Below are 144,179 nucleotides of genomic sequence, written 5' to 3' on the forward strand. Positions count from 1 at the left end.
TGCTGTACAGGTGCTTATTCCAGATATTTTATAAATGTAGTTGTTTATAAAGAAATAGAATTGAGTTTCTGTGATTATGGTCATCTTCAGCCTCACTGTAACACAGTGGTATGTTACGTGGGTCGATTAGAACAGTAACTTTAAAGACTATGACTAGCTTTGACCACCCAAAATGATCAATTGAATTTTTTTAATTTCTTTGAAGTGGATGTCTGAGGAAAAAAATTACACTGCCTTTTACTAGGGTTGTTAAACAAACCCCCGAAACCCCCCACCTTCCACATACTTGGTTAACAAATTGTTATTTAATGCATGGGATTATTGGTGTGACATGGTAACTTGAGGGCCCAATTTGGGCGTATCAAATTTCAGGTCTAGTTCTCCTAAGGCTTTTACCTTGCTTTCTCATTTATTTGTGTCTTCCTTCAAAACTATATGGTTCACTTCTTTCATCTCCTCTGAACAGTTAGTATGATGCAATGCTATCTCAGGAACTATCTAAATATGTATATTTCTGCATTTCATTAATGGTTTAACTGTCTGTATCAGAAGAAACTTCTGGTTTCTTTTTAACCACCAGTGTCTCGTCTTATGTCTATATGTAATTAGTGATGCTTCTGAATGTGTTTTTTATATCTCTTTTTGCCAATCCAAGCAATGTAAATAAACTGTTTAAAATAACACTGCCTCTGGCTTTGCTAAACAGGCCTTTATGAGAGTCTACTTTGTCTTTTCACATAAAACAGTTGTGTTGGGCTCCAGCCTACAAATGTACTCTGATTAGCTACATAGCTATTACTAATAAAGTACTTTTTTCCTTAATATATTCACTATTCTCCCCTTTTCCCCTGGATCTATGTATCCATGAGGTTTTTGTCCTTATCCATTCAAAAGAAACACCTGAGCTAAGTATGCACTGACACTTATATAATAAAGTGGCTCTAGGCAATAAACTATTCAATAAATACTATGCTAAAAAATCAACAACAGTTTTCAGTTTCTTTTTTGTTATTTTTGGAAGGGCATCTTCAACCTGGTAAACACCAGGTGAACTTATGATGATATCAGCCTATCATTAGCCCTCTGGTCATCTTTAATTTCTAAGTTATTTGTGTTCAGCTTCTCTATCAAGTTCACTTGCACTCAAGCCCAATTGAACCTCTAGTGCTTACTGTATTGCCTAATCTTGTCATTACCACTACTGCACAGCTCTGTTGTTGCTAAATGAATGGAAAATGATTGCTCAGAGTGCTGCGTCCTACTGCTCTTCATTTGTTGTGTGTAACTTTCTAATGGAGGAGCTAGTTCTGCTCAGTCTTGTTAACTCTTGAAGGAGGAGAAGAATGAGGAAGACTGCCTGCTTCCAGTGTGACTTTACCCCCTCCTGCATTCTGGATGCATTATTATCTTAACCTGTTATGTCAAGTTTCAGCATGAGATGCCCCTATCTTTATTAAAAAGTAGGTGTACTGTTAAAAAAAGAAAATCTTATGTCAGGACTAAGAGAAAAATGGCAGCTCAGTCTCTTTGTAACTAAATGACATCATTTAAAACAGGCAATGTTTTAAATTGTCATTACTTTTTGTCATTACATTTTTGTTTAAAGTGTCATTACTTTGTCTAGATTGGATGTTAGGAAAGTTTACTTCATGGAAAGAGTGGTCAAGCATTGGAACAGGCTCCCCAGAGAGGTGGTGGAGGCACAATCCCTGGAAGTGTTCAAAAAATGGGTAGACATGGCACTCTGGGACATGGTTTGGTGGGCATGGTGGTGTGGGGTCAATTGGTTGGACTGATGATCTTCTAGATCCCTTCCAACCTAAATGATTCCTAGTTTTTACTTTCATTGAAAAATAATCCAGCCACCAAGCCAGGAAACATGAAATTATTACTCTCCCCTTAACCGGTTTAGTGGTGGACTTGGTAGTGTTAGGTTAATTGTTGGACTGGATGATCTTAAAGGTCTTTTCCAACCTAAATGATTCTATGATTCTGTACTGCCCTTTGACTACACTCTAAGATGATGTGCTCTAGCAGCAGTTACTTGAAGGCATGCTTGGCCCCACGCTGGTGAGAGGACACACTACCACTGTGTATCTTAGGGTTGTACTGAAGCCCTTAACTGCTTTTTTGGATATTGACTGTCAGAGGATCAGAAGTTTTTCAGTGAGAGAAGTGAAAACATTGAGATTTTGGGTTAAAATAACAAGCTGATAGGTAATAATTAACACTGATTTGCTGATTTGACAACTTGTTCTCAATCTAATTACCTAGAGCAGTGTAACAAGTCTTTTGAATACTGGGGGAAAAAAAAAAAAGTAGGAGTCATCTGACCCAATTTTATTAAGGCATTGTCTTGCATGACAGTCTTGTAAGTTTGCTAGCAGAGGGGAAACTACTAGTGAGCAAATACAACATGGGCTGATCTCTACCCATTGGATGGCAAATCTTATTAGTATCCACTATGATCATATTGAGTGGGGCTCCCGGGGGGTCTGCTCAGTATTTCTATTGACTGAGTGGATAATGGAGTGGGAGAGTGCGCTTATTAGTTTTACAGCTGTCACGCAGCAGCGAGAAACTTGAGTACGTGACTGAACAGGATTAGAGGTGGAAGTGAGCTTTCTAAGTTAGAGGCGTGCTCCGGAGTAACAGAAACAAGCAAAAATAAATTTTTACAAATGAGAGGTTTGCTCCCACCTTCTCCATTTCCAATACTGCATGCACATGTTGTAGCATTAGAACAGGTACATAATTTGGGGGGATATTTTGGTTGCTGTTGTTTTAAATTTTAGGTGAGACTGGTTCTCGAAACCAGAATTTTAAATAATAATACTCTTATCATCTAGCTGCTATGGGATGTGCCTTGTTGAGTAACAGTAGTCATCTGATTTTGTACCATACCTAGCTCCAATCATGATACAGACAATTCAAATCTCCTGAATGTTTTTTTAAACTTAATTCAGAGAGTTTAGTTGAATTAAGTGTAATTTCTTAAGTCTTTATGCTGAGATTTCTGTATCAGTAGAACTATAGGATCTGTTCTGCAACTCTTTAAGGAACAAACTTCGGGATAAAGAGGACATTTCTTTCTAACCTAGCTCTCGTTCACTTACCATGGTGCTAAAGAGTTAGCCAGCACACATCAGCGTACAGAAGAATTGTTTTCATTCAAAGACTGGAACTCTCTGAAGAGGAGGTCGAAAGATGATCTTTGTTTAAAACACAACCTTCTCTTCTCGTAGGCTGTACAAAATCAAACAGTTCAATGAGCTCATGCTCATTGCTACAATAATCCTTACTTTTAAGCATTGCTCTAAATCGATGCCTCTTAAAATTGAAGAACAGCTATCAAAGGAAAGGGTCTTCTGTGGGGTGGGTGTTAGGTGGGGATGTCTCACTGTTCTGATCTAAAATTTCAAAGAGAATGCAGTGTGCTGGCAGCATGCTTGCTCCCTTCCCTTGTTAGTATGTGTATCTTGAAGTTCTGGGTAGTAGTGCTCCAAGAAGAAAATTCCTTTGAGTAGGTGTGCTAGATGTACGTTGCCATGGAGTTTATTTAAGTATGCCCTTCAATATTTTGAGAAAATTACGTATTGTGTTGCCAACCTATCTTTGTTACTCGTTGAAATACAGAATGATGCTCAAAAGGTTATACTATAAACAGTGTTTAAGGAGCCTGTATAGCTATCGGGTGGTAGTTTGGAAGGAGTACGTCGACTAAGGCTTGTACTGAGGCAGGGTGATGTATAAGGAAGGGATAGTTTGTTTGCTTGCTTAAAAAAAATTAGAAAAAACCCTGCTGAGATTATAACGAAGCCACAGTTGGCCAAGAGACCAGAGGAAGTCTGGGACACCGGTTGGAGCTGAACTCCTCCTTTTGTTGATACCAGAATCACGTGAACTTCCTCGCGTGGCTTAGTCTGGGCTTGAGCGGTCCAGCCATTCACAAACCTATACCTAGAATTCATAAACATCCCCTCACGGCAAGCTATTAAAGCATTTATGGACTAAGATGATTAATCTTGTATAGGTTTTTGTGCAGAGAGAAAAGGTGGAGAGATTATAGCTGCTTGAGAGCACCTGTTTGTGAATCTGTTGTAGATTCAACAGGACGGCTTGACCTGTATTTTGCAGAAAATAGTTACTGTTTCAAAAATAGGAGCTGAAAACTCCACTGTGAGATGGATGTTTACAACCTCTGAAAGCCAGCCATCAGAGACAAAAGAGGGGCTAGCTAGAATGTACTTTAACACAAAAGCTGTTGAGAGCTTCAAATGTTGGCTGAGTGCTCTACGCGCTGACATTGGAAGGGTGAAGGCAAACTGGTGCCACCTTCTTTGCCTTGGGACCGGTTTTAAGTGCAGCGCCAGAAACCTGCTCTCTCCCATCAGTCATGAAAGCTAAAATGGAAATGAGAACACCATGAAAACAAACTAATTAAACATCTAGTGAAATAGATGTAACACTGTCAGACGGTAGGCAAACAAAAGTCACTTTTAGATAAGAACATTACCACTATTTAGGGCTGAATTTTCAGCTGGCACAGAGTATTCTATCAGCCTCTATACGAACGCAACCATGCATTTGTATGCCTAATTTAGGCAGTTAGAAGTGCAATTAACACCCTACCTGCAAACTGTAATTAGTTTAAGCTGTCTTGGTGACTTTATCAGCTGATCCATATGCTGACAGGGACTTTAAGTAGAGTCTGACTATGGTGGGAGCTCCCCTCTGTTGCTGAAGCAAGTTATTATATATATAAATACATATATAGATGAAGTAGTGAGAAAAAGATGCTTACAAAGAGATGTGAAGCATCTGTTTGTTTTTATCCCACCTAGGGAGGCCTAGTGTGGGTACTTAGTGAAATTAAGCAACTAAAGTTCTGATATTTATACTAATATTAGTAGGAAGAGGAGAACCTTTCTCTCTCTTATCCCCCCCTCCCTCTAGCACCTCAGTTTCTTTGAGGGCTGAGGAAGAAGGACGTGGCTTTTGGCCTAATGCTGGAGAGCCCAGCTTTGCTGCTCAGCTTACCAGGAGCACTGTAGAGCCCATCCGATTTTGGGGGAGGTAAAATCTTGCACCTACCAAAGCCCAGAAGCAGGCTGCCTTCTGCCTCGCCAGCTCAGGTCTCCCTGGCACCTGTGAAGATCAGGTAAAGGATGATTTTTTTGCACTTCTCTTCCACCATCTCCTGCTCCATCCAGAGATCAAGGAAAGCGCAACAGCCTGGTAAGCACGCTATCAATTTATTAACGGATTCTTTAAAACGGGATTAACTGGCATATAAATTGTATTACCTGAGCTCTTGGAGATTTTGTTTCACGTATGGTTACAACCAGTAATGTTTATTTGTCAGTGTTTGGAGGTACTAACTACCTCTCATAAATATTCAACTTCTGTCTTTACCCAAACGGTCAGTGATTCATTGGCTATGTGGGATTGTAAGTTCTACATGCTTTCTGCTGCTCTGTGATGGCAAAGATGATATTTCAGTAGTTTCTCTAATGTTTCAGCCTGGAGGGAATGTAAATATAAGCATAAATGATTTTGAAAATATGCCTCTTTTTTCTGTGTTTCAATGGCTTGTGCATTAGAGTTGGTATGGCTGACAAATCAGCACTGATTGCTAATTAAAAAGCTGAATATATTAAGGAGTTTCACACTTCCATTTCTTCCTTAGATTGAAACCCTAGCTCTGTGAGTGAGTGCTAGTGAAGCTCTAATGGATACAGTCTAATTACTTGCCATTTTTGCTTTGACTTAACAGTTCATGAATTACAGTAACTTTGACTGACAGATCATTGCTGATTAGTAATTAAATGGCAGAATTCGGTTTTATGCACCTCCGGCTTTTATCCCCACAAAAAGTGACACTCCATATCTTAACAGAAAAGCTTTCTCTCTGCTTGTTTGTCGATATGTAAAAGCTGATGGTCTCATCCCTCTGGAAAACAAAAATTCTTAGGGCACATTTAACAATAGTAGTGGATAAATATATTTCAAAAATCAAGTTACTGCTGTGTTGCTTATAAAGGAGGCTTTGGAGAGAAACTGTTCAAGGCAGTAGAACAACTCAGCATGTTTCCTGGCACTCTCATTATCTTATGGATTGCCTCAACCCTCATTTAGTGAGCGCAAAGAACAGTAAGATTTTTAGCCCTTTTTCTGCGGGAGGGGACAACTCATTCCCTGCCATAGGTACTCCCTAGGTCACCCAGACGCTAGAACAAATGCAGGAATGGATTGTCTTTTTCTTTCTCTTCATTTGCCTTTTCTAGTCAACCTACCCAGAATTTAATCTGGTTCTTGACAAGATTACTACTCTCCTAATCAGTGATATGTTTTAATTTGTGGTAGTGATCTGTAGAAATGAGTTGCTGAGGTTGGGAGTTCTTCTCGTGATGATGGTGTCTGTCTAGTCCTGAATGGCAGTGGGTAGAGTTATGGACAGCTGGCAAATGGTACAACTGCTATAACTTTTCTCACTAAATGTCCAGAAATACTCAGTTCTATTCCAGACTTTAAATCAAGAATAAGGGCTCATTAAAATTGCTATAGATCTCTTTGAAATCAAAACATTAAAGTTATTGCAGCCTGATAAACTTTTCTTTGTGCTGATTTCAGTCACTGAATTTGTATCAAAAACACAGTGCAACTTTTATCCTAAAAAGAACAACTGCACCTCTGAAAGAAAATTATGCTTCTCTAATCTCTTTCCGTTTGTGAGCACGCCCCTAAGTGTGTGAATATTTCCATACGTAGTTTGTAAAAGTCCATCAAAGACCCATCAAGGGTCAAAAGAAATGGTATGTTACTCGAGACCCCATATATCAAAAAGCACAGTGTAGAAATCCTTGGCATATAGGTGATCTTAATGGTCCCTTCTGGACTTAAAATATATTACGGAGAGAAACCATGAAAGTAATTTTTCTAATTTAAAGTTTTATCTTTTCTTTTTTAGTAATTCTTCCTGTCTGAATATCACTGTTCACCTTAAGCAAAATAGAGATCATATTATTACTGTGAGATAGTAAAAGACTCTGTTGTTGTGGTCAACACCTGTAATAAATGTAAAATTTGGCTTTCTAATGGGTAGCGGAAAGGTCCCTTTCTCTTTGCCCCCACTTCTCCCATCTAAAGTAAGTATTTAACATCATTGCTCTTAATAGCAACTCAAAATAACATATTTGCGCAAAGACAAGAATATGGCAGCATCTGAAAAACAAACTATCCCAGGTCATCGTAACTGAGCCACCAGAGCAATGTTAAAAAATATTTACAAGCAAAGAAGCTCATGTGAAGTCTTGGAATTAGGTCTTTTGACTACAAGGCTTCAGAAAACATTTTCTGGTGCTTGCCTATATAACTTTATGTCATTCATGATCGTGTGATCTTTCAAAACTGCAAGATTTTACAAAGACGTATGAAAACCTAGAGAAATGGGGCAGCTGCTTTCACCAGGCACTTCTGAAACTCCACCAAGACCTCCTGTGCCTCATTTTCTACGTGTGCCTGAGACATGTGAGATCTGCCTGCCCCAGTAGTCTTGGTGAATACTGAGATAAAGCTTTCTGCAGCTGACAGCCCACAGGATGGAAAAATTCCACCATTTCCTCTCTTTGACTATGAAATGACTGGAATGACTCAGCTCGTGTAGTTAGCGTAGCAAGTGTGACCTTTTTAAAGAAGGCTGCCGTATGGAGCTTTTTCGCCTCTACTTTCTCCAATTTTCCTTTACTCAAGAATGACCAGCTTCAAAGAAAAAGTTCACTGCTCTAATTGAATATTCTCCATATTGAGAGGGGTAAAAATAAACATTCTTCTCGGTTTATTCACGCATAAACTCGAATCATCCAAGTGTGACATCTGAAAGGAACTACATGATTATAATCTGAAATGAGAACAAAGTTCATCTTGTGCGATTTCTTATTTTTCCCCTGCAGACTTTGAAAGGGGAAAGAGATTGCAGAATCTTAATATCCATTAAATCTCAAGAAAGCCAGGGCTGTGCGCACCTGTGTTAACCTTTTTAGTATTCTGCTGGCTAATTGTCTGTCCGTTCCACCTTCTCCTCCCAGGTTAATGGGGTGGTTAACAGGGGAGGACAGGAATGGTTGGCCAATCACACTACAAAGCAAACTGAAAAGGTCAAAGTAATGCGCTGTATTATTCATGGACTATGCCTTGCCGAGGTATCTTAGATCTCATGTCTTCTCGTGATGAATTGCAACAAGAACAAGAAACAGCCCAACGTGAAATTGGCTCTTGTGACAATGATTGTAGTTCAAATGGAAAAATGTAAAACTGTGGCCTGCTGTTGTTCTGTTTTTTGAGGTTAAAGATGTGTGATCACATCTAGCTGCGGAATAAGCAACAGGTTACATTTGTACAACTTCTCAGCTGGGTTGTAAGTATAATACAGTGTATATGTATATAGATTCTTCTAATTTTAGTCATGGGCTTTGTTTTGGAAGTACGGTGCCTAATATCCCTCCTATGTCTTCTATGTCAATAAACTAATGATTAGTTTATAGATTTCTTAATATGAAACTGCTTTTTGAGCGGTGTTTTGTTTAGAAGTATTAATGTGCTAATTTCCAAGAGGCCACCTAGAGTGGACTGTAAGACAGTCCTTGTTTTCAGGAGTTTGCAATCTGTATAGTCAAATTTGAAGGAAAACTTGATGTAACCATTCTTTTCTCCTTCACTTTTGATGTGAAATGGAGGTAGAGGGAGCAACTTGCAGAGGCAGGAGTGTGACTGAGGTACTCTGAATTATTTTCTGAGTACCGTCCCTCCCATTGACTACAGAAGGAGACTAGCAACAGCAGAGTACTGATGTAATCCCTAGCAGTGGATGCCATTAGTGCATGTCCTCATTTAGTCGCTACCACTGGATATCATGAGTCCATTTCAGCTTCTTCCTCTGGTGGTGTGTTTAATTTAATACTTTAGCAGTAGACCCATTCTCCATCACTTTGAATAACAAACTTGTATTTTTCAAGTGTTTTTGTCACACCCCTTTGACAGAAGAAACTTCACAAACAGTGAAAGTGAGAAGTGTTTGTTAAGACCAATTGCCATCTGAGTTGTAATTAGTGTTGTAACCCAACCGCAAACATATACCTAACACCTGAAGGCGCTGACTCTGCTTGTGCTCATTGTACCTTCCAGGGCTTAGTACAGAAGTTCTGGCATTTGTAAGGAAGCAAGGATTGCAACAGCAGGCAGAAGAGTTACGAGGCAGTCTTAAGGGAGAGGGTATTTATACCTTCCCCCTCCCCCCACGCTTTCTTTAAATTGGTATAGTGTTCTTTGCTTTTCATTGAGTGGTTTCAACTGACATCAGTTGCCTGAGGCCAGTCAACCTAGCTGTCAACAGATAAATCATTTTTGTGACAAAAAAATTCTGTGATGGAGGGAAACAAACCCCCATCATTCATTTGGCAACTAGTCTTTGAAAGAGAAGTGACCTGAGAGTGGAACTCTTGGGGAGTGGTCTCAGATGTGTCCTTGTGTATGAGACTAAAATAGCCACAGCAGCCATGGGCCAGACTGTTTTTAATGTGCCCTTAACAAAAAGGAGGATGAGAAATGAAGTCCAACTTGTAATAATATTTCGTGGATGAGGGGAGCTATGGTATATGTCATCACCCTATAGAAATCACCAGTTAAGAGGCCAGAGAATCATTATAATGCAGCCTGCAATTTCTGCAAAAGGCAAGTTAATTATTATTATGTGTTTTAATTTTTGTAGATGGTTGTAGTGAATCTCATGCTTTAGAAACTATACTACATGCAGCAAGCATCAGAAATCCCCCTCCTTCCCCCCGCCTTCTTCCCCATTGTCCAGCCAAAACGTAGTTATATTCATGGAGTAAAGTTGACTCTCAGCGAGTCCTGAATAAAATACTATGCAGATATGCAGATTTGGGCCTGGGAATCTGTGCATTACAGAGGGTTATTTTTGGAAAACAGCAACGCCCTTCTCTATGACAGCGGCTCCTTTCACGTTTGCTTTGTGTTGTTTCACAGCTGACTTCATCTCCTGACAACTGCTTTAGCCTGTGGCTTTCTAGAGGCTAAAGGGCACTGTAGCCAGCTGTTGGCCAAGATGTTTCCGACACCTTACAGATTGATTTGGGCTATGGCCCCTCTCTCTCAGTGATGTATTGATCTGCAGTGTAAGAGAGGTTTTCCACCCCACCTGATATCTGAAAAGTGAAATGTCACATCTTGTCTCAGATCTGGGTCTCTTGCAAAGCTCCACGATGAGACTGGTACAGCTTTCTTGGTGTGCTCGGATCAACTTGTTCATGTCACACGGACAACTATTTTTCATTGGCAGTGTTGCTTTTTTGTTCCCAAAGATCACATGTTTTCAGTGCACTTTATTCTTTTTCATCATTCTAGGTAAAAATACCCAATTTTGCATTAAATATTGCAGAATTGTAAGCCAGCTTGCATGAAATTAAGCGTATTTGCTTAAGAGCCTCATGATTTACCAAACTGTGTGTTGACTGTGACTCGATGATCCCTGGGGAGCCGTCTTTCTGATTTAGTGTGTGCCTCCTCATCAAAGATGGATGATTGCCACTATGTGTCATAAAACTTCATCTGACAAAACCAACTCCATAGCAAAATAATGCCATCTCCAAAGGGCAATAATTCTTCGTTTCGCTGTCCCACATGTTTAAGGAGCTCAGACTAGCTCAGATTTTCTAAAAAGGATTTCTTTATACTTACTCTGTTAACAATGAACAAAGGACCATCAAAGCTTTTGTCAGTTCTTTCTTAGTTTTCAAAAATCTTTTATGAGAGCCTAGGAGGATGGTCTATAGCAGCTAAAAATCTGTAGGATTTAGACTCCTATCTGTGATAAATAGATAATGGGAATTAAGTGGCTAAATGCCTTTGAGGTCCTGGATTTTTAATTAAATCATAGGGCTGGGAGGTGGATTTTTCCTTTCTTTCTATCTTTTTGTTTTAAAGTCAGACTTTAATGAGAAAATGTAATGAACCGAATGCTGTTTTTATAGGGTGAGGTTACAAAGTAAACACAGTGAACAAAAAGGAAATGCCAGCCTTAAAAGAGACTGCGCACAGCAGCTGGGGATGCCTGTCAAACATCATCTGATAAGGTGATCTCTATTGAAAAGTAGGTGCGTTGCTTTGCTCACCGATGACAGGTCTCAGAGGATTTGGGAACCTGTGCTCCCTTGAAGACCAAAGCGATGTAACATGTGCCTACACGACAGACGGCTGCCGTGGGAGTGCAGGATGTGTCGCTGATCCTTAACCAAGAGATTTGTGCTGGAGAAGGCAGGTGCAGTTATTCTCTTCCCTGGAGTGTTTGTGCATTTTTTTAAAAAAACAATTACCATCTAATGGGGGAAAAAATCATCCTTAGGGCACAGACGAGAGTGAAGGACTTCACATTCTTAACCACGGGGCAACAGCTGGGCTCCTCTTTTTCCTTTCTCTTCTCGTAGCGTCGTGTTTCTTGCACTTGTAGTTGCTGCAGCCCTAAGGTGCAGGATGCCACTTCTTACCTACACAGCGTTCCAATATCTGCAGTGTAAGGCATTAACCTGGAAAGAAGGCAACGTGAAGCCAAATTCCTCTTAGCTGAGGATGGAGGGATCCCTGTTTTCAGTGCTTCTTGGGCAATAATCAAGCCAGGAAGATTTTATAGAGTTTGGATGAAGAATATTCTCAGAGCAGAAAATACAGGTCCCTTTTTGGCTGGGTGTTACTATTTAAATAAACAAGACAATTTAAAATAAGCTTTTCATGGACATTTATTCCAGCCAGTTAAGAATAATAAAGTGCAGGAGTGTCTTGCTAAAGATGCCCCATAGTGAGGGGAAGGCTCATTAAATGGAAGGGTGGCTTTTTTGACCAATCTATCAAATATCTACAGTGTTAATTTTTCTGTTCCCTGTGTGGCCGTGTCTTTAGGGCTGGTAAGGGACAGTTTTGTGTTTCCTAGGCTCTAATGTTGCTGTGTACTTTGAGTCCTCTTCATTTTCATTCTTTCTGTCCTAGCTGTTCTCAGCCTTTTGTTCTTTAAGTAATTGTCTTCTACTTGGTATAGGTAGTCTTCAATTAGTCCAATCTGCAATTATAAAAAAGTGGTGTCAGAAGCATGTCCCTTCCCCTCTATAAAAACTTTTGCAATTAGTTTATTTCAAAACTAATTGTCATTAGAAAGAAAAATACATGAAGGCACCTCTCACACAATTGGCTGGGGTAGCAGCACCCGATTTCATAATTTATTTTTTTTTTGTCCCTTTCCATTTGGATTCAATTACTTTACTGCTGTGGAATAGACTCTTTCATTGAAATCTGTACATTGAAAACAGGAATTTATCACAACTCTGTCTTTAAATGGCATTGAAAACCAACCACTTTAAAAGGAAGGGATGATGAGGAAATTAATCTCAGGCAAGTTTTTCTTGATAAGCAAAGAGAACAGAGGCTTCTGGCATTTATATGCCAAAAATCAACACATGGAGAAAAATGAGTATTCCACATTGCTGTGGCAAGAACCATTTTTCTATTAAATCAAAATGAAGTTGTGAATAAATATGTTTTCCCATGAATATAATACACTGGCAAATACAGTAAAATAATAGATGACCTCAGTGTCCCCCCAAAATAAAAACGTAATTATTCTAATAAAAAGTACATTCAGATAGACACATCTTCCTTGCAGAGGTGATTTCAAAACAACCAAAAATATAGATTAACAGTACTGTGTACAGGTATTCTGTAAATACCAGGCATTCATAATTTTATGGCTATCTCTCCCCATACCTTACCTTTATTCATACCCTTTGTCAGCTTTTGCGATATGCAGCATTTCTGTAAGGTGAAGATGAGGATCATCTCCCTTCACGCTGAGTTATACTCAAGACCTAGACCTTATATAATGTGAGGATCTAAAGAATCAATCTTCCAATTGCATTTTAAGCTGAAATATTTAAAAAAAGAAAAAAAAAAAGTCCTGATCTATCATCCTGACACGCATTCAGTGGAGCATTGCTTCTTTAGGCACAACACGGAACAGCTGACTGTGAATTAATCTGAGCGTGGCTTCCTATTGTATTTATTCATATATTGAGCTGTTACTAAAGTGCTCCTCAGCCCTGAACTTGAAGCCGTGCTGTGCGCTCTGGCCATGGTTTGCATTGGTGAGGGGTGTGCATGCATGATAGAGAAAAAATGAGGCAAGCAGAAAAGTTTATGGACCATTACTACTGCCTCCCTGGGGTGCTGAGGGCACAAGGAACGCATTTGGGAGAGGAGCTCTGCCGCCTCCTCCCCACGAAGCTTGCAGGGGTGACATTTTCAGCTGATGGGCTTTGCGCAGCACCGTGCATGATGCCATGGGAAAGAGTTTTCTGCTGCGCTGGTGAGCTTTGATGGGCACTTGCTCGTGGGCTTTTGCTCCTCTGTTGCCAAGAGATCTGTCGCAACAGGAGCACGGGCAGGTTGGGGCTCCCTGAAGACAGCCTTGCGGGCTGGCTCTGCTGTGATGTGCTCACCGTATAAACACGTGGAGGATTAGAGAAAGGGATCATTATGCTAGCCTCATTTTCAAGAAGCTGAAATAAAAGCTTAGGAAATCATTGATCTGGCCAAAAGCACACGGGAAGTCTCAGAAAGACTAATCACTTAGTGCCAAGCTCCAGTCCAGGGGCTTAGCCATATTAAAAACAACAACAAAAACCTGCAAGACTCTTCTGTAACAGACCAAATTAAAATGTCTACATAACTTTCTTCTGCTGTTAAAAGTAATCTTTTCTATTTTGGGGGTAGTGCTTGTGTTTGGGTGAGCACAAAGAGTGGTAAGAGGAAGGGAAACAGGTCCCGGGTGATTGGTAGAGTGTGGGGTGAGGGCAAAGAGAGCACCAGAAAAGCAACAATTTTTAGAGCAGCTCCTTTAGGGACCATCCAGCGGTGCCTGCACCACTGGTGATGCCACCAGCAAGCCCTGGTGAAATGATGTTCCTACCTTGAACCACTGCTTGGCTGCTGTTGCGTGCTTTTCATATTTATAGAATACCTGCCAGCTCCAGCCCCCAAAATAAGTTCTAATACAGTATATCAGGGGTGGAAATAATAGTTGCTTACATAATTGCAATGTTACTGACACAGCTGATGAGCTGATGATGTTATTTGCACAGCAGTGATGGCATTCAAACCCTCGCCGACTTACAGTTACACCGTATGCTCTGAGCCCTAGCATGATTTAAATTACCATACGAACACAATGAAAATACAGTCTCCTGACAAGATAAAGGGGGGGGTGCAATAGCTTAAAAATCTCTTTTCGGTGGCTGCAGTGTTCAGTAGTGCTTATTCATGGCTTTTTAGCTTGCACATTTCATTTTAAGAAAGTAAATTGGAAGCATTATGTTCTGCCTTTTTGCCTTGATTTAAAACCTCTCTGTGCCCACTCTTTGGCTGTCTGACTGCGGTGAGCCACCTTCGGGGCTCTCACTGGGAAATGCAAATTTTTTTAAATCAATAGCTTCACTTTCTTTTTTTTTTTTCCCCTTTTTCTTTCTCTCCCAGTAACTGTTTAAATAGGAATCCATGTAGATGGGAGTAGGCAGAAGGCCATAGTTTGTAACCAGCCCAAATGTGATCAGTGTTAGAGCCACAGCTGTTGTAGGAATGCGGGTTTTGGAAAAGACTTGTGACTTATTCCCAAGCAGAGCAGTAACTGGCCACGGACTGATATTGATACCGAATCCCAGGGTTATACAGCCCAACCCTGCAGCCACTACAGAGGCTGAAGCAGCTCTGAAGCCCACGTGAAGAGCTCTGCAGGACTCGGTTCACAGTGGAGCGTTCACTGCTGGTGTTGCCAGTGATTCGCATGAGGCTCATTTTGGGTCTGGTCCCAATCCGCACAGCGATTAACATCGGGTCAACCCTTTGCACTGTTTGTACTTGCATTATGTTTCCCCACCTCTAATCCCCTGATCCACATAGTGTCCACGTGTGCCACAGTCTGTGCTTGGGAGCTGGTCAGCAGCATCACATCCCATCCGCAGGGGCTGCGCTCAGCTCTCGGTGGCTGAACTTGCTGCTTGATATCCTTGGAGTGAAGTCCCTTAAATGCTCTCCTGAACATATGAAACCATGCTTCTCCCTTCTACCCAGCTATACAGTGTCTTTACGGTCTTTTTCTCAAGTCCCTGGTGACCTGAGAACTTATAAAGACAAACTGGCCTTCAACCTATTTTTAATCTTCTGCTGCTGTGACATCTTACTTTCAAGACATCCTGAGTATTTGCCTCCCCAGTTACTCCCAGCAGTGCAGTGGCAGCATTTCTACTTTGAATCAATGTCTACAGCCCTGGCCCAGCTAGAGGCAACTTGGTGCACGACTGCCCCTCCATTCAAATTCCTCCTGTTTCTTCCTCACTAGCTCCTGATTTCAGGCTACTCCTGACCCTATTTCTTTCACTGGGTTTTTTTCTCTCTGTCTTTAGTCTGGCCCCTGTGATCAACTGGAGGGAGCAGCAGGAAAAAAAGAGAACGGACAGAATGAAGATCAAATGGAAAGAGGGAAGAAACAGAAACAAAAGATGCCTTTAAAGCAAATTACATATCTAGTCCACAGCACATCCGTATTGTACCTATAGGTGCTTGTCTACGGAAGGGTTAAAAGACGGAATTTTGGTCCGTGGATGGACACTGGGTGAGAAGTAGATAGCCGAGGAATGCAGTTAGCACAAGAGACAGATAATTTATTGTTTGAAATGCTGACCATAGAGATAAAAAGCTAAGAAATGTTAGGGAGGATGTGCAGCTGTGAAGATACAAGGTACAGCTCAGGATTTTGCTTGCTTTGCAAGCATCCTGTTATTGGCTTGAGCATAGCCGATACGTGACTGCTGGATTATGGTAACATGCCATGTGAACAAAGCCCATGAACCAATAGACAGGATGACTATGGCGTGCCGCACGCCTGGCCAGCGGGTGCACCCACCATAGGCTCCCTTTGCTGCAACCAAGGCGTGTTTTGGCACTCACTGGCCATGTGTGTCGAAACCCATTTCCTCTGCCATATAAATACCGGGATTTCCTGAAGAGGGGTGGGCAGGTGTACGGCGAGGTCACCGTTGCCTCCGTGGGGACGCCCACGTAAAGCTGGCACCTACCGGCCGCTGGGCTGAGCTCGCAGTGCAAGACGGCACAAGATTGTATGGATGGACCATCTTCCTCATGCTCCTCGGGTCGGTAAGACTATTGCTTTGCTGAATGCTTGTAGTGTAGTTAATAAAGCCTTTTGTGCTGCTAGATAGCCTGTGTGTGCGTGCCATTCTTTCCCTGGGAATCCTCAAAACCACTCTAAAACAGTGTTTTGGGATCAAGCTAAGCAGAGAAGTGTAAGGGTCTGGGGACAGAAATTTGAAAATGAACCAGGTACCCAGTAGCGTTTATTTTGTGCTCTTTAAGTTAATATTGCATTTATTTTACATCACCCTGAAATTCTTTGTGCTTCAAATTCTTGCATTGATAATACCTTGTGGAAGATATCAATGGTGGAAATCGTTGATTTGGGGCAGGGCAGAACAAAAAGCATGGGAGTTAACACCAAGAAGACACCTGGGGTTCTGCAAGAGTACAGATATACAGTGTTGGACTGTCCACCTTCTGCCCATGAGTCCACAAAGGTACCTGAGGAGTCAAAGCAACGCTGGGTCTGCACGCCTAACACTTAGGGGAATTAAGGTGGGATAAAGAGATCTCTAGGCTGGTGGCTGGATGAAAACGAGAAACAGGACAAGAAAAGCAAACTTGTTTGGCCCACCAGAAGGAAATGAGACTATTTTTTAAGCCAGAGGAATGAATGGGGAGGACAAAACCTCTGCGTGTGCCCTCAGACCAAAAAGCTGCCAGCCTTGATGGCACGGCCTTTGCTGTGTTGCTGAGACACCAGCACAGAGCTGCAGCACTGACAGGCCATATCTCAAAAGTATTTCTGTTCTTTTATTCTCGGGGAAAATCAGGTGAACGGGTGAGGTTGTGTCTGCCTTTCCTCAGTGCCACACATCAAGGCATTTTTATTCTGACACAGAGTGAGTAGGTGAAAAGCATAATTAGTGCACCAGAAGCACCTGGATGGACTGTAAGTCAGTCAGTCTGCTCCGAATTCCAGCTCTGAGTTTGCTGGGAGAAGAAAATGATCTGTGGTCCAATCAGCTCATTCTTAACTGAAATGGTTTTACATTGATCTCTAAGGTTGGGCAGAATCTGTAAATACTTATGGTTTAGTATGCTTATCTAATGCAGTTTATGCAATGACAACACAGAGCTCTTTGGGTAACGGGCAATGCAACAGGATCAGCTGGAGGGATGAACTGCGGAGGGTCTAATCAGGTGAGGCAATATATGGTTTCCCTTTGGTTTAGGATACGATTCAGACCTACAGGAGTGTTTGAAAATGACATTATATAGATCCACACGAAGATAAGGAGCAACACAGACCTTGTTTGGAGCATATAAAAATATTTCTAATCCTGCCCTTTTGTACATGTTGTCTAGTGATGGGTAAAGGGGAGAGACTCGCCGCTGTGAGCGTTCAGCCCTGCTCTCTGGATGCCATCCTGATTGATTCGCTCGTGGCGTGGAGGGATATGTAAGCAGCACTTGCTGGCTGCAGCTGAATTGCAATCATTGAAAGATTTCAGTGTAAGGGACCTCTGGAGGTCATCTAGACCAACCTCCTCCTCCAAGCAGGGCTTTTTGGGAAGTTCACATCTCCTTTTGTGAAAAACTTACTGCATTTCTGGTAATGCCCTATCAGTCACTTCTGAACTTGCCTGGATGCATCTGGTTTTGCCCTGAAATATCACATTGCAAATATATTCTTTGCCCTTCCTATGCACTCATTGGGATAAGACATCCCACCTATGGTTCCTAATTACGTGATATGTACCAGCTACGATGAGGGAACGCTGCAATACTATTCATCATTCAGCATGGTTTTGTCCAAGTCCTGATGGGCCACAGATGTCATGAAACTTGTCAACCTTTGCTGCAAGGGTGATGTTCCAAGGAACAGATGTCCGTGTTTGATGGCTTACTGGCAGTCCAAAGGAAGCTTCGTGGCTTATCCAAAAATGGGGCAGCTATTCTAGTCACAAGCTAACTTGAAAGCACACGTGTCTTTTTTAAAAGATCGGCATGAATTTGAATACAAATACAAAATATCAGTTATAGGACGTGCTAAAGAGTTTAGAATGAAATGAGAAAGAGCCAGGATCCCACAAGGACAAACTCCTGTAGGAAAATAAGTTTGTTTAGAAAAAAATGTAGATGGCTAAGCAGCAAGCAGACTCTGTAAACTGTAAAATCATAAAAGTATGTCTCACATGGATACATGTGTATGCATTCTCTGTAATGCCTAGACATCCAAACTTCCTAAATCCCAATGCAAATCAGGGGAGTCACTCTCAAATAAGAAACAGGTGCTTTTGAAAACATATGCAGGAGCTATAAATAATATGCAATGGCAAAAAGGATCTTCTGGCATACAGAATCTATTTTTATTACTCGGGAGCTCTTAGTAATAGAAGGCAAATGAGCTGCCTTTAAACATGAAGTACCTCTCAACATTTTCCTTTGTCTCCCAGAGCTACTTGCTAAAGCACTCTTTGGGGTCAATATAACTAAAGGAACAGTACTTGAAGGGCCTACGAGTAAATAGGGATGGCTGTGTAGAGTTAGGACAAAAGGCTGAGCTTACGCTTGAGAAAAGCTACTGATATTTTAATAAAAATGAAACCCCAATCTGTACCTTCCATTATGGTCAGTTAGAATAAAGTTTGCTCAGTATCTTGAAAAAAATAATGATTTTACTGTTTGTGCGCTAAGCAAAGCACATTTGAGCTGCTATGTCTGCTTTTGGAAGGGAGTGGGTTTACACAGTAGCGTGTGATCTGAACTGCCACAGGCAGGCCAGAGTCATTTCCCGACATTTGTTTGGCCATGTAACCCAACTGACTGCACAACTCCGGCCTCGGACCTGCTTCTAGAAATGTTCATAGCTTCAGATGCTGATGCCAAAGATAAATGTTGTCCCTCATTCTCCATTTCCATATTTTCACATGCCTCATTTGTATGCGCTGCCTTTCTTTAAAGCAAGGAGTCTGACAGACAGCTCCGTTGTGCATTTCCGTTGTAAAGGAATGAGTTCAGTGAAACACTGAAAACCAGTGTTTGCCAGTAGGTTCTTAGCACGCTAGCAAAGCTCCAGTGCTACAAGCAGATGGAGGAAAGAGTGTTTGCTGATAAGGAACTGAATAAAAATAATATTGATGCTGGTAATGAATTACATTTATTAACTACCTCACAACTCAGATGGTCCTTTTGTACTTCATAAGCTCTCCTGAAATCTCTGTCCAGCGCAGTGTTTACTATGAGCAGTCTTGTTGACTCATGCTGTTTTTCACAGCGGTAGCAATACCTGGTAGCAAGTGTTTATAGGGCTGGAGACCTTCTCTGGTAGAGGGCAGCAGGTAAACAGGCTGCTCATTTATAACTGACAGCATGATTAGCAAGGGCTGGGGAAATGTTTATCTAAATCCTTATGTGGGGATTGTTAATGCCCAGAATTGCCTGTGATTTAACTGCCAGGCAGCTACAACCAGCTACATTATTCCAATGTTTAAGACATTTACTGCTCAGTAGCTAGATTTGCTGCTATTTAAAATTATTCCAGTGACTTACAGCACCTTATAGCTTGGTGGAATAGACCAAAGCCTTTCTCATAACAAAACACTCCCAATAGCATTAGCAGTGTTTTGTTGTGGCTGCAGTGGCCTAAGAGTGATGGGTATAGAATCATAGAATCGTTTAGGTTGGAAAAGACCTTTAAGATCATCCAGTCCAACCATTAACCTAACTTTACCAAGTCCACCACTAAACCAATTAATATAGATGATACTTGTTACTAGACCAGCTGATTTAGCTGGAGAAAACCATGCTTTTCTGTACAGAATCTTTCCTTCTGGTGTGGAACAGCAAACTTGAAACTTCCCGCATCTGCTTCAGACTTGAATAAAACCTTGTATGCCTGAAAGCTCACCGTTTCTTAGAGTTACAGGCTCTGGTTTTTATATTGCAATGCTGGTCTGGCTGTGATCAGGAGGTATAGCTGCTTAGCATGTGGTCACTAAATAGCTCAGCTTTATATTAGATTCTGATGTCTGGAGGGTGGGAAATGGGCAGGATGCAATTGCTTCTTCCAGCATAGCTGAGGGCCATGTAGGCATCTTGCTGGGGCATCTTGTCTTCTCTTGTGTGTGAGACGCAAAGAACCAGAGACTCACAAGGGCAGGAACTGATTTTAGGGACAAGGAGTATTGATAACTCCTGAAATCCCATTGTTACCTCTCTCTCACACGAGCTCTGTGAATGCTGTCACGCTTTTACTGTGCCTATAGTGGGGCTGAATTTATTAATGGGACTCTTCGGTTGCCTACATTTCTTTTGTATCACCTCGGATTCAGTGGGGCAGATCTCATTTTCTGCTCACACACTCTCCTAACTTCCTCTGCCTGTTCTGAAAAGTTCACTCAGTGCCAGGTTAGAAACCTCTGCCATAGTTTCTTCTTGTCCCTCTCAAGGCTGTTGCTGATTCTGAGTTAATCATTTCCAGAATGTCTTAATATATTTTCTCTAATCTTAGCATGAAGTCAGTCTTTGGTCTACTCTACAAAATTTTTTGCATTTCTACTTGGTTGCTCTGCTCTTAATTTCCTTCACTCTCATTCTACCTGAATCAGTGCCACTAACATTATTTTCCTTTTGCATTTGCACTTTTCTGACTTCATTACACATTAGATATTACACATTAGACTTCTAATCTTGTTCCAGAAAATGTGCTTTTCCTATCCTTTCCCACCCTTTGCTTTCACTCCCTTTACACAATGAGTCCATGCGTTCATGAAACACGTGGCTGCATCGCGGCCCTGAGATGAGAACAAACCAGGAACCACTTTCTCTCTATTATTTCAGGAACAGCCAAATTGACTCACGAGAGTGCACCAAAATGCAACAACTTTTGAAGCCTGCGTGCTCTGAGAACAAGCGCAGTTCCCGGTGGCTGTGGCATGGGCTTGGATGACTTTACAAGATGTTACAAAGTCATATACATCAAATAACTGTCGTAGTAGCCAGCATAATACTATTCAGCAACACGTCCACTTTCCATCAACATACTATGAATCTCCCTCCTTGCTCCTCTGGCTGACTGAAAGCCTAGCAAGTCTATGGCCCTTTTCCATGGCTTGATTTTCAATTAAGAGATAATGTCAGTGGAAGAGCACAGTTCATCAGAGAGTGTTCCCCTGCTATTGCAGGAGGCAGAGATGTAGTAAGCAGAGGTCAGCTACCGAAAAATCTGTGTGCCTGTCTAAAAGATATTATATAATATGTTAGGCTAATTTTACTTCATTTCATATTCACATATATTAGTGCAGCTTTTGTTATACACTTATCCTTATGTAAGTTACATCTGTTCTTTTATTCACTCATCCATGTTTGCTCTGCTTTCAGATTTATGAAACAGGCATTCCACTGAGCTCAGCAAATGATGGGCGTAATAACTTATCTAAATTGCAAAGTATGTGATGCCCTTGAGGTAAACTGAGATGTGAAGGTTTTATGAAGTGTCTCACATGTGGAAGTGTAGGAAAGTGTTTATTTGCCAACTCCTGTCTATCCTTTGGCTGTTCAAATGATGGTAAGAGGATCCTATGAAACTGCTATGAAAGCCTAGGGGCTAAATGGAGAAGTAGAACTACATTATTATCTTCACAGGGGAAGCAGAGCCATACTGGCACTTGCACTTATTTGGCTCTCCTCTCTTTGGATGTCAAAAGTTTCTGGTTGATAGGCTCTAAAGTATCTATTTATTTAATGAAATGCCTCTCACTGTAACAATATTGTGAGGCTTTATTAATGAATTTATTCTTATGAGATAGGAAAGTAATCTCTTTTTATTTCTTTATTTTTTCTCTGATGAGACCGCAGAGAAACAAAGGCTCTGTAGAGGAAAGGAGGAGCCTTCCTGCCCTTTTATGTATCTGAGATACTCTAAACCCCTCTGCTTGTCTGTAGCTGCTATCAAGTCCTGCAATGGCCATGCAGAGACCTGGTTCCTTGAGTTACTAAGGGCCAAGATTTACCACTAGTCCCAGCATTCATGTTCACAGCAGATTTCACTTACATCATATGTAACTCTGTCAGGCAAAGAAACTAGTCAATAATGGCCAGACCTGGCTGTTATGGTGGTGCCTCCACTTGCTTAAGACCCAGTGGCTGGACCGAGTCTTGTGGCACTGAGTCAAATTATGAGGTTAGTTGCCCTCAATCTCTCTTGGAATTTTCCTGTTCATTGCTGCTGAGCCTTGTGCATCAGAAGTCATTGCTCAAACTGCTGGGCTAAGTTAGTCTTGTTAAAATAATAATTTGAATTAAGAAGTGAATTTACACTTTAAAGTCCAGTAAGCAAAAATACATTTCTACGTCTGTTTGCTGGTGAAGACTTAAGCCTCTTTAAAAGAGGAGGTTTGATGCTCTTTCCCATAGTGTTTCCTATTGACTACTTTAGGAGGGCTTCCCATTCATAAAGGTGGCTTCAGAGAAGTCTGTTCTCATGAAATGCTGATGGTGTGATATTGAAGTACCTTCACGACTCAACCTATAACACAATTTGGACAGAGCCAGTAACTAAAAAAAAAAATTCCTAAGCTCTGGTATGGTGCCTTGAATCCTCTGTAAGCCCAGCAGCCTGGCCACCAGCAAGTTCAATTTGGGAATTTCTGACAACTATAAAAAGAAGAAAGGCGGTAAACATTTTTTTAGTAATGCCCATGTTCCTGAAGTAGACTGGGACTCAGTCCCTCCATTAATTGCTTGAAAAGTCTTAGACCCAGGTGTCTGTTTCCCCAAATTGCTAATACAAAGCTCACACTTAATCCAGGGGACTGCAAGGAAAATGTCAGTAAAATCCTGGAGAATAGGGATTTTGGGAGACTGACCCAGCCCATTTTTCCTGCCTCCGAGGCATTCTTCAGGGATATCTAGTACGTGGGTAAAGCCTCTGTAGGAGCATGTTTCTTAATCTCCCAAGGTAATCCAGGCTCGCCTGGGTCAGTTCTCCTTGTGGCTGCAGAGTCCATAGCCTGCTAATACTGAGAAAGGCATTTTCTGTGCAGTGATGTTCTCTTTTCTCCAGCTAATTACGAGGTCATTGTTCATTTCTTTGTATTTAAAGCTTCCAAAAATAATTAGCCCATTTGATAAATTAGTTCACTTAAAAACATAAATTTGTCAGTGAATTGGATGAGCAGTGCAGCACCCAAAACACTTGAAGCGACACATATATTACTACTTTGTCAGTCCTGTAAATTCAAAATTGCCCAGATTAATTTCAAACTAATTTGATAAGCCCTCCACTGTGACAAAAGGAGAAGTGCTTGGGTGTCAGGCTTTGTGCCCTTCTATGTCGCATTTCAGCCTGAATGAATTTTTTATGGCTGATTCTGGAATATAAAACTCTGAAAACAGTGGTTTGTAGTGGCAATTCTGACAGACCCTTTAGCCATTTGGAAAATAGGCACTGCTATAATTCTGCTGCATTAGAGAAAAGTTTTGAGTGCTTTCATTAGGTGCAACAGCTGTTTCTACTGCAAAAACCAAACTTCATTGGTGGTAGTGTAGCTGTCAGCTTTCCAGAGTTTTGTGTTTATAGCTGATTGTATAAACTCCTTTATGTTCTTTTTTGCTTTCCAATATATGTAAATTAATTCGATAGCAAAAATACAAATAACTACCTTGTAACTAGATCTGTGTGAAGGTTCTTTGTGGGCTCCTACAATCAGTGTCATGTGATGAGTGAACTGAGAAATACTGAACTTTTCAAAATGGTTCTAGCACAAGTGATATGTGGTGACCACATCAATTTTTAATCATTGGATTTAATCCTCCTTCTTAGTTATGCGTTAGAGTTTGCTAATTAGGGTTGATGTTAAAAAAACCCAAACCACAAACCAACAAAAAATCCAACAAAAAAGCCCCCAAGCTCCCTCAGTGTTTTCCTGTCTCCTCTATTTAAAGAGATTTTCTTCCTAAGAACATGCTGAATATGCTGAAATTAAATTTTGGAAAAAAAAGTAAAGTAGAAATTTGATGATGCTTTTCATTTCTTTGTTCTGATATGATAGAGAAAAATATTTTTGTATTATGAAACAAACAGTGAGTTCTGCTTGGAACAAGATGCCTCAAATCAAATAGTTATCTGAGTTGTTAAAAATGAAATGGAAAACTATGTTCAGAATGCAAACAAATTTTGAAGCACCAAATTTAAAAATGGCAGAGCAGAATTTCATGGATTCAGCAAATTTTATTCCCAAATATTGAATTATGCACAGATTCATGTGGCATAAGATCAGCTACCAGTCCATTTTGAAATGTTAGCTTGATCTCAGTTAAGGTTATATTGAAAGTAAAAGTATCCAGAGAAATATAAAGGATGTACATACACGCGTATGAATACACCGAAAGAAAATACTTTGTTTTACTGAATTTACAATGAAATATTAGCCTGTCTGTTGAAAGATGTGGGAATCTTTCTGGTACCACCAACAAACTTTTAATGAGCCTTTAATAAATATTTAGATATCTGTGAACTTGGTCTAACTTTCAGCCACCATCCTTTCTCAGCAGCCTCTGAACTGCGGTTGTTCAGAGTTGTGAAAATTGGGCTGGCTATTCAAACTGTGGATTAAAATCCTGACTTTTGGAAAAATCTTCGGAAAACTGTCTTCGACATTTAAGTCTATTTTCTGAAAACGAGAAGGATAAGTGCTGGAAAACTACAGGGAATAGGTTATTTATAAATATATCATTGACTTTTTGCATTCATCTAGTTATCAATGTTTATTATATATGGCAGGAAATATGTATGTAATTGTATAAAATTATATAATTCGTATCACACGTAGCGTTTGTGTTGCAAAAGATTCTCATATGATCTGTAGGCAGGTGTGAGAGATTTAGAGACTATCCTGGCACAATGTAAAAGTGGTATGAATATTTATCCTCTGTTTTGCCTCACGAGCTTTTGAGAGAGATGAAACCCAGTCTGTCTACAATTTTGGGCATTTAGGTTTTGGTTACTTTCTGAAAACATTCTGTACTCGGAAAGTTTTATTAAGAGCCACTGATCTGACAGCTAACAGAGGTAATACACCTACTCAGACTTTCTCTCAGAGGAGATGCCTTCTGAAATTTTAATTCAAATCTCTTGGAAATATGGGCTCTGAAAATACCTTGACCCTCCACCCTGTGATTTGTTTCAGACATCTCTGTCTTATTTGCTTATCCTGGTTACACCGACTCAGTGCAGCCAGGGTTTGTGTTTTCAGTATCTTCCCTGAGATCTGTCTGTAAACCCTAAATCCAAAGAGGGACAATTGCGAGTCCCGACAGTGCAGAAATTCAAACCCTCTGTTCTCCAACCTCCCACCGCAGCCACAACCCAGACTGAGCATGTGTCCGTCTGGGATCTGACGGAGCCGTAAGATGTAAGGCCAATACTTTGAACGATTAGCAACCTTTTCCCTTCCTGGTGATGTGTTGCTATCCTTTTCCTCTGAAGTGGTTGAATGTCAATGGTGTTGAATGCCCGGAGCTGTGCTTTGCTCTGGTTTGAAAGGTTTTGTAAAAATGTAAGATGCTCCTATTACCTCCCAGCCTGACCTATTATTCATTACGTTGGGTCAGATTCATCTGTACAGAGAACCAACACAAGGCTCCCTATGTTTCACAAATCCTTTAAGAATTAAATTGACCGGTTGCTGTGCAGAGACTCCAGAAAGGCATTTACATGTCTTTTACCTCTCACATCACCAAAGCCTCATTTGAGCTCCACTAAGGCACCTAATTTGTTGGGCTGAATTTTATTCCCTAACAACCCCCCCCCCCCCCCTAATTAGCACGGTACCCCATATGACAAAGATGGAAAAGAAGTATAATTATCAGCCAAAAATAAGCTATTCAGGTTTTTGGGTTTGGTTTTTTTTTTTTGCATTAGATAACCACATGAGACTATTAACATGGACAAAGATCAGCCATAGGGGCTAAAGCAAGTAATAAATATGTATTTGTGGTTAGTGCCTGAGCACTAACAGAGTTCAAGGCATGCAGTCAGGTTTCACATGGCACCTACTTTCTTTTCTACCTTTTGAACAGATATGACTCAGGTGGACATTTACTCCCCAAGGAACAATACACTTTCCTGCCCTTTGCTGCAGGTTTTTACCTTCTGAATTTTATTCCACACACGTCCTTTATCACTTCTTCTTCCTTCAAGGGTGTCCATGGCATCTGCCATTAGCGACTGCAGCTGTGGCACCAAGATAAAAATTATCAGTGTGGAATTCACACAGAAATAACTTCTCTAAATACACAGATTAAAACCTAATTAAAAAATCATTTGTACGCTGATGATTTTATTACTCATCTTTCACACAATGAGCACTGCCACCTCATCTTTGCTTCAGCCATTACACTGTATTATTGTGGATATAAAATACTTAACAATGGGAAAAAATCCTCTGGAAAATTCGTATTTAAGCCTATACATTTTAATGCAGTAAATGTTTATACTTAGTAAAGAAAGACTTGGGTTGTAAAGAATAAAGGCTCCATTTTTCATTCTTTAGCTGTCTGGGATACTCTGTGTTGTACATGAATACTTTTTAGTATTTTCTCCCAAGGCTAATGTATCATAATTTAAAGCAGCATGTAAAACCTCACAAGAGGACAACACTAAAGCTGAGATGCTTTTACTGTAGCTGCAAGTATCTAGCTCATTTTCCCTGCTTTTTCTATCCTTTTTCTTTGGCAAACCCTCCCTTCTCCCCATCATTCAGCACAACAGAGCATAAAACCAAGGCTGACAATTTCTAGTGTAAGCTATAAAAAGAGCTGTAGGAAAAGACTTGCTAATCAGTCCTTAATGTTAGAGGGAAGGCTAAAATTCAGGTTAGTTGTAGTATTGCCTCACTCCAGTTCCCTTCCAGGTTAGTCCCTGCGTTGCCTCACCCTGCACCCTTCCCAAACACTTGAAGATGTTTCAGTTGCTCTTAATTCAGTAACAGAGAGACAAGGGTCGGAGCCAGGGTGTCCTCCATGATCAGTGTTTAGGAACAAACTGGGAGAAAATTGTATTTACCACCTGTGATATTGCTGTGCTCTATTAGGTCTATTCCAAAATGTTTAGTTGGTTAAAGTGAACCCAAACAATAGTTTTTGGTGTGTCTTCCCCAATTTGCTACTCATTACAAGTAATTGGACAGTATAAGGGTAAGCATTCATAGAGAATTTGCCTCTTCTTTCTGTACCTAGGCGGGCAGCAGTCTAATATGAGTACATAAGGTGATGAAACTTAAAACCTCAGTGTTTAGGCTCATCTACGCAAGCCATGAAAATGCTGCCTTGAGATTCGAGGAGCAGAGCTGTGTTTCCTCAAGTTTACCTTCACATTCAGGTTTTTGAAGTTAAAATTCTTTGTCTGTGTCCCAACACTGGATAAAGGATGCAGGAATCTTCTTTTGAATCTCTAAATAGATTTGTTGTGGTTGGTTCCAGCCTGCTTTCTCTGTGCTTGTGCAGCCATTAAGTTGAATCGCAGTGGTCCAAATATTTGATGAAACCTTTTTTTTTAAGTCATGTATCAGTATTCATGAAAAATAAGCCTGCAAATTTCTACCCCTGACTTTAAGGCGAAAAGAGTCAAGAACCTGTCAGAAACTTTCCATCACAGTACTTTTATGACAGATAGTCTCTTTCTATGAATCCAGAATAGACACAGCCCAGAGATTAAGGGTATTAAGGGCAGAATGGGCAAAGCACAGATCCTGTGTCAAACCAGGCAGAAGAGGAAACGGTCAGGGGAAGGGGAGGATTTCTCCATTGCTTTTCTTGGAGTGATTCTCTCTGAAGACCTGGTTGAACAGCACCCACCGGGGCAGGGAACAGGACATCGGTCCATCACGCTCCAGGGGCCGCTCCAACAGCCCAACCAAGCTGGGGACCTCACTGCTTTGGGCAAGAAGTTAAAAGAAGAAACCTTTCCAATTAAAGTTTTACTGATATCGATACATGCCAGTGAAAAGTGCCCAGTGAGTGCTCTGGTTTTAATTTTTATCACCCAAAGTTTTTCACCAGCTCTGTTGGCAGAGAAAATGTGCATGCTACAAGAGCAGGCGGATGGCAAACCACAGTAATTTTCCCAAAGCTGGTCTTTTTTGGAAAATCCCCTCTAAGGAAAAATGCTGCAGTTTTAAAAATATCTCGTCCTCATTTGATTTTAAATTGAAATAGATTTCTGCTTTTTTAACAAGCTTTCATCTTGATTTATGATGTACAAATACGGTGACACCAGAATCATAAGCCTTGGAAAGATTTTCTTCAGTGTTTTTCCCCACTTACATTCAACTATTCAAGCTAACTGAAATCTTTATTTTCCCAGGGTCTGTGAATAAATACTGATCTAAACAGGCCTCAGTTGAGGTTCTCTGTGCCATAGATTAGGACTCTATTTATTTAGTTACAGGAAGATATTTACACAGAAGAGTTTATAATTGAAATGCTTTTGGGATCCTTGCTGTATCAGTGCAAATTGCACTATTATAAATTCAGTGTGTTTTAAACATTATACAACTTATACTGTATGTGATAATAAACATTTGGCATCTTTAGCATTTTCTAACTCACACAATTTAACTGCTTTCCTTGGTCATAAAGTCTTATCTCAGTTTTACCAATGTAAAGTCAGAATGACCTCAGAGGAATTACTTTAAATTTTTATTAGCACAAGTGAGATTAGAATTTGGCCAGTTTAGTTTTATTCATGGAAAAATTTAGATATCTCTTAGGAATGTTGCTGAAGAGTGAGAAGCACATGGAGTCAGCATGGGTGCTGTGATTCTGACCCCACGGACATGGCGGGGTTTGCCTCTGTAGCATCCATTGAGGGCTGCTGAATCACACCAGTACAGACCAGTCCTGCAAATGTTTCATTCTGCCTGGATACCAGTGAAATGAGGAAGATGAACAGGTAGGCTGAGAAAATGAGGAGCTTTCGCTCGCTGCCTGGATGGTTTGGATGCGCGGACCCAACGATGGGCAGCAATGTTCTGCACTTGATGCAGTTGCGATGTGGTAGGGAAATGGTCCCTACTGGCATAAGAGGAGCCTGTGCCATGTGGGCTGATGCCACCAGGAAAGGTAAAGCCCATTAATCACTCCCTGGTGAAGCCACTCTGCAAGTTCTTGCTTGCAATCTTGTGCCTTAACACTGTGGTGCCTGAAGTTTACTAAAATATTCTAGCTACAAAGCATCTGAGCCTCCATTTGCACACACAGACTATAGATATATTTTACAGCAGGATGACAAGACAAAGAAAAATAAATAAATGCTGAATTAATACATTTTAATGCTCTGGACAGGATAGCTGCTAGAAATTTGCTGCCTTTATTATTTCAAAAAACATTTTTACCTTGGGCTCAGTAAACAAAGCCTGTGTGTTTCGTTGAAAGATTTATAATCCGTCACTTAAATCTCCCAGCACGGACCCTCGTTCTGCCCAGTCCTGCCCCTAAGAGACTGAAGACCTTTGTCTTGGGTGGCCCAGAGCCTCCCCAAAAAGCTTTCCAGGGAGGTCAGGCTTATGATTACTACATGACAAGATACAGGCAACAGTGTAATAGTCTGTGCCTAACGTGTGATGTACTGAAAATATTGTACCCTGGAGAAAAACCTATCACTGAAATATGTACCAATAACTCAGACCCTTTAGTCAGCCCTGAAATGTGGGCCTGCTGAAGTTTAATACTAGAAAACTTGCATCAAAAGGGGAATGTCTTTTAATAACACAGTTTCTTTGCAATGTCGTTTCCCCTTATCTCGAGCCCAGGCTTCGAAGTCTGGCAACTACCTCCTGCAGTTGCAGGCCGCTGCTCGTCTTCCCTAAAGCAAGCTGCTGTGAAGCTTTAATTCTACAGAGCTTAGGAGCTTTGCAGGACTGCAAACAAATGTCAAGGGACCGGCTTTGGGAAAACCAAGAGTTTTTAGTGAACCGAAGTTGGATCATCAAAATTGGACTGCATTTAAATGCAGGGACTGTGGAGGGACTTTTTTTTTTTTTCCTAGAATGAAATGCTGAAAATTTGCTCCCTCCCTCCCCCACCAGAAAACCCGACAGCCTCGTGGGAGAATAACCACATGGTGCTTTCTGATTGCAGGTTATCGATATACTGTCAAGCTATTAATGACTCTAGTCTTGCAACAGCCCTGCTAGCATCACTGCCCTCATTTTACAAAGGGAAAACAAAAGCATAGCAGGTAGGCAGGTTTATTCAGAGACAGGGAGCAAGTTGTAGATGGAGCCAGGAAAGAAAATCTTTTCTCTCCTTTCCCCCCTCTCCTCAGCTTTAACTAGATTTGGCCTGTTTTGCTGCAGGTGGCTTCTGATGTTAGATATCTTAAAGTAGCATGATCTGAATAATTGCAATCATTTTCCCAGACTGATTTGGGGAGGTTTGGGGGGAAAGAAGAGGTTTTAAAAATATGCCTACAGATGAGTCATGCTGGTTCTATAAAAGTCATCCTTGCAGGTGATTAGCTCCTCCTCTGACAAGGCACTGCAGTCAGATTTTAAAACTACTTCAGGTCCGCACATTCAAAAAATGACTTCCAGAGCAAATTGCAGCACAGTGCTCTGCCCCAGCCCTTCCCTCCCTGGCTCCCTGCCTCTAAAGGCCGAAACAAGTATTAGAAATAAATACTTACCAGTTTGGCATCCTGCTGACTGATGTCCTGCAGGTAGGGAACGGTTGCTAGCTCAGCCATCGCTTGATTAATCACTTGGGACTGTTCCTCAACTCTCTGCAAACGGCCAAGGAGGCTGGCGTAATGCAACTTCTCTATCCCACGTGAACACGCACAGAGATTGTCCTGTTTTCTCAGCAAAAGCAAGTAGGTTAGAGGAGAGTTGCAGAAAACACACTTATCCTTTGAGTCCTATGCCTTGAGGCTTATCATCATATATATTTGTGCTGGTAATACTATAAGAAATATGGCATCCAGCACCTTTAAGATAATGCTGCTGACAATCTTTATAGAGGAAAAAAAAAATAAGACTTTCTTTCTGCAATCTCTCTGGTAGTACTAGAAAAATAAATATGTAGTCATAATATATGTGAAGGGGAGACAGCAGATAACAAACATGAATGCAATTTTCTCATTTGGAAATGGCTTTTCCATAATCCCCTCTGTTAAATATTATCTGACTTTTATGGATTGCTTTTAAAGTTTCAGTGAAGAGGTTGAGGAAACGGTGCAGTGTGTCAGCTTATGGTTTGTTTGCAGACTAGGCAAAACCATAGTTTTCAAATATATAACCTTGAGGGACTAAAACCTGCAGAGGTGGTCTCTGATCCTCCAGGCAGATAGACACATGGTAAATTTTAAGCATATGAATACAGAAACTCAGCCAAGCTTGCATAAAATCTCAGCACCTGCTGAAGTGTTTGATGGACGGCAGCCTTACCACCATATTTTCAAAAATATTCTGATGCCAAAAATGCAAATAAGCACCCTACTGAGATTTTCAAAAGCAATTTGGCCTAGATCCCCGACAAAATGTAGCCATTGCATATCTGAATGCTCAGTCCTTCCGAATGAAATTTCCATTCATCTAATCAGGGTTTTGAACGTATTTAAGTGCCTGAAATTCCAAGAATTGGCATAAATTTTCAAAACATTTCCAGTATTTTTAGTAGACCTTTGTTCTGGCAGTTGCATGTGGTGGCACGCTGATGCTGCCATTTACATACGCTTCCAGGTAGGTGATTTTAAGTCCAATCGTACATTGAACAGGGTGAATGGAAAGCTTTGAATGACATTCATTTTTCAATAAATGGTGTCCTGTTTTTAAAATGAACTTCTCTTGGCAAAAAATCTCGATCTTTTGGTTGCATGCTGATCTTGGTTTTGCAGAAATTTGCACTGGGCAAGCATCAAGCGTTATCAAAATTACTATCAACATAGTTCTTGTATCAAGTCTAAGAATTTAATAACAATGCTGGTCTTGATTTCTATGCATCTTACAAGAATAGTAATGGGAAAAAGCTTAGTTTTCTTTTAGCCCTAGAAAAATACAAATAATCCTGGTATGGTTAATTTTATCCCTTTTAATATAATACCTAATATAATTGTAAAACAATAAAAAAATTAAAAAAAAAAAGATGATGCACTGGAGACCAATGGCAGGAATGCAGCTATAATCTGGGAGCTCCAGGTATGGAAGCAACTGAAAAAGAGCTGAGCCAATGAACTGCTATTGCCATTAGCCAAAGGAGAGAATCAGGCACTGCAGAGGGAAGAGGAGCTCTGGTCAGCAATTCTCTGGAGTATTGCAGATAGCTCCAGTCAGCTGTGTTTGGAGAGGTTAATTTAAACCCAAGCATCATGGAGCAGAGAAGCCAGCACGGTAGGAGATACCTCTTTTGAGAGAAGTGTGGTTTGATTAGTCTATTAATGAAAATGCCAAGAGCTTATTATTCTTCTCAATAAACATAATGCAGGGCTAAATTCCAAAGAGAGCAAACTGAAAAGGGAAGGAGAGATAAAAGACAATGATAACAGAAGGATCACTGTGTATAAATAGGTACAAAGAAGAACTGGGGTGGCAATTAAGCTTCTTATAATTCAGGTTGAAGGTCTGCAGTGTGTTTCACCAAAAGTAGAAAAGGCAGAAAGCCTAACTAGTTCTAAGATGGATTTTACGCAATTTATGAATAGGGTATTATGTGACACAAGGGTGTATAATAGCAGGTGATTTGACTTGAGGAGCCGGGGGAGCCCTTCCAGGCCTACCTTCTTAGGAACTTCTGTTGACCCACCTCTAAGAAGGGAGGCCAGGACAACCTTCTGACAAACTATTTGTGTCACCTGCAGAGTCCTTTTCTGAGGACCTGACCTGTATTAGTAGGAGACATCAGCAAGAGAAAAAGATTTCTGTGATCTCTGATATGTGAAATTGTAAGTCTGACACAGTCTAGTTAGCATGGCACTAAAGCAAGGAAAAAAATGGAGCCCCATCTCCACCTGATCATTGGTGTTTGAAAGCCAGAGAGCTGTGTTCCCAGGTGGAGCCGTGTGCATTAAAATAAGGGGAAGCAATCAGTTAATGAGAGAGAAAGAGAGGTCTTATCAACATGAAATAGTCTCACAACATTTTAGATGCAGCAAAAGGTTTTTCCCTGCTATTCTTGAAATCCGCCCCAAACCTTTTTGTGTAAGCACTAAGAAATGAGTATATTGAGTCATCAGCTAAGAAAGCAGGTAAAAATCCTCTCTCATCATGCCGTGTCTGTTGGGGGCTTCTCCAATGATTAAGAAAGTAAAGGCAAAAAGAAACAATTTTTTCTCTGCTTGACTCTCCAGAAAAATATGAGAGCATGCCACGTAGCTATGGGAAACAAATTGGGCATCTGTGCCAACATGCACTCTGTGGACATAGCGATGCTATTTAAGTTTATAGTAGGTTGGAAGTAAATAAATAAATAACCAACAGCAGGGGTTTTTTTGAAGGGATTAGAGGAGGTTGAACATTGTCAGAGGTGGCATTTCAGTGACAATGAAAAATGCAGAAAGAGAAAGTAAATAACTGCTACTGGCAGGAGAAAAAAATTCCACGGGGAGCTGAACCACATGATGAGAATTACATGAACTATAGCAGAATTCAAGGGGCTACTAAGCTGCAGTAAAAAACATAATAAAGTGGCCAAGCAATCAGATGAAGATGAAACCAGCTCAAGTAGGCACAGTGAAGGTTAAGTAAAGAGCAAACTTAAATGGAGACTTCAGTGGGAAAGAGTCTTTAACAAAGAGGAGAGAGACACATTTGAGGAATCAGGTAGAAAAGTAACCAACAAATGCAGTATGTGGAGCCACAGTTGCACCTTTGTTAGAAATGCAGTAACATATTAAGACAGTAAATGACTAAATGATGATGCTATTACTTTCTAGATGGGCCTCACCCCTACTGTCTGGTATTCCAAGGAGAATTTAAAGAAAAAAGTAAAAATGAGCAATTGATGGACTTTCTCTTGAGGACTGTATTGTTAACAGGCAGTCTCACTTGAGGTGGGGGTCCCTTCTGAGAGAACTTTCACCAGAAAAATTTTGCTGCACAAATTCCCTTTAAACAAAACAAACCAAAAAGGTGTTTATCCCCAGAGGCATCTTTGAAGACCTTCCTTCTAGGAGACCAATAAGGTCCTGATGCCTGAGGATCAGTCCTGGGAGATCTTCATTCCTCTGACCTTGGGATGAAAAAGCACCTACAAAAACCAGATCAGCCTGTTCTGGATGGAGCTTACCTGCTGTTGCTAAATACCCAGCACTAACAACGGAGCAAAGATAGGACAGGCTTTCATTTCAAAAAGGAGCTGGAGAGCATGTGAGAGGAGTGAATCATGTGTCCTTTCATATATTGAGAATTTTGGGATGATACCCCCACTTTTTGCTTTTCTCTATGCTCAAGAAAGGAGTCAGCCGTTATGCCACTTCTATTTATAAATAAAGTTTAATTGCTGAATGCTAGGAGTGCTAAAGAAAAGAAAAGTGGCTGATCAGCCTGGATTTAAAGCAGGATCTGTCATATCCAATACGTGTGGCATGTTTAACCATCAGCTTTAGGAGCACCACTTTGCAAAATTCTGGAATGCCCCCCAGTAGTTCTTTTCTATTGTGGAGTCTTTACTGCTATTTTTCAGCTCAAAATCTGAATGAAGTTATGCCTTGCAAGCATCTCTGTGGTGTATTGCAATAACAAGCAGAAAAAATCCATCATAATGTTTCTTTAATGCCCTTGGTATCCTCCAGAAAATGTGTATGCTGAAATCTGTACGTAGTAAATGCTTTCCCTCTACTTAAAAAATAGACGACAAAACAGTGAGATCTGTAAACGTGTGCATCATGCTGTGAATCATATGGTAGGTTTTGTTCACCTTTATAATATGAGCAGTCTAATAAGCCCCTCTGGCCACTGGCTCTTCTGTTAAGTAGCATCATGTGCCATCGACATGGGACTACAGCAGGAGAAAGGCAAACTTGGTGTGTACAAAGCAGCAGAAATTACCCCGGTGACATTACTTGAGAGAATAACCACTTGTCAGTGCTGGTAATCTTGACTGGAATAAGAGTAGCTGAAGGTCTGACTGATACATATTTTTTAAGGCACATACAATAACCTTTGTGTCGTGGTGTGTGTTTCTGGGCAGATGAGGTTTATGGCATTTCCCTACCAGCAGCAGATGATGCTGTGCGGGGACCAGACTGCGACATCCTCTCTCACATGTTTCTTGCTTTCCAATACACACATGTACCCTTGATTTAAATGGGACCTGCTGTTCTTTCTGAAGAAGAGCAGCCAATAGAAAATGCTCTGCTTTTTTAACCTTTAGCTTCACGTCTTACCAACGGTGGTACATGTGTAAGTCATATAATTAACTCTAGGTTGTGTAGCTGCAAAACTGAGGTGGAAGAATTGACTTACATTAAGTGTTGCCATGGCTTAATAAGCTCTGTTTTAGCACTGAGTTGTTTTTGTCAAAAAAAAAAAAAAAAAAATCTGATCAGGGCAAGCATTTTGGATTGTATGTTTGCATCTGCAAATGAAGAAGAGCGCAGAGAGGAATGTTTGTTCTATTAAAAACAAATACATTCTTTTGTCTTAAAATAAGTTGTAAAGCTAGAGTCTGTATCTGAAGGTTGTCTTGCAGAAGTTTTTAATTTAGATTGTGTGTGACGGAAATACAACAGAATCGTATTTCTAGCTTGAAGAAAATTTTGGAATACTTTCAAGGAAGCAAAAGTGGCCAAACCTCTGCCAGGCCCATAAAGAGATTTTAATCACCAGTAGCAGAGCAGTTCTGGCTCTGTGCCTATCTGTATTATCAGGTATAATTGGGTTTGTCATTTGCTCTTTGGGTCAGAGGTTCTGTCTTGCCCGGATCATTCAAGGCTATGAAAACTGAAGGGAAAGTGAATATGTTTCCACTAATAATGGGTGTGGAATTGGCAGCTGTTTGTTCTAACTCAGTGATAATTTATTCTGTCTTGGGGCTTTCCTCCTCTCCATTAAAGCTCCCATACTGCCCCTCTGGTTGCTGCTTATAGATCTATAGGACCACGATTCAGGCCTATTATCCTGTTCTTGCTGCTGCTGGTGGTGGCACTTGGGTAGACCTTGCCTGAACCACCTGGATGCTATACTGACCTCCTTGGAATACAGGGAAGTTTGCTGCTGACTTCAGTGGTGCTGGGATTTCACCCTGTATTTTTGGGAGCCCTCTTCTGTTTCAGCAAGAATATTTAAATATATGAGGTGAGGTCTAGAGCTGGTAGAAAATATTACTCTGTAGGGGCAGTGTAAATTCATACAGATAGTGGGGACTGGCTTGAGCAATCCTAACACACCACTCTGCTCTCATCTCTTACATGATGAGTTTGTTTTCTTTTCCCTCTATCCTGGGTACCAGATACCATGGGTCTCTACTTGAACCATGTAGCCCTGTTGCTCCAAATTAATTTACAGTATTCGGTAGTTATGGGGAACCCAAAAGATACCTGATTTCAAAGTTTTTTCTCTTCCTGATACTCTTTAGAAACTGAGTAACTGCAACAGAGGAATCTCACCTCTAAAAGCTCTGTGTTATACCCAAAGAGAGAACTGTGGGGCCAAGAAAAATTTAAAACATTGGTGCTTTACTGAGGCTTTCAGAAAGACCAGGGTTTTATTCCGTATCCAGTACCCAACCCACTGTCTATTTATACTTCTAGCTTCTTAAATGTTCGAAGTGCAATGCACAGCAATAACAGATATTTCACTTTCCCAAAGATGCCACTTCTATTAGCCTGCACATCAATAACTTGGGCTTTTGGTCGTCTGAAGCCAGTAGCACGTGGCTTCAGGAAAGACTGGAAAGAAGCAGCTGTGTGTTTCCTTGGGGATGTTTGCCCTCAGCCTGCTCCACCTGCCTCACACAGATGCAGATGCCTTATGAGCGCCCATTTTGGCGAAGCACTAAGCACCCTTACCTCCCACTAAGCACACGAGTTCAAGCACTTACTGTTGTTTCAGCAGCTGGTCTCTGAGAGTAAAGGAGATATAGCTTCCCCAGATACCTAGCTAATGTTCCTTCCTTGCTAGGGGTTGCTAAGTAGCATTTTTTGTCAACCTCCTATCTGGTATCAAAACCTAAGAATATAAATCCTGTGATTTGCTAAGACACCCCTGACGAGGAAATGGCTCTGATTCCTTCAACATACAGAAAACTAAAAAACTGTTATTGCTAGGGAAAAAGTGTTAACATTAGCATTTATAATCTGGGGAGGAGAGGCTTCTTCCACTTATTTTCAGGAGAATAATTTAAGAATTGCATTAAAACAGTCTAGTCTACATGCAAATTTGATTTTTGACCTTTTGTGCTAATCAAAAGCCATGGTGCTAAAAAGCTGTGTACATTATTGCAGAAAGTATGGAGTAGAATTAACTAATATACCTTCAATATGGTTGTAACAGATTTGAAGGTTATTTTACATACTTCACTACATAGGGATCAGGATCTAAATCACTAGAAATACTTCAAGTAGCAATTATTAACTCTTGATGGAGATCCTGGTGATATGCGTAGTATACTATGGGTATTAAATATAGCGAGTAGCTTTGGTGGTTATGTGACCTAGGGATACAGTATAATAGTCCATAAAGATTTGAGCAAATTGCATGCAAAGTGATTTTTAAGTAAACTGGGTACACTGTTAAATAATTAGGGCTACTTTTTAAAAGTATCTAAAACCCAGTTGAGATCAGTTCCTAATTGTCATGGTTTCAGCTGGGATAGAGTTGATTTTCTTCCTAGTAGCTGGCACAGTGCTGTGTTTTGGATTTAGGATGAGAAGAATGTTGATAGCGCGCTGATGTTTTAGTAGTTGCTAAGTATTGCTTATACTAGTCGAGGCCTTTTCAGCTTCCCCTGCTCTGCCAGGTACACAAGAGGCTGGGAGGGGGCACAGCCAGGCCAGCTGACCCAAACTGGCCCAAGGGCTATTCCATACCGTAAGGCATCACGCTCGGTATAGAACTGGGGGGAGTTGGCTGGGGAGCCGCGATTGCTGCTCAGGAACTGGTTGGGCATTGGTCAGCAGGTGGTGAGCAATTGCATTGTCCATCACTTCTTTTGTGTATTCTTTTATCATTATTATTATTATTACTACTACTTTCTCTTCCTCTGCTGTCCTATTAAACTGTCTTTATCTCAACCCACAGGTTTTACTTTTTTTTCCGACTCTCTCCCCCATCCCATGAGGCAGGGGGAGGGTGAGCCATGTGGTGCTTGGTTGCTGACTGGGGTTAAACCACGACACTGGTGCAACTCACTGAGCATTTCTGGACACAGGAGGAGCACATGCAGAATGAATTACCCACCAAAAAGCACACGTCATTCACACACGCGCAGGCTTCTGCTGCCACACAAACTACACACCAGAAAGTGAATTTTATACTTACAGTTAATTTGGTGCTTCTTATAAGATCCATTACAGGCACGATCTTTTTCCCAGTGTTATCCCAATATCTTTCTGCTTCTTCTTTTGTGAGAGGACTGAAAGGTGCTTTCCGGTCTAGGAAATGAAATCACAAAAACATATACTGTGTTTATTCATATACATTTGCCATAGAGGATCTGGCAAGATGACAGGTAAACTGGAGGAGAGAGGAGGGTGGGGAGAGCTGTCTGGACAGTCAGGGCTGCCAGCACAGAGAAATGGGTCTCGAGAAACCCTCTGACCCCCCTCATTTAGCAAGGATCGTGGAGGTCACCCCTGAGCTATCACGGCTATTAAGCAAGTTGGCATACCTGAAAAGATTGGCAGTTTTCTACTTGACCACCTTTCCAAGATTTTTCCAATATGTTTGTTTCTGAAACCCAGAGTCAGTAAGTAATGCTGGGGAGGCAGAGACGGCCACTCAGCTGTCTGTGGCAAGAGGTGAAGTCCATGAGCATCTGGAATAGGGAAATGAAAATAATTTCTGCTGTCACATTTCTTTTCAGTTGCAAGAGAAGTTACTTTTTTTTGGAGGAAAAAATAGGAAGTCTAAGGAGGAGTGAAATGCAATCCAGAAAACTTGCCAAAACAAAGGTGACCAAACCAACCCATCCAGCTATAACTGGATTTTGAAATTCCAGACTTTGCAACCTTTTTCATCAACAGCTTAAATTTTGCTGATGCATAAGACAAATCTTGTTGTTCCCATTTATGCACTTTTCAATGCCGATCATCCAAAGCATTAATAACTCAACACTTCTGTAACATAGCATCCTGATCTTTTAACTGCAAAAAAAGCTGTTTTGTTGTTCCCTGAATTTATGAGGTTTGATTTCCTACAGATTTGTGCTTTTACCATCACCACCACCGCAATCCCAGGCTTCCCACATGTCCTTTCTGATCCACCCAGCTAGCACGTGACAGCCTGTCCTGTGGCTTGTCCAGAGTTTGTGAGTGCCACTGCCAAAAAACCCCGTGTATCAGCTGAGTCCGTCTGCCCTGACCTCAGCGAGGACAGCTGCTCAGAGCAATGTATAAACCACCTTTGCTTAGGGAACCGGACCAGTCCTTTCCTCCCTCCCCTTCCTCTGCAAAAAATAAACCTAGATTGAATGTCAGTGTCACTTTTTGCAAAGGAGTGCTCTGTTTTCAGTGAGCTCTGCTTTTAAGATGCCAGGCTGTGCGGTCACAGTGACAAATGAAGAACCTCACTCAGAGCTCTCCGGACTTGCCCCTATATAAATCAAAGCAAGTGGACCTGATATTTCCCTTGCAGCATGTTCTGCTTCTGATGGATTCTCAATTTTGCAGCAAACTGCATTGTATGTTTGGATTTAAATGCGTATCTGCTCCCTTTTCCTTGGAAATAAGGAAAACTTTGAAATCAATTCAGTCCTTACACTCTAGCAGAACTTGGACTAAAATTGGACGGATGATTGTTACAGAATAGGAAGGTTATCTAAAATAACATGTTCGTGAGACATCTGGTATTTCACACCCACTGCTGAAATGGGGCTTAGCTCATACTTTTAATTTCACCTATGTGAGATGCAGACCTGCAGGTTGAATGCTCAGTGATATCACACTGGCAATGAGCTAAACTTGCTGCTTGTGATGTATTTTGGTGGGCAGTGTGATTTTAGGTCAGATCTGAACAGATAAGTTGAGAAACACCTGCTAGGTTGACTTCACCTAGCACTGTTGCGAGTTATCTCAGCATCAAGGCTGGGGAAAGGAGCTGCATCCACTCTGTCTGGGAGGGTTTCCAGGACAGAAAGGAGAGAGGTCGGGAGAGGTCCCGTCTGCATGAGACCTCTCACATCACTGCATTCTCAAAACCCTGATACCCATATTGTTTTATCTTGGCTATCTATCCCATTTAATTCCTAGAAACTTCGGTGATCCCAGGACCTGCACTCAGAGAAATTTGTGGAAAATGGAAGCAAGTCTTTTAACCAATAGATTTTTGTAAACAAATATATTTGAAGGCAGAACTGGCTCTATTCAATCTCTTTTAAAGTACTATAGGACTGGGATCTTTTACCCCTTTTTTTGCCTTCTTCCTTTTCCTTATTGGGAGGAGTGAGAAAATGACTGGTGACACTTTCAGAGTCATTCAGTGATTTATGAACACAAACTGCATTTCAGTGCAACACTTGCACGCTCTTGCTGCTTATGTGCTCCTGGAAGTCTCACCCTAACTGTAAATTGAGGGGATTATGTGAAATATGAATTTATAGTTTTTAAAATCAGATTCAGGGAGTTTTATTTCATGCTCCTTTTAATGCCAATACTTTTGTCCCTGGAAATTCTCCACAAAGTCACATCAGCAAATAAATGGTAGGCAGGGATTTTACAGCCTCCATGATAAGTCCTCATTTTCCCTCTTTGAACAACCCCAGAGCTACTGCCAGAAACCCAATACATGGGTGGTCTGCAACTTGCAAAACACAATCTAGTTTTATACTGGTTTCCTGAAGCAAAACAAAAATGAACAAAACAAGTTTACTTGTGTTAAATATTTGCACAGTTCTGTGGTAAACACTTGGTTTCCTAATTCCTATTTGTGTTTTTCAAGTAGGTTTTCTTTTCCTCCCCAAAGACACAATGTGTATTCTTTTGGAAGCCTTATTGATCTGCAGAGTACTGGGGCTCAGTGGTGCTGCAAGGACTAAGCCATCATCTCTGGATGTAACTCTCACAGGGAGCAGGCAGCATCTCAGCCTTTTAGACCACCCTGCTGGAACCAGCAGTGAGGGGTGAGCCACACATCAACTTTGTGTGATGAAGATAGAAGTTTTCCAGAATTTGACCCGAGAAACGTACTTTTCCCTTTACGTTTCTGAATGACCAACTCAAAGCCAAGCATTATCAGGGTCAACTGAGTCCCAGTCACCAGGTTAATTATAGTGAAAAAATGCCTTTTACCCCCCTGCCTCTCTTTTGCCAAAATGTCATACCCATTCCTTTTGAAATAAGGCTGTGGTCACTAGAATTTAAGTGTCTGCTTACTCCAGGAGATGCTATTTGGAATCATTCTATGGGGAGATGACAATGGGCTCTGCAAAACCCTTGTTCGCTTTGGATCCTACTTGTCTTCAACAGGCTAAAGGAAACCTGGCTATCTATTCCCACCCCTACAGCTGAGATGCTCTCAAAGGTGGCAGTCAGTCCACTAGTGCTTGCAGAAGGGACCATATTTTTGGAAAACAAAAGCCCTGCTGCAGAGATGACCATTGGTGACTGATGGAAATCCACAGAGATGGGAACGAACCTGGGTCTCACTGTCACAACAATACACTGCAAATCTACCTCTGAACAAAAGATTAGTTGCAAATGAAATTAAACAACTGAAACATGAGGCTTCATGGATAAAAATAATCTTTATGAGGATTTGCAGTGTAAAGTTGGTGCTTTGCATAAGTACTGATTTGATTACCTAAATCATGTGCAATCATAGAGCAAGTCTCAGAAGTTAATTTCCTCCCCCCCAGAAGTGTAGAAACGTAAAGGCTCATGCACCAGACTCTCTCAAACCCTTTTTGTCAGCCACACACACACACAATATATGGTGCTTAAGAGCATGTGAAATCTGCTGTTACCTGTATATATGTGCTCCACGTAATCAGGGTGCTTTTTAGCAAACACGTCCTTTATCTTGTTTATTTTGTCAGCCTTGACTTCTGTCACAAATGGTGTGTACATAACTGAAAAAGATTTTTCTCTAGTGATGGCTTCTTCAATCATAGCCTAAAAAAGGCAAAGTAATGATACATTTCATGTTGGTTAACGGCTAGTTAAGAAAAAAAAAGAAAAATAATTACTTTTGCAGATGATATTTTCCCTTTAGTAATTGCACAGTCATGCAAAGATAACATATTTTGGTCTTGAATATTAATTAGAGGGGAATTTAAATTAGTTCCAGAAAACACTGCCTGTCTATACTCAGAAAATCAATTTAATGGAGAAAGAACATTTGTAAACAGTTTTCAGTGCAGCGAGCCTATGTCTTCAATGAGGAGAAAAGTATTAGATAAATTATCTTTTAGATGAAAAGAAAAAGTGATTCCATGCTCTCTGAAGGTCACATCTTTCATCTGAGGGTTTTATTCAGTCCTTGGGAGCTGGTTAAACAATACAGAGCATTCATATTGCCCCTTGGGTTGGCATGAATCAGACACTGTGCCTATACGGAATATTAGTCTTAAAATATTGCATTTAAACACCATTTGCATTAAGAGCAAAATTCACTCCTGTGCAGAGGGCAACACGAAGCTTATGAACCTTGTCATCCCTTAAAAATGACTCAAATGATGCATTGTGCTGATCTTATGCAGAGAGGTGGATTTCACACTCCGTGGACCCCAAGGAACTGGTGCTGAAACTGCCAGGAGGAGCTACCAGCCTGGAAACAGCCTTGCTCGGTACTCTTCCAAATCAGTGCAAGGGAGGCTGAGCGTCAATTCCTCCTGGGTTGCGATTTGGGTAAGACCACGTTCAGCGCTGCTTCATCTGCATCTGTTACTAACAACGATTTTGCCTTCCTGACATGGACAGTCCTTTCTGGAAACTGGGGGAACTGCAAGGCTTCATTAACGTGTCTTGGCAAAAACGTAAAGGTGGTTAATAGTGACAATACTAACACAAGGTTAATAGAGATGGTCAGAAAAGCATGGGAGGAAAAGATATGTATTTTTTAACACGGTGTATGAATCTCCCAGATCACCTTATACATTGAAGTGATTCACAGAAAATACCATTATGGGGCTAGCTTGGTGTTTTATTGACAAGTCCTCACTTTTGTTCTCCACTTTATCCTCCACCTATGTAAAATTATCCAAGACATAGTGTGCCTCCGTGAGTCATTTGTTTAGCTGATGACTGCTCCCACCAACCCACCACGGAAGGCTGAAAGTGCCAATTCGTTAAGTATCTATGTCCTTCTCCTTAATGGCTTTAGACAACAGGTCTTCTGATATGGTCTTATGCCAGTTTATTTCCATCCTGTATGGGGTGTGCAGAAATACCACAGAAATGCCATAATTGTTTTGAGCAGATATTGGAATAGGCTGCTATACGTGCACCCTGAGTGCTCTTACACTGAATACTCTGCCCGGATGTCGAGGGTATCACTGGGGATTTGTTTATATTTTAAATTACTATATTTAGTTAGCCCATTATTCTGCATTTACTGGAATGGAAGCAGTCTGGAATGGGCAGTATTTAGCCCTGGAAAATTAACAAGCTTCATATGTGTGTAATAGTATCATGACCACCTGGGGCAGTAATAATGTCCCCCCTCGGTGAGGAGGAATTCCAGCTTTCCACAGGCACAGCCGTGTTATCCATGGTTAATGCCACGGATCTGGAGGTATCAGACCAGAAAATAGCAAGTGTGTCCTCCTGCCAAGGGCTCGGGGGCCCGTGAATTGATCTGCGCCTCTTCCTCCCTGCGGGAATACTTACCAGTCTGCACTGATTTATAGGAAAGTGATTTTAGGATTTCATATTTCTATGGACTTTAATTATCTTGTTCAGGCCCCTCAGAGGATCAGTAGCAAAACAATGGTACCAATCTAGCTTTCCAAGGTACATTTTTAAAAAAAAGCAGAGGCCCACTGGTTCAAGTTTTACTGAATTTCATTAGTAAATATAGGCACAGAATTAGGTCAGCCTTATTTTGTGTGAGATGTTGGGTATTCTGCTTATTTTCTATAGCTTGGCAGCCATTTCCTAATCTGGATTAATATGAGCATGTGAATGTGTTTTTGGGTGTATCCATACAATTCAGATTTAAAATACATGGAGTGAGGCAGCAAGATGAAAACATGAGTGGCTGGACCAGACAAGCTCTGTATTCTGCCTGCAAAGTTCACTTTTGGCTTTATCATCCTCAAGAACAGTTCAAAGTCATGCCTATAATATCTCTGCATTGCCATGTACCCATGGCTACTCCGCACAGCATGCAGATAGTGACTAGCTCAGAGGGCAATAATGGTAAAATGTCAGCCAACGGGGAAAAGAATAGATCCGTAGTTTCTGGTCAATACTGCTACTGAAGGTATTATTATTACCCAAGAGTATTTTTTTCCCCCAAGCCACTGACCCTGCACATAGATGCTATTTGTTTTATTATCCTCTTGGATTTTTATGGGGTAAAGTCTTTAAGGATATAAAACTTCAGTCCATAAAAACTTCGGAGGAGAAAACTTTATACGATGAAATCCCTAAGGATTTTTCTGCTTCAGACTTTATGCACTGAAGTCCGTACCCATGAGTGAATATCTGGCAACGTGTCCAGGAAACAGGGATGCCTACAGAACATCATCTGTCATGCTGTACACCATGCAGCTACTCAAGGTATAGTCGCACTGTGGAGAGGATTGCAAGTGCTCCAATGGACTTTCAAGAGAGTCTTTCCAGAGAGGACAGGACAACTGTTTTTTCCCATTTGCATGTGTTTCGGTGTCTTTGCATCTAAAGGTTCCTTTCTGCAATGTCCTCTCAGATACATCGGGGAGGATGTTGCTGTTCCAGCCTTGGAGTGGAAGAAGTGTCAGGCTCTTTCATGAGTATGGGGGTAGCTGCTAAAGTGATAAAGATGATAAAGAAAGATGATTTTTTTTTTTTTTTTTGCATATCCTGCAAGTGAGCTCTGCAGCGATGTCTCATCATATGGTGCTACATTCCAGCCTTCGATTCCAGCAGAGTTAGAAAAAGTGAAGACCTTGAGATGACCTTAAACTATAAGAAAGAGTTCCTCTAGCAATGTACAATAACGTAAGGACTATGATTGACATGAGTCCACTGAATTTGGTGGTTTACCTCAGCAGCGGACAAAATCTATTGCTTCAGCAAAGATGCAAGAACTCACTCAAGAAGAAGCTGCAGAGAAATCTCATGATAGGGAAGATTTCTTTTTGTAGTTACGGGACTGACTCATGCTCTTCTATGTCAGGAGGTTTATATCCCTGTTTTGGAAGTGTGGGGAATCAGAGAAAGTCTGCAGAGAAACCATCTGGAGACAAAGTGTCTCAAGGAGTATTTATATTGTCAGCACTTCTATTAAAATACCAATTAATTCCTTCATGAAACACAAGCGTCACAAGGTTTGAGGGATGTACATTGCTATCATGACAATGAAAAAACCAAAAGACATTCCTAAACAACAAACTTTGTTTTGATCAAGGGTTTAAACATATATTTCACCCAACACCACATATTCCTCTGAGCGACTTGGCTCTGCAATATCCTTACATTCTACCATATCTAGTAATGTTACATTTCACAGACCTTTTAATAAAACTTAAATTTTAGCCTAAACAATCTTATATTGTCCCTTCAATACCCACTAAAATTCTGTTAAGAGCTCATAAAATGAATAGGCAGATGCACAAGAAACAAAGCTTTCCTGTGCCAACTTTTGATGGCAAATGATATAACTACTTCAATATTTTTATGAAGTTCTTGCCATTTTGTCTGCTTAGAGCAGACATAGAGGAAGAAAAATGGCACTGTAGCAAAAAATTCTTCATAACAGTGACAGTAGCTTTCTCTGCTACAGTCCCTAACCTTAATCCTCTTTAACTACAGAAAGGTTTAATTTGGAAAATCCAATTATCTTGACATCTAGAATTAGCCAAAAATTTAGATATCTTTCTAGTGCCTTATCTTGCAGCTGCAGTGCACGCTCAGCCACTGTCTCATTTACAGTACAGCAGGAATTGATGCTTTTATTGATGATTTTTATTAATGCAATGATATCAGTCAGGGTAAAGCCATTAGCCTCTTCTATGAACTGCTTCCACTCTTAGGCTGGTAGTTAGAATTATGGGTGCACTGCGGTGCAACCTATGTGCTTTTCTCTGTATCTTTCCAACCATAAAGAAGTATCTGGCAGCCCTGCCACTGAGTCTGTTGCTGTTGTGATATGAATATCTTCTCACCAGCATGATCTTCTTACATCATTTTTTTTTTTTTTTTTCTGTGGGAAAAATAAGCAGACAGAATGCCAGAGCATATCCTTTTCTCAATATGTTTATGGTATGAATAAATCATGTATTATACAATAGATGAGAACTTTCTGCTTATCTGCCATGTAATGCCTCCCCATTAATGTAGGTCACATCAAATATCAGCTTATTTAGGTTCTTAAGTTATTAACGTATTTAAGTCTCTGCGAGTTATTTTGCATGCAGTATATTTTGAAAGTGGATTTGCAGAGCGCCACAGCAATAGATCCTTGTATTCTGCTGACTCCTGAAAGGCAGAGGCAGATGTGTTGCAGATGAGTTACCTTAGGCTTCAAGATCTGTTTGATACTCCAGTAAGTATCTCTTTATGTTTTGGGAGAAAAGAAATCCATGCTTTTTATCCTTCCAAAGAGATCGCTATTCATTGAAGAAAAACCCCGGAATACACAGAGTATGGGAAAGGCTGGAGGCTGCTCTTGAAACTCCCTGTCCGTGATGCCGGCAGGTGGGAAAGCAGGGACTGAGCACACATGTGGAAATGCAATTCTAGTTCAGGGAAGCTCTCTTCCCACAAGCTCGTCCTCCATATCACAGACTCACGTGGATGGAGAGTGCCACGGGAGTCCTCAGCTCTTGTATCGCTTTCTAGCAACCAAGGACCTTACCCTTTCATCTCAGCGCAGGACTAAATGTGAAGGATTTCAGTGTTTCTTTGCTATGGTGGACTGACTCTGAGACCAATGAAACAGGATATATTTGCTTTGTAGGGCTGATGCGGAGTGTTGACAATGTGAGCCCCTGCTACTGCTCGAATTATGGTTTGTTGCCGTCGGTAGCTACCGTGTGTGTCTGTACCAGGCGGGAGCTCGAGCTCCAAGCCTCTCTGCAGAGGTGGCTCCTCGCCTGGGCCACCTATCCCTGCCCCAGCTGGGGCCTCACTGCTCCCCGGGATGCTGTGGTGTGAGCAGAGCCGGTCCAGCGGAGCGAGCCGAGCTCCCGTGGATATTCAGCGTGACTGACGTGCCGTGCTGGCAGGCTCTCGGCCACCCAGCTAGCTTGTGATAACAGAGGCAGACAGAAATCTGCAATGGGGCAGTGAGGTAGTGGATGCAAACATCAAAGAACCACCCCTGTGAATGGGCTAATTATCCTTTACATGAGGCTATTGGCCCAAAACATAGCTTTTAACCAGTTTTGTTAATATTGTCCCTTTCTTAAGGATAAGAGAGTTTTCACAGTGAGAAATACCCTAATTCCAGGAAGGCAATTCATTGTGACTACTCTGAGCAGCAGGAGTGCCCTTCCAGTGCTGGGAGAAGCCTTTCGCCAACACAAGCCCTCAGCAGGTGTTGGGTCATCTCCTCACGGCTCCTGCTATGTCAGGAATGGGTCACGGTTTAAACAGCAGGGTTTTTTTTGTGAAAGGGGATTATAAACTGTGCTCAGCTGAACAGCTTTGGTAGCCTGGGCTCAGAGAGACATCTTAACTCAGGCAGAGCTAAAGGTTGAGCATCTGAGTGCTTTACTTAAGTGTAGTCAGAGCCAACACCTGGTTGCTGCATCCATCTAGTGATTCAGGCAAGTGCCTGAGAGACCAGGAGTGGCCCTGGCTAGGAAATGCTCCTGGGAGAAATGTGCAATACTTGCTGTAGGGGATTTTCAGGGCTTTTAGCCCAAAAAGAGAAAAAAATAAAGAAAATGAAAATGAAACTAAAATGTAGAAACTGAAGGAGATGTCAGTCCTTCCTAGCACTGAGCTCAACATATTTTGGGAACTTGGCTTAAATGTGAAGAGATGAATCAGACAGCCAGAGATGGTGACTGATGTGGTTAGCCTGTAAAATGGACAGCACTGTTCAAAGGGGCAGCGAAAAATCATGCCTGAGTCATTGCAATAGCAAACTACTTTATGTGGCTGAACGGCTGCTAATTTAGTAGAAGACAAGTTGACTCTATATAGAGATGTTTCTGTAAAGTGACTTTATCTCTTTTTGTGCGATGTCCTCTGTAGTTCTTCAAGAGCAGATGTGCAGATGGAAAGCCACATAGCCAGTAATGATCCTGGGAACAGTGCAAACTCCTGCCTGTAGCTTCATCTCCCCAAAGAAAGGAGATGGTATATAAAAAAAGGGAAGAGGATAATGAATGTGTAACTTCTTAAGGACCTTTGCAACTCAAGGGAACAATAAAGGCCTGAGAACAGCACAAAATGGCTTGTTTTCTATGCTGGTTCCTCAGGTTTCTTTTGTAAATCTTAAAGCTCTACTTCACAACCCAGTAGCAGCCAGAATGAATTGAAAACTCTACTTGTGAAATATGCACATTACTTTTGAGCTGCCCTGTAGTGTTTTTTAAATGGCCTGGAACTTTGCTGGCCAGGTTGTTCCTGTTGAACATCTTTGAGACATGATTTATGGGCCTCTGTTAACAGTTAAAACCCTAATTGGGTTGGTATTTTGTTTCATATTGGAATTTCAACAGCTAAAACTACAGCAAGGTATGTGTTGCCTATTACATTCAGCTGGTATTAAATAAATCCATCTTTCCTGAATTTAGGGGCAATTAATCCATCTGTTTTAATAATTGTGACATTTAAACTAATAACTTCTCTTATCATGTAAATATAAGTATGATTCAAGCAACAATTACTCTACCATGAATGATCTGGTACCAGAAAAATAGAAGTAGGTAGAAAATGTGTGGAGGTAGATATTATTAAAGAAGACAGAATACAAGAAAAATGTTAAATTCCTTGGGTTTGTATGTGTAGAATTGTTTCTGGAATGGAAACATCAACAATAACAACAGCAATAAAAAGCTCCCAAATCAGTATCAACATGATAGAAACTCTCTGTTATGTTATTTGGCTTCTCAATCCAGTTTTCAATTACTCCATATTTTTACTAGTGTACCTGAGAGCAGAATGAAGCTGATTTTTGCAGCTGAGAGTTATGATGTCTTACAAACAGTGTATTCCAAAGCCAGACTGGTCTGAGTCCCTGAAATGGCATACATAGGAAGAGACCCATTCTACCCTGAAAAAATGTTAATAATTTTAATTTTAACAAGCTGCTTCAGCCATGACACAATGACAACACAGGAAACCCATGAAGTGATCAGAAGCTGCACTGAGATTATCTGGATACCAGTGCAGTGTCTTAAGAATGAACTGATCTTCCTGCTAATGGGCCAAAATCTTTTTGGTCTTCTCATGTGCAGGATGAAGAAAATCATCACATCCCAATTTTCCACCAGAAAATGAAAAGCAAGTGTTGTCCTTCAAAGTGGCTGTGAATACAGAAGAGGGAGGATTACCTATTGGTTTTTATGACGAGGGATAAGAGAAATGTTATCTCTTTTTAAAATTAATTCTTAAAGCAGCAGCAAGCTCCACAGACCTCTGAGACAAGATGGACTTACACATATTAGGCACTTACTTCTGCCTGTATACACAACAGTCATTGACCTCAATGGGATCTTCCCCCAGATTTGATTAAAGAAGGGACTTTTCTGCAGTGAAGTGTGGCACAGCATGATCTGCTAAAATAGCCTCAAGAATTAATGAGAAATACATTTTCTCAGTGATATGATGGCCAGGCTGCCCAGAGAGGCTGCCTGTCAGCTCCTATCAGTCATTCCATTAGGAGGATTGCAAAACATCCCTGCCGTTGCCAGCTTGAAAACCTCATGCTCGATAGCAGGACACGGGTCAAGTGTGAGCACGCAGGACTGCTGATGGGCCTCGTCACCAGCTGAGACTGCAGAGGAGGTTTTGGCTACCAAGAGCTTTTTCCTTTTAACTTTCTTGCCTTGGATCGTCACCCCCAAGGTGTGAGATAAAGCTGAGCTCTAAAGGAGTTGACAGCGTTCATCGCTGCACGGTAGGTGTTCAGCCACCTTGCAGGGCTGGGTTATCATTTGCTTTATTGTGTGATGTCTGTACTTGCAACAGCCCAGATATCTGAAATGGAAGCACCTGATGTTCATAACAGCAATGAGAGAGCAAAGCAAATGTCTGAATACCTAAACCTCCATGTCAGCCAACGCATGTGCTACTGGAAGCTTTCTCTGTGACATTGAGTTTAGCTGACAGAAGTATTCTCAGAAACACAAGTTTGTGAGCTCTGGGTGCAGCAGTCACAGAGCCAGTATTTTCAATGTGCTAAGAGCAGCTCTGTGATGGGTGCAATCTTGGCCAAAACACTGGGGTTGAACTGGAACCAAAGCTAAAAGCCCAGTTTGCTCCAATGCAAATTAAAGGTCTCCATTTGAGCTGTAGCAGATAGACATTGGCTACATTATGGAATTAAGGCTTTTAGTACAGATGGTTATGGAAGTGTACAGACACAAACCTACAAGCTTTAAAATGCCTTCCTGGGGTCCTGTTAGTTTCTGCAACATATGCATTGCTGGTGCAATGGCACTTAGTGTAAGACACTGGCTACGTGGGATTGACTTTGCGTGTAAGTGAGTAATGGATGCTAGAGCCAAACCTTCAGTATAAAATAGGCCACATGGTTTTCACAATAGAATAATAAAAGCAATTAAATTTGTAGTGTGCTAATGAGTTAAGCCTGAGATGTTTATAAATTAGGTAATAAAGGCACTTTATGTTAAGATAGCTGTGACAGATATTGGTGAAATCAGGCGGTGACTTTCAAGATATTTGCAAAGTCCATGTTTGACAATGTTGGGCATTTTTGACATTGTAGTATGCGTGTGATATATTTTTACTCATGGAACGAAACATCCAGAGTATATTGCACAGTTTTTAGCCAGTGGAAATAGTTTACAAAGGTGTGAGTAAAACTGGACAGTTTGGAGAGGGACTCTTTCTATGGGATGAAATATCTCAAGTCTATTGTTTGTTTTGCTATTACCAGCTGAGAAACTGCATTGCTGACAATAAATGCTAGGGAGCTTACCTGCTATAGTAATAAGTAGGTTTAAACTTTGTCTTGCTGCTACCACTCTGCAAATATCTACCATAATACATTTAATAACTTTCACATTATTATTTATTGTGATGAATTCTATTTAACTCGCCTATTTTTAATCTAACAGCCAACACACAAATCACCCAGTGCATATTCTGTAGTAGGTTATGAAAAGAAGCCCATCCATTTGATTATATCTTAACTTGGAATGTATATTTTCAATCCATGGAATAAAATATTTGAACAGAGAAAAAGGACCAACTTACTGAATAACATTATCCATTGCAAATTACTTTTTCACCTCTGATCAGCACTATACCTTTATCTCAAGAGTGGAATGGAAGGTGGGTATTAATATTCAAAACCAACACAGGGCATTAGATATTACATATCACTGTACATAAGATCCAGAAATAGATGATTTACTTTAAAGGGGATAATCAAAGAAAGCTAATCAAAAAGCTAATCAAAAAGAATATTTAAAGTTGCCTTGATCATGATCCATAGGTACATATACAAGGAGAAGATAACAAGTACTAAAGGATCTTTAAGCTTTCAGAGATGAATGCATAACACAAATTGCTGGAAGTTTGGACTGGACAAGTATGATCCCAGCTTGTAAACTGGGGGGAAAACCAGGGGACAACCATGTAACAGATCTTCTTTTAGATGGGTTATGGTAAATATTCTATTAGTAAACTGTTTAAATGAGGATTGCATAACTTTCTCAAACCCAGTGTCTACTTTCCTCTTTTGGCACTGATGCAAGAATGTAAGAGTGCAATTCTGGAGTGTTTTTATGCAGGAAGTCAGATAATTTGTCAATATGAGCCCATCTGGCCTTACAAATCTGAGAGTACAAAACTTGCAGTGTGCCTAAGGAGAGGTACACTGTCACATGGAACAGATCACTGCTGAAGAAGGAGGAATATGTAAAAGGTAATAATGAGGAGGATGTTTTAAGAGTTTTGAAGAAAGAGGACTCCTGGCAGTTGATATCTGGGATAGAAGAAGTTCAAAGGAAAGTATAAAACCAAAATCAGGAGAAGAAAACCAAAGGAGATACAAGATAAAGACTGCTCTGAGCATGAGGAACAGATCAGGAGAGAAAAACCAGTAATTCAGAAGCAGGATAAATAATAAAGAGCTTTGCAGATGTGAATTAAGGGCCTGATTTTTTTGCAGTAAAGAAGTCAGCTGAAGGATTTGAGTGGTCTGTACAACATTTTGAAGCTATGAAAGAAGTAGAAGACAGGCTGTGAGGAGGAAAAGCCTTTTTCAGCAGTTAAAAGAATCATGAAAAGAAGAAACAAAAGTCGTCAGTGATGCACCAGAAGATTATATACATGACCCACTGATCAAAGCAAAGAGTGACATATCTAATCTAAAAATCTTTCTCCACAAAAGTAAAACACAAACCGTCCTGTTCACCATCTATTCCCTTCCTCCTCAGAAAATTTTGCTCACGGTTGTGAGCCAACGCTAGCGAGTTCTGGGGCAGAGGAGTAGTTAGCAAGAAAAGCGTGCATCAATAGCTGTTGCTTTGGTTACAAAGGCACATGAGCATGTATAGTCGTGACAAGTTATTTTGAGCTTTACACGGTGAAATAGAGAGAATATTAATAAAAAAGAGTATGTTACCTCTGCTTGGTCTCTCTGTGGTGGAAAGTCCCAGTGCAGTGTCACATGCTACATCATACTGCATAATTGTTCCTGTGTGCTCTAATGACATTGAGGTCACTCCTGATGCTGATTGCACAGAACTCATCCGCTCAGGAAGGAAAAGGTTGTTACTGGTGCTGGGGATATATCTTCATGAACCGTGTTTCTTAAGTGCTAGCTATTAACTTGAGTGGGAGCGGTTCTGGGCACCCAGCTGCCTCTACTGCGTGTGTGTCAGCATATAGATATCGCTGAATCCTTAGCCTAGCCCACGCTAAGGCATACGCACAAAAGGCACAAAATTGCAGAGCAATCTCTGTCTCCCAGTGAAAATCAAGCACGGTGGGGGATCAAACAAATGGTTAGATCTCTACTGACATTTCAAAGCTTCTGCAGACAAAGATGACAGCAGCTCAGGTTCAGGCGAACAGCAGAGAAGGAGTGGGAATGGGGCATAAACAGCATGGTGGTGCCTCTTGGTACCATGGGGGTCCAGGGAAACCCACGCATGAACTCTCCATCAGGAAGAGAAATGAACTGCGAGCTCTGGAATGAAGCAGAGATGAACCAGAGTCCTACCATGCCCAAAATAATTTTGCATGGTGATTCTAATATTGTATGATGACGCTAATGGCTAGAAGCAATTCAGCAGCCCTACTTCTGGTCTGGTTCATTCTCACCTTAGCCCAACCACAGCTTCTGATTTAGACTCTGTGAGAAGGCATCATGGTGACTCTTGTCCTTCATGCCACTTTTTTGGCCCTGTTACATAGCAGGACACTCTGAACCCCTGGGGGAGAGGACAGCTGTGACAGCTCCTCCTTTAAAGGTTTATTCTTTGAAGCTTCATGTCCATGACATCAAGAAGGGAAGTCAATGGATACCAGTGTTAAGAGACAAAAAAAGACATTCCATTCGAAGAAATGACCCCTTCGTAAAACCTGTTTGTGAACTCAAGATTTTAAATGAGTCTGACCCAGTAGGGGAAAAAATCAAACTGTTCTGTACAGAAGAAATTCTCTGCTGGAAAGCATATAAGAAAGTTCACAGGCACTGCAAACACTAGCCCAGTGGGTAATTCTCTGAATGAGATGCACTTTGCACTCACAGCAGTACTGAAATTCAGCAGCTCCCAGGACTGAGGTTTGTTCCATTTTACCAATAAGAATGCAACCAGTAATAGTTTTAAAAAGGAAGAATTTACTGTGTGAGTAAAAGTAAAAGACCAGATTCTGATCTTTACTACTCTGGCTTATGTCAGACATATTTTGCACCACTCCACATAAAGTACAGGTGTCACAGATGTTCTCACAGAATAAACCCAAAATAAATGGGATCAGAATCAAACTCTGAAATTTTATCGCAATGGACATATATTGTTCCTGGTATCATTAAATTCCTTGTATGGACAAGGAGGACCTGAGGGCGAGGTCCACTCTGGGAGGCAGAAGGGTCTTCCACTGCCTGAGGCCCAAACACTGTGGTGCCTCTGAAATGCAATTTGGTTGCATTGAAACCAGGGCTGTGAAGGCTGGGACACCACGGGCAGTGATAAGATCTTGCAGCAATAAGCCTCTCCTAGCAAAGGATCTAGCATCCATTCACCTCCAAGTGTGTGAGAGCTCTCCTCAGAGCAGGAGGGGGTACCCTTAAACTTGAATTTGTGCTGATGTGGCTGAACAGCCATCTCAAATAAGTACCACTCAAGAGATGAGTCTCATTGAAGTCAATGGCCTACTCCCCACATAAGTAATCTTTGTAGACCGGGGTCTTATCTGGCCAGCCTTCATAGAGCACTTTAGGTTCCTCTGAGACCATTTTTTACAGTCATTTTTTCCTCCCCTTCCGGTTGAAGAGTTTGGAAATGTGTCAGAGGATTAGTATCATGCAAATTGCAAAAGGAAAGTGTCACTAAGGTAGGAAGACTTCACAAAAAATAGCTTAGGGGACTATACAGTATCCAGAATTAAATTTTATAGCAGTCCATAAAATTGAAGTATGAGCCAAGGGTTAACAACCTTGAATTTTGCCCTTAAAATTAGTCCAAGAAAATCTACTTCATTATAAATACAGTAGTACTATATAGTGTCCTGTTGATTGATATGCCCAAGAGCTACCTTTGTCGGCAGTCTTTTAAGCAGTAATCCTTCATTTTGGTCTTAATAGTGAGATGGGCACCTCCTTCCTCGTTGGCCTATCAATTTTTACCTGCCAATACTGTTTGATGAGCTTGCTTATATGCTGCTCAGTGCCTCCCGTCAGCCAGTACATATAGTCAGCAATCATGGCGCTCCTGATGACAAAAGCAGAATAAATGAGTGTACAGGGAGAGAAGGATGTATATAGCAGTATTTAAAGGAGGTAATATTTAAAGAGTGTAACATGAGGTTTGTATCAAAAGATTACACATAACTCTCAGTCTTTGTCCAACTTTAAGACAAGCATTAGTAAACATTTTTCAGCTTGTTAAACTATCTGCAAGCAAATAACCCTACATTTTCTTTTAATAGCTTTTCCATATTTTAATCCAAGCAAATATTTAATGACTGTTACACAACCTTTTAGTCTGGCTTTTCTTTTTTTACCTTAAAGTATTTGTGGGTAAAATATCTTATATGTAAGTACATTTCTTCTAGGACAGCATCAACATGTATAACATGCTGTAGCTTGGCAGTCTGAGAATATCACTTGTCTATGGCAAACTCAGACATAGTTCACCTTTGATTAAACTATATCTTAAAAAAAAACCCCAAACCAAAAGTAATCAGCTATCTTGCTACCTAATTGAGTATGCTTTAGTACTCCCACTGTCTGTGACAATCATTGCATTACTCTTTCTAGACTGAGGGATATTAAAAAAACTATTGTGCAATGGATATTAATGCAGAGTCTTAACAGACTTTAGAAAATCAGTTTGCTTTTATGGCTGCCTCTCCACACTGCTCTCCGTTTCCTTTCCTCTAGAGATTCCAAATCCAATTAAATGTGACTAGATGTAATTCCAAATTGTCACTTTAGTCAATTAAACATATAATAATCTTGTGTACCTAATTACTAGCACCAAAAGTTTATTTGTTGATGTAGTGCTATCAATGTGTACTTCTGCATGTTCCCCTTATTGTTGCCTATATATTAATTGTGCTTTGACATTACTGTAAATTGAATTTGAAATTTCCTCCTAGTTAAAACTGTCTCACAAACAGTAATCCCAATCCTGTTGCAATACCCTTTCAGAATGTACTTTCCAAGGCTGTATTATGTTCTTAATGAGATAGAACCAAAAATACACGGATTTAACAATAAACATTTCAAAGCAGGCCCAGTATCAGGGGGGTAACATATTGTTACAAACAGGAACTAAATCTTCCCTTAGATGTTCTCATACAGCTCCCATTAATTTCACTGGGAGAAAAGCAATTCAGTAGGATCCATGGATTTCTGCATAAGGACTGGATTTAGCCATAAGCTTTATCCAATGCTCATTCACATCATTGGCAAAAATCCTCTTGACTGCACTACAACAAAAAGCAGTTTCTAATTGAACATCGTTAGCCCAGCCAGCACAGGAGGAACAAAGGATGAAATCCTCATTGCCCTGAAAATCATTGGCAAAACTCTCATTGACTCCAAATGGTGCCAGGGTTTAATCTCAGGAATGACATATGGATCCTATGGATGACACAGAGAAGGTGAGCAAAGCATACAGTGCTGCCTGCTTGACACAATGCTGGCGACGATTTGGGGGAAAGACATTCACTGTGTCCTGAGGCATAAAAGGGAAATAAGCAAGCAGCACAAAAATGGGGGAAGACAAATCTGTCACGTTATTCTGTATCTTTGGTCTGCTAGAGGTGGTCTGTAAAGCTTCCGGCTCCCGTGACAAGGGCAGTAACTGGTACTGCAGTCAGCCAGGTACACAGACACCCACAGCGTGCTTTGCGATCCCTACTGCAGGCCACGGACTGGCGAAGCGAGGATCCATCCCACCGGCAGCACAACACGACATCCAATTTGTGACCTCCCACTCCTCGGTGGTAGCCAACGCTTTCTTCTCCCAGTGTGGCACTGCTATCAAAGGTGGAGATGTGCACAGAGCCCTGGACAAATCTGGAATCAATTCTCAGACAAGTCGCTTTGTCTTTCTCTATTTCTCAGCATCAGCTGTAAAATGCGGCTGATCATATGTGACTGATTTACCTATTTGGTGTGCGGGTCCTCCTGGTGCAATCTTTTGCTAATTCTTCACAGTGCACTCAGCACAATGTCGCTCTGATCATGGCAGAGGTCTCCAGCCATCACTGCACTCCAGACAAACGTCTTTCCTCTTCATTCTTCCTTCTTAATTTGTTCTTATTTAAATAGAAGCACACTTACATTTCAAGCATTCATGTTTAGTTTTTCAACATCTGCTTTTATCCCTGCTACATTTCTCCCATAGTGCCGTGCATTACATCAGGAATGGCAAGGCACATACATAAAACCCCTCCGAGCCTTTTGAGTGCCTCCATCCCAATTTTTCTTCTCAGTTCCTCGGCCATCAGGGAGCACACACAGGTCAGGACTGATGCTTGCTACTGTGACCTCCGGGCTTTCGAGGGACTTAAAAAATTCCACTTTCAAAAGAAACGCAAGCTTTAAGGCTCTACGTGAATGGCCTATGTCCAACCCCAAACGTGCCCAAGTCAGAGAGTTTTCTTTGAAGGTCTCCAAGGCTCAATTCACAGAACCAAAGTGACACATGCAATAGGGAACCACGAATTTCCAGATGCAGGGACACAGGTGAAATTATGCTGTCTGAATAAGGTTACAGGGCTGGGCACTGAAAAATATTTAGGGACCTGAACACTCAGAAACCAAGGGACCGATTGAGATATTTAGGCAGGTTAAAAGCCTGACTCCAATTGAAATACGTAAAGGCATAAAGCACTGAGCTGTCCTGACTCGCAGTGAGTACCTATCCACGTGGCCCATAAAAATCTAGGTAACAAAGATTTTCAGCAAGAGACTGCTGAGCACATGAGACAGTCTGAAATGAGACTTAAGTAAAATATTATTTAAAGAAATACTATTTATGAAATTATTATTTAAGATCCTCAGCCAGTGACCAAACTCATTAACACCTTTTTCTTTCATGCTATCAACATGGCTGATGTATGAAGTATATCGTATTAGCATATTGTATATATGTGATTTAGGATAGCATGTACACAACCACATTAGCATTTCAGCAGTATGTAAGGGCCAGCGTAGGTCCTTCTTCCCATCTCCTGCAATCACAGGTCCTGGGGAAATGGGAACTTGTGAAGAGCTGGATGGAAGAGGTTTCAGTACAGGTCAGCTGGGATGAGCTGTTACATCATGTGGAGATTTTGGAGAGGTGATGTTGGCCAGCAACACACCTTGCTCTGATTTGTACCTCTGGAGTGACTGCTTAAGAGTTCAACTTTGAACCTTCCTGAGCACAAGGAACTTAGGGTACAAAAGAATGGGAAAATAGCTCCTATTTAGACCATGTAATGCATTTTTCTGGATGAAATGCCAGGTTTTATTTTTAGTTTATAAAGATACAGGGATTAAACTCTAATGGTAAAGAACAAAGATATGTGCATGCTCTTCCTACTTCTGACACAATCACTTCATGTGATACACAGACATACTGGCCTCATATTTACAGAACCATCTGCCAGTTTTGAGTTACTAATTCAAAATACTTAAAATACGCCTGAGTTTCAGGTGACAGCCCACCAAAGAGCTCCATTTGACATGAGAACTGAAGTAGTTCTGACAATACACCTTCAGGAACACCTTGGACCATGCCGGAGAAAATGTGACACTTCCTTCTTTCAAAACATGAGGCTTTATATTCAAATGTTTTTTTCCTCGTTGCTAGTTCGGGCCAGTATGAACTTCCATAACATAACCAAACCCATCTGTGTTAATGTAGCAAGCTTGGATCCAAAGGCGTCTTGCAGTATCTGCTCAATGTGGCCACTTGGTGGTGCAGAACAATAAGATATATTTCTATACATGCAAGCAAAGAGCACACCACAGATCCTGAACTGTCTCCCTCAGCCCATCTCCAGTAATGCACAGGACTTGTAATAAAAGAGTCAAAGGTGGCTTTTGCTGCATGACAGCTGCCGACACTAACAGCCAGTGTACAGGCAAATCCTTCGCAGCAGCCACGCGAGCCTGTGACAAGAAAATGGATGGTACAGGTATAACAAATACGTGGAGTTTTCTGGAATGCAACAAAGTGTTACATTGCCAAAGAAGACGAGAAATTAGCGTTGTTGCTAGATGCTTGTAAACACTGGAAAAAATACGAGGGCAAGACTCAAGGTCAGCTCCTTCCGCCTTGACCTCCCCTTGAGCTGCCAGAAGGGAAGAAGCTCTGAAGGGGAGAGGAGCATTTCTCTGCAGAGGGCAGAGCCTTAGCAATAATCACAGCCTATGCACATTAGAGTAACTTTCCCTCTTCTATGCTATTCAGCCCCAATCGCTGCTAAGATCAGGAGGCTGATAAGTGGCAGAAAATTACCTTTGCTCCCTCCTTCAAGTGATCTCACCTGGATCTGCAGTAAGTGGTACTAATAGAAGGCCTCTGCCACTGCCATGTGATCTTAGCCCTGTGCAGACCTACTGTCTGGAAGGGGTAAGTGTAACTCTTTTTTTTTTTTTTTAGTTTAACAGGAATTTTAATATTCCTGATGCAGACACCTGGGTATTTGAGATCTCTAGTACAATAGCACTGAGTCTGAGAGACAAGATGCAGAATAAACTACTGCTCTCTTCTGGACAACCTTTCTTATTTTCTGCCAAGATTAGAAAAGGAAAATGATGTTTATAACTGGAATAAGTAGGAGGTAGTTATTTTAATGCAATTATCCTATTTGAAAAGTGAAAAAACCCAATAAGTTAATTTTTAAACATTTCCATATGTCCTAAATAAATGTAAACTCATTACTTTGAGGTTATGGAGACACTTGGAAACCATTAGATGAGAGATAAACAGAACCCAGAATATTGAGCAGGAATGAAATTACTAATGTCAGGATTTACCTATATGTAGACTAGCCCCAAAATGGGGAAAAAAGTTATGTTATCTATGCATAACACTTTGATTTTGCTAATTCCTGCGGAAGACTGGCTAAAACTTTATTTTAAATATTTCACCAGTGGAAAAACTCTCCTGCCCTGCCAAACCCTTCCAGGTTGGTGATGGGGTATGCTTGCTGTCTTTGCTGAAGTTTCTGGGTCATTAGCTCATTGCTAGGAAGCGGAAATAAGTTTCCTGCAAGGAAAATGGCAGCTGTATTTAGAATACATTTGTTATATTTATTATTATCTGTCCCATGGTTGCATGCAGGTAACAACTTTCTGCATTGTATTGAGATTGCTGTGCAGTGGTAACGAATATTTCTCATTTAATGGCAACTGCCATGTAAGGACATGGAGAATGCTTTACAAATGGGAGCTGAGCGATGCACGGGGAAAGGACAAGCCTTTTAAAATGGCAGGGGATGCTCGAGAAAAGAGGTCACTAAGGCCAGCAGGATCTTGGGCTCTCCGTGACCTGGCATGAAACAAGCAGCAGTCAGCATGGATGCGCTGTGCAGATCCCAGGAGGCATGGGAGGCCCCAGGGCCTGCGTTGGCTTCGCAGTCGAGCTGTTTGGAGAAGGGATGGGGTAGCTGGGATGGGGTAGCTGGGGTGGGCTGCTTGCAACAGAGATGCAATGAAACTTTTGAAGAGAGGCGGTCTGTGCTTGTTCTGGCCTCTAGCTGGTGCTTGCTCTTCTCTCTTGTACTCTCTGTCCCTCATTTTCCCTGGGTTAGGGACATGCATTGTACTGTCAGTGTTCAGATTTACTCCTGGCAGCGGGCATGGAAAAACTAGTATTGAAGGCTGCTTCTTGCCTCTGATGTGACCCTGCCTGAGCGAGCTGTTGTTTGACACTTGGGCAATCTCAAGTGATAAAGAAGAATGTGTGTGGTGCAGAAATACCGGCTGGTAATTTTAGACACAGACTAACATCATATGTTGGTGTCAAATTAAATAATAGGCCGTGTAGACTTCCCTGTGGGCCTTGACTGATCCCAGCACTTGTCAGAGTGGCTCTCCTCCATCCAATTTATGAAGTGCTCCTTTCATAGTGTTGCCCTGGGGAGGATGGGGGTCACAAAACCAGCAGCAGCTCTCCGATCCTCGCGTGTGCGCTGGAGAAGCAGAGCCATTTTCTTTCCTGGTGCTGGGCAGCGTGTGCTCGCCGTGCAATGGCCTTGCCGGCGGAGGGGGTCCCTGGGCGCCGGTCGGCGGTGGCAAAGCCGGGGCTCAGCTGCCACACGTGGGGCAGCCCCTGCCCCAGGGCAGCCACCGGGCTCTGAGCCCTGACCGTTCCCAAAATAAGGGTGTAAGAAATAGCCCTCCCCAGCTGCGGGTGAAGCACGGGGCCCCAGAGGGACTCTCAGTCTTGTCGGGTGGGGTGGGGGGTCTGTTGCTATGACAACAGATTTTTCTTTTTCTAGCATTGGATTTTTTTTGTTATTTTGTTTATTTCAATTTAGGAAAACTGAAACAATAAGGATAGAGGAAGAATATAAACTTTCCTCTATTTTTTTTTTCTTTCCCCCCTAGAGAAAGCCCAGGCAGGACGCAAAGGCGGGTAGCACAGATGCAGGTCTGTGCAAGATGCTTTCAGCTGGTCACTCCTTGAGCTTGTATCCCTAACCCCAATTATTTATGTATCTTTCCTTAGTACGACTGTACGCTTTGTAAAAATAAAACTGGACATGCAAACTAGCCCAAATTACTCACCTAGCTTTCTCTAACTACATTTTCAAGTCTGACTAAATGGGGACACAGACTTGAACTCATAGAGAGGGCTGAAGTTTACTACTTGCAGACCTAGTTTGCTTTTCAGTTGATGGGATTATCTAGATTATTATATATATATTTTTTTTTTTTTAATGGGAATGTCAAAAAGCTGAGTCAGCCATACCACAGCTATTACGATCCTAGAACTTCTTCCTCCTTAAGGATTGCTTACCCCTACTCTGTGCAGTCAGATGAATATGAGTTGTTTGTTCTGGCAGAGGGACAGACAGTCTGTTTTCCCCTACATGTATACAACTAATTTCAAGTCACTAGTGTTCTAGCTGGTGATAAAAGAGCTATCTTAAGCTTTTCACAGAACACAGTGACACTGTTAAATCAGCACAGCATTTTGATGAGCAGAAAGATGAGAGCTATGCAGCTTAATGATAAAAAGGGGCAAAATCCCTTCTGTACTTAAAACTCTGGTTTCAAAGCAAATAGGTGGCCATATTTTTCTGTAAGTTACAATTTTTCACCTTACTACTGCTTCAAGGCTATTCAGCGTCAGCAATAGCCTGCACTATTTGAGTAAAGAAGAAAAATTGTTTTCATGCCTTATTGCTCATCTGGTTAGACCTCCTCCTGCAGATACATAACAGGCAGGTTTGGGGTCACAGGTTGGGGACTTGAAGGATGCACAGGCTCTGATACTTCTTCCTTCAGGAGCTTCCAGGCTTACCCTTGGCTGCATGTTCCCTTTCTAGCACTCTTGTCCCTGAAAGCAGGGGCTGGTGCTTTAGCTTCTCTGTCCTTAGAGATAGTATGGACCTCCCATGTTCTTCTGCGGCTTACACATCCCCTTGCCCATACATGTCCCTTATCTCATCCTTCCCTTATATTGCCAGGAAGGATGGGTTCTCCTTGGCCATCTCCAAGAGCATTTTCTGAGTTTTGTGACAGAAATGATCCCAGGACCCTTTCCTGAAATTTCCTTTTTGGTTATTATGTGATCTTTAGATCAGCTGTGACCATGTGTCCTTTGGCAGGGTACTTTTGGTAGCTGCTATTGGAGGCTGATCCTAAGCCTAAATGTCTTCTAATGCCTAAAACTTCCTAGTAACTTCCAGACTAAATTTATATATGATGCATTTATGCCCGTTTGTTCAAGGGCCAAGATGGTCTTTGAACTGAAATAGGTTTTCTCCCTTCTGAGGTTTAAATCTTTACTGTTTGTCAAGAGCAGTCTCCTAACGTCAGAGATACCAATAGAGGAGAAATATATTTACTAGTTGACATCTTAGTGAAACTGGTTGCAGCACTTAGGAATTTGTCATTTGCAGATGCTGTGACCCCACAGTGGTGTTTCTAGGATTGCTTTACAATGCCAAATGGCCTTAGGCTGCACTCTACGTGGTGGCATCCTATCACAGTGCTATCTGGAAGGAATTGCTATACAGTCGGCAAAATTCAGAAGTGATGCAGATATGGGCATATGAGACTCATTACATTAATTCAGGTGTCCTTGCATTTAGACTGCTTCATATGCTTATTACACACAGAGGAACTTGAGAGACACTTAAATTACACTTGACCCCAGTGTAACCTATGACTTTTTCTGAACTGAAGAATTTGCTCCAGTACCTCCTCAGAGACAAAATCTCAGGGGATCTCAGCTTCATGGGTAGGCTGAGTTAACTGTGATTATCCATGCTGCTTGTGCCAAGCAGTAATGTTCACAACCAGCCACTCCTGTTCACGTACCCATACAGAGTTCTGGATGTATTCAATGGACTATGTAATAACTTAAAAATCACATGAACGGGTGGGAAGGCACAGGGTGCTTAAAAGCAGAAAAAGAAATACAGTGACCTTGTTCTTGTGCATAAAGTAAGCAGAAATAAATGACAGCTTATGCTAACAAAATCCAAGTTTGTGTTTCCAGAAACTGCAGCTGAATAACCGTATGCGGTGGTCTGTCTGTAATGAGCAGAGTACATTCTGCACCTTTGGTGGGGTTCAACTAAGACCAGTGACTCCAGTGAGATGACAGAAGTAGTGCTAAGCTTAGTTTAACACAATCTGCAGAAGCAGCTCTGCACAGTTGCTATAACACTATGTTAAACTAGGCTAAACTCTGAATACTGCTATAGTCGCTGCTTTTGGATCCACTCTGGATTCAATCTGTCAGAATGTTCCTCTCCTTTACAAAATACATAATCTCATTTAAAATCATCTAGTTTCCTGAAAGCTACTCAATGTGGGGAAAAAAGGCTGACACAGTTCCCTCTTGCCTGCTGATGTAGTAAACTTACTGATTGCTTATCTGCAGGAACACCAGCCGCAATTTTTTTTATTTTTGAAATCATATTTATGAACACTTTGGTTCATACTGTCTTCTCAAATATGGGCATTTATATGTATTGCTGCTTAGGAAAGATCAGTTTCTGAAAGGGTTTTTTTTTTTTTAACTTCTATTATTGTTGTTATTTTTTAAAATCCTCAGTATGACTTCTTCAAGTGGAAAACCCTCTTCCTCGCCCCCCTCCCCAGCACCCCAAACATTTCCCCTTGTACCACTTCACCTGTTGGGATACCAGTGAATTTTTGGGTTTGAAAGTATCCTGGACTGGATTCTCCACCTGTTGCAAAGCAACATAATCTCTTAACACAGCTCTAAAATGTCTGGCTGATCAGTGGACCTCAACTGTTGAGGTTTCAGTAGATAATTATTTCTCTCTGAATCAACACGGCAACAAGATTTTAGGAAGAAGAGACTGTTATCAATGATACATAAAAGGAGATCTGGGAACTATCACAACACTTAATTGCTTTTTGACAAAATGTTTCACTTTCTTTGAGAAGTGAGCTGTGTCTTTAAAAAAAAAAAGGTGGGTGGGTTTACAGTCAAGTGAAATATTCCGGGTTTGTCTGAAATCATGTTTCTAAAGAAATTTGGAAAAACTGTTTTCCTGTCTTGGGGAAACAATTTCTTTTCCCTGTCCTGATGTATGAAGGCTCGTGGAGATTACTTTGACATAATCTCAAAGTATGTCCTGCAGAAGGAAAAGTGCTCATCCTGCAGTTTTTGGCTGAAGTCTAGCACAGAAAATAGAAGTTCAACTTCCCAGATCCTCTCTGCAACTCTGCTTGGATAAAGTCTTCTTCCACTCCCTGTACAAACTGTTTTGCTGCTATTTTAATGGCTTCAGAGCTCTACCACTAGCATCCATCTTAAATGATGAGCAAAGTGACCCTTTCAGTCTCACACCTAATTCGCACTAACTGTTCTGCCATTAGTTAGCTAATGATTTGTGAAATATTTTGTGATATGCCTTGTGGTCTTCAGCTGAACAGGCCTCTCTGTGTCTAATGTTAGTAGTAGTGACGATACATAGCAAGACACTATTGCATTTCCCCATGCATTTCTTTCATTTAAGCATGTTAAAAACGCCTGCTGCATGTTGGAACTTTTAGTTTTTGGCAGCATTATTGCAAGGATACAAGCAGAGCTTCCTCTTGCAGACTTTCTTCCTGACAGCAGTTCCTGTTCACACCAGCAATCTCCTCAGCTGCACGTGGGCTAAATTTTGCAGCATGCCACAGTGTACCCTGAGATCTTGATTATTTTTTTAAAATTCTTTTTTTCCCCCATCCACTCAGAGTGTACCTGAGCTTCTGCCCAGGGTTATGGGGAAACCAGGGAGTGGAAGATGCTTGTGTGCATGTAGCTTTTGTGTCAGTGCAGCCCTGGGACCTGACCAGGGCTCACCCCTGTGCCTGAGAACGAGTAAGTCCTCCTACATGCATTAGTCTAACTGCAACCAGGGACATAACTGGGATTATTCATGTTACGCCAACTGGGAGGGGTGGAGCTTTGCTGCGTGTGAGACCATATACACAAAGCCAACACAAAGCTCCCACTGATTTTGGAAAAGCCTGGATATAAGATGATATCCTTACTACTGAGAGCTGGAATGAGAGAGATACAGAGAAACCATTAGAAATCCATGAGCAGTGCAGTACCTTGCAGCTTCAGAGTACCTCCCTAAACACCTAAACACAGTAGCTTGGCGCAGGTGGTTCCGGAAATAAGCTGGGTTCAGAATAATGCTCCTTCAAAAGATAAGAGAGATGGACAAGTTTAGATTTCTAATTCTTAAATCATTAAAAACTACTAATAATCAAACTGTGACTAAGATGCATACTGTATACGCTTATTCTATACAACTCAACACTGTAGGTCTCAAATGTAATATGAACTATCACTTTCTTGACAGTGCTGATATATGGACAAGCATTATTAAAATTTTTATTGAGTTTGTATCATAAATGCAGTTTCATTAGGGTTTTCTGTATTGTTCTACAAAAAAGTTCCTGGGGTAATGTGCTATACTGCCTTCAGCTTGTAGGTAACATAAACAAAAATGCTACAATACAACTTCTTGTTAACCCCTACCTCCACAAACATAAGTGGCAGTTGTCTGACCTGTCTACCTGGAAAAACTGTGCATCTAGAATGTATTTTAATGCTCGCGTGGAAGACTTTAAAATACTTTCTGTGCAAGTGATAGGTTCTATGTGGATGGACCTTGGCATGTTTCTTAGACCCTTAAATTTAACAGATGCAATTCCAGGTGTAACAAATCACAGGCTTTAAGTCAATATCAGAAAAAGTTGGAAGAGTAAAAATAGCATAAACTAAGTAGTTAGGTTGGCAGGCAGAGTATCGTTCTAATGCGAGCAGGGGGAAGGCAAGAGTGACAGCTCCTGCATCTAATTAGTTCCAGTTGCGAGATCTCCAACAAGTGACTGGTTTCTCTGGTCAGCACTTTTCCCAGGGTTTGGAGAAAAGGTACATAAAGTGCATTCTAGGATGTAAAATTTTATAAAAAACATGCATGTAATGACAAGTATTAAGTATTTAGTAGTAGTTTACCACATCAACAAAGAGGTTACCACTACCTTCTACTACAAAGGAAACTTGCAAACTGGCTTTTGTTTCCTCATTGGTAGTTTTGGATATCATGATAGCATTAAATACTACTGCTCTTGTGATTTCAGTCTACTAATAATCACATAACCATAATCCTTTTCATAACCAAATCATTAATTAAAGTTTATTCATTGTCTTGAAACTGGCATATATATATATATATGTAAACACATTCAGGTATAAATTCACATTTATAGAAACACCCAGTTTTTAGAAGACCAATAACTGTCTTTTCTATATGTTTTCTGTACTCATGGACTGTATGTCTGGGGCCTTCAGAAGGAACTTTCAGAATAAGTTAAAACCTAGAAGTGTCTCCAAGATGCTGTAGACTTGTGAATCAAATTCACTCTGCAGGCACTTTCTCCAAGGCATACCAAAGGCCTAAAGATCTGAATGGTTACATCTACATTTGCAAGTAATCAGGTATATTGGGAGAGGATCAGTAGATCAGAGAAGCTAATGTTGAGGCCCCTACATCTATATTGTAGGAAGCTGGGGCTTTTATTTCAGACTAGACTTAGTCTGTTCCCTTAAACAAAATGTCCCCATACATGCTGCTCAAAGCTGTCTTGAAGGTCAGCTGTTGGTTTGGAATCCTGTTTCTTATTAGGTGCTACTTGTATTTTGTGCACAGCTCACGCAGAACACGCAGGTAGCTTTCTTTGAAATTAATCTAGTTTGTGAGTGCTGAAATTGGTCTGTAAACCATCTAGTGTGCAGAAAATGGAGGAAATAGGGTAAAGTGCATCACAATCCTACTATTGCACCAGATGAAAATGGTAAGTTGGGTGTAACCAGAGATGTTTCTGTTCTTCTGGCACAGTAAAGCTTTACTCTATATGAGCAGAGATGTTCTGTGCTCTGGAGATGCAGCTCCACTGAAGACCATCCTAAGGTGGTATAGGAACTAGGAACCACCTTGAAACTATGCTTTCTCAGTCCAACATTTTAAAAAACACTCAGAAAGCTGTATTGAGACAAAGCACTGTCCTGCAGAATCTATCTCTCTGGGAAGAAGGTGTGTGGGGAAAACCAGTGACAAATGATATCATGTAACTTAAGGCATTACTGGAGGAAGTGCAGACCTTGGTGAGTGGAGGCACATCTAAATACTGAACTAAAATCCAATGTACAAAACAGCACTGAATGTTAAAATTTAGTTGCTCTTAATGGGGGGAATGAGTCACTCTTATCAGTAAGGACAAGATAACGCCAACAGCAAACACTGCAGTTCTCAGCCAAACATGGTTCAGATCTGAAGTTTAGACAATACTGATGGTCACCAAAACTTAATTTAACCAAAACAAAATCATCAAAAGATCAAGTACTATCAGCATTTAATGATTTGACCAAAACAGTAATACCTTACATAGATGACAACTGGTACTTCTGAAAGCTGTTTTAAAGGAGATTATTGCTGCTGTAAACTGTAGTCACCAGTTGATAATAGTGATATTGATTTTTTTTTTTCCTTCCCCCCCGCCCCCTCCAAGTTATCGGTTCTACCACAGTGAAGCAATAACACTATGAGAGGAAAAAAATTAAAAAATCAATAATTCCCTGGTAGTTAGCAACATATTTTCTGTAAGTCTTTGAGCAGGATGTGCTGTGATAGGCTTATAATAAGTATAGAACTGTAGCAGATTTTCAAAGAATTAGCTATCAGCTCTCCATTGTCCATCTTGACTTTTTTTTTTTACTAGTCTGAAAAAGATCAACTGCTTCTCTTGATCTATAAATTCTATACTGAAAAATATTTTAGTATGCCCTAGTAGCTTGAGCAAACATCAGAAAGCTAGCTCTGACTCCTGGCAGTTTGGTTTGGTGTTGCTAGGCTCTCTGTAGACTATACACTGGAAATAATTTCTGCTATATTACTACTCTACCCAAAAGTAGCCCTTTGCTGTACTGATGCAGCTCCAGTTTAGTAGCCTTTGTGCAGAGCAGGGCTAATTCAATGCCAGGTGTGCACTAAAACTGTGCAGAGCTATCCCTTTGGCTTTTAAACTCTGATGTGTTTCAGGTGGTTTTGGTGAAAAAGAAAAAAAGAAACAAAGGAATCATACAAACAAAGGTTAAGAGGAAAACCCTAATTTCAGGAAGTTCTCCTTCAAATAAGAGCAGATGGGGGACCCATCTGGCCAGGCAGAAATGTGCCAGGCTGTACATACCGAGAACAAGTCCGTGCTCCAAGATCCAGCTCCAGCCATGAGCAGTCTTGATACTAGGCTGGTTAATCCCATAATTAATTAGAAGGGATGTGTTTCAAGAGGCAGCCTTGAAAGAAGAATTGGGAAGGGAAGAAGGTGGTGGACACACTGGCTGCAATGCTGTCAGGACAGTCTCTGTATGTGGTGATTCTGCCATGAGCAGAAGCATCGGTCCTTTGGTCTTTTTACTCATATGCCTCTCATGGGAGCTTCAAGTAGAAAAAGTAGTTTTGACAGGAAACGTCTGAAAATGGATAGCTCTTATTTTGCACAGAGAAAACTTCTGATCCGCAAACTGCAAATAAAGTCACTACATCTGAAGATTAAAACTTGTGTTCTTGCCAGGTTTTGCCCCCATCTGTCAAATGACTAGGCTAAAGTAAACTTGAAATAGATTTTCATTTATTTTTCATCTTCACTGTAATCCAAAGACTGCCCTGTTAAAAGCCTTTCGTAAATCATTTGGTCAGTTTTTCTCAACAAACCAGTCCTTAAGTAATGCCGTATATCAGCTTCTTTTTTGACATTTTCATTTTTTCATCTTGACATCGTCTCTTAAAAATAATACAGTGTTTGTCCTATTATCTTTTTTTCAGACCGTGAGGAGGGGGGAAGGCGGCGTCAACTCTCTCCCCATCAGAGCAATTGGAGTATGCGAATCAGATGCACATGTTAGTCTGTGGTTTTCTCTCCAAGTTTTTCTTTCGATCTTACTGCCTGGTGTTAAGAAAACAGGTGTAGCAAGAAGCTCAGATTGCTACATCAAAACTGCCGGCTAGAAATCACATTGCCTTTTCTCTAAGGTGCCCATTCTCTATTGAATTCCTTCCCAAATACAACGGGGATTTAATTCTAATCTGACTGACATGAAAAAGTGCCTCTGCTACTATCCACCACTTTGTTCATGTTTGGCCTTTATAGGCCAAGAAAAAGTCAATGAGATGATTCTATAGATGAAACAAGTGAAAAAATACACTTCGCCACTAAAGCAGATAAACTCATTTTTCTCGCTAGTACTGTGAGTAAAAGCTAACTTGTTCATAGAGGTGCATGCAGTTATTTTTTAATTAGAGCGACAGAGGATTTTTCTTTTTCTTAGCTGTCCATGCCTTCCTATGATACAGTGTGGTCTTCCGTACAAATGCATTTTAATAGTCAATATTAATTGACTATTAGAGAGGAATTAGGTGATTATCAGAAGTAAAAATTCAATGCTAAAGCAATATGTGCCTCTATGCAGAGAGATATAAAGCTTGCACGGGTCGGTATAGCAGTGCGCTGTGCTGGCATGTCCACGTGTCGCTGGTACGGAGTGACTGTACAAATGTAGTCACTGAGGCGTTCTTCACCACAACATTAAATACAATGTCAGTGCAAGTGATGTGTCAACTAGTATTCAGCAGAACCATGTATTCGGTTGCTGTAGACTAATACAATGCTTTTATCTTCAGTGAATACTGTCAATCAGTACAGCTGCTGATCCAGCCCCAATATACTTGCAGATGAACCTGACAAATCCTGTACAATTACATTGAACCTCAACTTTCTTCTTTTTCCTTGTTTCATCTATATGGCAGGTAGCTTATTATCTGCAGTGTAGTATTAGTCTTACATCTGTTTGAGTCTGCCATGCTCCATTTTGTGATCCCAAGGGCTGGTTTAAGAGTTCAACTCTACAAGAGGCAGCCAAATTCCTGAAGCCTATGGTAGCCAGGAATCAACGTCATTGTATTTTCCTGCAATTTCCATGTGCAGCTGTGTTATGATTTTATTTAAGTTTTATTTGGGGACCTCATGGTGGTATGTCTGTTTGCAGCCAACTTTGAATTCTAAACCACTTCTCCTGCTGGTGCTGTTGTAGGGAAGTAAGAGGGATGTGTCTTGGATACACAAGAGCTTGTGGGCTTCCTTGCCCTACATGAGAGTTTACCAAAGCTGAGATCCTGAGGAAGAAAAAAACCCCTGCCTGTTGCAACAAGCTGGTGGAAATATTTGGTAGGCTTGTGAAAGCAGACACACAGAAGCACTTTCTCCCAGAGAGAAGCACTTTCTCCCAGAGAATAAGAGTGTGGTGGTTTCAGTGCTAGCGGCCGTGAATAAGTCAAGAGAGAAGGAGGGTGTCTGCGCTGAGGAGAGCCATGTGAAGGGGCGTGTGATGGAGGTAGGGCCTTTCTCCTGAGCTTGGCTTCAATCTGTTGGTGGCTGGACAGGTGTAGACCCGTTGGTCCATGGGGAAGTTTTCTTTCCATCGCCACCAAATTCCTGGCTGTGACTCTGCCCACCCTGCCCTGTGCTCAGGGACCTTTTTCCCCCTGCATGAGTGCTCTGGTTCCTGAAGGAAGGAGCACACTTCCCTCCCTGCCCTGGCCACTCTCTTTTGAAAGAAGTGACATGCAAAATTAGATAACATCTGTGTTATAGAGAAAAAAGTTGGAGGACAAAGAGGTTAGGACCATTTGGTAGGTGTAGCTACAAGAGTAGCTGTACTGAATACTGCTTATTGAGGCAACTCTGGCAGAGACCAGAAAGGGTCTCTTTAGTGGTAATCTGAAAAGTCTTTAGGAATTCCTTCTAATACAGTCATCACCACTGAACCAAACCAACAGCTGCAAGCAAAGACAGAAAAGCTTCTATGAAAATTGGGTGGATCAAGGAGCAGGACCAAATCTTCTTACAATGAAGGAGGACACCTGAATTGTCTTTGTGCAGTTGGATTTTTTTTGTACAACCATTCAGAAATAAATGCAGTTATAGCATCTATGGGTGAGGATCTTCAGTGCATGGAAGAAACCACCTCATGAAGCTTTCATACCTAAACAGATAGGAAGGGAGGAAGTGTGGGTTCCCAAAAAAGGTTTCACACCATGCCTTTTCTCTGTCAGTAAAGTGAAATATAACTGCCATGCTAAAAGGTTTTGCAGCAGCAATTTGCTTTGAATTGCAAGTGTAAGATGAATGTGCTATACATGTCTTGATTCCTCAGCTGTGAAGGTGGTAAAAAGGAGAATGTTCTCTGGTCCAGAACAAAAAGATATTTAGAAAGATCTTGTTTAAAAGCTTCCAAAACATCTTAACACAAGTGGAGATACTCTGCATTCCCTGTCTTGTTTGCATAATTACTGCCTGCTCACTTTCCAGCTATGTCTTGATCACCAAATTTTCTGATGCCAGTAGGACTGCTGTCATGTATCTCAACTCTTATAAAACAGTTCAATGTTGCTAGTCTTTTCCTTCTATGAGGAACTGTATTTCTTTCAGGGCATTTTTTTTTTTTCTTCTTCCAAATGTGCCTTTCCTAAATAGGATCCCACCACACGTTGTATAGATAAATGTTTTTGGAATATAACATCATCAAAGTCAAGGGGAATATAGCCTTTGACCTCAATGGAGGAAGTCTCAGCCCATAAAATATGAACTATGTCAATGATACACCAACCTGGAAATAACATATGATTCAGAGTTGAGTACCAGAATCCAGAGCAAATGCTTCTCATTTAAAAAGTAATAAAATGTGAAGTACATGGAAATATTTGAAATGCTGCATGAGGAGGAATTATTTTAAGAGTACTTCTGGTTTATATTATCCAGAGCATCTCAATGGAATAGCTTTGTATTAATAATATCTCATCTATTATGTATATTGCAATATGCCTAACACAACTGCTGAAGTAATTAGATGCTGCTGCTAATTCTTCTCTTTCTTTTTTTCCCTTTTCTAAGGAGGTAAAGAGATTAGGAGAATAGTTTAGAGCAAAGTATACATTACACTACAGAATTCCCACAGATTAGCAACATCAGCCATTATGTTTCTTGTTTTTCTATTTCTGCCTAAAGATTTATGCTCTTCTTGAGCTGCTCTTCTATTCTGTTTCCATTTTAATGCCCACTGACTGCACTGTATCATAGCATCATTACATTATTTATTTTTGATTATTTAATTTTTCACTAGAATTCCATTCTTGAACTTACTTTAATATAGTCCTATTTTAAAGGTGGGAATGACAAAGTAGCTGAATATTGAATTTTTAGTCTGAAAGTTCTGAATTAATCTGGATTAGAGTGTCCTGGCTTATCATGTCTATAATACACTGACCAAATTTTGAGTGCCTTTTTTTCTGACAGATATTGCATAAAGCTTGATCATTAATAATTATTTTAAACCTTTTGTAAGTGTTTGAAAAGTCACTGGGAAAAATGCAGAGGATTTAGAATTAAATCTGTGAGGCTTCAGATGTTTTAGATTTTTTTCCCACTGTGCCTCCATAAGAGACTCCCTCTGTTAAGTCATCACTAAAGCAATCCTGTACTACTTAACAGAGGTGCTATTTTCTACTTCATGTGTCTCCCTATGAATTGTGCAAGAGGCATTAGAGAGCCCTGCCTTCCACTGAACACATAAAAAGGCATAGCAGAAAAAGCTTTACAGATTTATTACATTCTCTATGCATTGCCTTTCTGGGAGGGAGGGAGAAAATTGGCAGCGGGTCATGCTGCAGAGCAGAGTCTGCAAGGACACAGGAAAATCCCCAAAGTTTTTTAATAGCTCGTTATCATGAACATATTTTTCAGGCATTACTTAGAGGTAACATTAGAGAAACATGCCACAACGTCTGATTCCTCTTCCTCCCCTTATGTCCACAATTTCCAGATTGATGGAAGGAGGGCAGGGAGTGAAGCCTAGGGATGCTCTGGGAGGAGGCAGGTTGCAAACATCCTTCCAGATGACAATGCCTAATGCGCCTCCTGCCACCATCCATGGGTTTCCTATGGCACGATGGCAATCCCATTTCACCTATGGCAGGCAGCCTCGTTCCCCTGCTGAGGAGCTTATTTCCAGAGGAGTCCTATGGCACCAGCAGCCCCACTGCAGCTGGGCAGGGAGTGACCAAAAGTAGGCAGAATTGAAACAAAATGCTTTTTGTCACTTGCTACCAGGTAGGTGACATTAACCTCTTCCATATTTTCTAGTGCTTGATCCATGTACAGGATCTCTATGAATGGCAGTCTATGTTTAGACAACTGGATCAAGCCATGTGTCTGTCATTCCTTGAATCTTGTGTGCCATGAGGACCACAGCAGCTGAGGAAGCATTAGTGCAGCAGCAAAAAGCACATTTCTAATAGAAAGTTTCTGTTATTTTCCCATGTGCAAACAGCAAATCACATGGTGTCGATATAGACTAATTTTAGCTTACGTGGAGGAAAAAAGCAAAATAAACAAAGAAACTATAAGGGAATATAGAGTTTAACTGAGAAAGTTGTGTATATCATGTTTTGAAGGATCCTCCATCTTCAATTGTCATGGAGTTCAGCATTGCTCTCTCCAATTTCAAATAAAATTGAATCTTAGCAGTTGCTGAGCTGTGTACGTGATGCACCATGGGTTGTTTTTCCACATGCGACTGCAGCTTTATGGATTTCTCTGTTGGGCCTGGCCCTCTGAAGAGCAGGAATAATTGGGGGACTGCTCTGCTGAAATGCTGTGCTCTGCTTCAAGATTGTTTTCATTTGGGGCAAAAATTCAACCGCTGACATTATTAGGCTGAGCAACATAAGGCCTAAGTACTAATCTGAGGTTTCTTAGTCAGTTCTTGACTTCTCAGACCTTCGCTGTTTTGCCATCTGCTATAATTGAAAATTGCCTTCTGCAACCAAAGGGAAAAATCTAATTTCTCAGCAAGCCATATGGGGTTATTAAGATCATTAAACCCTGGTATGCCATAATGCCTGGGCCAAAAGGACCACAGGGCATGTAAATATTGTGTGATTAATTTTATAGCTTCAGACTGCAAGTTAGGAATTATTTTGATGGCTATCTTATGATGAAAAGTGGTGGTCAAGTAGGTTACTGCAGATGTTGCTTGGTAAGGTCAATCCATGGCACATTTGTTCAGAGTTGTGACAGATGAGAAGTGGTTTTAATAGTGTTTGATTGCAAAGGGTAAATCTTTTGTATCAGCCTGACAAATGATCAGAACCCAGCCAGTGTCCTCAATTGTGCCAATGATGCTGAAGGCAGCCTTAAATTTTGACATTAAGAAACCAGAGAATACAATTTCAGCTTTTCAGGAGGACCCAGACTTGGCTTCTCATGCAGGTTCTAAAGCTGATGATATAAATTGGACTCCCTTCCTTTCTTAAGAATGGGAAAGCTATTCCCCTGAAGATCGCTGTTCTTGAACACTTTAAAACAGAGCTGCTGGATTTTTTTCTCTAGTTTCTCTATTTCTGTAGTTGTGATATTCCATAAGATTTCTTCCTAGCAAAACCGACTTCTATATATTTGATACAGCTATGTGTGAGAATATTAAAGCTGATTTTTAGTTAATAAGGCTTCAGAAATGAATTCAGGAGCTGTGAAATTTACATGAAATTAAAGAAAGAATAGTTCAGTAAATGCAAATAAATGCAGAAATGAATATTTTAATTTGGATTCATGATTAATGCCAAAGGATTACCAGCAAACCATTACAATGTGGTGATGACACAAAAACTCAATGGGAATAAAAATTCTATATGCATTGGTTAACTGGTGGCAGTAAGCTATTTTTAGTAGGAGAGCTCCAAGTAATTTATTTGTTCTTTAAAAAAATATATCTATTGATTATATATCAAGTTTTGTCTTTATGTTAATTATGCCTCAGAATATTTTTTTACTCCTATACTATTGTATAAGTTCCTGCATTTTACAATGTGACAACCATGGTCAGTAGATTTATTCCCATTCTGCAAGTTATTAAATGAATTATATTGAAAATAGGCATTACTGATTGCCACTTTTCTTTGTGCTATGTAACTAAAGGAGTTAAGAACAAATTGTTATAATTATATATGAAAGAAGAGTGAATATTTTTTCCCTATTTCAGTTTTCCAATGATTTCAATCTAACTGCCTTTATTTTCTCTGTAGGTCATGGGTTTCTGTAGGTCATTGTTTTAAGACGATCGAAACCAAACATGTCTAAATAGGCTTTAGTTTCTGTAGCACTGGGGTCAATACATCTTACTATTTTGAAATCAAGATACTTTAAAGGAGGTAGAGTATTTCCTGTTCTAGTTAAATTTATACTGTCCAAATAGCTTGCTTATTTTAGTGTTCTTGGAAATCATAGTTAGACTAAGAAAGCAATCATTACCATTTTTCCAAAAGTTGGATGTCCAATCAAACTTCATATATTTTTTTCCTTTCTATCATGGTCTTTGAGAAGCCATGAAAACTTGTGGTTGATTTTTAGTTTGCATGAGGAGTGCGTGGTGGTGGTTGTTGTTTGTTTGTTTATTTATTTTTTATGTTTAATGGGAATATCACAGTCTTTCCCACTTCCTATGCTTTGGCTCACCTAACAGAATACTCCACCTGAAAGGAATACAGTTTGTGTGCCATACAGGGTGGTACTTGGAACTAGTCTGAACAGTGCACCCCCACAATGTGGATAGGCTCTAGGTAAGCATAGCTTTACAGACAAAACGTGCTTGGGAAAGAGGTGGGGATGAGTGGGGACAGGAGACAAAGACCTTGTCATTAAGTCAGGATTCTCAGACTTCCCATATAGCTTAAATGAACCTGCTGCCATGATGGTATCGCATTTCTATACCAATGCCTTATTCCTCACCACTGTCTCCATTAGGCGCAAGCACATGTCTCCTCTTTTGTTGTAACCACTCTTTTGTAGTTACATTCATTTGAGAAGATTGTATGAAAAAATCCTCACCCTGCGCTAATTGCAGGGTCCATCCTAATCCAGCTCGTACAAGGGAAAAAATGAACAGACACCTCAGTAATGAAGTGTTGTTGGCAGGACATGCACGTGCTTAACAGAAACTATCATTATGCCTGAATGCTAATTAAAGGCAACACAAACCCTGCAAAATCCTAACTCATCTGAAACTAACAGGAATTTCACCTCCACCATGTGCAAATTTTGTTTCTGGCTTCTTTATGCATTGCTGGTGGTGCTGGTCTTTGGTGTGGATCACAAGTGAGCCCATGAGGAATTATGTAATGAAAATAATTTGAAGCCATCCGTGACTTAATCTGGCTTGAAAAAGATCAAGAGCTCATAATATCATTACTGTCATATAAGGCTGAGCATGTTTATATTTGTCTAGCTTCAATCTTAAGGGTGCCCTGAACTGTGCACATGACTCATCTGCATATCTTTACCTACTGCATTATCAAAGCACTAAATGTTTACATGGCTATTGTGGCTTAATGTCTCAAATTTTGAGAATTAGTCCAATCTAAACATCAGTGCCATGTGTAAGCTGTATTTTATTGATTGCTCTTTTCTCATTATTAGACTGATTCTTCCTGCACAGGACTTCTTCATAGTCTTTGCTTAATTTTTTATTTCAGTCTTAGAAGTGTATTAATCAATATTTATTTTTACCTGTGTGAATGATTCAGAGCATCGTCAAGCTTCCTCAGTTTTAAGCAGCAGGTCACAAGCTTTGTCTCAATAAAACTGGCGATACTCGAAATATCTTCTGGAGATGACTCAAAGGGATTTTCTATAGCAGCGCCTTTACTGCACAGCTGTACAAGAAACAAAAATGTTATTTACTAATGTTATAATACAACTTTGGTTAGGTAGAAATGCTTTTGTAACTGATAAATGGAGAAAACTGACTTCTAAGTAAAATATACCCTGACCTTAACTAGGGTTAGCACTACAAAAATCAGTACAGATACATTTGAACATAATATAAAATGCAGTGTCATCTTCCTGGAAGGGATAGTCAAGAAGGCAGATAATAAGCTAAAAACTAAAAAGCACTGTTAGGAAAGAAACTATATTTTTCCCTGTTTTCAAGAATAAGGCTCCCAAAATCCGTGGCTGTCTTGAGGTTGAAGGAGGAGTCTCAGACAGCTATTTACTTATTTCTGTAAGCCAGTGGTGAACTCTGCCTTAGGCCTTGCTGCTTTTGTCCCATGGGTAGGACAGCAGACAGTGAAACAAGTCAAGGAAACCAGAAACTCTCCCCCTCATTTACTGGGAACACTTGTCCTCCCAGAAAACTGCTACAGAAAGTAAAAAGGATGAGATCAACCATCTTTCCCATCTTCTTGAGCCATATAGAATTTAGCAGAGAGAAACATCATATTTTGTCTAAAAAAAATACAGTTTTCCTGATAGATAAATCACCTGCTGTTCATCACAGCCAGTGACTTTCTCATTAAATAATGTTCTAATTCATAATGTGCATCATTAGAATTAGATAACCTGCAACTCCTTAAAGTTTCGTAGAGTCCTCAGCAGTGGCAGAGCTACAATACTGGGCAGGACCACCTTCGGTCCTCAAATCTTTGTTTCATTAATCTACAGGCAACCTGATTTTGTAATGCCAAAGAGTAGTAAAAAATTAGCTTTTAGTTCTTAAGAAAATTCAACTGTAAGCAATTAGATACAACTGTAAACAAATAGATTAAGTCTAAGCACCTTGTCTTTAAGGACAATAACCATATCGTGCTACTAATGAAAATGCAATTGAATGTCCTTTGCTTGGATAAACATCCCTAACAGGATTGTTTAGTGCGCAATGATTTCATCCAGCTAAGTGACTTCACTGCGAATCAGCTTTAAAAGCAGATTTATAATGAAGATTAACAAATTAATATTTATCTAGGCTGTGTGCTTAAACTCTTGGATCACACCGAGACCAGTGCTGAGGGCTCTGATATGCAACTGCATCCTAATGTGGATGAACGCAGCCTCTGCTTTAAATGGGTTATAACCAAGGGACTCTCGCTTGAGTCCAGTTTTGCCAGTCATCAAAGCTTTAAAATGGAAGGAGGAGGATCTGGCCTGTTTGTCTAGCTCCTCATCACTAATGAGTTTAGTTTTAATAATTAGTTTCTTGTGCCTATGTAGTTAAAATCCAGTGGTTGATCTTTAGGAGGTGCAATGTCAACTCAGCAGTTTGAGATCTCTTTAGAAGATTAAATCTGTCAAGGAAAAAAGCTCTTCTACATATGCATCTTTCTTCCCATGTGTGATCCTTAAAAGCAAGAAGGATTATAGACCCACATCCACACTTAGCACCTACAAAGCTAACCCTATCTTTAAGATTTTTGTGCATTGGTTCGTAAGAGATCAGCTCAATTCTTTACAGGCAACAAGGGTCATTCAAGGAAGTGTCCCCCTAGTTCAGGTGTGCTAAATATTTTTTCTTTCACATCCCTTCTCTGCTGAGCGAAGTTACACAGTGTATATAATAACACCCATACATTTAAGATTTTCTATCATCTTGTTATCAGTAGAAGTTATAAATCAGAGAATTCATCACTTTTAACTTTGCTCATGGTACCGTATATATCTGCTGAAGTGTCTCTATGGATAAGACATGCGATATGTAGCTAAAAGACCCAGAGAATTATGTTCACATCAGTGAACATAAAAGTATCATCAAGTTTTTCTGTAATAACACTTTTCAGCTGAATTGGCCGTGCTGTGACCTCTGTTAAATTTATGGGAATGAGAGATTTGAGGCTACTCCCTGGTCTTTGAAGTTCTTGAATGATTGTGAGAAGAAAAGAATCATTTAGGGATCCCTTCAGTATAAAGTGCTGCAATTCAGAGTTTCCTCGAGTCTTACTGCTGACATGAAGAGTTATGTTTAGACCTGTGTAACCCCTCAGTTATCTTTGACAAAAACCAAGACATGAGTCTCTGTAAACCATATCTGAACAGATAAGGATTCAGAAAATATGTTTAAATACAGTGAAGATTGGGTTCTGCCATGTCTTCTCTAAGATATCTCAGAGTAAGAGTTCAAAGAAACGAATAATAACTCAATCTTTAATCTCACAAAATCAGAGTAATATTTTAAAGGGATGCGCCTGTGTTTGGGACCATCTAGGTTGTATACTTTTGACATCCCAAACTCTCTCCTGATTTTCATGTAGCACTTCTGCAGTGGATCAATGCATTTGAGATAGACCTCTCCACGCTAGTTCTATACAAACAACAGCAACGTGCACCAAAAGTAAGATTCAACTTAGTTTTACAGAAATGGCTCCTTCTGCACTAAGCAGGAAAATTATGAATCTATAAAATAGCCCTAGGGTCTGGTATTAGTGGGATGCACAATTAAATGTACTCACTGGTCTAAGGGACTTTTTGGTAGCAATATAGACACCACTGGAAAAGGTTTCTGTCGGGTGAACCATCTCAGTGCAGCCCGGAAAGTACATCATCGTTTTCCAAGCTCTGATGGAGGTGGTACCTTTTTTGGTGTGTTTCATCACCCTTTGCTGTATTTTGCTGGCATTTCTGATAAAAGGACTTGGCTTTGCAGCAGGAGAAGGACTGTTTCCTTGCGTTGTCCTGTCTGCCACTGAATATTGAGTCTGACTGAGCGTTTTTGGGGGGTAAGGCAAAGGCAGTGACAGAAAGCACCTGAGGCAGCTCATTTGAGGAAGTTCCCAGGGGACAAGTTACGTAGGAAGGAGACAGTGAGCTGGGACTTTGCAGCACAGGTGGGGATGTGGAGAAGAGTTGTAGAAAGACTCACATCTGAGTTTCAAAGGGGAAGAGAAAAAGGAAACTTTCCTAGGGATCCAAAGGAGCCTTTGTAGCTACAGATTGTTGTAACTTTGGGAAACCCTGCTGGACTGAGAGCAAGGGAAGAAGAAAGGCTGTGCCATACACAGGCATAATGAGCAGGGAGGAGATTTGTTTGCAATTTTCATGTTTCACCTAGCAGAACGGAGTTTGCTTTATCTTGCTGTAGTCTGTAGTCCAGTAACACTATCTTTGAAGATCAAAAGGGCTGTTGGTGTTTTTGGAGTGCTTTAAGTAAAAGGTAAAAGCAGCTCCATCTCACTCCTCTGAACACCTTAAGGTCTTTTCACAAGGATATTCAAATATATATGTGGGCTCGGAGAGGCAGTTATGTTTTGTACCATTGAGGGTTTCTTTTCCCAGAGCTATGTTACAGAATTTTATTTTAATGCCAAACTGGGAAATTTGGGGGTACATCTTACTTAAGACTTTGAGCTTTTGGTCTGCAGAAATCTTGCCAATATCTTGAAGGTTATAGAGGCTATGAAATTGAAGCAAACAACTTAAACATTTGAAGCTTTACAGGCAATCTGGGGTTAAAAACCTGCAATGTACCATTTTATGTCCTTCACATAGCTAGCAAATCTAGAAGTACTTTTTACTTTCAGACTTAGTCTACCTGAGAGTACCCCTGTCAGTAGATAGGAATATTTTTCCAGAAATATTTAATTTAAAAAATCCTGCTAAAGGATATTTATATTTTCATAGGAGCCCTTGTTACAACTGGAGGCCATGCTGCAGGTTTTGTGTACGTGCATCCTTTAGAAGACTGCTGAGTTATTTCATTCAAAGAGTTACCAAGCATGTAAATGAAATGTAAGGAATGAAATCATTACCTGCAATTTTTGTATTAGTGGTGAACTGACACTAATTATGTTATACTTTCACTGATAAAGGAGGTTTCTCTTGCAATGTGTAGGACCCTATAAATATCTTGCTGAAACCACAGTCGTATAAATGCTTGTGATAAAGTACTTTGACAAAGATCACAGAACAAGTCTGTGACATTGTGAACTTAGCATAGATCTTGTTGTGGTATTAAGGCTTTAATTTTGGCAGTAGCAAGCAAGGAAATTTTTATGAGTAAAGACCTCCCAGACATTAGCTAATAAGAAAGAGAAGAGAAGATCCCCCCAAACCCACCACTGGTAAAAGACCAGTGGACATGCTGATCATTACGGTAGCTTCCTAGTTAGCATGTGTGTAATTTGGAAGAATAAAATTAGAGCTCTGGTGATCTGTATGTTGGCACATTGGAACTGTTTCACTGAAAACAATGTGAAAAGTTGAGGTGTAAGAAACTGGCAATGGCAACAGTTTACTAATCACTACTATAGGTTTGATGTCTGTTAAATTCAGGAAAACAGTTTGCCTTAAAAAATAAGGTGCCCAACAGATATTATCGACGCATGTGAATATAGATACACATTTGATAGCAAATTTACTTTGGGAAAACAAGTAAATTTGGTCAAATGGTGTGTGGCAATGAGGTTCTTTGGCAACTTCCATGAGATCAGTCATGCCTTCCTCTGCCAGACTGAAAGGGTTAAAAGTTAGTTTGAATACAGCAATAACCTGCTAGCCTTGCTGGAGCTGATTACTTTGGTTTTGGGTTGTTGGGGGTTTTTTTTGGTGGTTTTTCTTTGTTGTTGTTAGCAGAGGAATGTTTTATCATGCCCTTCCATTTTAAAGATAACTTGGTGGTTTTCCCTGGAGTGATTTTTGGAGTGGCTAATTGGAGGGACAAACCTGAAAAGGCAAGAAATATTTAATTAGTGTCTTTTCTGACTAGCCAACAGTCCTAACCAGATGCCTTCACTTCAGAGCCATCCAAGTAATCAGCCTGGTAATGTCACTGCATTGCACATCGGGCACCTGGCAAGTTGAACACTAACTGCATCCCAGAAAATGTCTGCTAAGCAAGTCTACTTCTGAAAATAACTTTCAAAACCTGATAGCAAGGCTCACGCAGGGCTGAAAACAAACTGCTTTTTGTATATTGCACTGTATTCCAGTCCTTACAACTGTTAGGCACTATCAAAAATATTGCAGTGTAACAAAGAACCAGTTAATGACAGCTTTGTCTCAGTGGAGAGAAAAAAATAAAGTCATTATGGAGAATAAAGAGAGAGAGGATTTTCTCTGAATGATATGATTTCATGCAGTATAAATTTCCAGCTTCTATTCAAAGTCATACTGACATCTTGGTATGCAATTTCAGTCAGCAGAGCAGGAATTGTATATAAACCCCCTGTCTTTATTGTTAATGAGATTTGTGTAAATAACTTGCTAGAAAACATATTGAAAATATATAATTCACAACTAAACATGAATGCAGATGTCAGGTGAGATGAACTAAATTTGCTAGGCTTCCTGCAATGTGGTCTGCAATGGATAATTCAAATAATACGTACATATGATATTTTTGGCATATGAGCTGCTCTATGCAGAGTGAGCACTGGTTTCTGCAATAGTGATTGTGTACAGGACACATTTGCTATCTTGGGCATATTGTTGGTTACACAGTACTGGCTGGGAGCTAAATCTACCTCAGTTATGCTAAGTTAGGAGAAATAATCCCTATTTCTATTCAGAAAACCACTCTTTGCCAGAAAAGCATGGATCTGGTGAGTGTTGACTTTACCAGATGAACTTAACAGGCTGATTGCCCCGAACATGGGCTCTGGTGGGGTGGGATTCAGCCTGCTCTCCCCACATTTCCACTGGGTTTATCTTAAGCCCTGTCTATGTCTAGGTTTAAATTCCTTCTTTGGCTAAAACAAGCCTTTTTGCAGGAACCAGAGGTACATGGGAGGGATTTGGTGACCAGGTGGGGCAGAACATTGAAGAAGTTCAAACCTAAATTTTATGCTCCCTAATGGCTGACAGGTTTTGCATATCTGTCACTGTTTTGGCCTTTTATGGAGACAAGAGCTCTCTGCAAAAATGAGATTTCAAGTGCCCACTAAATTCAGAGGATATAGCGTTTTAGTTTGTGCTCATTTCTAGGTGGATGCTGCTTTATAAAAATAAACTTGATGTGAATCTTTCCCTCCCACAGAAGCTAACAATGTTCCCTGCAGCACTCCTAAGCCAAAGTCATTCCTGTTTATTGGCCCAACTTCAGGTAAAGGCTTTACCTCCCCCCAGTGCAAACTTAGGGGTCTTTCTCATATTGTAAATAATTTGCTTTGGAAGTATTAAATCAGGAAGAAGGGTTTTAGGAAAACATTATGTGTTTGACTTCAGCTTAATCTATGTGCTGTGCTACAAATCTGTGCCTCTCATTACCAATCCCTATTTTATGGAGTGTTCCCTTTATCAGTACTGCCAGGGTGAGAGGAGTAGTCACAGAAGCCAGAAAAAAAAAAAAAACCCAAACCCAAAAACCAAACCAAACCAACAAAACCCCAGAGGTCTCTAATGCAACGTATATTGTGCAATCAATATACTACAATAGTTTCTGAGGAACTTTATATTCTGTACAACATACTGGAATCTCCTTTATAGATTGCCTTTGTAATACAAAAGTTGTCAGTCCTCCACTGTGAGTCCATCCAGGATCAAACCAAACTGAGGATGGTGTAAATATTCCATGTGAAAACCAAACAATGGGAGAAAAGTCAAAACTGATACCGGTACCTGCTCTTGATAGGATTGTAGTTCAAAATGCCTATTGGACTTTGAAGCAGGAGCATCAGTCTGTTGATAGTGTTCACAGGAGGAGCTGGCCAAAATGAATGTTTTTTTGGAGGCAACTGTCAGCTGGTGTGATGTGACTATATTGTAGCAAGATTTTGAGAGCTGTCATGATTGCTTGGAAAAAGCAATATAATTTCAGGCCAACTAATTTAATCCCTTTGATGCCAAGAGATTTGCTACTGCTAAGTCCAAACACAGAGATATCTCACCAGCACTTTTATTAAGGCAAACTATGTGAAAGGTTCACTCTGTTTTGATGGACAGGATTATTAGGGAAAAGCAATAATTTTCTGAAGCCTTATTTTCATGCCATGTCTGGATACGACATTAAAGTTAGCTGCAAGGCCAGCTCTGCCCTCTCTCCCCACCTCAGGATGGTGCGGATTCAGTAAACTCCACCAAGAATCCTCTCAACAGTATTGTCAGTGTTAGAAACACAGCACATATCTGCGCCTCAGCAATAAACAGAAATAAAGCTCTTCCCTAAAGTAACCTAACCAGAATTCATTCCCCCCTAGTTTTTATTGTTTGGTTCACCTCTGTAAAGCTTTTCAGCATTTATATTCATTTTACACTGTCAAAAGCTGAACACGAGTAAGATAACAAATGGTTCTGGTAGCAGCTGTCACCACCTACTGTCTGTGTATGCCTGTGTGAATCTCTAAATGGAAATAAAGTACTTTAATAACACATTTTCTCTAAACTGTCCTCATGGATAAAGTTACTCTCAAATCAGTCCATGAACACTTTCCAATTCGGTGCCCACTTCAGCCTGCATCTCTGCGTCTCCTCTGCAGAATCTATATAGATATGCAGCAGTATGATTTAAAGACATTTCAGATAGAAAAATCAGATAGGAAAAAGAGCACACCTTCTGACCGCCACTTGCCTGTGTTAGCTGCTTTTGGTGTTTGAACCGTCTCCTAACTTGCCTAATTTTCTCCCTATAAATTAAGCTGATTGTCATTGCATTTTTGTGCTGCATTGGCTCTAGCCAGGAAGCACCTAGAGCCACAAATTAAACACGAATTGCTCTGCCCTCCCTGTTCCTGTAAGATACCTTCCAGGAGCAGATGGCAGCTGAGAGGATAAATACCTCCAATTTCTTAAGGCCCTGAACGTAAAAGAAACTCCACTTTGAGACTGGCTCTAAGGCATTGCTTTACATTGAGAGATGTGAGGTAGCATCACACATCTGGGTTTCTCTGCTATCGGGTATAACAATGCCCGTGATACATGAGGGCAGCTGTGGGGTTCAGGGACCTTAAGATTTTTAGCTGCCCAGCTTTGAGAAGTCCTTTATGGATCCAGCCAGCAGTGACATGCCCTGAGCCATGCATGATGTTGACTGTTGAGCAAAAGTCTGAGCCCATGTCTTTATCTCTTTCAAGATGAGCTACTGCCTCATCCAAGGCTGTCCCAAGTATTTTTATTTCCCCCCCCCCCCCCTCTTTTTCTCTTTTTTTCCCTTTGTGTTTACCTACTGAGGAATCTACTACATGGACCTTGTTTCCGTTCCATTTCTTAGTGATTGTAAAACATGCGGTTGGCATGTGTTTAGGTCAATGAGGCTTTTGATTGTAAGTGACAAGTGGTGGGTGATTATTATTTTTAATCAAATATTATACTGCTTAACATTTGCAAAGTATAGAGAAAATATTTGTGCTTTTGAGCACCTGTCACCTCCAGGTAAATAATTTAATAGCATGTGAGGAAGCCAATTAGAGTTAATTAGAAGCTGACTGATCTGCTTTGGCACCAAAATGATTGGAAAATATGGTCTGTCCTATCTGGAATAGGGATTTTGCTCTTGTGTACACACACACACACACGAGTGAGGAAATATATTGTTTTATGGTCAACACACAGTATTCCTTTGAGGAAAAAAGCACTTTATAAGCCAGATATGTAACAACAGTTCAGGCAAGAAGAACAGGGGTATGAATCCTTATAGACAAATAGCCGTGCAGTTGCTCAGCTTTGTTTCATGGTGATGGGCATGCTGGAAATGTCTAGAAGATTAATAGATTCAAATTCAGTGATCAAAAAATGGGAACATGTCCAAATGGATCATTATAACAGATTCCCACTCTATCCCAGAAGCCAAATTTGAGCCATCTGTAAGCTTCACATTCCTGGTCTAAAATCTTCTGCAGCCGTAAAAGACAATAAGTATCAGTAAGGAAAAAAAAAAAAAAAGAAAATCTATTTCTTGGCTTTGCAGCCTAAAAATATAGTGATGGGACTATAGGGAGAGGAAAAAATGCTGATTATCAGGGCTTTTTTCTTTTTCTTTTTTTTTTAAGCAAGTTAAATGAGTAGGCCATATTTAGGAAACTACTTCGCTATTGGAGGTTAAAAGAATATTTCTAGGAAGTAAAGTCAGCATCTCACACTCAGGCTTTGGGGGCTCAGTGACTGCCATCTTTGATGTTCTCTGTCCAAGACCTGGTGTAGTCACAGGAAGTTTCTAGAGGACCTGTGCCGATGATAAGGATACCTAATTTGAGAGTCTAATCTTTTAGCTCCAGAAAGTTGGTGTTAAATATTTAGCCTTTCACATGCTTTCCCTTGAGGACTTTCATGATGTTAAACTATCTAGTCCTTGCACAGCTTTTCTTGGTGAGAGGGAAAAGGGGAAACTATATATAGTCCTATTTTCTACCCCTTTCATTCCAGTGGATGACCAGTAATTCCAATCTCTGTGCTCCATAAAGCAAGGGATTACACATTTTTATACATTGACAGCTTCTTGGACCTCAAGACCCACCTGCAAAAAGAGACAATGCTGGGGGAGAGAGGGTGGGCAGAAATGTGGCTGTGCCCTAGTCTTTCTGCAGCAGCTAGCACTGATCCAATGGTCGCAACAGGGAGCACATCCAAATACCCTGATCCTGTGGTGCTCCCAGGACTGCCCTTGCAGCAATGCCTGTAAGCAAGCTGCCTCTGCTTTTCTAATGAGCTCTGCCAGGGGATAGACTAGTTAAGATGAACTTCTTTTCACACAGGCATTTATATAGGAAATACTAATTTTTTTCTTCTCATATTACGAATTGAGGAAGGCTTGGTTGAACCGTGCTGCCTAACTCTAAATTGGTATGTAATTATGTCCATGAGGCACCGGTGCCACAGCCACTTTCAAAATATTTGCTTTTTGCAGGTATTGTTGCCTGGAAGAGGGAGCTGGGTCTTGACAAAGCATTCTCTGCAAGCAGTGAATCACAAGGCAATGAGCCACAGGAAAGGTTAATCTAAAAACTCAAGGTGCACAAAAAAGATGGCACTAATGTTTATCTGCCTGCCATAGGAAAGGTGCCCATAATAGCCATCTGCGGAAAATGGAGATATTCCAGCTTGTGGAAGGCACCACAACAGCACTCTGGTGAATTAATCACGCGCTGTTTGAGGCCTTCACCTCACACGTGGGATGCATTTCGTGTCTCTGAGATGTTCTACGCCAAAAGCTGTGTGCTGAGATACTGTGGACTTCTTTCTGTGCAGGGCAGTCATGAACCTTTCTCATTTATTTTTTAATCACAGGGCAGGATTATTTTCAGAACAACAGGGTCTGAAATTTAAATTTGTGCTGGTTTTAAACAGGCTGATGTTTCTGAAGTCATTTATGCTCTCCGATATTAGGAGATTAGTTTGAGACAAGATCTTTCGATCCTCATAATGGTTTAATGTTATTTTATAGCTAAGCTCTTAATAATTGGCTAGAGATTTTATAGATATACGTATATGGTTTCCACTGAGGTTTTAAGCTAAAGAGTGATTTCTCATACCCTTCATATCCCAGTCCAGATGTTCAAGTCCTATTTCCCTACATTCCAACAGATGGATGCCAAAAATTTAGGAAATTTACAGTGTTTCTCAATACAGTATATATAATATACTGTATTATTGAGCTAGGAGCTAGAAGAGTGAAGATTATTGCCCAAATTTCTTCAGCTATTTTCCTCACTAGCAACAGAAAGTACTTAATTCTTAAGCTCTGTTGGTGAGAGTTCTCCAAGGGAGCATTACTTTTTCCTCTCCCAGGCCAACTATAATGCAGCTGACTAACACTAAGTCCCTCCTGATTAATTTAATGATAGCTAAATAGTGCAGAAATAGTCAGAAGCCACAAATTCTTGATAACACTGCCTTCCTGATGTCTGTGGTAATCAGCAGCATGCTGTCCAACATATAAAAGTCTCTAAATTAAACAAGCATTTCAGTTTTTCTTTCTGACTAATAATTTTCCTTTTTTTCTTTTTTTAAAATCCAGTAGTTTCAGTACTAGACTTTCAGAACTGCCTGTTATTTGCATATTTGAAAAACAACATGATGTAAAGAATGATAATATGACGTGAATATAGAGATGTATCTAGAAAAGACATTTTGGGTTAAAGAAGAGCCAAAACATGTATGATACTTGTAATATGTACAGTAACACTAACTTTAGTGATACTATTCAAATTTAACACTAAGCACACGCTTTTCTGGATCAGGGTGTCTAACTGAAAATGTTGTCATGTCAGAGTAAAGCCTTAATTTCTTTAAATCTGAAAGATGTCTATGAACATTTTGCATCAGAAACCGTAACTTTGAATTCTCTGACCTTTGAGCTTGTTACATATCACGCTCTCTTCACCCATGTGAAATGCAGAGGAATTTTTGTTCATTTCTTCAAAAAGCGATGGGCAGAATAACCACAGTTCCAATCTCAGTAGCTTAAGTTTTCTGGTTTTCCCTGCATCATCTCCAGTTTGGCTATAGCAGAACAGATAGACAAATTGTAGACGATGCAGGGAAAAGAAAAAAAAAAGATACAGAGTTTTAGAAAACATGACCTGGGAGGAAATACTAAGATGATTGAATTTATTTAATTTAGAGAAGACTGAAAAGAGATATGCTAAGAGGTTGCAAGTACAGACAGAATAGGGTGATTAATTGCTCTTCATGTCAAATAAGGAAATGAAAACTCATTATGGGCTATTTTGCACCATGGAAGATTTGGGAAAAACTTCCCATCAGCTTGCTGATATAGATGAGAAGTCTGTCTCAGTGGAGATTTTTAGAAACAGAGTGTCTTTCAGGGATATTCTGGTTTTTGCTTCTGAGGACAGCTGGATTAAAAGACTACTGAGAAGACCCAGCCCTACATTTCTGTGATTTCCCAATCACTCTGTCCACAATCCCAGGAAGGAATTCTTTAATCTCTACTTATTCTTTTACCAGCATGTCTATTAGCTAGCCTTTCCATTTCCTCTTAGGAGGAGACAAGTACTCCTTTCTTCTCAAGTGACAAGTGTTTTTGTCCCCATCACAGATCATTTCTGAATGTAGGGAAAAAAAAGCCTAAAAAGGATGGCACTTTCTAATTTTACTCACTCGCTGCTATAATATTTATTGTTTTAAAATAAAATGCCTTCAATATTGTAGCAAAAAATAGGAATAGGATATTTGCTTGTCAGCTGCAAACCTCTAATGTTTTACAAATGCTTTTGAATTAAGTTTGGCACTACAGCACTGAAACAAGTATAGTTGGATCCTTTTTCAGGATGTCAAGTGCATAGCTGAAGTGATTGGGGTCACAGTGGAGATAAAACATTAGGGAAAGTCCAGAGAGTCCAGCTTGCAAGCCCTCTATTCTAATCACCAACTGTATTCCTGTAAAGTGGAAAATGTCTCTCTTTTATTTTTTTATTTATTTTTTTGAGAAGCAGACACTGGTCTTCAAAATCCTTATAGCTACTAAGAGTGGGGTTTTTTGCATCATGTAAAAGTCAAGCCCTCATCTGCAAAGTAAATGTTAGCAGCTGGGTTAATTGTGAGGATACAGGGTATCTTTCAAGGTTTAGAAGACAGCTATGCTCTTGGAGGTAGTGTCTTCAAAATGTTCTAATGCTACCTCTTTGAAAGCGGCCTTTGGCTGCAGAGTGCTACTATTTAACAGGTTTAACATTAGTAAAAATTGAGAGGCTGATGCCATTATTAAATTTCATTCTGCACAAAAGCAAACGGTTTATCATAGTCTGTTCCCAGCAATTGTAATCCAATTTTTGTTATCTTACATTGTTTAAAGAAGAGAGAAAGAGAAAGATACTGTACATCAATCTGATAAAAATGTTTAAATAACTAGTGCTTTTTTGTGATTATGTCGGTTTTATAGCAGCATTATGGAAACACGACAGGGTAACTAAAATCTGATTACATCTAAGTCCTTGCCCATTATGTGATTATTATGAACCATGACTTCTACTGGCACATTATGAATTACATGGTCATAATACAAGGGATTTCCAATATAATTAACTGAGATTAGCAGCACTAGAGAAATCTGGGAATAATGATACAACTTTGAACGATCAGTTTTACTGTAAAGGCTGTTAGCTCTGGCTTCCAGGAAACAGGAGGTCGCTGGATGTAACCCTGACTCACCTGCTGGGGTTTCCCACACATCCTTTCTCTTCCCTCCCCTTGCGAAATTAATTGCAACCTTGCCAGAGTGTTAGGAACTCCCTCTTTTACTCTCTTCTTCTTCTCATGTCATACTGATAAAACTCAAGGCTGGTTCAGATCTTCAAAAATGTCAAAGGTCTTTAGATACCTCCTTTTGGAGGGGCTCAGCCTGAAACTGGAAAGGGCTCTGCTTTTGAAAACATAGAAATATCTCCTTATTGAAGAACAGATCCATTTAAGACAGCTCAAGTTTGAGCACTTACAGGCAGAAAGTCATGAAAATCACAGATTAGTTTCAAAGATCATAGCCAAGGTCATATTATTTCCTTAGTATCTCAGGCAGGCAAGAAGTCTTTCTTTCCACAAAAAAATAGCTTTTGGACTCTTAGCTGCTGAAGAGAAAGCCAGCTGTGTCCAGAGGGGGTTGCTCACTGCTGGACCTGTCCTTTCTCATGCAGAAAGAAAAGGATTTCTACACAGATCTGATGGCCATCTTCTGGCTTTAGAGAAAAAAGGAAAACAGAGTGCATGGTGGAAATGCTGTAGGGAAAAATAGAGGTTAAAACAGACCTTTTGTTTAACCGAAGGGTTAAACATTTCACCCAGTAGTGCATGGATGGCTGGGGTAGGGTGGGAACTCCCCTGATTATTGAGATATCATTTGTCCCTGATAGAGCTGGGATTAGAGAAGCTTCCCCCCCCCCCACCCCCCCCCCCCCACTCTATGGGACTGAAATTTCTTCCATATAGAAATACAGTTGAAGACTTAAAGATACAAAATCACCTGAGATTTTGTGCGCCAGTCCAGTCCCCCCCTCCTTCCATGATTTATTTATAGCTCTTAATTTTCAGATTTCACATGAAATTGCATCTCAGGATTTTTATTAAACCATACACATCCCAGGTTTGTGCTGCTTGTTCACTCTGGTATTATTTGCTCCTTGTTCACTTTGGTATTATTACACCCAGTCAGTACAGTGACAGCCTTTCATTTACTTTGCCATGGTGATTGTACTTTTTCAGCCCCATACCTCCAGTGCTGTTGAGAACTGCTCCGCTGCTGCTGTGTAGTTCTTCTGCCTGTAGCAAGTGCTGGCTTCCTGGAGGGTCACCTGGAGCTGTTTGTCAATCTGGGGCAAAGTGCTGCCATTAGGTGCGCTCAGAGCATCTGCTTTTTCAGAATCACGACACGCTGATTGTGTACTTGCAGACACCAGAGGCTCAGCAAACTCAAAGGAAATGTCCTCCTCACTGGTGTAGACCAACTCCATTTCTAGGTCCATTAGGCTTTTCAGAGGAATATGAGACAGAGGTGTTGGGATTAACCGATTGCCAGTCTCTACCACTGTTTCTTCTTTTTTCACAGCTAGTTTTTCATTGTTTTCTGATTTCCGTTTACGGCTTGCTCCACCTACATCATTACTTCGTTTTCTCTTCTTTTTCTCTGCCATTTTTATTCTTTCCATTGTATTTTCTGCTGCTCCATCCCCAAGGTGTTTCTTGACCTCTTGCAGTGCTTCTGGAAGATCATTCAATTTGTTTGCTGCTACATTTGACTCCTTACTACTACGCTTTTGCTGAGAGGTTTCATTCTTGCCATCCATGCTTATGAGATTTTTTTGGAAGTAAATTTTGCTTTCTGATGCCATAACTTGAGCAAAGAAAGTGTCCTAGGAGAAAATGTAGAAAAGTTAAGAATACTCAAATGTTGCAGAGCTAAAAAAAGCATGCAAATGCTTTCTCCACTAGGCACATTGTAGGCACCATTATGAGACAAAACTCTTCAATAGTTAGTGTGTAGAATATCAGACTCGCTCTAATTACTTTCTCTTTCCTGTGTAAAAGTTTAAGGCTGCTTAAATATTTTTGATAGCTCTCGATAGCGGATGTTTCTTTACGTAAAGTAATGCCAGTGTATCAGTTTGTTATATCTGCAACAAGAAGGGAAAATCTGGCTTTTAATCAAAAGAAAAACAACCAAAACCCTGTGACTGATCGACTTGCATTGTTGTTACAGGGTGCAAAAAATCACTGTGGCCTGATTTTTGAGAGCTGGTAAGCACAGTAGTAACTAAGGTCAGAGAGAGGTGTTCAAAAATCAGGCAAAGCGGATGTATTCCAGAGGGGCACAAGCTCCAAGTGGGGTCCCAGCTTCAGCTGCATTTGAAGAAAATTTGGATCCGGATTTGGGTTTCAAACCCATTTCTTAATGAACTGTCTGCAAAGGACACGAGTGTTGGTGCTAAGAAGCAACCCTCCCCCAGTAGTTAACAGCCTAATTCTCAGTTCAGGGAACCAGTAGTGGATTCAAACTGGTACAACAAGGTGCAGAATCAAGTTCATAAGTCTCCTCTCAACACCAGTTCCTGTACAACAGGAAAGGTGACTTGATCTGCATTGTAACTCATAACGGTGCTCAAAGGAAATGTTGATTTTCATCTGCCCCTGCTGACTTCAGAGTGAGAAGGTGGAAGGCACAGGTAATTTCCTTCTCAGTTTTTTCATCAGTAATGAAAAGTCTAACGGTAAATAGCTTTAATGATGACCGTCTTTCAGAATGGTTTAAGCATAAACAGTCAGCCTTTAACCTTGTGTTACTGTTTAACAGACCTCCATACGCTTAACACCAGTTTAATGTACCTAGCTACAGGTACAGATTGTGCAGAGGGAAGATACATAATAAATGCATTTCTGTTCGGCCAGAAACGTATTTTAAACAATAAGCAACTTGTTGAGTTTTAGTGAGGGCCCTACAGCAGGCACTACTGCACTTGTAAAAGCTGCCGGAATGTGTCTTGGATGCTGTGGTATGGTGAACCTTTGCTGTTTAGGGCAATGGGCAGAAATTTATAGAAAGGGGTAAAGGAAAGAGGTGAAGGCAGTTTAGGCCATACCAGAAGCTGATACTGAATTTTAATGTAAATATTGTTTCAAATATTTGTCGTGTTTTCCCCCCCTCCCCTGGCTAAGCCAGATTGCAGCCAGGACTGTCACCAGCCCTGAAGCAGGGAACTTGTTGATTTTGACATTTGTTCACAACCTCTAGGCTGAAAACTTTACTGTAGCAGAACTGCCTGTGGAGAAACTTATTCCTCCTTCCACGACTGCAAGAGAAGGAGCGAGAGGTGAGGGGATAATTGTGTGATTTAAGGTAATTTCAGCAGACTTTTTTCAGCTGAGCAATCACAACTCCTACTGAGTTCAATGGGGATGGAAAACCACTGGCCCTTCCCAGATAGTGCTCCGCACTTGTCAGAATGGAACTCAAAGGAATCATATTTATAGCAAGCTATTTTGAATGGCAGCAGTAAAGCAGCTGGAAAAGGCTAATGTACTCGCATCTGGCAGCAATTTTACCTGTTTGTAAGACATTCAATCCCTTTTTAAAACAAACCATAGCATAGCCTGAAGATTGGAAGCCGTGTTTCTCAGTGCTGGCTTCAGCACTAAGTAATTTAGGAAATTATGATTTATTTTCACTGTGCAGTGGAGCAGAGATACTCCAGCCAGCCCCAGCACCAGCTGAGGGGATGAGCCTGATAATCTCGGTGCCACGTCATGCCAACATAACTGTCACATAGGGGACCTGTAGTGGACCTCCATTTGGCCCGGCAGTATACGGCTATCCCAGCTTCTGGAGGGGGAACACAGGACTTCCACAGCCTCTTGGGTGGGCTGTTCACTGACGGTCCTATAGAACTCTGGAAAATGAGATTTAAGTGTCTACATCAGATACAAGTTTGCAGGGATTTTCCTGTGAGCAGCCATATAGTATCAAGGAGTCCTCAAGGAAAATTAACGGACTCTTCTCCTCACCAGAAATCTTACAAAAAAGCCCTATATCTGATGGGGGGTTGATATTGGCGTGAATGGGAAATTGGCTGGACCAAGCTCTTTGTTGTTAGACTCTTAAGAAGTTTAAAATAATTTAGCACAGAATAAAAAAAAGCAGAGCACAAACAGTGAAATACAGACCAATAATTCTTTAATCACTTACGGACATTTTTCCGGTCGACCAGCACCTGAAATGAACTTTGCTGTATCAAGTGGATTTATACTGCTCCTATTGTATTTTTAGGTATTTAAGCTGATTAACATGACTTTGGGTTGTGCGATGGAAGCATGTTATAACTCAGGCAGGCTCACTTTAATCACTGCCTCAATAAAAAAACACTTCCAGGGAAAAGCTTTTAGAAAATCATTATCTTTGTCAGTTAAGTATTTTCCTGAGACTTTGGTTAAAATGTCTGTTTTTTATTTTGGAAGCGTTTACTGTAAAATGCTTCTAATGAATCACTATGCAGGGGAATATAGATAGACAATTTAGCTCTATAGTCAGAAGGAAGCTACTCTAAATTTGTGAGCTCTCAGGAATGATCTTCCTGATCAGTCATAAGCAAGTTCAGCTTTCTGCATACCTGAGGGTTAATCTTTGCCAAGAGACCTCTGTCCATGGCACTGCCAGCCACTACAGCTAAGTATTTTTTGGGGTCAATTGGTAAGGAAACCACATCTCTTCAGATGGAGAGGCTTACATGAAAAAAATATAAATGCAAAAGGAACATAAGATCATTTGTCTTCTAAAATCTTCCGGTTTTGTCTGTTGATTTCCCAATATAACTGAGAAAACCTTCTTGGGGAGAGTGGCCTGCCTACTAGATAACGTAAACTTCCTTATGTGCGTGATCTTATGAACCTTATTACTTATGCTTTCTGTTCTGTGTCTAGTTTGATTCTGCTTTCAACACCTTCTCCTATTATCTCACATCAGATTAGAGGAGAACCTGCTGATAAATCACACCGGCACTTCAGCTGGCGCCTAGTTGTTAAATTCTTTGCCAGTTCTTTGATGAGCCCTTTTTGCTTCAGAATGTAAACTTTGATTTCAACCAAAAAAGCTTTTGCCCTTACAGTTGTGAAGTAACACCTTTCTAAATGCCACAGACTGCAGTGCTATTTTCCTGAATCTGCATATAGCAAGGTAGAACCACTGGGCTACATTCAACGTTGATTTAAGTGGAGGGCCAGGAGAGAGGAATTTCTTCTAGTAGTTCTCAGAGGGAATTAAGCTGCCTTAAAACTGAACCATTACATTACCATTACCAGCAATTTGGGACATGAATTCTGTGGGGCTGCACTTCAGAAAAAGGTCTGTTTCTCGATTTCGGTAAAATCTTTCCACAGACAGCACAAGTTGCTGTTTCTGAGGATCACAGTTGCCTTTCATGGCAGAGGCTGTGGAGAAAGAAGCAAATTCAAGGAGATATTCCCCAGTGCTGGCCTGCTGGATCATACAGTTTCATGGTTCGGAGGTCTGGGTGGATGGTATGGCAGCTAGGAAGCAGAAAGGGGACGTGACGATTATGTTTCTTGCTCTGAGCCAGGTTCCTTACACTGACCATTGGACAGCAGTCCAAGTGGACCCATGTTCTGACATTGCATGTGCCCCATGAGTGCCCTGCTAAAACTCAGAGACAAATTAGCCATCAGATCTGGAGACAGCAATAATTCTCCCTCCCGCCACCCTGATCAGAACTGGCAGAGATTTCTGTTGTCACTGTTTTGTTTTATTTTCACTTCCTCTGCAGCATAAGGTACAAGCTGCCTCGTTCAGGATGGTCTGGCTGTACCTCATCTGCTGTCCCAGAAGCTCTAGTCATTAGTGGTCCATCTGTATTTTGTGCTCTCTGCTGTGAATGTTCAATGCTGCACGGTTTCTAGAGGATAACATCACAACATTTTTCAGCCGGAGCATGACTGTATCGGCAACACTCATGCATTTTGTGCACAGATACCCCATCTGTCTTTCAGCGAGCTCACTTGTGTATCGGCAACCATATCGTTGTGTTAGCCTGATACCCCACCCAGGCTAACTCACCCTGCTAGAAGATATATGTAATGACAACTGCTGTATTAATATATTACTTAGACTGTGATGGGACTTTTTCAGAAAGTTATAGGAACTGAACTTTCATCTATAATAGTCTTTTTACTCCCAGAAGGCCATTTGAAATCACAGGGCAGTCATCTGCCACAGTTCATTTCTGTGCAAATGTTGGAACAGGCGAAACTGCATCCAAAACTATGGAGCAAGTATAAGAAAATTATACCACTGGTACTTGTACAAGTGTTATCCCACTTCTTCAATGTCCTCTAGTACAGACAGAAAAATATAGTACTATAACAATACACATCGAAAGCCCCACAACAGATAGGTCATCAGCTGCCCTCCTCTATAATAATTTCACTTATATTGAATTCCAGATATCCTGATCCATCTCTAAGGTGAGGATGCTCCAGTTTTATCACTTAAAAATGAAGCAAGATTTATCTGTATTAGATTTACAGACAGACTTTCTGAATGAGCATGTGCACCAATAACAGCTATGCTGAGATCTGAACTGGAGATTTTTCCAGTCCATCTTTCAGCGGGATGACTTTTTAAGCACTTCCTTTACTGCTGAATACCACAAAGGCTCAGACAATCTATTGATGACGAAGGTCAGCACCTTCTTAGCAGCCCATAAAGCGAGTCTCTCACAATCAGGGTTCAGACTTTTTAAGATTCTAGCCATTTCTTTAGGCAATGAAGCAACCTAGTTCTTTCATCTTGCTATTTTTATTGTTTGAAAGCCTGAGTCACATCTGATCTTTTTTATTTTTAGTTTTCTTTTGGGGGAAAAAAAAAAAAAACCCTTAATGTATCTTTTTTTGTTCAGTACTCTTATTTCTTTGTGATAGACGCAAGTAATGGCTCATTCAGTGCAAAATCAGAAGTCCTTACATTTTTCTTGCTGTGATAAGGGCACACTTGCCATTATTACAGCTGCATTGTCCACATTGCTGCAGTAAAGGTTTTGTCAGCACTTCCACTCTAAACACTGTTTTCACTCGCTGTATTTAACCTGTTTATAAAAATAATAATAATAAATTGGGCTCTGGGCTGAAATTTGGCAAGGTTAGTCATGGTTTTTTCATAGTACTTTGCAGGGATTTAACCGTATTATCCTAATTGCTCTTTGAGGCTGAAACGCACATATTAATTGTTTATGTGGTGCTGAGTACAACAAAGCACTAATCTCATTAGGCTATAGACATAAGAGAAATATTAAACTCTATTAATAATTACTGTTCACAGCTATCAGATAGCTAGTTCACTAGGCACTGTTATGCAAAGACAGTAAGCTTAGGCTTACTGTTGTTTAAGTAACACAACTCCAATTCCTTCTATTACAATAGCTTATGGAAGTCAACTAAAGCTGAAGGTAAATATGACAGAAACGGAATGTAAGAAACAAATCCCGATTAAAATACTTAACATGTCTTTAAGGATAATGTGCAAAAAGAAATAGGAATACAATTAAAATAATCAAGAGAACTTTTCACAAGGTGTGTTAATGAAGTGGTTGTCATTGCCGCCTTGAACAGTGCTTAAATGCAGAAAGGAAAGGATGGCATGAAGATCGCCGTCACGTGTCCAGGAACCCAGGAGTCTTCTGTGAAATAGTTGGGCATTGATTGTGCAAAAAAGGCAAATAGATAAATCCCTATTCCTGCCAACTTTGGATATTCTTGAATAGTAATGGGATCTCCTTCCGCTTCCTCCTGAATCTTTTCCCTTCTTCACTCTGTTTTGTCTGTCTTATCTTTCATGCTTGCCTTTCTTGCAGTAAGGATATAGACAGCCATGGTCCTGCAGAACTAGCCTGAGTGATTTAAGAGGCTGTTCTCCCAGCTGGTCAATACTACCCTTCTCTTTTACTGCTGCAGCTCCTAGTTCATTTCTGTGCAAATTAAAACAGCTTAGGGTAAACAGATTCACAGAAGTACCTGGGATCTGAGCTAATCCATTTCATTAGGCACTGAAGCAGGCTGGAAATACATACAATGAGCTAGGAGTACCCAATAGGTCAGCCATGGGAGAGGGGAGAAAGAGAGGGGGATAGGCAGAACTGGGAAATTTCTGCTCTGTCTTCTCCAGCGAAAGCCCACCATATGTTTTTGGTTTGTTGGTTTAGCCAAGACTTCATGCTTTGGCACATGGATGCCAATCTATAATCAGCATTAAGGCAATTTTTTTATGCTTTAAGGCAGCATCTTAAATAGTTTTAGTACTCTCTGAAATGGGTGAGCCAATCTCACAAGACAGCTAAAACATAGCTCTTAATATTTTCCATTTCTTTGGGGCTTCTTCCTCTCCATGTATTCTTTAAAGTATTATTTTAAAACTTTATATTATTGAGTATCACAGCAAAAGTTAACTGCTAACAATTTAACACAAAATTAGGCGCCTCAATTAACTATTTATTGCTGTACAGATGCACAAGGATCTTATTAACAAGTTGTTTGAATAAAATCAGAGCTGTAAAAGGACAGTGGACTAACAACTACAATTATAATTCAAAATGAAGAAGGAACCAGAATCTCCCTAGCAGCATACCTCAGGACAGTGAGGCAAAGCAAATACAGAAAAGAAGCATCAGTGATCACAGCCTGGAAGAAGGAAAAAGAAGATTCAGTGAGGGCTCAGGACACGCCATTGGTAACTAGTGTGACTAAGGAAAAATGAAGAGAGAGAAATTGAGGATGTTTTCTGCATATGTTTTTTAGGCACTGTGTAACTGTCTTCTTTACACTCCCTCCTAGTGAAATACTTCCTCTAGAAGTGTGGGAGAAAAATACTGAGACACAAAAGAGACAGCAGGGAAAGCATTTCAGCTCTGCGTAATGATGTCATCCTATTAGCACAAAGCCCCGCATTGTCAATTAGGAAAAAAAGGTCAACGCTGTGTCTGACGGGGATGTGAAGCCTGGCTAGCCTTCCTCGATTGGATTCAGCAGCTCAGCACTGCGGGAGCAGAGCGGTTCATTTTCATAGCTAAAGGGCCACTGAGAGGAAAGAGGGAGAGAAAACGGAAATTTTAAAATGGTAAATGTTTCTACAGCAGGCTCCTGAAAAGTGGAGTTGTGAGAACAAATAATTCCTCTGTGTGAGGAACAAGGATGTATGTGTGTGCCTAAGGTATAAACAGACCAGTGAGCTTAGGGTAATCCCTAAATGAAAAGGAATGCAAAGATTGGTCCTACAACTGAGACGTTGTGCTGAAAAAGCTTGAGGTGTTTTTTTTTTCTTTTTGGTATTTTGGTACTGCAATATTTCCTAATTCTGTTGGGAAGACAAGAAAGCAATTTTTGAAGAGATTACAAAGCAAACGTCCAAGTGTCCTACTTGCTCTCATTCTGAAGGAGATGAAGAACTATTGATTTTCTGAGAAGATTGCTTTGAAATGGTGGGAGCTGAGTACTTCTAAAGAACGAGTGCAGAGGGGCAAAGTTTGGTTTAGAAGGGTTGCTGCAGACTGTGCTGGGGGCTTGATTAGATCTGCCAACACGCTATTAAGAGGTCTACATCTCAGAACTGCTCTGGGCAGCCTGGCCTCCAGGATGAGGCAGGAATTCAATGAGAGCTCACTGTACAGAGAGCGCTCTCTTTCACTTCACAAAATAATCACATTCCTATGGGACCAGGCCCTAGGAAAGCCCAAACCTAAAGGAGACATTAGCAGACCTATAACGACTTCCATTACCTATTGTGCGGTACACAAAACATATCAGCCATCAGATCCACAGTAAAGAAGGTGCCTGACACCTTGCATGGCACTGAGATCAAACACATAGCAAGAGAGATGTAGCTGAGGATACAGATCCTTTTCTTGCTCTAGCTATACCGGACAAACAAGTTACCGTGATCGAACCCAACCCTAGTTGCTGGTCACCACTCCAGGATGGGTGTCCCCTTACGGTCCCCTCAATTCTGCTCATTAACTCATGTTAATCAAAAAGAGATGTGTTAGATGAGAGCTACCATTTTAGCTGTTGGCGTTTCTGTTCACCAACTGCAAAACTCCATCGCTGACTCTTGTGATGTTTTATACAGTAAAATGTTAGCTGCAACATCCAAGCTCTAACTAGGACCACCCCATTTGAACAAAGACAACTTTGGTAGCTGTCCTTCCTTTCAATTACACCAACTATGTAACTAGAATGAAGCTGGGGTGTACAGAAACTTGGCAAATCAGTGCTACAGCTTCATAAGTCACTTATTGGACACTTAGTCAAAAATCTAATATCTTTGTGTGCCTAATTCTTTGCCCTAGCACTAACACACACAGAAAAGAATCCCCAAATCAAAGTCAATTAAAAGGAGCAACAGGGAGAAAAGGATGGCACGAGCATGGTAAGAAGAAGAAATGGAAGTCAGCAAGTAGGGCTCTGAGAAACTGAGAAAAGGATTAAAAAAGCTATCATATCAATATGCAAAATGAATTTTAGTAGACTGAGGGGCTGGCTATCTTCCTTCTGAATGTCCTTCCATATTGCTCCACTTCCCCACAGGGGGGAATCTCCCTAGATAGATGTCATTAACTGGAATTCCTTTCTCTTGTCTTTTATTGTTGTGGCTTTTATTTCTTTGGTGCTGTTGTTCTTTATGACTGTTGTATCTGATTTCCAATGTAAGAGCAATAAATGGAAGAAAAAAGGTAAAACCTGTAGACTAAAATGCAGGGTGAGGGAAAAAGGGAGCAGACAGTGGGTGCTGGCAAGTCCCTCCTGCTTTTCTCGTAATACAGATGCTCTTGCAGCTGGGGTCTGTGGAGATGACAGCCTAAATGAGAAATGCGAAATCTTAAAGACCCTGTCCAGATCTTCCACTGGTGTAAGTTAACATTGATCTGTCCCAAAGATTTTAGCAAGTCTGGAAAGATGGAAGCTGATGAAACTTTTGACCACAAATGGGTTCCTATGATCAGAAATTCATCTTTGCAAAGACGACCATGCAAACAATATACCTCTATACCTCAGCAAACAAAACTAAGTTCTCTTTTGCCAAGTTAGCTACCGAATTTCTATAACCCCAGCAGTACAATTTGTCTTGAAGCTTCTGCTCAAGTGACCCTTAAAGGCAGTATTAAAATTCTTCTGCTTGGGTTATGGAGGCTAATAAAGAGTCTGATAACTGGTGGGAGGGCACTGAAGCATTCATGCATATGAAATCATATGCACATCTATAACCTGAGATTTTTCTGATGCCATGAAAAGAAATGCAGAACTGCTGGTGCTTAATTCTGTGAAACTTTCAGAGCTGTTTCTAGACTCAGGAATCCCTGCCGTGAGTGACGGTTAAACAGGTTGTTTCTAAAAAACCCAAACCAACCCAAACAAGGTGGAGAGGTTTGTTTCCAAACCAACAAGGCTTTTTAGCTACCTGCAACAAGCTGTCTTAACACTTACTCTTCACTGAAGGTAAGGGCTAATCTGAAACCTAGAGCTGGCTGTATTGAGTGGACTATATATACAGCAGTGAAAACTCCAGGGTGCACAGGAGCAAAAAGAGGGAGAAACTTTTCTGGTGGTAATAAGACCTGTTGAAATAGCCAAAGCATCATCATCAGGGACTAATCTGGCTTGGAGTCTGTTTGATTAAAAATAAGAGACAATAATTTTCTTATGGCTCCATAATTCAATTGAATAACTCTGTTATCTAATACTAGTTTGTCATACAGAATGATCTGTATGTTGAAAGCCCTGTTCGGGCATAAACTGATTAATTTTCATGGCAGGACCAGTCCTGTGAAGTGCTGTGCTTCTCCACCGTAAGAGAAATCGAGGAAGCACAATAACTCACAGGGTGAGGCTGAATTTCCCATTAGATATGTAATTAAATATTATGAGTCCCACTGGGATGCAGAGATGTTAAGCAGAGATATTAAACGAGTTAGCCATAGCTGTGCATCGGTCCCTCCCTGGCTCCTGATTCAGAGCACAATGGTGGCAGCTGTCACTGACCCGTCTTCTAGACTCCTCCTCTTCATCCCACCACTACAGGTGCCTTATACTAATGGTATACCTCCAAGGGAGTTCATCTTAGATACAATGTTTGTGCAGTAATGCTAGACAGAATGAGGCAAAATTCAGCATTTGGACAGTTTATCTAGCCACCTCCTTATTTCACTAGCTGCTTTAGCAAATACTCAATCTATGCTTATTCCATTTCTCAAAGTGTGGAATAATGAACTTTAAATATTCCTAGGCAAAAAAAAGCCTGGGAGGAAGGAAAAAGAGAACGGTGGACAGATAAAAAACTTATGTGACACCAAGGAAAGCACATGTCAGTAATTTGGGGATTATATTAATTAAAGATATTTTAATACTTTCCAAAGTCATCATTACAAACCTAGAAACTTAGAGTTAGGGTTTCTGAAGTTTTTTTAACCCATGTATTACAACTATGCATTTCACCCTAACTGCTTTGTAATTTGACATGCAATGGTTTAATAGTGGCAGCTGAAGCAAATCCAGTAACAACTGAGAGCTAAAGCATGCACAGATGAGAGCTCCTGACAGGCAGAGCTTCAATTCAGCAACTTTGTACAGGCAATAGAGCTGTAACATAAAAGTTAGCAGGAAAGAAAAGGTTGTGAAAAAGGACTGGCTGAAATAGCTCCGATTAACATTCAAGGCAGTTCTTTGACAGCTTTTAGTTTCTTAGTATGGCTTCTGGTTTTAATTTCTTCTTTTAGTTTGGTGTCTTCATTTCTTCAGTGAAGAAATTGCCTTTTGTGCAATTATTTTAATCTTGGTGAACGTTTATTACCTCTGCTGCATTATTTTTGTCAATATGAATTTTAACCTTGAAGTGCTGCAAGAACAGTAGGGAAATTTTTCTTCCTTCCCTTGATGAATAGAAAGGTGCGTGGCACAAGTTCTATAGGTACAAATTTCCCATTCAGGATGTGCGAGCCAACCTGGTCTTTGACATGCTTATATGCAATGACACAAATTTGTAACAGCAGTGACACCCAAGGCAAACCCAGTGGTGGTTGTGAGCCACTGAAAAAAACAACAAAAAAATCTGATGCAGCAGTTGATTCTAACAGGTTTTTGTTCATTTTATTAAATGTGTGGTTGGTTCTTGCCTTTATTTCCTATAAACTACACTGGGACTGGAGCCAATGCTGTCACAGACTAATGCTGATTCTGTAACCCATGCTTTTGTAACCTTTAAGTTATACTACTCTAATGTTTTATTTTATGACCTTCCTGAGAAAATTCTGCAAAGCTCCAATGGATGCAAGATATTGCAACCTGAATATTAATTTGTGATAAGGTGACCGAACATGTTATATCTGTTGAAAGAGAACTGTACCAGTTCCTTTCATCCAGTTGATTTTGCCAGGAGTGACTTGTTCTGTTTGGCATGGCTTCACCTGGGATGCAAACATCATGTTACAAATTTTGCCATTAGTAGAGATCTTCCAAGGTATTCTCTTAGCTCTGAAATTTAGATTTAAAGAGGAACAGGGGTTTACAGTTGCTTTTGCATCCTGAGTGCCAGTCACTTTTGGCTAGTAACCGAATCTATTGAATTAACAGGCTATCGTACATTCAGATATGGGAGGTGGATGATGATGCTTTGCTTCTTTGCATCACCTGTTACTGTAAATCTCCCTAGGAACTATTCTTCTGAAGGTCTTACAAGGTGGCTATGAAAGACTGAGTGAAGTGACTTAGTCATGTTTGTTTTAAGTTATGTGTAAAGCTTTGTTTCAAGATTATTTAAAATTGTTTTTTCCTAATATCAACCTGTCCGTGAAAGAACCAACAAGAACCGAGGTGTCAGTTATCCTTCCCAGGCTTCAGGGTTAGGAAATGGAGTGAGGATGGTGGCAAATCCCTTTGGGATTGCCAATAGCTGGGTTTACTAGATTTACCAGGGCCCAGCACTCTGCTGCTACAATTCATTCCTGTCACCCTCTGTATGTCATGAAAAAGGGAGCATAAGCATGGGTGCTGGACTTGCACCTTCCTCCAAACCTGCCTGCAAGCCACATGACAGACTAACACTTTGAGGCAGCAGCCCACGAGTTCATCAGCTCCTGCCCAAGGGCATAAATGTCTTTTTAAATACCAGAAGATGCTCTTGTACACCTGTGTACCTAACGGTGAAGTAGCTTGCCTCCTTTTTGATGCTGTGTTTTCTTCTTGACTGTTACTGTCTTAATGTTGACCAACCCTGAACTGTTCATTTAAAAAAAAACAGCATTTGCTGCTGTCAGAGTGACTCTGGTTTGCAGAAGAGAGTAAATTCCAGGTTTTTCATTTGTGAGACTAAGTAAAGCTGTTAAAGCTTTAACCCTCAGTTATTCCCAGCAGGGCATCATTTCAGAGGATGCTGGAATTAAGCTAATAAATAAGTAGGGGGAAAAAAAACAAACCCACAACAGAAAGCTAAAGCCAAGGACTTTGAGCAGGGCCTGCTTTGCATCCTGGCTTCTGTGAATTCTTGCTGCAGCTGCTTTTGCAGCTGCATTATTTTCAACATCAATCTGAGTGATGCTATGTAATAGCCTCGTTACAGAGGGACTAAAGAGCTAACAGAATCCTAAAATCTTCAGACTTTTTATAAAATTTACATTCTGAAATACCATATTTAAGCTATTTTTCAATGTTTGAATTTAAATGGGCACAATTAGAGTTGATTTTTATTTTGTTTTTCAACTGCTAGTTATTGCATTGAGCAAGTATTCCTTGCGGTCACAGTCCTGCAAACACACACATGCAGTGTCTTAATTTTATAGGAGTGAGTAGTCTCGCAAAGTCACATAACATTAGACGTGCAAATAAGCAGTTACAGAGCTGGAGCTTGTATTTATAATAAAGACGTGTGGAATGCAGCAAAACATTTTACATTGAATTTTCTGCATATTCTTTCAGAACAACAATGATGCCTGGAGTTTCCTCATTGTTAGCCTTACTTACCATTTCAATCAGTTGGTAAAAGCCCCAATGACTTTGTCAGAGCAAAGATAAACCAATGCAAAACACTTTAAATGACTCTTACATGTGTCCAAAGTTGCCCATAAAAGTTTGTCAGTGGTCACATTTGAATACTATTACCGCGGTATTTAATCTATATTCCTAAATAGTTTTGCAAGCTTAGGTAGTCATATCCTGGCAATACCACCAATTTGCACAGATATAACTAATGACCTTTTAAGGAGTAGGCACCATAAAGGGAACGTATTTAATAAAATACTTCATTTATTCATTCTAATGTAATGCATTAAAGCATTATAATTCCTGAAAACAATGCAAATACAGAATAAGCAGCATGGTCTCCTTGAAATACAACAGACCTCATCTTACTTAGCAGGCTGCTTACAACTTGGCTTCTAGAAGGTATGCAATTAGATGACAATCTCAATGTTATTTTAAAATAATTTCTCTAGCCCTCATGGCTGCAGGAAAAAGCTTGGAAATATAACTCAAGTATCATGTAAAGGCTCAGGAAATAAAAGGAAAGAAATCAAAGAATGTATTTATAAAAAAACTCCCATTTTTATCTAGTTAGATATTCCTGGTTGCCTGCCTGAGGATATTTAATGTTTAAGGTTAGCAATATTGAATGACAGAGGGAGGTTTTCATTGTTTAGGTACTGTAATAAGAGCAACTTTTTTTTTTTTTTTTTCATTCTAATTATACTTTACATGCATCTTTCTGGTATGTGTGGGCAGATCATGTGATTTCTGTGCCTCATGGAGCTAATAAGACCTCACTTCTTTTCAGTGCTGCATGGATCAACTTACTAATATTTGTGAAACACAAAGGAATTAGAATGATGAACGTCCTATAAATAAATAAATGTATCTCCATTCATTAGTTCAGGAAAGCTCTGTTTTGTTTCAAGAAGTGATTACTGAAAATGCTTTACCATGTATTTTATCAGCAAACAAGATGACATTAAGTGGCAATATGTTAAAATTAGTTGCCTTCCATTCTTCCAACTTTACTGGAAAAAAGTTACATTTTCTTTTCAGATTGTATTTCCCCAACTATAAAACAGATGCATTTGGATAAATAGATTTGGAACATATTATTAAATTAAATGAAGAAAAGGAAACATAATGAAATAAAATCCAAGTATCAGGGAAAAAAAATTCTTTTCACAGGCCTGGAGTGGAAATCTAATGTTCCTTCTCTGCTTTATCCCAGTATAAGGATGACAGGTATTCTATCATCTTCCAAAGTACCATCTGAGATGCCACTTCTGATCTGAACAAGAATGGGTGTCCATTCATGGAGAACCAATTTCAAAATCCAGTTAAATGTATTAAATCTATTTCTACATTGAGCACAGTGTTTGTGCTTCGTACACTTATGACTATTATTACAATAAAATTAAATGGTGCCGTCTGAGATCAGGTTCCTATTATACTTCTACATATTCATTGTAAAAGACATTTTTAAATAGACGAAGCAGAGGAAAGAAGTATCCTTTGTGGTAAAATGGGGTACGGAAATGAGGCACAGAGAAACGAATCCTACTCTGAGACATACAGGAGACCCATGGCAGATCATCTTCTCACTTTTAGGGTTCCTGCATTTGCCTTCTCTAAGTCCCATTAAAAATGGTCCTGAGCCAGCTCAGCACAACTGTACTCACCTCGGGGTCTCTTGAGGAACATCCCTGTTGGGGAAGAGCTTGGGAAGTGAAGCACTGGGTCAGTCCAAGCCCTTGAGCTCACTGGAGCACACGAGCACAAGCACACCAGGGGATTGCACGGCTGTCCCTGACGCAGTTGGTCCTAAATGCTTTAGAGCACACCCCAGCTCAGTAATTCTAGCTCAGCTCTTCCTCACTTCCTTGTGAATACTTGCTGCCTGATATTTTGAAAATGGAAGAAATTGAAGCTGCTGGAAGATATCGTGCTTATACGTAACAGGAAATCTGTATTGCCACAACCTGACTTTTACCAGTTGCATCTCAGACCATTGAGTGTAAGCAAAGATTTCTTCCCACCTTGGACCACTGGAGGAAGTATGTTCAAGCTCATTAGGACCTGAGCTCCACTCATGTACATGCTAAAAGAAAAAAAAAAGTTCTAAAATAGGCTTAGAAAAGGGTTTTAAGGTCCTTCTTCATTTGTCAAGAGACTGAATTGCTGAACACACTTAAATCAGAGCAACTTGTTAACCTTACTTTCTAAAGAAATTCTGCAAATGCATTTAAAAAATGCAGTAAAATATGAAGTCTCTGCTGCTCCTAACCCAGACAAATAAACCTTGTAACTGCAGGCCACAAAACAGAGCTGATGGAGCAAGGCACACTGGAGTTATGTTCACAGCTGGGAACACTGCAAGGGTTCAACAAGGATTTTGGAATAGAGTAGAAAACGGCATAAACCTCACAGACAACAGTCTCATCCCAGTGCCAAGCTACCCTCTTAGGTGCCAAGGACTAAAGAATCCCATGACCAGCGGGAGACAAGTGAATAAGAAATACAAAGCAGAATCAGCACAATTAATCAAGTAACTAAGATACAAAACCTCAAAACAGAACAAATGTGCCATATTGCTAAAAAATGTTGTTTTGCAGATAAATGAATAAATTTACTTTCAAACCAGGCTTTTTTTTTTTTCTTTTCCAGTAGCTTCAGCCCTATTGCTTCCTCTGCACATTTGCTTCCCCAGGTGCAACTTAGATATGGCATCTAAATTTCCCTACTTTAGCTGTGCAGTTGAGGTGAAACCTAGACGAATGAATCATTGCATCCTATCCACGCTTACTCATCTGCTGGCTCAAAAGTGCAGAGCAGAGCAAAACAATTGTGGGGGAAAAGTGCAACAAAAGGGCTAAAGCAACAAAAGGGGGAAAGAAATAAAATGGAAATGCCTAGGGATTCAGTAAGAGAGGAGAAGCATTGAAGATCTGAGGAGGGAATAGAGAAATAAAGGAAGATGATAGGAGTGTGAAAGATGTACTTGGGTGATGAGTAGAACTAACGAAACCAACTTTCCTGGGCCTTTGTAGCTGGGCTCTCTGGTGTCTAACAGTGTGCAAGCTCTGATTGAAGCTTTCCCTGTGGTTGGAGTATTCATAGTGTCTCTCTCCCGTGTGAATTTTCCTAGTGTCTATTTAGAGGGTTGTTGATGATGCAGTAATTTGGAGATAGGATCCAGGGAGAGCCAGATAAACAATAATTAAACCTTTTTCCTCAAAAAAAAAAAAAAAAAAAAAGCTGTAGTCAGAATGAAATGGGACTGGAAGGAAGATGCAAAATGGAAACAAAAGTGAAATAAAAAAAGGAGAAGGCCCTTCTCCACCTAAATCTTCAAAGCTGATTTTTTTTTAAACTTAAATGACTAATGGGAGAGGAAAAAAACTCTGGATGGAGAGACACTGGAGAGCGGTTGAGACAAGTGCCTGAAAAGCTCTATATTGCCAGATGAGCTCCCTGAATGGAGCTGACTGAGATGTAAAGAGGTTGATTTTAGGTGATAGAAAGAAACAAGGCATTTTGGGTAGGTGGGAGAGGAGGTGATTGGAAGAAACCCATTGTGGTCTCTGGAAAGTGCTGAGACTGGACTGTAAATTTGGGTGAGGTGAAGAAAATGAAAGCTGCTCCCTCGTTAGTCTCCACCCCACTAAGCGTGAAGGTAATAGTGGAGGAGATGTAGGTTTCCTCTGTGATGGCCAGGAGCCCTCTGCTCCCTCACAGGACTATCCCCACTGCAAGCACCAAAGCTACCCCCAACTCAGGAAAAGCCTATTAATAACCCGTTATTCCTCAAAGGGAAAGGCTCCAGATGTGATAACCCAGGCCCCACCTAGACCCTTTCTAGTGTATGGCATGGAAACAGGCAGCTTTCTCACTTACCGGCCAGGTCTCCGTCCGCTGCTGGCAGCTGCGGTTGCAGGCGGAATGTTTCAGGGTTCGAAAGACAACATTCTAGGTGTCCTTGGAGACCCCACCACCTGGTGTCCCATGCCTCCCTAGGTCCTAACTGCCTGCAGTCCCTGGCGTCCCTGCATCCTCACCACCCCGTGTGCCCCCGCATCCCTGGTGTTCCCCACGCCCTTACCACCCGACGTCCCCAGCCTCTCTGTGTCCCCACTACCTTGTGCCCTCACTCCGACCCCACCACCTGGTGTCCCCTACATCCCTGGCACTCCCCCTGTTGCCACCACCCGGTGTCCCCCATGGCCCCAGAATCTCCATGTGCCCACAACCCCTCATCCCCAGCCACGAGGCTGCCTGCCACCACTCCTCCACCTGCATGGTGAGCCCCCAGGCTTGGCCATGGCTCAGTGGCTAAAAACGAAGGTGGCAAATCTGTGCTGTAAATGAGCCCTCCCGGGCTAAGAAGCAAGTGCAGCCCACCCAACTTACATTATTTATAGTAGGTGGTGGCTCTATATGGGGTAACAAATTTGATGCTCATTATAAACTTGGTTGAGGTTACCACTCTAAACTTCCTAGTTGCTAATCAAGCTATGATAATTTTTTAAAAACATTTTAACAATGTGCATCTCAGTATAACAGAAATGTGAAACAAAAAAAAAGAAGCAAGAATTACAATAGGTGAAGTAATCAGCAGGCTTATTATAGACGCTGTCAGGTTGCTCAAGTCCCCTGATTTAAGTTAAAAAAAGAAAAAAATAGTACCAGTGCAGATGGATTGCTCATAAGATGTATTCAAAGTTGCTAGTCCAAACAGCATAATTTTTAAGACTAAGCATTCCCTATATAGCAATGTTTGAACTGAATGCTTTTTATGGATGCGATTAGTTCGTATAGTTGTGTGATTATGCACATGGGATCTGATTCACAGGATTGCTTCTTTCTTCCTTGACAAAGGATAGATGTAAGAAAAAGCCTAAAAAGGTTTGTGCTGGTTAAAAATATTCATGAAAAGTAAAACTTTGGGTTTAGAAAAGCCACATAAGGAGAAAAAATGGAGTTTCTAGATCTTTTGAAATTTCTACTGTGCAAAGAGTTGTAGTGTTTAAGGCTCATAAAATAGATTAAGAGTCCGGTGACATACAGGAGTGGATTTTTTCCTCTGCTCTCTGTTTGGCTATATATCAATAGGTCTTCTAGGCAGAAGAAAAGTCTTGCTGACTACATCAAAGATTCCTTACAGACCTTAAAAAATAAAAAGTAGGCCTACTTGAAGAATGTTCATCAGGTATTTTTAGTGGAGATTTTGTTTCTTCACTAAAAATATGCACCCCCCAAAATATCTTTTTTGGCTGAAAAAAATAAACAAGAAAATAAAGTAGTTGTGTTTGATTAAAATGTGACTGATCTGAGAAGCAGGCTGTATTGGTCTCTGTGAAACATAGCCCAAGAAGGGAGCACTGGTTAAATACAAGGACACAAAGTCTTGAGATCACACCTTTCATGAGACATTGAAACAAAATTCTCAAATCAAAATGCCTTGCTTCTCATCTCCAAAATAGCTTGTCTTAAATACGGCCATGAAAAATTGCAGGTAGCCAAAGGCAGGCAGGGGAGGGCTCTGGGGAGTGTCTGGGACAAATGGCAAGGCATTGACTTCCAGCATCGGCAGCTTTTGGAAGGGAGCAGTCATGGCCCTTGGTGAGATGACTCAGTCACATTGCTGCTACATCCCTCTGAGAGCAGTAGAGAAAATAAGTGTTGGCATCACATACTCTTGCAGACCTCTTCTGGTCAAAAGCTGGGCTGCTACATTATTTATTGAAAGTAAGTCTTTCATAGTTCTAGGATGACTACATGGCTCTTCCACTTTGAAAAGGCGCAACATTTATGTGTTCAAAGGTAACTGTGCATACGGCCATTGTTCATTTTGGGAGGTTCTGGAAATAAATCGTAAAGGACCACAGGAGAAGTCAGTGCTTTGAGAACTGGAGAGAAGATGTACTGGAAAGGGAGGATCACAGATGTTTCCTACCAATCTGTTAGCTTTTCATTTATAGCTCACAATTTCCCATTGCTAACTGGGTTAACTTTTGCGAGGTGATTTCCATGCAGGTAGTTGTTAGCTACAGATCATACACTAACATGCAGCTTTTGTTTGGACTAGGAGCTATCTGAAAAGCTGCTGTAAGAGGCCTAGTGTTAGGATATTTATTGGAGGTAAATCCCCTCTCTTATCAAGATTAATGAACATGAGCAGAGGCTCATACACAAGACATCATGGTGTTATGCAGCTACTGTTAAATCCTTAGGGAAGCAGTTACCTCTCTGGTAGCTGTGCCCTTCATAAAGGATAGGCTCTTGCGTTATTGGTAGATTTGCATGTTCCCATATCCAATAACTCTGAGTAAGTGGTGTATTTAGAGCATCTATCATAGCATTAAGAACAGGTTTCTGCCATGCTGTGGTGATGGAGAACATTTTGTGACACCCTGAATTGACTCTCCCTATTCTGAACATACCCTCTGGCTTTGGATACCCCCACACTTACTTCCTGCAAAGCACATTAATTTTGGAGGCCTATTTATATTAATGCCTTTAGCTGTCTACGTCATTCCTGAGAAAAGATGAAGCTGTGATATGTTGGCACATTAGTCTAAAAATCAGGATAATGCAGGACTGAGGTGAAAATGAGGAGTATCGCTAACATTCGGGCCAGTGCTGGGGAAGGAGAAGCCCAAGGAAAAACATCAACTTCTTTCTCTGCAACTGTTTAGAAAATAATGATAAAAAAGATCAACAGAAAGTTGGAGGAATTTAGTCCTTATGCAGCTGGGCTCCTGCTCCACCCCTCCCTGATATTTTTAAACAAATTACTTTTAATATTACCTAGACATTACTGGTTTTGATTGGGTACTATTCACGCTCCATAACTGCTTTTCATAAATGTTTTAATGTGTCCAGGCCCAATTCCACTGAGGTCAATTAGAAGATTCCAAACAAAACCAACCTTTCTCTCCTTGCATTAGTATGCAGCTTGTAAGAGGGCTGACACTGGTCAGTGCTTTTATCTTAAAATAATCCAAAAGACGATTTTCCTATGGGAAGAACTATCACTATATAATTTGTGGGTGGTGCTTAAAGGGATGTTACCCAGGTAAAAACACTTATCTTTAATTTAGGGCCCAATTTTCAGACATGCTGAACACAATTCTACCTGAAGTTAAATATAGGCTTTGGTGGTCAGTACCTCTGAAAACCAGAACTATAATTTATAACATATCTCATTTTGTTTCAGGCTTGTATTGTCCAGAGTTAGGTTTAAAGTAGTTTGGAAGTGCATTTCAATGTGTTCTTTCTGCAACTATTGCAGCAAAATAAAGTGGTATATTACAATAAAATATGTTCTGTTTTATTTATGTCTTAACTTCATGCCTGTGAGTATCTGACTTTAATGAAATTCATTTTTAAATGGACCTCAAACTTTAAATAACTAAAAGCATCTTTCTTCACAGCAAGAATATAGGAGGTCTTTGGTCTGATATGTCATAAAAAATGGAGGATGAGCTGTAAAATACCTTGGGAAATATTGATTTTTTTGTTTGTTTGTTCATGTTATGGATGGCTAACTGGATAAGTACAGCTATTTGGTTTGGTGCAGAAACCCGAGTTCAAATTTCTGTCATACCTCTGAACTTGCAGTATGGTCTGGGGCAAATAGTTTACTGAATAAGGCCCTAAGCCTTTGTGCTATATGCGCCTAAGTCTCTGAACCCCAAAGGTCTAACTTTAATCATAACTACTTTGAGAATACTCCTTTAGTGCTCTTTAAATGCAATTTTTGTAAGTACTTTTTGGCATACTTTCACTGCAGCGTTTCACATTTGTCTAGGATGTTCTAAGAAATCGGAAATGATTTCTGGTATTTGAAACCAAGCTTGAAATTGTGCTGAAAACACAGTTCTCGCAGAGACTTTTCAGCTGAATTAATTACAATACAATCAAGCTGTGGCATGTGGGACAAGAAACATCTGGTGATAACCTTGGCTGATCTTACTGTAGATTGCATTCATGAGTCTGAATAATTTTCTGGACATATTGATATAGCCATTATGCCCTTTTTCAATTTATGTACTTGTGATGGCTTTGGCCATCTTGACAAAACTCCCACACTTAGGTCAAGGACTCTGGAACTGTTAGCTTTCAGCGAGAAATTGCTTGCGGACTCATTATGTTTATTGTCTAAGGCTCCTTGTAATAAGAAATCTGTTTTGTACATTAGCAATGTACATCATTAGCTTTGTATATTCCAACTGGAACTATTAGAAACACATCTTCCTCCAAGAAGACAACTAGAAACAATTCAACAAAAGAAATAAGAAATCAAGCTGCGCTATTCTTTTCATTGTCTTCTAGTTATATTATCTGTGTATGCATGTATGTTCTGAGGAAATTTAATGGCTAAATAGTTTCAAGATAATTCTAGCTTTTTAAAAGCAAAGAGAAAATCATCACTCTATGAAGCTGAACCAACCATACAGCACTGGGAAAAAATCCACATATGCCAAATACATAGCTATATTGCCTTTTTTTTATTGTCAGCTGCCCTGTGTATAAGCAAAATATCACCCCTGCAGTCTGGTAGCATTCTCTGTCCACTCTGATGAGAAGTAAAGGATGGGAAAAAATGCAGGGCAAAGGAAAGCCAAGCTGCTTTAGATGCTGATGTCTTCTGAGTGCCAAAATACTTCTGGTGTTTTAAATTTTAGAAACAAAGCTCTGAGACTTCTATCTGAAAATTGAAAACAAAGAGTAATAATGCATGTAAACGTACTGAATCCCATTGAACTTTCTAATAAAATAAAAAATCCTGACGCTTGCTGGAAGAAATATTTTCAGTTGATACGGCCTCTCAGAAAATAAGGGACAGCTTCATCATGCTGCTCTTTTTTTCTGCAACTGCACCCTTGCGTCCACTTCTCCTGAAGCATGAAACCATCCTGACTTGGGCAGATTCCAGCTGCAGCATTGACAGGTGCTTTACAAAGGAGGAATTCTGTGAAATGGGTCCATTTGGGATGTATCTCTGACCTCTGATCTCTCTGCTTCCTTGTGCATGGCAGGTTTACAACACAGTGAAGTTATTTCACAGCAGTAGGAGCCCAGCTTCAGCCGGCCCATGACGGCTTCTTCCCAGGGCTCTGCTGCACGAGTCAGTGCAGAATTGATTCACTACGTGTGTGGTTTTACAGCTTACCTGCTGCACTTCTCTTTCTTCCTTGACACAAAAACCAGCAGCTGCAGTTCTGCAGAGGCACCAATTTGGGTGGAATTGGTTCTAAAAGAGTATAAGAAATATTACTACCTGTTTGCAATAGGTGGCACACATAAAGTCCTTTGTGCTTTCCAGAGGCAATTGGAAGGGGAGCAATCTTGGCTTTGTATAGAAAATCCATACAAATATTGTCTCTTCTGCCAAAGAATTCTTTTGTCTTACATCTTCAAGTCTTAAATTTCTGTATACCCAGATTTATGATGCTCTGCCGCTGTATTTATTGTAAATTGTAAGAGTTTGTTTAGTTGCAGGTAGCTACAGGGTTTTAACAATCCATAGAAAGTGATCACTGAAGCACTTTTTACATAAAGAAAAAAAGTCTATGAAATCCTTTTGACCTTCATGGTATCCACAAATACAGCAAACTTGTTTACATTAGATTTTAGAGATACCCGGGGCATATACATTTTAAATTATGCAGTCAGTCCAGGAGAAAACTGCTTTTCCCTGCATATCCCTACATATCCCTACATCCAGACATGTATTAAGCATCTCCTGAATGTATAAAGAAATATTTCTATTCTACTTAATAAATGTGGGCCTGATTCTCTTACTTTCACTGGTGTAATTTCATGGACTGCCACAGAACTACAGCTGCATCATGTCTATGAAAATGATAAAGCCAGCTCTTCTGTTGATCACAGTATGTAGCCTAGAGATACGAGGGAGACTTTGCTTAAAAGTCTCATGCCAGTTGCATTAAATCTTGGTGCAAAACTGAAAGCTAACATTTTAAGAAACATGTATTATAAATAGTTTATGAAGAACATTTTTTCTGTTTAAGCTACTGGTGTTCAAGACTTCATATGATTTGTGAGATTCAACATAAAATTCCCAAATATGGTGTTAATTTTTCCCTGGGGATTTTATGTATTTGTGTATATGCAGTTTTCTTTAGCTGTATTTGAAAGCTGTTTCACAGTACAATGAGGTCCTAATTTTTACAGCCAATCAAAGCTGTGCCTTCCATGTAATCAACTGTTTGCTTGTATAGCAGAACAAAGCAATGCCCTATGAAAAATTAAGTTATTTTTTAATATAGTACTCAGAATATTAGGTATATGAATCTCATAAACCAGAATCTAATTAAATTATTAGTTCCCACAGCAAGTTCTGCATCTTCTACAAATACATCTGAAATTGTATTAATCATATCCCTGCTTATGAATTCCCCAAGCTAAAGCTTTTGATGTTGCCTGCTAAATTCTTAACAGAAATTATGAAAATCCAAATACTAACAGGGCAACTGAAACCGCCCTGTGGCTTAAACGTCAGTATTTTTCAGTGATAAATTCTGCTCCTATTTGACTACCAAGAGGTATTTGCAAGCATGGCGGACTTTTCTGCTCTTATTGAGCTCATGTCTGGCACAAAAATGTGCAGCAATGGGGAACAAACCAGGCATAAACCAATCCAGTTTTTTGTATGCGCTTGTCAGTCTGCATCTCTCCCCTAGGCCAGTAGGATTCAGTGTTAAAAAGGTGTGTTTGGTAACTGAAGAGCTTGTTCTCCAACCTCATTAATCACAGCTGGACATGTAACAGGTGTCTCACACAACACCTCATCCAGGCTGCTGTCTAGCAAAGGAGATACACACTGCCTCCTGAGCTGCTGCTCTGAGCTAGTAGATGGTGCATCCACTTGGAGTTTCCTTCTGGACCCCACCCGTCATCCAGGAGAACTTAATGCATTCAAACCAAGCTACCCATCTGGTACTATCCCAGCATTGATTTTTAAGTCTAAATGGAGGCGAAAAATGTCTTCTGAAGCAACTGTTCTCTTGTTTTCCTCCTGATACACCTCACAGCTAAGTACAACAGTTTTCCTATCTGGTTTAGGTCTACTGTTCAGGTTTGGAATTTGCTTCCCTTTGCAATGTTAAGCCAATGTCAGGAGAGGACAGCTGCAGGAGAAAAGAAGAAATTCTTTGTGCGTTTCAAATTCTTGAAATCATTCCCTATGTATACAGGTAAAATCTCTGTACAGAAAGTACATTCCAGTCATAGATATAACCTGAGCATCAAACCTAGTGAGTAACAGCAGTGAATCTTTCAGATAGACAAGTAACTGCTGGTCATGCCTGTACAGTAAACGATGCTGAGACTCAGTATCCCATGGACACACCTAAGAGACTTCATTTATAAAGATAGTTGCCTTATAAAATACAGCATACAACTGTACTTGTCTTGTTGACCAAAAATTACATAAAGATTTGGAGTGTTCTTCCCTCTTCCCATTCATCTTAATATAGCAAAAATGAAGCTGCTAGTTAAGGAACTATCTGCCTTGATATGGCATTTGCATGTATCAAGGAACTGTGTACCTGCGCACACAGGTTATGAGCAGCTCACAAACCCCGTGGGAGATAAAGTGATACAGGTGAGAACCTGAAGCCCAAGCTGATTAAGGCTATGTTCAAGTTCTCATAAATCATACTGACATACTGAATTTCTCATGTTTAGCCAGGACATAGAAACCAATGGTAGTTCTGCAAGTAATGATCACTCATGATCATTTGAACATGCCTTCAAAGAGCCTTGTCTTGCTGCGAAGATAGTTTGGGTTGTAATTCAAGGGCTGCCCCGAATAATGTTCTTTCTGCTGGCAAAACTTTGAATAGGAGTATGCTACTGCTGTTAATTTGATTTGTCTGGTTCCTCAGAGGGTGTGAACTAAAGCTGAACTTACTATTACTCATCAGTGGCTAACACAAGCACTTTACAACAAATAGACTAGCTCCATTTGAGTACATTTCAGGGATTTCCTTTGTGTATTCAGGAAGGACAGGCAAATTATTTCAAAATTAAATGTGTAGAATGACCCAGTTTATTGCAGCTTAAATAACTGTGGAACACATCTTTGAGAAATCCCAGATCCATACAAAAATACATTACCTGCAAGGGTGTAATAAGGCTGGAGGGCTGGCTATTTTTCCTAAGCTAGGCTAATTCAAGAGAAGTAAAGTGAGTGCAGCTCACTTGTGTTCTCTCTGTAGTATAACATAGCCTCATCTGCCTGTGGTCATGCAAAAAGTCTGTGATGGGGCATGAAAGTAAATCTGTAGCTTAGTCCCTCTGTAGCATCCTAACCACTGAGTAAGAGAAGCTGGCAAAAAAATAGAGTAGAGAAAGCAAGTGGAGAAAAAAGGAACTTCCTCCCTGGTTATCTCCTCACTTTATAGTTTTATGTCTTTTATGTTTTGGAGTCCTTGCAAAATTTTTTCCTTGTAGCATAGTTACCTTCAACACAAAATAATCTGATATCCCACTTAACTGCATTTTTAGAAGGCTTCATGTACCACATTCATATCTAGCAATTGTTAGAATGATGACTTTATCAGTTGCCAATATTTGTTCATTCAATATGCAACAGAAAGTAATCTTAGCTCAAAGAGTTTTTAAAAATATTTTCCATGGAAGTTAATGCCTGAAATACATGAAATAAAGTTCAGTATAATTAATATAGTAAAAGCTTCAGTCACCAAAAGGAAATTGCAGAATGTGGGTGTCATGCTGCTACCTGTTGCCTAGCAATGTTGCATACGTGTGGCACAAGATTGATAGATATCACCCACTCAGATCGCTGGATTCAGACCTTCACCGCTGAGTTGTCACTTGGAAAAACTGCCAAGAATCAGGGAGAGAAATAACAGATGGGAAGAGAAGCATCACAGAGTAACTTCATCTCAGTGTCCAGCACCATACTACCCAGAAGATCGGGGATGTTAAATTTTATTGAGTGTGTTTTTCCAAAGGTCTATGTAAATATATACGTGTATAAGTATATGTATAAGAAAACTTGCTTCCTAGCTAGGTGTATCTGGGTCGTGCAAGTTGAGGTAATGATATCCTGAAATTAAAATGGCAATTCAGTTTCATAATTTTTAGTGACTCACACTGCATTACCTTTAAGTAGGATGAACAGAAAATTCTCTGATATTATAGATAATTATAATGTTATTATAGCATTCTCGATAGCAAATGGTAAAGTTAAGATTAAGATGCAACACAGCATTTTAAGCAACTCATACCTTCTCAAAATATACTTTTTGCTAAAATTTTCCATGATCCACTTGGCTTCAAAGTCAGCTTTTTCTGAGAAATCTTTCTATGGAATTAGTTCTGCCATTTTTGAACCGAGTCAAGGAGCCTCCATATGTTCTATTTTAAATTCTGGACTTGCATAATTCCAAAAAATGACTAAAGATGGAAGCCTCAGACCTGACAGGTTTTATGATTCTCATTAGAGGAAGAAAATAGTCTTGGTTTGAAGAAAATTAATTGTTTAAATATAATGGCATCCAAAACAATTTCCTGCACATTGACAAGGACAGTCTGAAGATGGTTTTTCGGGCCAAAATGGTTTTAACTACCATTATGTAAGAAGGCATGCTCTTAACTGTTTAAAGTTGTTACACTTGAGGAAAGCCTTATTTGTTTAGCCCCATCCATTAATAAGGATTCATTAAAATAATACAAAGCACCAGAAAAATCTAATTATAAAAAGACCAAACAATCAATCCAATAGAGCATGAACTGAACAGCCATCTGTTGAACAGTCCCATTTGCAAAGAATTCAACATCCATCTTAGTCACAGAAAACAGAGGAACTAACAACACAAAAGCCAAGGAAGGCACAGTAAATAATAATGAGTAAGACAAGTAAAATAAGCGGGAATTACAGTTGATCCTAATGCCCATGAAGGGTTTTTTAGGGAACACAGCAGTGGGCCATTGAGGGATGCTGAAGAGAATGAGAGCACCAGCCCAGACCAGCAAAATTCTCTGGATAATATGGAAAGGGATGTGATGGCATGCAGCACATAGGGCTGCTGTCACTAGCAAGCTCCTCTGGAGCCCTCAGTGTTAGAGCTGCACCAGCTCCAGCACTAAGCCTGGGCTTGGTGCCTCCATGATATGACTGTACCAATATCCACCCTGCAGCTCATTTTATGGTGGAAACACTTCCCTAATGACCCACTCGGGAAGGTGCTTTTTGTGTTCACAAGGAGTATCTTAATTGCATTCTGGTTTTGCTGACATTTGGTGTTGTTCAAAGCACTTAGATAAGATTTTCAGAAGTATCAAATGACTTAAAGACTACAAGTATCACTAAGTACTCTGCTGCCTCCCAGTCAGTTCCTGAAACACCCACACAGCAGTTGCTGCTCACTACAGCCAACTCCCACACTGATTTTGGGACTCGGGGTCTCTTACTTAGAGCCTAAGACCCAAGCAAGGCAGGTGCATGGAAAGCTATTTAGAGCTAATTAACAGAAAATGCTAAAAGGAGAGGTGTTTTGGGCCTCTGCCCTTCTTCAAGGTTGGGCACCTGAGCCAGCTGGGGTGGTGGATTGTCAGCTCTCCTCGTGAGGATCAGAAACCCAGCTCTGCTGTTGCAGGTAGGTACCTACTCTGCATTTTTGAGAGAAATGAATAGATAACTCTTTATTTTCTTTTGAAATATAACAAGAGGAAGCAGTCATAGGGTTATTCCCTTTTATATAATCTTCTGAAGGTAGAGTGGCTGAAATATTAAAGATTTCAGTTGTTTGCATGTGTCCTGAGTAGTTCAAAATTGTACCTTTGAGCATGTGTTTTTGACTATGAGGGAAAATGAGGAGGGTCTGTTATCTTTGAGATGCACGAGCTTTGTGGCAGGGAGTGAAACTGGGCTTGCAGAGAGAGCACACGGGAGAGTTAGGAAGCTGGAAAGGAAGAGGAGTCGTATTCTCTACCTTATTTTTAGCTAATACTGGTGTAATGCAAAACGTTTTCAACTGTCTTGAGAGTGGTTTTAGAAACAGTAAAACACAGAAGTACAAAATCATGAGAAAGAGGGCTTGGGGCTCTAATGAGAGCATTTTGCTGACTTTCCTGCAGTTTCTTGACCTCAACATGACATTTGTCTTTTTTTTATCATTAATATTCATCTTCTTGGCAGCTGGTGATACAAAATGATGGCCTTTTTTCCATGTGACAAAGGAGAAAGTATCTCTCTGCATTTATAGCTAAGGGAGCAAGGCAGGAAGCCTAGTCTTCCTCCCATAGCAATGTGGGCATCCTGAGAAAGACGTGAGCTGGAGGGACTGGAAGAGTGTGTGCCATTACTCTTAATCTTCTTGTGGGTCTTCTAGTATTCCTAGGCTGAATTCCAGTTTGGCATTTATATTCCTTTCAAATGTTGTGATAACATTTAGTTTGAAAAGAACCAAACTAAGGTAATAGACCAGTCCAACTTTGCTTAAGCCTATTTAAGGATACACACCTTTCCAGCTTGAGGAATGTAACATTTTAGCTCCGTTCTGACTATAAGGAAGCCTTTTCTCAACTAAGAGGGTGGAAGGGTGCCAATAGCAGCCGTATTATTTGGCAGGCAGGAGGTAACCTTACAGTAAACAGCTGTCAACTTCACAGTCTAGCTGAATTTTAATGGCTCAAAGACTAAAGAGAGTTACGATTGTGCCTGAACCCTTGGGGTCTGGGCTGAATTACTCAGGGCTACATTTAAGCTATCACATTAGGGTCATATGACTTGTCTATATAAATTCGTCAAAGGTGCCATTAAAATGTCAGTTCTTAACTTAGCTAGAACTATAAACCACTTTGCCACAGTTTAAATCTCTGATCTAGTATAAAACAATCAAAACAGAATCAAAGGAATGTTGTGTGGTTGGAGGCACTGTCACTTTTAACCATGTGCAAGTGTATGCCATTGGTCCCTGTCATTTCAGGTTAGTCTTGTTCTGCATGCAATGGAGAGTCAGGCTTAGCCTGGGTAGAACAATAGTATTGTTTACTAGAAAACTTAGAGAATTTGGCCTTCTAACTTAACTTCAGTGTGTAAATGTCAATCCCTTTCTCTTTTCTTGGGTGTCCACCGAAACATAAAAGGGATTCCCAGACACTCAAAACATGGACAACTACTTGATAAATCCCTCCATTTTTAGAGAAATACTTATTGTGATTATTATCAGTCTCAGAATATTGATAGGGATTAGAAACTAGAAAGGACCGTAACTTTTAAATTAGACCAGTGGCAAGTACCCTGTGAACCACAACTTGGAAAAGAAAAGAAAAAAAACACACCAAAAATTCCCACCATTTGGAGAAGTCTGGAGAAGCAGTGATTTATGGCCATTTCTTATGCATAAAGAAAGAACATTTAAATCTGTACCGTAATTCTGCACTAAGGCAAGTACCTTCAGTTGCTGCTGTGGACTAGGCACACATACTTACCTATCTGTCAGTGACAGCAGACAATTAAAGCAGTAATTTAATTGGGGATTCTGGAGCAGAGAGTGCTGGGATGAATATTGATACCTTAATGAAGGCTCAAGCTGTGCTAATAGGTCCTAGTGGTAATGTGTAGTATGATGAGCTAGGGTTTGGATTTGAGGAAAGTTAAACAGAGATGCAAAACTGCGAGTCAGTGAAAAACTATAAATTACAGGTGACTAGCTACATGCAGTTTCATCAGCCATATTTGCCTACACCTGGTATGCCTCATGAATATACACCTGCATGATACTGATATTTTTCCTACAGCTTTGAGCAAGGCTATGCATTTTCTAACAGTGCGGCTGTATACCAAAGCACTGTCTGGTACAGAAGGCGAGGGCAAATATGCTCTGCTGTACTTATGTTTTAAGCTGTAATCTTTACATTATTCTGTTACTCCTACTCCATAGGAGTCAGAAATCCTGCAGCACTTCTCAAAAAAATTATACTGCAGTGCTGATGAGTGTATCTTCAAAATGGACGTTGTTTGGAAGATAAACTTCTGCCCTGCAGAGAAGATAAAATGTAGATTTGTTGAAGCAAACAACAACAAAAAGTTGTATATTGGATTTTGAGTCCTTTTTATATTTTAGGGTCTATAAAATCAGGCTCCTTTCCCTTTGTATTGCAAGTCAAGCAGGAACAACTGTTGAAAGTTTTCTTGATCACCCATCTTTTATGTCGCCTGTAATCAAGCATATACCAAATTCCAGAGTGATTTGAAGAGAAATGCCATATTTCTTTACTAAAAACAAAGCAGAGAGATAAAATTGCTCCTTATCAATAACAGTTTTCTTTTGCTATCAATGGAAGTTCATTTTTTTGATATCTCACCAAAGGCATGGAGGCACTTTCAGTACATTCAAGTTTATTTCCAAAGACTTGTGCCTCTTCACTTAGGATTGGATTTATTGCCTCTGCAAAAATGCAGGTAAAACAGGCTTTATGCTGAAGAAAAAGGCAAAGCAGGAGGATTGGGTAGAGGTGCCCATGGAAAGAATACAGAGCAACTTCTCCATATCCACTCCTCAGTCCCCTGGCTGAAAGCAGAAGCTGTTATGGCTGCGTTCCCATATATTAAAGTATAGCACTGCTGTTTTCAAGAAATTACTTACACTTCATGTGCCCTTGTCCTTTCCCAGCTGGATCCAAATTCCCCACTGTGCTGCCCTGTGTGGAGCCATGATGAGCCTCAGTGTTGTGTGGAGTTTGTTGTGTTAAACTGGATGTAATAAATAAATCAGAGTCAATGCACAACATTGAACTGTCAAGCAGTAGTTGGAAGTTCAAATATTGAGAGCTTAGCTTACTTATTGCCATGGCAATCACTATTAAAAATATTTTTAGCTTATTCTAAAGGTACAAAAAAGAAGGGAAGGCAAAAGACATTTGAAATGTGAAGTACAAAGACTTTAATTTAAAAAAAAACATTCCATATCCCTTCAGTGAAGGGACCTTTTATAAGGGAAGCCTGGGTTTGACAATCTCGGATGATTAAACTTGATATTAAGTGTCTTCTCAGGGACCAAAAAAAAAGGTAAGTGCAGCTAGGCTGGTGCTGCTACTGTTCATAGTATGATCTTGTTTTTATGAAACAACTGATCATGGCCTGAGCATCATGCAATATCCCTGCCTTGGATAACTTTCTTGAACCCTTGCTGCCATCTCCTATCTCTAAAATGTAGAAGTTAGCAATAGATACATTTTAACTCACTGCAGTGCTCTGGGGTTTAATTAATAGTTCTTTATAGAGAAGTCTAACAATATTTGTCAATATTTTTGCTACTAGGCATTGCACTTTCTTATTCAAGGATCATAAAAGAAAGATGACCTCCCACAAAGTCTCATGTAATAATTTATTTCAAAATGTAAAAATAATAATAAAAAAAAGTTCTTGCATTGTTTATTACAATGTCCATGAAAGATACTGTCTAAAAGGCATGATAAAAGAGCACTCTCTTATTAGGGATGTCATAGGCGATAGCAAATAGATGCAGGTAATTACTATTTCAAATGTCTAATAACCTTTTCACTAAAGCACAATGAACCTCTATCACGCTCTGTTGCTTTTGGTAGAATGTGATCTTCATGCATACAGATGCACAAACAACTTCCTTGATTCTCTAATAGAGGAATATAATTCAAGAATTTGCATTGTAGTTACTATTTTTTCTGGATGTTGGAATGTGAAGCTTGAGAAATAAATGTTTTAAGTTTGTATTACTTGCTGTGGCCAGAATTTGGAATGCATGGTGTTTCTATATCATCTGGCATGAACACGGTGAGAATTGATGTATGCCAGCATAAACTGTAAAGAAGGCATTGATGATAGAAGCAGATCAACAGGGATATTTGCACCAATGCAATTCTCTGTTCTTGTATGGAGACACACAAAACAGTGACAGGTGCAGCATCTGCCAAATTGAATTGTTTGTAGTGTGGCAGCCAGGAATATACTTCAGTTTGCTCAACAACAAAAAGCGTTTAACTAAAAGAAAAAAAAAAAAGTAGCATTCAAAAGAAGATAAAAAATACTTCATTACCATTCAAACAATAAGCTACAACACTGAAATGTTTAATTATAAAATGAACAATAGAACTTTTGTGTTATTTTGTGTTTAGGGACAACCTGGAGAATCTAGAGTTCCAAGACAGAAAAATCAAACTTATTCAGGGCTTTTGCACTCCAGCTCTAGGGGGAGTGACAGTACCTATTGTTGCTGTCTGTGTTATGAAGAAGTAAGTCTGTTGATTAGGAGGCTCCAGTCCCTGCCAAAAAATATTAGAGCACTTTCTTATACAGAAGTATCAGAACTACTCAGACGGTTCCGACTAGGCCATTTCTCTTTGCAGTCAGGTCTGGGGTAACTGGAAAAAATATAGGTGGAGTCAGAATATCCTGGTTGAGAAGAACAATTTTACTTGCTACTTACATTAATCACAGTATGTTTAGGCTAAACAGCTTGACCATGACTCAAGTGTGTGGGAGAGTATCTTAGAATCACATAAGATTAGTATGTGGTTCCTTCATTCCAGCTAGTGCTATATTCATGCTGGATTACACAGCAACAGTATAATGCTTTTCATTAAAAAAAAGAGTCCCTGACTGTCATAGTTTAGTGTTTAGAAAGAGTGGGGAAAAAAACTCAAAGGATATTTCACCTACTCAGAATTTGCTCGTTAGCTTTTGGTTCTTGCATCATGCAGTGAGAACCCCAAAAACACTCAACATGAGCCATTTTGTAGTAAATGTAGAACTGCAAGATTTCCTGTTTTAAATAGATGAAACCAAATTGGAACCGTTTTCAGTATTTGTATTGAGACTGTGAAGGCAAAAGGTGTCTTGGCTGAATGGTTCCCCTTCAGCCCTCTGTGATAGAGAACTATCTATAAAAACTCTGTAAGGTGGTGATTTCTGGACAAAAGAATGAATTGAGTTAATAATCCGAACAGTGAGGGAAAGAGTAGTTTACAGTCATAGCTAGTGTGAAAGCCCTGTTGTTTCTTTAACTAAGGTATTGACTGAAGTTGGACTGCTATAAATCTTCCTGCAAGAAACCTGCATGTATACAAGCTTGAAAATTAAGTCTACCCAGTTGTGATTGAGGCAGAAAAATACCTGACTCTCAGAACTTCACTGGTCTGTAAAATAACTAAAACATTTTCCAGGAAGGACAAAGACAGTGTGATTTGATACACATTTTCAAAAAGAATATTGAAGTTATATTTCCATTTAATTGAGACATTAATCCTAGAAAATTGGCTCCTACACATAACCTGAAACCTATATCTCGTTCTTCTACTTGTTTTCTGATATCACCAGTTGAATGCACATCACAGAAAATAAATCCGTTTACTTGTCCAAAATACGAACAATTTCAAGAGAAAACACTGGGCTGAAGAGAAATAAGAAGGAGAAAAAAAAAAAAAAACAACCCAGTAGCCGCAACAGATAAGTAAAATGGCTGTCTAATAAACTGGGAACCTGAGTACTGTGTTTGACAATAATATAGGAACTATAATTTGGCTCACAAACCTCTCAAGGAGTAGTAAAAACTGTTATGTGTTTTCTTGATGAGAAGCTGGGCATGTTGTTGACCTCATCATTCTAAGATGTTTCTTCTCTGGGTATTCAGAGCACACCGCACTTCCACCAAAATCTCTTGTTCCGATTGCTGAAGTGTTATATAGCTATTTTCTTGTACAATTGAAGCTATGCAGAAACCAAAGCATAGATCCCAACCATGCAGTCATAAAGGGTCTTGGGGAAACATTCAGATAATAAAGTGTACACTGCAAACACTGAATGCAGCAGTGAAAAGTGGTCAGTCATCCTTCTGCTATACTCCACAGGCTATTCATAAGTGGCAGTTATGAACTACCTGTAATTTAGGCAATGGTTAGTTTACTAATTAGTAGGATAGCCACCAGACCGTGCTGTTGGATTAGCAGGTTCCATTTAATGGCTGCATGCATAGAAATAGAGTTCTTGGATAGATTTCTAATTGCAATGTAATTTTTTATAGAAGGTGTACTGTTACGAGCACAAGCTTTTCTCATAAAACCAGATAGAAAGGACATAGACGTTGACAAACCAGTGGTCGCAATAACGGAATTTTAGGGCTGAGAGTTAGAGATTTAGGTGCTCTAGGCAGAGTTTTAGCTTGCAGACTTTGAGGATGTTGCCAGTTAGCAATGCTGTGTGATTGCACCCTGGGGTTGGTCAGGCTGGCAGGAGTGTCAGCTGAGGGAGGAAAGTTTGTGGTGATGCTGGAAACAAAATTGGCTCTTTCGTTGCATTATAATGAATTGCATAATTTTGCTTGGCACATGGTTTGCCTTTGACCCACCCAGTTGCTCATGATCTTGGCCCAAATCTCCACTCCTCTCTGTCTCCTATGACTTTGATTCTCCTTTATAATTTCTCAGAGGCAAAGGATGGGTTTCCTTCCTGTTCACTTAATGTTAGATACTGAAATGTATTCAGGCACCTAAATTCAAAGAGAGAAAAAATGTGTTTACAATTCTGGCACCTAGGTTTTTTTTCCAATCTATTTTAAATTGTGCAAATTCCTTACTTTTGGTAAAATTTGTTGTCTGCCTTTCAGGAGGAGACACCTGCTTTGACTTTCAGTTGAGGTTATTTAATCCACGTCAAAGTGTATGCGTATTTACTTAATTTGTATGCTGTGAACTGCCCCACGGTTTCAGGACCAAACCTTCAGCTGATAGACATGTGGGAAATTTTCTGTATATTTCAAAGAAGCCATGTCAATTTATATTAGCAGGAGGTTTGGTCTCTAATTTTTTTCATAATGGAATATCTGATCTGAATCCAAAGGTCCATAAATGACATCCCCAGGTGGGGGCAGGGCATCCAAAGACATTTGAATCATCTTTTGCCGTCTACATCTTTTTATGCAGAAGTATTTCACTAAACATTTCTCAAAATGTGCATGGAAAAATTGAGCGGCACACAGAATCTATAGTGGGAAGACAGTTGTGTATTTTCATGCAGAATTGATGACTAGTTATGGGAGGCAGAATTACCAACTCTAGAGAACACAGATGTTAACTGGCATAATGCCCTCTTGATGCAAATAAATACATTAGATGCTATAAAAGATTTTAAAACAGGAGAGCTCATCTTGGCAGGAGATATATTTGCTGGATTTGTGCTATTCATTTTGTTTCATAGAATTGCTGTGGAATTGGAATAGACTATTTGAGGAGCTTCTAAATGCACCAGTGGAATCGGACTTTAAATTCATTTTATTTCTGATGTTTTTAAAGGAAAAAATGCTTAATCTGTGCATAGACACTTCACCTCCCTTAGTACCCGAAGGGCCTGAGCTACATGCCTGGTGAACTAAGCAATGACATTATCACAAAGTGATGAAAGGCTGGACAGCTGTTCAAACTTGCAGGGTTGTTAGTGTGTCTGGAGCACTACAGAGGGGAACTTTCCCTTTCCATTCAGAAGCTGTGATATTTGCATTCTTCCTCCATCATTAATATTCTTGATGATCCAGGTCTCACTGTTATCCCCACCAAGTTTTCACCACCTGCCACTCTCCTCAAACACTTCCTTTTATTTCCACATGATTATTTGAATTTCTTCCAAGTAAAGCCTGACAGAATATAATGTGACCTGTCTCCTCCCTTTCTCCTCCTACAGCTCTGCTCCTGCTGCCTGTCCCAAAAAAACCAGGAGGTTTTTGTGAGTCCATCTTTACCTCCTTTATAACCACAGAGACATAGGCATCTATTTAGGGCAACAGATTTTAAGGTCAAAAACCTGTTGACATACCTTGGGACGCGTTGCCAGGGTACTTTAAGGCAATGCTATACCCTGCTGTTTGTACAGGGCTTTTGTTACACATCCTTTTTATTAAGGCAGTGGAAGGGACCCACACCTCAACCGCTCACTTCAGGATATTAGTGCAAGCCCAAATAGAGAGGACTTGAAGAGTGCTGGAGGAGGTGGACACTGGTCTGATTTGTTACAGCATTTCCTCTCTTTGAGTCTCGCCATTACTTTGTGACGTTCATTAGTAAGAGAGTGAAGGGCAGGAGGGAAACATGAAATGTAAGCCTTAGTTTTTTCCCTCTCTCCTAGGTGGCTGTCACATTCCATAGCAGCTGCTTTTGTATCTTGCAGTCTTTTTTCTTTTTTTTTCTTTTCCCCCAAGACATGTCCATTTTAACATCCTGATCTCATTTTTCAAGCATTTTGAAGCAGTTTGCCACCTCCCTTTGTCCCTCCTGTTTTCCCTGGTGTCAAGATAGCTTTTTTGTTCCATGCTGTTGTTTTATGAAGCCTTTGTCTCCTTATACTCATCTCTCTCTCCTTTACATGCTACTGTGAGCTCCCTTTACTAGTGTCTGCATTTCTGCGTCACATCAATCTTGCAATATGACAGATGCAGCCTCTAAAATAACCTGTGCATGATACATACAACCCGAAAATAAACATTTATTTCAGCGTTAGGTGCGTCATACCTGCAAATAACCTCATTTATCTAGACACGTTTATTTTAATGCTTATTGTATAAATACCAGTGTCTCAGCATACTCTACAATACCATCTGCCACTTGCTCTTGTATTATGCATAATTTAATGTAGCCCTATGTTACTCCAATTTTTTATGTCGCCAAGTTCATACAAAGCTACATACTTTGACAAGGAGACAAGTGCGTTATAAAGATTACAGAAAATATTGCACTGAGGTTTAAATCGGTGCTTTTGGGCTAGAGAATGTTAATTCAGACAAGGTATCTGACACTAGCAGTTGTGCAATGTGGATTGGTGCAGTATTTCTTCCATACTTGTTTTGAATCTTCTCAATAACTTAAATAACCAAGGGTAAAATGGCAGAATTGTGTGATAAGAAATAAAAGTATATCCCATCCGCTCACTGACTTGAGTTTTCAGTTCTCCCCAGGCTAGAGAAAACCCAATTCATGCATTCAAGTGAATTAGCCTATAACTTACTGGATTCCCAGAGTGTTTCTGTGGACCATTATCCTTGACAGGACACTGAAATGGCTATAGCTGATCAGCATGTTACTGTCTTGGTTCTTGAAGAAGCCAAATATACACAGTAAGGAGATGCAATAAGTCTGGGAGTAAACTGTCATGTAACCAGTGTTAGTTTCTCCTGGGTTTTTTTGGGTTTTTTTTTTTTTTTAAACTTTTGGAGCCTGAGATTACTTTCACCTTTGTTTCACATTCCAGGACATGCTTGGGTATTTCCATTAACTCCAGATGGTTTATAACATAATCATTCTATATTAACACTAATAAAAAAATCAAAATTTTCAACAGCTAAAACGTGGTGCCTGTTTTTAAAAAAGCATTCAGTCTCAGAAGTCTAGCCTCAAACGGTGAGTCATTTCAGTTGCTGCATGCCCTTCCTCTGGGATATCACCTCTCTTCGCTAAGTTCCCAAAGACAATTGTTAGAGGCTGGGAATGTGATGTCAGGTAGTCCCTGAGGACTAAAAATAAGTGAAATTAAATCAGTTCCTGCTGTCTTGAACGCCTCTAACTTCTTTAAATACCCTTTTGCCTCTCTGTGGGTTCTGGCCTCGTGGTCCAAGGCCATAGGTAAAATCCAACAGAGCTTCACTGACGACAGGACCGCTGTACGGTGCAGCAGAGCACCGAGCCCTCCTGAGCAATGCCACCCCCGAGCTCACCAGCTGGCTCTTTGTAACCTGAGTGATTGGGCTCTTCAGCAATACCTATGCAAAGCCACACTCCATCAATCCTGAAACAATTTGTGCTTGATCGCTGGTACTTTTTCATATTTAGGATAAACCAGTTCTCATTACCCCCACTTTGCAATCACAAATCCATTTTTGGTCAAAGTGATTTTAAAGGAATTTGAGAACATTAGTTCTAATAATAACAAAAGAAAAAGCACAAATTTTATTGTTAAAGCAGGGGCCAAGAGCTACTCCTGTCGTTGATACAGAAAGGACTGATTGGATGCAACCCCCCCCTACATTCTGTGGAACTAGGGAATAAGAATTCAATATTCCTACCCTCACTGACCACAGTAAGGTCTGCACTTTTCAAGACTCTGTTAGTAGGTATGAGTCTAAAAAATACTTTAGCAAATTCACTGCCAGCTAAGCAGTAGGTAGGTCTGGCTCATTTCAGAACCCTGATCTTATTAAAGAGAAGCTGTATATATTGAGCAGATTTTTCAGACCAGAGCATGAAAAATCTGGATATTAAGGTGCTTGATTGAGAATTACAGTTGGCTCTGCTGTTGCTGTCCTAAATGTCTTTTCCTTTATTGTGGTCCGGAGCCCTCTGTTGCTGTTCACGCTCCACCATATTTTATATATAACTTAGGGAGTGTCCAGAAAGAAAAGTTACTATCAATATGTAAAATTGAATTATGGTGCATCTAAGGTGACTGGGATGCAATGTTTTAGCACAGCTGTCTAACAGGGATATTTCTCGAGGAACCTGATTTACCCTTAAGATATGGAACAGTAATAGCTATAGCTTAACTGGAACAATATTAATATAAATGTAGATAGAGCAAAATAGTCCAATGGTTGCTACCATAGATGCTGAACTCATCTGTCCCCCTCCACATTTAAGTGTGATTTTTGGACACGAATTGAAGAAATAAAACACCCTGATTTTATAAACTTAGCTAGAAGCTAGCATTTTTAAAAACTCTACGTTATTCTGTGCACTGTTAATGAAAGCTGTTTAGGTAAAATTGCACAGAGCATTGCATCTATAATAAAATATCAGAAATTATACATAATAAGGAAAATTAGTTTGCAATTCTTTTCACTTTTGTTTTATCCCCTCCATTTTCTTTCTGAATTTTGCACTTGAAATTAAATTGAGCCTACTCCCAAAAGGCAAAATACAAAGATCATATGCACAAGGATCATTAATGGACTGTGCTGAAGTGTCCTTTTGTGGGTCCGTATTTCACATGTCCATTACACTAATTATTGAGTTCTTCTATCCCCTGTTTGTGATCATTGCACTTCTCAAAGTACAGAACAAGACAAAATTAAAGCAAAATTTCTGGCTTATTTGTGTTATTTGATGATGTGTCCTGTTATACCCTCTCTCATTTTCAAGGGACTGTCATTTAAGTAGAAGCCACTTGAACTTAGATTCTGATTTTTTGTTAAATAACTAAGGCACTGGAGCTGGGCTAAGGCATTTAGCACTGTGTTCCTCCTGGTCTTTTAGGTGACAGAGGAGGGTGTGATGGCTGCTTATTGCAGGGGTCACATGAACAAGTTTTGCAGAATCAAAGGCAGGCTGCGCCTCAATTTTTCCAGTAATCATGAGTATTTACGAATCTCAAAAATTGGAATTTAGTCTGGTTTTGATAATTGGCTTAATTGGAGGTTGCAGCCTGCTTTCTACAGTGGAATGAATCTCATTTTACTTAAAATAGAAAGAAATTTGTTCTTCTCCTGCTGTTTTTGATAGGGTGCTTGACTACTCTATAACCCTTGTGGGAAAATATTTTGCTTAAGTTCTATTTTTATCTCCTGTTTGTTTATTTTTAATTACTACTTCCGTACCCTGGGATTTACCATTGATCTTCATCTGCCTACACAATTACCCTTAGCTTGCTGAAAGGTTTGTTTATTTTTTAAGTTATATATGCTCTTTTAACACTTTTTTTGTGTGTGTAACTACTAGTAGTAACAGGAGGATTCTGCTTTACTTGGAGGAAAGGTGGATTAATATTACTGGTGTTATGAGGGTGTAACACAAAAGGGAAGATGCTGTCTGAACGCTATTGCTGTCTTGGGGTGATTGTCTTTGTAACAGCATCTCAGGGGAATGCACACCATAGAATGAGGTGTTTCTGCCCCAAGGTTACCTAGGGAACACTGTAACATAAAATGTGGGTGGTTAATGTCTTTAAGAGTGTTTTAAATGCACTGAAGTTCTTTGCAAAGCAACTCCCACTAGCTTGAGAAATATCTCTTAAATTTATGAAAAATTAATCTCAACTTCACTGGAAGAGACAGTTTCTACTTCTCACAGTACTGGAGGGTCTGCTCTCTGTGTAGGTTTTGCAGTATAATTTAAAATTCAATTCCACCATTTTGTTTTAAGTTAATAAAGTTGTCTTATCTTCAATGAGGACATCAGTGTAATCCAGCTGGTTTACTATATAACCTAAGGTTCTGTCCTAAAATTTATTTCTCTCCATCTCCGAAGAAATTACTCTTGTATAAACAAGTGGAGAAAACATTTTCTACTCTAGTTAAAACCATATTGGCACCGAAACTCCAAACTGTTCTTCCGCTCTGAATGTGTTTGGATATCCATTAAAGACTTAATGGTTGGACTGGATGATCTTAAAGGTCTTTTCCAACCTAAACAATTCTATGATTCTATGACTTCTGATATATTCCATCCTAACTTTTAAATACATATTGTACAAATTGGGCTGCCATTGAAAAGGGATGAAGTGTGAACTGTAGATCAAATAGCACGCTATTTGAGCCACACAAGGAAACTCCTGCACCCAGGTGGATCTCCCTGAAGGCCAGTGCCATTCCCCTTGAGTTCATGTTTGCCCGTGTATTTACTGGAAGGAACTTTTTGCTGTGAATGTCAGCTTTTGGACATTATATTGTAACAGATAGTAAATTTTGGCTTGTGATTAGTCTGAAAGCTGCTTTGAATGTCTCACATTTATTTGCTTGGCAAAATTACGGGCTGAACAATTTCTAAGAAAAGGTCTGAGGAAGAAGGTTGATCATTGAATCATTCTGTAAAATTCAAGAGAAAACTATAATTATAAGCAGTAGAGAAAATCTATAGAAAGGAGATAATTTCCTATTAAAATCAATGGGGCGGTTGTCAGCTTACATAAATTGGTGAATTTATTGACTTCAGTGGAGCCTGCTTACATGGTATGAGGATTCAGCCCTACCAGTTTTTGAAGCGAGTTCTGTAGAACCCATTTTATGTCAATCGCTTTCACTTTTTATTCAGTTTGATATGACTAATTATTCCTGTTCCTTCTGTTAGAATGGACCAAACGGCTCTTGTCAGAGCCTTCTGCTGAAATGACTCACTCAGAGAATGACGAGTAGTGACAGATCTTGCAGCTTATCATTGAGGACCAAGGAAATTTGTTGTCATGAGTGGTACCTGCACGTGCTGGAAAACTCAAGTTGCTGTTAGGCTAACCCTGAACTTGGTTCTCCTGCCTCACTGTATTAGGTACTGCCACAGAGCTACAGTCTCACTGCAGGCTGTAAAAGGTCAGCATGCTGTGCAATTAATCTAAATTACATGCACATTTCAGAATATGCCACATTGCATCACTTTAACCATCATACAAACAATTACTGTAGTTCAGGTAGAGTTCACTTGGAAAGTTTCCATTGGCCTTAAGTAAAGAACCTTTTGTTTTGTAAGGGAAACAGTGGCATAACCCCCTTTATTTTCTCTAGCAGATAAAGTCTGAAACAACTACAGCTTACCCAGAAATCCATTTTCCTTCATTTCCCTGCAATTCTCAGATTTCCTTATGTTCCCCTGACTTGGGGAAAATATTCATTAGGACAAGCACATACAGTTCCCCTAACTATATCAAGTTTGAGTTGCTGAAGCTGGTGGTTGGTATAGCACTTCCACAGGTTTTGCAGAGAAATGTTTAAAGAAAAGCCAACAGCTGACCATACAACTTATCCAGATTTTCATCCTAAAGTAGGAAAAAAAAAAAGTTGACAGTTTAACTGTCTCCCTGAGTTCTCTTCCCCAATATATTATTTGGGGTAAGATGGTTTCTGCCCCATGCATGTACTGTTTCAGGCTGTGCTGAAGGGTTGCACAGCACTTTAAAAGCCATTCACTCTGCCAGGGCATGAGCCTCTGTGCCTGAAGGAGTGTTTGTATGCTCACCTCCTGGAGCAGCAGAACTGGCAGGGGTGGCTATAGGAGACAGGGTGATTGGGGTTTGCTCAGGCTGGTCCTTTAACAGTGCTGGTAGCTGCAGGACAGCTTCTAAGGCTGTTGGAATCTCCACTGAACAATGCAGCAGTGAGCTTCAGTCCCACATCAGCATTTCTGAATGATGACATTTGCTTGAATTTTCTACATTTTTCTCTCCCTTGTTGGCCCCTGCTTAGAAATATATATGTTCCCTTCAATTCAAAGGGAATTGAACTTCTCTTTCAATTAGACCTATTTCACAGATGGAAAAAACGAAGATGGAAAACCCAGTGCTACAAGGTGACTGCTACAGTCATGTTAGAGCTGACTTTGCATTTGCAAAGACACCAGAAAGCAGATTTCATGCTGCCGCCACATCAGTGAACGGCCCATGATAGATAACACCTGCATACGGGGCACTTGGATTGAGGTATGGGATGAATGGCGCAGGGCATGCACCACAGATGCTGAAACAAGTGACTGTGGCAGCCTGTGGTAACAGGGCTGTTGGGTCCCCATTTGTTGCAAGACGTGCAGAGGGCAGGGTCTGAATTGTTCGTTTTTAGGCCCTGTGCTGTTAATGGTGGTGAACAGCTGAACTTGTGTGTTGCTGTTGTAATTCCTCCTTCAGCAGTATTTTGCCATTCCTTTACCACTCTACTATATATATTACCCTTTTATAGATGTCCTTCCTTCCATCAAATCTCATACTTAAAAACAAGAAATGAAAATGACTAGAAAAGGTTTGGTTTTGCCTCTCTGGGAGGCAGAGCACCCTTCCCTTTCCCCCAAAACACAAATCCTCAAACTCCAGCAGTTAAACCACAATCCAGAGCACTACATTTGGATTTGGAAGCATTTCCCACGCACAGATGGGGCTCCGCAAGGTGCAAAGCAATGAAGAATGTTGTAAATTGTCAAGTCAGGTTAAATTTAAAAAGTTAAAAGTGGAGGAAAAAACCAAAACCAAGGGAAGTGAAGGAGGAGGCTCCAGATGTGGATTAGATGGGATCTGACTGTGTTCCAATGTTTTTTCAAGGCAAGTGGGGCAAAGTCAAGTTCTTCAGGAAATGTGTTACAGGGTGTTTTGGAGGCACCTCCCACCCACAAGAACTGTCTGGGGGGAGCCAGGGGCCTGTCCCACCAAGTCTCCTTCACACCTGTGTGGTGCTGATGCGATGGCTGGATGCTGGCTTGCCTCCCAGCCTCTGAAATGGGAAAGCAGGAAGGTACAGGGGGAGGGAGGGATGCTGCCAGGGCCTACAGCCCATGCTGGGCTTTGTGGGGCAATGGCTGGTAGGACAGGAATGACTCCCCTTTGCTCCCCGTTGATGGGGTGTGGGCCAGCACCCCTGGCTGGGGTCATGATGTGGGGACTGAGCAGGTTCCAGGCTGAAATAGAGGGAAATTCCCTGAAATAGAGGGAACTGAGGGTTCCCCGAGTCACCTCTTGCTTTTTCCACAGCTCTGTCCCCCAAATGAAGGTCTAAAGTAATTGGCAGTCTGTCCCTCACGTCTTATTTTAATATTACAGTAATTCCATTTTGGACAAGCTGTGTACTTTTATCTTCCTAAGGGATCTCAAACAAGCTTTTAATTTTCAGCAAAACCTTTGCAGATCACCTTTAAGATCAGGGTCGGAGCTAATTTTTGTGGAGTGCCTGAGACACAGCTCAGGAAGAAGGCTGGGGAAGGGGTCTGGAATGGTCTCTGAGGCTTCAGGGGGGCCTCCTCACGTCCTGGGGCTTGAACACCATGCACAGCACAGACCGTGGTGGAAAGCACAGCTCTATTCAAACAGCAAGTTCAGAAACTATTAAAACACAGTTGTAATGAGGCAATATTGTAAGAAAAAGAAGGAACGACGGGCCGTGCCAAGGACCCCGTTTTCCTCTCAGGCTAGGAAAACTCAGTGAACTGGTTTCACGCTTGCAGCGAGGAACAAATTTGTTTCTCCCCTCCTTTCCTTCTTCTGGTGTGGCACCAACGTCTTGCGTATTGGCGTACTGCGCAGCCATTGGAGCTTGCCTCAACTCTGGGCTTAGTGTATGGTATCCCTCAGTGGAAGCCATACCACAGTCCTGCGGTGGGGTTATGGCTTCTGGAGGGAACCTGTATCCCATCCCTGGCCCTAGCATCCATCTCAAGAGCCAGTCTGCTGTGTGATCTGGTGGAGTCTGGGGAGATAAGAAAAGTAAATAGGAAATCAGTTGTGAAGCTAGCAGAGAGATGTGAGGTTGGGATAAGATGACAAAACCACCCCCACCCCCAAAAACCCTACTCCCCCTGCCCCCTAAAAAACCCCCAAACAAAAAACTGGAAGAAAACTCAAAAAACATCTTGTTTTGTGATATATGGCAGGAGGAGGAGGCATTATAAACCTAACTACTATGATTCTGACAACAGAAGAAGCAAGAATTATGTAGAGCAGAAGAGAGTTTAAGTTGGAAAAATGTAATTGAGTTAAGAGGAAGAAAAATTTAGGCTGCATCTCATGAGAAAATAGACTAATTGTGAAATCCTCTACTACACTTAGATCTGGGCCCCCTGGGAAATAACAGAAAAGACTGTTTCTCGGCATGTAGAAGCCCCTGGACAAAACACCAGTACTTTAGGAATAGGTTAGGCATAACTGCAGTATAGTTCATCAGCAGCAACCCCATTCTTGCACTGACAGGAAAGAACTAACTAATTTATCAGTAATAAGGTTTTGTGTATTTCTCTTTCCTTATGCCAAGGACACTGAGACTGCTGATGAAGGTTTTTGGTTACAGAGGTGATTTTACAAAGTGAGAATTTATCTAATAGGAACAGGTCTAAAACTAATGGTTCATTTTGCATAGGCTGCGCAGGAGCCCGCAGACAGTAATAGCTATTTGCCTCTACACTCGGCTTAGGCTAGATTTGAACTACTAAATTAAAGGCAAAATAAAATTTAAGGTATTTCTTTAAACTGTTTGGCCCCCCTGGGAAGGATTTGCAAATGCACTTGTATTCATCACTTAGAAGCTTTCCTGTTGCTTACAAATATCTATTTTCTTGAGACACCTTATTGAAAAAGTGGCTCGGTGTTTTTCATCATCCACTGTAGCCTGTTTTCAAAGCAAAAGGCGGTATGCATTTGAAAATATTTGTTCACAGTATTTTTTGGCAAACTTCAAAATGCATCTAAGTTTTAAAATAATAAAAGCTAATCATGGGCATGATATACAATTGGATGCAATTTCACAATTCAAAATGATGTTTCAAACTCATCCTAAATATGTCACTGGTATGTAGCTACTGCCATTTCTGTATCAGTCTGCAGTAGATGCCACAGCTCAGATCTTTGCTCGGTGGCTGCCTGTACGTTTCACTGTAGGTAAATATGGTTGTCTTTATTGCCAGTGTTAGCTGAAGCACTTTACACCCTCAAAAGATCCCGGGAAAGACTGTTTCTCCAAGCTTGCTGTGTTTGACATTGGCTTTTAGTCTGGGTTGAGCTGCAACTTTTCTTAATGCTCTTTATCTTGGTTTTCCATCAGTGACATTTCAAAGTTGTTGCATGAGCTCAAGCCAATCTTACTGCAGCTAAAGGGAATATTCCATTTTCTTCTCCATCTTCATTCCTTGACCCTTGGCTTATCTGCACCGCTGGTGTCAGCTGCAGCTTTTATCTCTACCTATCCTTGAGTTGGTTCAACTTACTAGGCCCCCTCCCAAAAAAAGGAAAGAAAAAAAAAAAGCAACTTACAGAAAGATGGATAATTTTCTGCTGGGTTTGTGAGTGGAATCGAGAAGACCAAATGATGCCAGAGCCTGGGTAAGGTCTGGGCTGAGCAGGATGAGACTGGAGGGAAGGTAGGGAAGACGACCTGCCCCTTTCAACAGCAGAGAAGCAGGAGATATTACCTTATCTCAGCCTCTGTGGCTCACCCTCCTGAGATAAGCATGCTTCTTTTGCCTGACAGAGCTGCTGTGAAGATAAACTGATACATGTTCAGGATGTGTTCAGCCAGTGACTATGGAGACAGAATTTCCCAAACCAATGATCTGTTTTCCTTGTTTTTAATTACCAACTACACTTTCTATCAGATTAAGGATTTTAATGCTAAATTTCATGTCCTTGTATACATTTGTAATTGCACTGTTGAAAATGGAGGTGTGTAGCTGAAGTAAATAGCTAAATGAGAAATACAAAATTCTGATCTTTAATTTTTTTAATCAAGAAATGGTTTATACAGAAATAGAGAAGTATTACAGTAAGTGCATAGAAACTTACCATAGGGAAGTTATCACTGAATTACCATGCAAATATACATATTATATTGACATCAAACAAGTGAAATCATAATATTTAGTTTTGTTAAAGAGCTTTTTCTGTAGAATTCTTGCCCAGAGTACAGACAGGACAGGATATCGCAGTTTCAGCAGCCAAACAGAAGACAAGTACTGACTGGTTTTTATTACGTACTGTATTTCAGTGCATTGCCTATTATGTATTCTCTAATTTATGTCCATTTCACACCATTGCAGTTATGCCTGTAATATAATAAAAATGAAATGTAAATTTCCCAGTATATTAAATATTTTTTCATTCATTTAAAAAACAACAACAAAATAAAGCTGTAACAATGTGTAAGGTATGAAAAGAAATGTTAAAAGTTTGTTTTTAGGATTTATTACTTGTTTATTTTCCATAGGGAAATAGCAGGAAGAATGGGAAAAGGAGACTGAGAAACAGCATGTTGCCCATTCTTTTACCTTTAAAGCTATTAATCAGTTTGAAGAAGTTGAACTGGCAAAGTTGACTGAAAGATTCTTGTGCATATTTAGCTCAAATGATATGCAACAAAAATGTACTGAATTTGTGAATGTACACTCAGGTAGATAGTCCACCTCTATTTTGACCAAACAATGTAATTTTAGATCATGACGTAACACCATCCCAGTAATTTAAATAACTCTGTAGGTCATTCCAAGAGAGTGCTCAATGGAGGAAGGCTAGCATGGTCACGTTTAACTAGAAAAGCAAAGCAAAATTACTATGTGCTTGATCCAAAGCCTGTTGAAACTTGTAGGAATCGTTCAGCTGGTTTCTTTACTTCTGTATGTTATCTGTTATTAGGACTGAATTAAACACAGTGTCTTCAAGCTTAGCAAATTTGGGTCTTCAGCAGCATTAGCAAAATAAGAAACAAGCTGGTAGACAGTAGCTTTTCCTCTTGAAAACGTCTACAAGACAGCCTTGAAAAACTGTGGTGTTTTTTCCCCATTGTTGTCATAGTGAAGTTTCAGTTCGGTACTGCACGTATTTGTAAACCTAACTTTTTTCATCTTAGACTGCAGGACTCCAGTGTTTTCATGCCTTACTGGTTGTGGCCTGAGGAGTAACTCCACTGAAAACCTTGGTGCTGCAGAGGCATAAGGAAGAGGGTAAAATTTCTAAACTGTATAATGATAGGCAAACAGGGCAAACTAGAATTTGTTTGCAGGGCTGACGCTCAAAAGAACCATGCTGTAGATGTGACACATGTACTATGTACCTGACACAGCTGCTAAATAAAGTGGCATTAAACATAGTTTTCAACATTGGCATTTCTACAGTCCATTTTCAGACAAGACTCCTGTTTCAAAACACTTTTAACTTTTTGCTTCATATTAGTAAAACTTACTGTGGAAATGCCAAATTTGGCTTCTAATCACATTGTACACAAGTGTTGCCTGCCGAGTAAATGAGTGCTTGCCTTAGAAGACTTTTAATTCACTTCTCATGCAGTAAGGGTTTTGCATGTGAAGATGAACTCAGAGTAGTCTTTATGGTATACTCCAATGATAGCGTTGAAACTAGGCAAGACATTTCTCATAGAATAGTGGTCCTCTGTGGTAGATGCTTCCTTTTTTTTTTTAATTGCTTGGTTTTAATTGAATTTGATACTCTTAGTAATACATACAGGGAAAAATACTGGGACTACATTCTATGTAAAACAACTGGCTACAGGGTAGAGTAAATTTAATTCACAACAATTGTTCATTGATAAGTTCTGAAATATTTCAGGTTCATCTTGATCTGTTTCTTAAATGTTATGCATTTTAACATGCATAACATCATGAGCAATGGCAAGCAATACTTATAGCTTGCTTTCATTTTTTTTTTTAAAGGAATATGTGACTACAGGACAGCTGCAGATATAAACAATTACTTAATGCTAGAAATATCTGCATAATTTTTCATGAAGTAACTCTTGAAAGTGAACTGTAACAATGCAAATTATTTAAAAACAGTTTTCAAGCAAGTGATTTCTTCCATCATGGCTCATTCTAATAATTGTTTTCAAGCATTTAGAGAGTCAATTTATTTTAATTTTAGATTGTTATTAAATTAAGTGATGATGGCTGTGGGTAGGATGGCTTTTACTATCTAGAGTGTCACAGTAGAGTGTAACAGTCTTAGATTTGAAATGTTTTCATGCTATTAAATGACTATGTTAAGGTATCATGGAAAATGAACAACTAATTTATTTAATCTTGTGTATTCTTTTGGAGCTGTTTTTCTTCCTAAGTGTTTTTAAGTGACAAATGAGAATCAAAGCCTGCCATTGATGCTTAATTCACAGTTACATAGAGAAGACTCTTATCTATAGCTGACAAAAACCAGCTTTCCTTTTCCATAATGTAGTTGCATTTCTTTATCTCAGGAAGACAACATAATCTATACAGTGTAGTTCTGTATTTGTTCTTGTAAATCTCTGAATATAAGCTTTTATGTAGGCAGTACTTTACATATGTCTGTCAAATACAATTGGTGGTGTGCTCACACATAGGTCTCAATTTATGTGCCATTTAGTCATCATGTGCCTCCTTCTGGCTGTGCAGCCTGTGTATAAATTACTAAAAATTATTGACTATTTGATACTTTTGGTCATATTAGTGTTGTTTGTAGGCTGAACAATCTCTCTTTGGGATTAGAGCCTCTAAATGTTGCAATTAGCTTACAGAAGCAGGAAATACCTGTATAGTATTTCCTTCTTTCTTATGTTCCTTTTCAGATCTGTCATGTTTAACTAATTTTTGCTGTGCAGTACATAACTGTGCAAAACTGCAATAGAAAAGATTCTCCTCCCTGCCCTCCCATGTGGAATGAGGCAAAATGTAGGTATGTCATCTGCAGCATGCTTCAATCAAATCAACAGTGTGTGCTATATCTTCATTTTAGAAGCACTGCAACCAGACTCTCCTTTCATACTGAAAGAAAATCAATCCTCCATATGTGAAAACAGTTAGTAATGGTCTTACTTGAGCTTAACCTACACTGAATTATTCATGGTTGAGTTATCCAGGGAAAATATTACCTTTGTAGTAGACTGCTTGAATTGCCTCTCTTGTTTATTTTCATTGGGGTGATTCACTTGAATAAGGGCTGCAGGACCAGATCTTGTATTTGGTGGACATGAGAACATTTTGTACTGGCTAATCCACCATGTTTTCTTCTTCCCCCGCCCCCCCCCCCGTTGTGTTTGTTGTGTGTTGTTGTGGGGTTTTTTTTGGTGGGTTTCTTTTCTTTTTTTTTTTTGTTTGTTTTAGGGTCCTAGCATGGGGTCCCAAAGTGAATGCCAGTGCATTTGAATCTATATGGCTCCCTGTTGACATGCCATCTGCAGATGCTCATGTAGAGTATGTTTTAAGCAGAAAACACCTGGGGTGTTATATTAAAAAATGCTCAGCATTTCAAAATCCTAGTGATGGAGTGTAATATGCTCTTGATATGCCACTTGTTGTTAGAACTATAAGCTGGATCCTGCTAAGTCCTAATGCTCCTGTTGAAGTGAATGATAGCAGAGAATACTTAGGACTTGAGAGATGCATGACTTACAGGTGTATTAAAAGGAGTTTAACTCTGTCAAAACTCCTCTTTTATGTAGACATAGTTGTTCTAGGCTTATCTCCTTTGCTGTCTCTTTGAAGGACTACAGTGCAATACCCCTAGAGCAAGGGGATGAGCAATAGTTGCTACCAGGCCTTTAGACTCATATGACGTTCCTTATTTTAGTGATATGAGCTTGCAAACATTCAAGCCATGTCATTTTATGGTGCCAAGAAGTTTCAGCAAAACTGAATAATTTTTGATGGATATATTCTCCAGTGGTAAAAGATGAGGAAAACCTACAAAGAGCTGTAAGAGTGTATTGTGTGTATAACAGCAACAAGAAATGCAATTACTAACTTGATTTTTATAATATCCCATTTAATGGCCAAAAATGATTAAAATGAAGTCAGTAAATATTGAAGTCATTTTCAGATTAATTCAGAGAGAAGTAAATACAATTTGGGTCATGTTGCTTTTGATGACCCCAAAACTCCATTCAAATAAGCACTATGGATTTTAAAGATCTACCACGTCTTTGTTATGTATTATTGATCACGGTTAGTCAGCAGTTCAGCTCCTGTTGTTCAAGACTGCCTAAGGCAGTAAGATCACTTGTTATTAGCAGATTATATTGCTCAGGTACGTTCACTGCCCTTTTTTTTTTTTTAAGGTATTTTTACTGATTGTGTGCATGAGAGGGAGGGAGGAACTTTGAATTAGTTAACATTGCTGGTACAAATAGACAGGGCTGCTGTTATCCTTTTCTAGAGGACTGTATGATACAGTCTTCATAAAATATCTGAACAGTAGTGTAACAGTCTCTAACAGTGCGTGTCCTTATACGTTTGGCTTATATGACTTATAGATTAGGAAGCAAAATTCTTATTTCTGGCATCTGTAGCATGGGCCATCTAAACTCAGGGCTTGGTTGTACTTTCTTCCTTCTCAAAGAAAATAGGCGTAACAGAGTTCAGGATCCCTCCCTTCCCTGCCCATGTAGGAGTCACTGCACAGTCACTGGCAGACCGCAGAGCAAGGAGGAACTGTTCCTCTGATGCCTGGAGCTATTTCCAGACTTGTGGAACTGAGAAAGAAACCAATATCTGGATATTGGGCTGGTCACTTAATTAAAAAAAAAAAAAAATTAAGACAGAATCGTGATACACTTCACAGTCTGCTTCTGATGATATGAGTAAGTCTTTTTCATGGAGGAAGTAATTTATACATCTGATATTACAGAACTCATGGCATTAATTATTTGGTGTTAATGATCTGTATTCATGATTGAAGAGCGTGTTTGAAGTTCAGACATGCTGTAATATTAACCTTGAGATAGAAGCAGTTCTAAGATACACAGGCAAATCATTGTTTCTAGAGTTACTCCTTTTTATTTCACCTTTTGCTACAGCTAGGTGTAACACCTTTCTCCTTAGATTCCTAAAAAATATGAACTGCCTTTCTCTTTATTTTTAGTAAATGACTGTGTG

The 144,179-nt window shown here is 40.2% G+C and overlaps 1 protein-coding gene across 1 annotated transcript; it reads right to left on the reverse strand.

The window, feature by feature from the left end:
• Positions 1-12,004: 12,004 nt before the first annotated feature.
• Positions 12,005-92,683, reverse strand: SPATA16 (spermatogenesis associated 16). The gene is made up of 10 exons (XM_075716968.1): positions 92,066-92,683; positions 77,712-77,857; positions 66,141-66,230; positions 55,509-55,593; positions 42,331-42,478; positions 39,040-39,186; positions 38,691-38,803; positions 30,902-31,066; positions 26,366-26,449; positions 12,005-12,127 (listed from the first exon to the last, which is right to left on the reverse strand). The coding sequence occupies exons 1-10, from the start codon at positions 92,681-92,683 to the stop codon at positions 12,005-12,007; spliced, it is 1,719 nt and encodes a 572-aa protein (XP_075573083.1).
• Positions 92,684-144,179: the final 51,496 nt, after the last annotated feature.

This window comes from Pelecanus crispus, chromosome 9 (genome assembly GCF_030463565.1).
Source record: "Pelecanus crispus isolate bPelCri1 chromosome 9, bPelCri1.pri, whole genome shotgun sequence".
Lineage (NCBI taxonomy): Eukaryota > Metazoa > Chordata > Aves > Pelecaniformes > Pelecanidae > Pelecanus > Pelecanus crispus.

Bases quoted from the DNA above. Each gene is read 5' to 3' on its own strand.
- SPATA16 (XM_075716968.1), bottom strand. From the start codon at position 92,683: ATGGCATCAGAAAGCAAAATTTACTTCCAAAAAAATCTCATAAGCATG. The intron at 39,187-42,330 runs GTAACAGCAGAT...TCCCTATTCCAG, and splicing joins CGTGGAGCACATATATACAG to ATGCTCATGGACTTCACCTC. The intron at 31,067-38,690 runs GTAAGTATAAAA...CTGAGAAAACAG, and splicing joins TAAGAAGCACCAAATTAACT to GACAATCTCTGTGCGTGTTC.